General features: G+C 44.7%; 5 protein-coding genes across 5 annotated transcripts in view; 2 read left to right on the forward strand and 3 right to left on the reverse strand.

The window, feature by feature from the left end:
• The window catches only part of slc22a4 (solute carrier family 22 member 4), a 23401-nt gene extending 11691 nt beyond the window's left edge, over window positions 1-11710 (reverse strand). Inside the window, exons 1-4 of the mRNA XM_056243087.1 lie at window positions 11318-11710; window positions 6478-6581; window positions 6179-6333; window positions 5915-6086 (exon numbers count right to left, since the gene is read on the reverse strand). Of these exons, the coding sequence (XP_056099062.1) occupies window positions 5915-6086; window positions 6179-6333; window positions 6478-6581; window positions 11318-11710 (824 nt within the window). The remainder of the gene's footprint in view (window positions 1-5914; window positions 6087-6178; window positions 6334-6477; window positions 6582-11317) is intronic.
• Window positions 11711-23331: 11621 nt separating this feature from the next.
• LOC130077753 (reticulon-3-like) lies at window positions 23332-52467 on the reverse strand. The gene is made up of 8 exons (XM_056243088.1): window positions 52395-52467; window positions 40184-40391; window positions 39883-40021; window positions 35906-35975; window positions 35591-35637; window positions 35434-35492; window positions 23775-23864; window positions 23332-23578 (listed from the first exon to the last, which is right to left on the reverse strand). The coding sequence occupies exons 1-8, from the start codon at window positions 52465-52467 to the stop codon at window positions 23530-23532; spliced, it is 735 nt and encodes a 244-aa protein (XP_056099063.1). The 3' UTR covers window positions 23332-23529.
• A 2111-nt stretch (window positions 52468-54578) lies between these two features.
• Window positions 54579-94902, forward strand: galnt10 (UDP-N-acetyl-alpha-D-galactosamine:polypeptide N-acetylgalactosaminyltransferase 10 (GalNAc-T10)). Its single transcript, XM_056243085.1, has 12 exons — window positions 54579-54842; window positions 58732-58822; window positions 59469-59607; window positions 70234-70400; window positions 75602-75787; window positions 83183-83366; window positions 85067-85184; window positions 85558-85665; window positions 91512-91733; window positions 93044-93160; window positions 93245-93394; window positions 94696-94902. Exons 1-12 carry the CDS (start codon window positions 54693-54695, stop codon window positions 94855-94857), a joined length of 1794 nt encoding a protein of 597 aa, XP_056099060.1. The 5' UTR covers window positions 54579-54692; the 3' UTR covers window positions 94858-94902.
• Window positions 94903-103905: 9003 nt separating this feature from the next.
• On the forward strand, window positions 103906-131696 carry sap30l (sap30-like). Its single transcript, XM_056243089.1, has 4 exons — window positions 103906-104358; window positions 104971-105093; window positions 112207-112305; window positions 131095-131696. The coding sequence occupies exons 1-4, from the start codon at window positions 104173-104175 to the stop codon at window positions 131221-131223; spliced, it is 537 nt and encodes a 178-aa protein (XP_056099064.1). The 5' UTR covers window positions 103906-104172; the 3' UTR covers window positions 131224-131696.
• Window positions 131697-137653: 5957 nt separating this feature from the next.
• On the reverse strand, window positions 137654-140199 carry LOC130077746 (zinc finger protein 850-like). Its single transcript, XM_056243081.1, has 3 exons — window positions 139382-140199; window positions 138841-139120; window positions 137654-138589 (listed from the first exon to the last, which is right to left on the reverse strand). Exons 1-3 carry the CDS (start codon window positions 140197-140199, stop codon window positions 137654-137656), a joined length of 2034 nt encoding a protein of 677 aa, XP_056099056.1.
• Window positions 140200-144179: the final 3980 nt, after the last annotated feature.

Below are 144179 nucleotides of genomic sequence, written 5' to 3' on the forward strand. Positions count from 1 at the left end.
TAGTTTGGAGGACTTTGTGCAACATAGTATGAGAAGAATGGATTCGCAGGAGAAGAATCTGAATGACACGGGTCGTGCGGTTCAAACTTTGGTGACACAGGTGTCCGAGCTGACCCAGCAGATTCTACTTCTTCGAGCTCCCGCTGCGCCGCCCACACCAGCCGTTCCCCCCATTCCACCTGAGATCCCAGCGCACAGCGAACCACGCCTACCTGTTCCAGAGAGCTGCGCGGGTGAGTCTGCATACTGTAGAGCATTCCTGACCAGATGTGCCATGCATTTTGCTCTACAGCCCAGAACATTTCAAAATGAGCAGGCGAAAGTGGCGTTTGTGTTGACTCTACTGACCGGTAAAGCAGCGCTGTGGGGGACGGCGGTGTGGGAAAATCAAGATCCCTGCTGTGCCTCGTTCCCGGCACTCTCCGCGGAAATGAGACGGGTATTCGATCGTGCCTTCGCGGGGAGAGAGGCCGCTAGGGTGCTGGCCGACCTCCGTCAAGGTGAGAGGTCGGTCTCGGATTTTTCGATCGAGTTCCGAACCCTGGCGGCCGAATGTCAGTGGAACGAGGAGGCGCAGTGGGACATGTTCCTGCATGGGTTGGCTGACCGTGTCCAGAGGGAGATCTACGCCCTGGACCTGCCAACATCTCTCAACGGCCTCATCGAACTGGCTCTACGGGTGGACGCTCGGCTGGCTAGGGTCGGGAGCAGAGCTTTGTCCACCCGTTCTACAGGAGGAGTCGAGGAACAACGGTCCAGCGGCAGGGACACGGTCAGCCCAGTCTTCGATCACGAACCCATGCAGGTGGGTCGAGCTCGGCTTTCCAGGGAGGAGAAGGAAAGGCGGAGATCCCAGGGCCTTTGCCTATACTGTGGAGGCACGGGACACTTCGCTTACAACTGCCCGGTAAAAGGCCAAGCCCAATAGTAAGCATGAGGCTACTATCGGGTGGGATCTCCGCCAAGAAGACCTCATCCACATCTACTCTCCTTCCTGTAAGACTGAGATGGTCAGCTCACCAGCACGATTGTCGAGCACTTTTGGATTCCGGGGCTGAAGGTAACTTCATGGACAGCACTTTTGCACACAGATTTCAGATTCCCCTCAAACCACTCACACAAAGGATTGATGTTCACGCACTCAACGGCCAAGAACTCCCCACCATTTCATTTATCACGGAAAACATTACCCTCATCACTTCAGGCAATCACTCCGAGACTATTAGTTTTTACATTCTGGATTCACCCCTGGTACCCATTGTTCTTGGACATCCCTGGCTCATCCATCACAACCCCCGAGTGGACTGGCAACATAAAACTATACTGGAGTGGAGCAAGGAATGTCATAAGTCTTGTCTCGTGTCTGCTTGTCCGTCTGTGCCTGTTTGTGTGTTTCAGGAGGAGGTAGGGGATTTGTCTAACGTGCCCGAGGAGTACCACGATCTGAAGGAAGTGTTCAGTAAGTCTCGTGCTGCTTCTCTTCCTCCTCATCGTCCCTATGACTGTGCCATAGATTTAATGCCAGGTAAGTCTCCGCCTAAAGGCAAGCTATACTCACTTTCTGTTCCTGAAAGGGAGGCTATGGAGAAATATATTTCTGATTCTCTGGCAACCAAGTTCATCCGCCCTTCCTCTTCTCCAGCGGGGGCGGGGTTCTTTTTTGTGGGGAAGAAGGACGGGTCTCTGCGACCTTGTATTGATTACCGGGGGTTGAATAACATCACGGTAAAGAATACTTATCCTTTGCCGTTGATGTCTTCAGCTTTCGAGAGGTTGCAGGGAGCGTCCGTCTTCACGAAATTGGAATTGCGTAACGCTTATCATTTGGTTCGCATCAGGGAGGGGGATGAGTGGAAGACTGCTTTTAACACCCCCAGGGGGCACTTTGAATATTTGGTCATGCCTTTTGGGCTGTCCAACGCTCCAGCAGTCTTCCAGGCACTGGTCAATGACGTGTTACGAGACATGATAGATCAGTTCATATATGTTTACCTGGATGACATATTGATATTTTCCTCGTCTCTCCAGGAACATATGCAACACGTCCGACGAGTGCTTCAGAGGTTGTTAGAGAATGGGCTTTTTGTCAAGGCGGAGAAATGCGATTTTCATGCACAGTCTGTTCCTTTCTTAGGATACATCATCTCGTCTGAGGGAATGCGTGTGGACCCTGAGAAGGTTAAGGCTGTGGTAGAATGGCCAAGTCCAGATTCCCGTAAGGCCCTACAGAGGTTTCTGGGGTTCGCCAATTTCTATCGACGTTTCATTCGTAATTTCAGCCAGCTAGCCGCACCTCTGACTGCCTTGACCTCCCCCAGCACTCCGTTCAGGTGGTCAGATACAGCCGAGGCTGTATTTGCCAAACTCAAGAGCCGCTTTGTTTCAGCTCCCATCCTCGTTGCCCCTGACTATTCACGGCAGTTCGTGGTGGAGGTCGATGCGTCAGAGGTGGGGGTAGGAGCAGTCCTGTCCCAGCGTTCTCCCACAGACGACAGGATGCATCCTTGCGCGTTTTTTTCCCATAGGTTATCCTCAGCTGAACGCAATTACGACATTGGTAACAGGGAGTTGTTGGCAGTCAAGTTAGCGTTGGAGGAATGGCGTCATTGGTTAGAGGGCTCTGGGGTACCCTTTATAGTCTGGACTGATCACAAGAATTTAGAATACATCAGAACTGCCAAAAGATTGAACTCCAGGCAGGCTCGGTGGGCACTTTTTTTCGGACGTTTTGATTTTTCTCTCTCGCACCGCCCGGGGTCTAAGAACATCAAACCCGACTCTTTATCTCGCATTTTTGATCCTTCCGAACGGCCGTCTACTCCCGAGTGGATTTTACCGGAGAGTCTATTTGTCTCCACACTCGTATGGGAGGTCGAATCGAAGGTCAAGACGGCCTTAGAAGGGGTAACGCCTCCGCCCGGTTGCCCACCGAATCGCTTATGACGTCATTCAGTGGGGTCATTGCTCCAACGTGGCTTGTCATCCAGGAGTTTATCGTACTAAGTTTCTAGTCAAGCAACGATTCTGGTGGCCACTCATGGCTCGTGACATTCACAGTTTTGTTTTGGCTTGTTCGGTTTGTGCCACTGGTAAAACTTCCAATCGACCCCCAGATGGGCTCCTTCAACCGCTGCCAGTTCCTTCGAGACCCTGGTCCCATATCGCTCTCGATTTTATCACCGCCCTCCCACCCTCCCAGGGTAACACAGTCGTTTTGACCGTGGTGGACCGGTTCTCGAAGGCGGCTCATTTCATTCCCTTACCCAAATTAACCTCAGCTAAGGAGACAGCGTTGACAGTCATTGACCACGTCTTTCGTTTACATGGCCTCCCGATGGACGTGGTCTCTGACAGAGGACCCCAGTTTGTGTCCAAATTTTGGCAAGAATTTTGTAAATTACTGGGGGCGACGGTTAGTTTATCCTCAGGGTTTCATCCCCAGAGCAATGGTCAAACCGAGAGAGCCAACCAAGATCTGGAAAGGGTGTTGCGATGTTTAGTTTCCAAGAATCCTTCCTCATGGAGCCAGCAACTTTCCATGGTGGAGTACGCCCACAACACGTTACCAGTGTCGGCCACGGGCCTATCTCCGTTTGAATGTAGTTTAGGTTACCAGCCACCTATTTTTCCCAGTCTGGAATCCGAAGTCGCGGTTCCCTCCGCACACGCCTTAATCCAGAGGTGTCACCGCACTTGGACTAGAGCCCGTGAGACTTTACTCCAAGTGGGGGCGCGCACCAAGGCGAGGGCCGATCGCCACCGGTCTAAGCCTCCCATATACGTCGTCGGTCAAAAAGTGTGGCTTTCTACTAAGAACATTCCTCTCCGTTCCGTCTCTAATAAGCTTGCTCCCAAATTTATTGGCCCATTCTCTGTCACCAAGATCATTAGTCCGGTGGCAGTCCGCCTTAGTTTACCTCCAGCGTACAGGAGGGTACACCCCGTTTTTCACATTTCCAAAATTAAGCCTGTGTTTCGTTCACACATTAATCCGCCAGTCCCGGTTCCCCCCCCGCCGCGTCTCGTAAATGGGGATACCACCTATTCGGTTAATCGTATTCTGGATTCGAGGCGGAGGGGACGCGGATTTCAGTACTTGGTGGACTGGGAAGGTTACGGTCCGGAGGAGAGAAGTTGGGTACCTGCTAGAGACATTCTGGATCACTCTCTGATCGATGATTACAATCGACAGGTAAGGAGTTCTGAGAACGTCAGGAGGCGTTCTTAGGAGAAGGGGTACTGTCACGGTATACAAATCCATTTGCTTCCTTCTCGTCTCGTGTTATTGTTGTTGCATGAAAGCACGTGTGTGGTGGGCGTGAGTGAGTGTGTGTCATTCCTTGATCCGCTCCAGCTGATCATCATCTCATCACCAGCTGCAGCCGATCTCATTCACTATTTATGCTCACAGTGTTCTCATCTCCATTGTCAGATCGTTGTTGGATGTGTCCGTGTTCCAGTCTTGTGTTCCTGAGTCTCTCGTCGTGTGTACCTGTGGATTTCGTCTTGTTCGTGGATTATCGTCGGTTGGGGATTATCACCGCTTGTGGATCGTTTCTCATCTGTCTTCACTGCACCACTTGGGATTCACCACGCTGACCATCGACGTCCCTGTGTCATCCTCCACGCCCGTGTCTTTCTGTTTGGACTTCCACTGAATAAAGAGTTATTACCTGCTATTGCTTCCTGTTATTCGTTAAGTCATGACAGAAAGGGAATACAAAACAGCCATGGCGGCAGAAAACACAGACTGGGAGTCGTCGCAAACCAAATACGGCGACATATTGGAAAGGCACCGGGAGCATTATCCATCGCCAGAGCAAGACACAACAATGGGGAAGGTGTACCCCACAATAAAGACGAAATCACTAAAGGTATGTATGGTGTGACAGCCAATCAGAGAGCCGAGCGTGAGCCTCTGCGTCATCGTTTCTAAAGTCCTCCGTTTTGACCCGTCTACACTAAAACGCCATCCGGAGATTCAAAAGGCAAAACGGGGTCGGCAGCGTTTCTAAACTTCTCCGTTTTAGGTCTTTGTTTTTGCCGTTTTAGTCTGGACGGGAGGTGCAAACGTAGCAAAAGGTCTCCGTTTCTAAACTAAAACGTAGTAGTGTGGATGGGGCCTAAGACAGATCGTAAACTAATGAACACGGAGAATTTGGGCACTTTGAGATCAGGCGTTCTCAGCGCCTTCAAAATAAAAGTCACAACAACAGCAAGTGTCTCGCGTCACTCAGAGTTCCTACTGGCGGTGCGAATGCAACCAGGAAAACCTTCCTATGGGAACCATTAGTCCTCGGGAAACCATCCTGGGGGCTCGTGAACGCCCCTTTAGGCTCAATCCCAATTCACCCCTTGCCCCTACCCCTTGTTTTCGAGTGTACCTCTTGGCCCTTAAAACAGAGTTACAAATATTCCTCTACGAAATGGAACAACCCTTCATGAACCCGATACGTCATCAGTCGTCGGCGATTTTTGACTGAGTTTTTACAGGATTCTCCATGATAACGACTGACAATCAGCGCAGCTGCTCTTAACTTTGAGGAAACATGATGATTATAACATTCCTTTCTCGAAATGTATGTCTTTTCTGTTTCGGAAAAGTAATTATAATACAATTTCTTGATTTAAATGCCTATATTATTATTATAAGAGTAAATAAAGGTGTCATCTGGCGCTAAATGTAAATGTTTAACCGTTTGCGAAGCCATCTCGGTGATTTGCGGTGCATTCTGTGAACTTTCTCGTAGCCCTCGGTTCGAGTGTGCCTCTGAAAAATGTCCGTTTCAAAAGGCTATGTAGGCCTACTCCTCTATCTCAACAAGAATCGGGACACCCTACCCCTAGACGTGAATGCGCAAAACGGGGCCAAGGGGTGAATTGGGATTGAGCTTTAGTCTGTCTTCACACTCACCACCACAGCGGTAGATACAGGAGTCCAGTGAGGGCGTTCGTGAGCACCAGCCATCGCCAGCTGCGGATGAAGTAAGCTGCTAATGGAAAGAACATCTGACCAATCCCAGATCCCATGAAGATACCCAGAGAACCGAACACCACCCGACTCGCTGGACTCAGAATCTCACAACCTGTTCATCAGGAGGAATGCATTCAAATAAGAGGAGACACAGATGACTTTTGAAATCGTGCGAATGATTGTAATTCATGGTTTTAGGCCTACCCAAGACATATGCAACAACATAATTAGAAAAACCACTGAATCCCACAAGGAAGTAGATGGCAGTGAAGATTTCCCAGCTTGGAGAAAACATCTGGATTATGATGGTCACTGTCTGCATAGCCATCATGGCAAAAAGTATAGGTCTTCTGCCGTACCTGCACATATCACATCATATTTGAGCATTTTAGAGTCATATTTGAATTCCACGTATTGAATGTCGAGGTTTAGCTTAGCTGTCTGCTCTATTAACTATTAGTGTATTTCGTGTGAAGATTCGAGGCTTGGATTGTGGCGCTAACCTGTCAGACATCTGTCCTGAAAGAAAGGTCCCCACCAACACACCAAAGAAGTATATAGATGAGGTCAGTGGGCCTTTGTACTCGTCCTCACAAACCAGGTCCCACTGAAAAACACAAACACAGAGAAGTAACTAAACAAAAAGAATGTGTGCTTGAAGTAGACGTGTGCCGTTAATCGGTCTTTGTCAGACACGTGGGTTTGTTGTGTGTGACGTCACCGCAGGCGCCATTTTTGAGGTATCGCTACTGACTGTGAGCATTGAACAGATTACAAGAGTAGAGATAACATGTAAATAACTTGCAAAACTGGAGAAACACAAGAAAACAGAGGAAATGCCGTACCACAATAAACTCGATAAATATGGCAGGTACTGTTATTTGGAGAAATTGTCATCCATTCAGAACATAGATCCATAAATGAGCTGACTGCAGTAAATTGGAGTGCTGATCCCGCATTGCTTTCTCATCCTCATACTGGGACATTGTCAACTATCTTGTTTATGGTATAAGCGCATATACCAGTGAACAATTTAAAAACTATAAATCTCTTAAAACCCACGGACATTTTACCAACGGCTGAGTACAGGATTTATTTACCAGGGTTCTCAAGTCTCACGCATTGGCCGTGAGACACACGCAATTCAACCAGTTCACACGCTCACACGCCACACAGTGTATTTCTCACGCTGAAAAGGCAATGCCAATAAGTTGTCCTGCAAGCTTTATATAACGTTGTATACGAGGCGCAGGCACACAAAGTGAAGATTCCTGCCGCCAGCGCGTCCGTATCTCGGCCAGATTGCGCTCGTTACTAGGCAACATAGATGCGCGAACACACGGAAGTTGACAGAACATTCTCGGGCATCGCGCGAACGCATAGATGGCGCGAACGTACGCACACACATTGTCGGCCACCGTACGTTCGTTAACAATATCGCGCGAACACACGTCGTGATCATAGGTCGTGATGGAGAAGGTAAGTTGGAAGAAAGCTCGTCTAACATTTTTAGGCTAGAACATTTAATATATAGCCAATCGTATACATTATTATTTGTGCAGTCAAAAATTCTACAACTACTTTGCAACCAGGCCAGAAGCTTTTGCTAAGGGAAATGTTAGTGGGTATGGGAAGGAATGAAGTTTATCGAAGAATTGAATTTTATTTTAAATTATATATTATACTGTATTAATAGTCTTTCTAGTTACATTAAGGCTACATGTATTAAGGCAGAGTGCTCTGGGTAATATTTTATATCCTGTCAAAACATACATTAATCATTGCCATTGCATTTGTATTTTTCAAAGATGTCAGGGAAAAATGCAAAAAGATTTGTTTTTCCAAACTGTTTGGAGCAATTTATACATTAAAGAGTATATTTGATGTGATGAATTGCTCTGTCATTTATCAGATTTACCAATTGTTATAATTTTAAGTTGTGCTGGTTAATTATGAACAATGGGTAAAATTGGGGGGCGGGGCTCCACTGGGGCTCCTCCCCTTGGGCTCCTCCCCTAACCGCATGTGATCTCACTCCAAGCTTTTGATAAAACTTGAGAGCCTGCCAATGGTAATTAAGTGCTTTTCCTAAAAATGAGAAAGAAAATACAGGGTATTAAAACAGTATGAACTACAAATAAAGTCAGTATGTGAGGCTAAATAGATGTGTTTTGGTCTGAATTAGGTTAGATGTGTGCTTCCATTTCAGTCTCCACAAATCCCTTCACTCGACTGGGATGTTCTCTTGTGTTCTGGGCGGCAAGTGCAGTAACTGCAACATCGGGCATATTTTGTAGTATTAAACACATATTTATACCGACTTCATCAGGCGCCGAAAATTCTTCACAAAGAACACAAAGAATGGCCTTCTCAGCTGCCAGTTGCAACTCTTGCGTCATCAGAACAGTGTGTTCAACGCATCACCGTTTCTGTTTAAAAAACGTTGTGCAACGTTTTGTCGGGGCTGAACGCAGCCCAGTCTATATGGGGTGAGTTAAACAAGGCAACGAGACACAGGTGAATGTGATCAGTGATGAAGAGTCCGCCGGGCAGTGCGTTATGGGAGATGTAGTTTGTGAGGGAATGACAATAGTGTGATGTGGAGCGCCCTCTGGTGGCTCTCGAGGGCCGTTACCGTAACTAATCCAGTTTTAACAATGAAACTTTATTGCTGTTCAAATGTTTTAGTTACTTGTTAAACATCAACTGGCATTTTGGAAAAATTAAATAAAAAAAGAAAAGAATCTTGAACATTTAAGAAACTAAATGAACATTTAAATTAATCCAAAAATAAATCATTATTTATAATATGCAAATATGCTAAGTAGATTTGTTTTTCATGCAACAGAATATTTTACTGTTAAAATATAAATTAAGTCTATTATTAATAAGGGAATAACAACCATCTTTAAGCACAATTATTAAATAAACAACTAAATGACGTTTATTACATGGCTCCCTATAATATGTGATTCTGATTGCATTAAAAAAGATTCAGTACAGTATTATTATTACTGTAATAGTGTTGCATTCTCCGGGGTTTATTTTGTTGCTGATTGCACATATTCTCTTACATAACACATAATAAACGAAAGGTTGCAGCGCAGTGTATATTCTCCAAATGTTCTAACCCTAACCATGCATAATAGATATCGCAACTGCATGGGGACGAAAACAAAAAATTACTTTGTTAAAAACTGACGCATACATTTATGAATAATTCAAACTTGGCAGGATGATTTTTTTTTATTTAACACGCATTTGTTTCCTCAATCTCACATGCTCTGCGTTTGTGGCAGCGCACATGTAATCGGAAACGGCCTAAAATATTATTGCACGAAAAACGATTATTAAATTCCGTAATGCACTTTCATTTTCAGATAGATCATTTGTTCACCCCTAATCGGCCCTACTTCAGACATGCTTCTCATTTTAGGTTTAGTTTTCACTCTCTCTCGTTCTCAGTCAGATGTGGCACACCACAGTGTTAACAGCCCATAAGGGTTGCATTATAGTGCTCTCTTGACTTATTGATGGAAATTAAGCTTCTGTAAGTTCAGAGAAATGAAAACAGTTAAGATAATATGTCATCCAGAATTATTCACAGTATTTTGAAGTGCCCACGGTAACAATATTGTGTATAGTAATTGCCGCGAAAAACAGTATTACCCATTAGAGGTCTGCTACCCGACCCGAGCCCGACGGGTCCCGAAAAATGTGCGGGTTTCGGGTCGGGTTCGGGTTAATGTTAATGAACAGCCTCGGGTTCGGGTCGGGTTCGGGTTTAACTAAGAAAAACGAAATTGGCTATATATAGTTTGCGTGCCGTGTGCTTTGCCTGCTTGCTGTGTTGTGGTGACCGGCACGCGCGAGAGAGAAAGTATAGGCTACGTCCGCAGATGTGCAATATGTGCATACAGGCTCTCTCTCTCAAATATAATGATATATGAATATAATATTTTTAATTATTTGTTTTATTTTATCATATCATTTATATCACAAAACTGTTTTGCGCATGTGCTACCGCTCTCGCGCGCTATTTCAGTCACAATACAAACAGCCGACGACAACAAGCAAACCATGAGTCTGATAAAGCAAAAAATTACTTGGTAAGTTTTTTCTCTTACTGCTGTGCTGCCTGCTGATAGGGCCGCTGCGCCTACATGTATTTGTTTAATATGTCAAGCAATCATTAAATACAACATAGCATATTGCAAAAATGGTATTGCTGTGAGAAACAGAATGGACCTCGGGTTCGGGTCGGGTTCGGGCTTAATATGTAAATGTAATTGTCGGGTCGGGTCGGGTCGGGTTAAATGATCGCGGGTACGGGCCGGGTTCGGGCTTCAGTTTAAAGCCCGTGCAGACCTCTATTACCCATACGGTCTTTGTCAGGTGACGTCACACTCGTGATACACGAAGTGCATTATGGGGCGTAGCCGCCATTTGCAAGGTATCGATGCAGGGGTATTCTGTTGTTGGAGAATTGTGTTTTTCATTATTTTTTAAAACTAAACCATCCTTAACATGACATTATCATCATCATCAATACAGCAAACCTATCTTTGCTGTTACTACTGTGTCCTTCGGTGGGAATTATTCCAAATGTCATACACTTGCAATGAAGCTAAAAATATAAACAACTGCATCATTATCTTGATATCCTATATTTTTACAATAAAACTTACGACAAACATGTCTTCTAATATCCTCAGTTTAGTTGTTGCGTATACCGAGCTGCATCGAACACATTTGTAAATGACTTCCCTTGAACCCATTGTGCGAGTTCACTTTAATACGGCGTGCTTTATATACATGTTGCTGCTGATTGGACTGGAGTTCTGACACACCCACCAAACAAGAGAAAACGCATCTCAAACCCCGGTGCACACACACGCCGTTTCCAGGAAACATGACTCAAACCGTTGCGCACCGTTTTGAACTTGAACGTGCCCCTGGTTTTCTCATTCACTCACTGTGAAGTTGTGTATGTTGTTGCGCTGCATTTCTGAGCATTTCTCTGGCTCCCTGTTTTTAGACTCTCTGGATTTCCCGTTTGCCTCGTTCCCAATCTTGTGAGTTTTGTTTGTTTGGACTGCCTACTTGTGTCGTGTGTCCTGTTGCCTGTACATTGGATTACGTGTCTGGATTGCCCCATTATTAAAAGCTCAACCTTCTTGTCTCAAAGCAGTTAAAAACTAATCTCAGGGAAGCTGGATATATGTTAAACAGAAACAAGTCAAAGGTGGCAGTTTCTGATCTTCAAAGGATCATCCAGATTTATCTCAAGATCAGTTTGGTCAGTTGGACATTAGACCGTACAGCAACAGTACAGCGACTCACCTCTGTCACTATCGTAGACTCGTAAATCACTTTACTGTAGTTCCAGCCATTCATACAGGACTCTGTCTCTATCTCACTGACATTGACATCCACATTTGGGGTGTAGTTACGCATGGAGAACTGTCTCAGTGTTTCCATGTTGTATCTGGAGCAGGAACTGCGCTTCGAAACGCCATCTTGCATCTCCGTTGGGATTGCGGCTTCTCTCCACACGTCACTGATGTTGTTCTCCTCAGGGATCAGACACTCGTGAGGTGGCGTATCACCCACGAAAACGATGTAGAGGCCCACAAAACCATTTGGAAGGATACTTATAGCTAATGCAAAGAAAACAGTCAGCTGGAACGGACCCCATGTTCCCAGAAAAGAAGTGATTTCATCGTAATCTCTCATTTTTTCTCCGCTGTTTGCAATGTCCTCGTTCTTTTATCATTCAGTTTTGCACATTCCCCTTATTATAACCCCTCCCGAATACACACATCTGGAATATAATGTTTATGGTACACCTTGGCAAGGTTCACCTCACTGGCTGTTTAAAGTCCAGGTGCTGACCAAGGGATCGCTTAACAATCATTACATCAGATACTGATCTTTGAATCATAATGGATTCAAGAAATGAGCAACTCAGTGACCTTTGTAATTTCTAGAGCAGGATTTCAGAGAGAAAAATCCAAGCGTTGCTGTGCGTCTAGTCTAGGCATTCAATTTTAAACATGACAGACATATTTAAATCTGATAATATACTGACCAGAATTGCCACTCCTGTCACTCTTATTGGACAGCACTTACTCAACTTTGAGTGTTTAGTTTGGTTAGAACTGGAAACATGTTGTGTAAGGATAGGCTAAGGCAGTTACATTTAAACTGGTCTAACTAGTTTTAACAGGGAAGGATTTTGCGGTTACACTTTATTTGGTAACACTTTATTTTGACAGTGTCCTTGTTGCACTTGTTACATGTAGTTACTGTAGTAATAACTATAAATGATGCATAGTTACATGCAACTAACCCTGTCACGGAACGGGTTGGGAAAAAGGAGTGAGGACTCAAGTGCAAACAATGGGTATTTATTAAGAAAATAATAACACATAAAACAAGAACAAAAACTCCCTCGTGGGGGAAAACTAGATAGAAAACAGGCAGGATACAAGATACACTAAAACACGATTAACATGAACCAGGGTAACATGGACAACGAACCAGCACAGTACTGAGAACACAAGGAGATTAAATAGAGAGGCAAACAAAGGAGGCTAACGAACAGACAGGTGGGGCAAATGAACCAATAATGAGATAACAAGATGGGCGGGGTATACAATGACAAGAGAACACATGGTACCAAACAACAAACACCCAAGTGCAACACAAGACAGGACAGGCATGTGACATTACCCCCTCCCTACGGAGCGGCTACCAGACGCTCCATCAGGCGGGACGGGAGGAGCAAACCAGGGCGGGATGGGAGGATTAAACCAGGGCGGGACGGGAGGGACAAATCTCTTAGTCCTGGGAGACCCGGGCGAAACACAAAGTCCATCGGGTGGCCAGGACGAAACACGAAGTCCATCAGGTGGCCAGGGTGGTGCAGACCCCTCGGGCGGCCAGGGCGGAGAAGACCTCTCGGGTGGCCGGGGCGGTGCAGACCTTTCGGGTGGCCAGGGCGGTGACGACCCCTCAGGTGGCCAGGGCGGTGAAGACCCCTCGGGCGGCCAGGGTGGAGCAGACCTTTCGGGTGGCCAGGACGGTGAAGCCCTCTCAGGACCAGACACCGGCTCAAGAACAGACACCGGCTCGGGAACAGACACCGGCTCGGGAACAGACACTAGAACAAAAACAGTCACAAGGACAGACACAAACACAGACACAAACACTGGGTCCGGAACTGACATGAGCTCCGACTCAGGGACAGGCACCGGCTCTGCCTCCGGCTCAGGGACAAGCACCGGCTCAGGAACAGACACTAGAACAAGGACAGACACAAACACAAGGTCCGGAACAGGCATGGCCTCTGCCTCTGGCACGGGCACGGCCTCTGCCTCTGGCACGGGCACGGCCTCTGCCTCTGGCACGGGCACGGCCTCTGCCTCTGGCACGGGCACGGCCTCTGCCTCTGGCACGGGCACGGCCTCTGCCTCTGGCACGGGCACGGCCTCTGCCTCTGGCACGGGCACGGCCTCTGCCTCTGGCACGGGCACGGCCTCTGGCACGGGCACGGCCTCTGCCTCTGGCACGGGCACGGCCTCTGCCTCTGGCACGGGCACGGCCTCTGCCTCTGGCACGGGCACGGCCTCTGCCTCTGGCACGGGCACGGCCTCTGCCTCTGGCACGGGCACGGCCTCTGGCACGGGCACGGCCTCTGCCTCTGGCACGGGCACGGCCTCTGCCTCTGCCTCTGGAACGGGCACGGCCTCTGCCTCTGCCTCTGGAACGGGCACGGCCTCTGCCTCTGGAACGGGCACGGCCTCTGCCTCTGGAACGGGCACGGCCTCTGCCTCTGGAACGGGCATGTCCAATATCCGAGCCAGACGCTCCAGATAGTCCCAGCTCAGGAAGGCAGACGGAACGTTAACCGTATCTCGCTGGGCAGACGGGACGTGGACAGTCTCTCGCTGGGCCGACGGGACGTGGACAGTCTCTCGCTGGGCAGACGGGACGTGGACAGTCTCTCGCTGGGCAGACGGGACGTGGACAGTCTCTCGCTGGGCAGACGGGACGTGGACAGTCTCTCGCTGGGCAGACGGGACGTGGACAGTCTCTCGCTGGGCAGACGGGACGTGGACAGTCTCTCGCTGGGCAGACGGGACGTGGACAGTCTCTCGCTGGGCAGACGGGACGTGGACAGTCTCTCGCTGGGCAGACGGGACGTGGACAGTCTCTCGCTGGACAGATGTGCGTCCCCTCCTCCCTTTCCGTCCGTGACGGCGAGAAGTTAGTCCTGAACTGTCTCTCACTGGCCCAGGATCGAAGGGGGGCCAGGATGGAAGGTGGTGTTGAACCTCCTCTCTACCACCTCCTCCTCCACGACCTCCCCGAGTCCCACGAAAAATTACCAGGCGGGTCCCCTGAAAATTGGTCCTCTCCCGCTCAGTGGCTGGGGAAGAGAAGTTCGAAACCATACCGCTGGAAATAGGTTTTGGCGAAGTCCTTCCGTCACAACAGATCGTCGAGAATTGTGTCGATCCAAATGTAGCAATACTATAGTCCGGGCAATCCAAGTCATCGTCATCCATGCAAGCGTCATAATCCCAACAATCAGAATCCTCCTCACCCATCGTGCTGAATCCTCAGATGGCTGGTTCGTTCTGTCACGGAACGGGTTGGGAAAAAGGTGTGAGGACTCAAGTGCAAACAATGGGTATTTATTAAGAAAATAATAACACATAAAACAAGAACAAAAACTCCCTCGTGGGGGAAAACTAGATAGAAAACAGGCAGGATACAAGATACACTAAAACACGATTAACATGAACCAGGGTAACATGGACAACGAACCAGCACAGTACTGAGAACACAAGGAGATTAAATAGAGAGGCAAACAAGGGAGGCTAACGAACAGACAGGTGGGGCAAATGAACCAATAATGAGATAACAAGATGGGCGGGGTATACAATGACAAGAGAACACATGGTACCAAACAACAAACACCCAAGTGCAACACAAGACAGGACAGGCATGTGACAAACCCTCAACCAAACCCCAATCCTTACTCTACCTCTATAGTCTACAGTACATGTAGTTAATTATTATTACTCAGTACTTAAATGCATAATTAAACTGTAACACGGAGACCTTAAAATAAAGTGTAACCCTTTATTTTAAGGTGACGTAGTTACATTGGACTAACTCAAATTAGTACTGAGTAATATGAATTAACTACATGTACATACTATAGAGTAACGGTTAGGGTTTGGTTGAGGGTTAGTTTCTTGTATTTATGTTCCACTTGGAAGAATCTGTAAAGCATGTTTTAATGGGAAATGCATCCCGTCTGACGACCAGAAGCAGGGATGAAAGATTAAGACCAAATGGGGGAAATCCAAAAATCGCAGCTTGTATGTTTGTATCCTGGTGTAGAAGTTTCAAGTTTCAAGTTTGTATTTATTTATATAGCACATTTAAAAACAGCAAACAGGGCTGACCAAAGTGCTGAACAATACACAAGATAAAGAACAAGGACAAACCACACATTCATGACAAACGCTCACAATGAATTAAAAGCTAAAGAAAAAAAAAAAGGTTTTAAGAGAGGATTTAAAAACAGTTAAAGATTGAGCAGCTCTGATGTAAAGTAAGCTGTTGTTTGACAATAAACACAGTCAAGACGAAACATTTGACGACTTTGGGGTCTGCCACCCCTGTTACAGCAGATGGCATCGAAAACAAGTCCACTGAAAACAATAGTATGCTTGTGCAACTTAGAAATTGTAGTTCATGTGGTAACATCCACATTTACTGCTTTTGTTGATGTGATAGCAATTGTATAGGATTATTGAATACAAATGAATTCAACCTGCATTTTTTACTGAGGCGTGACTGTTAGTTACTCGATTTGTCCTGCAAGTTCAAATCACTTAGCAAGTTTGAAATAATCTCTTTTGTCTCATGATGAACATATCAACATTTGTTTTATAAGCTCATAGCACATTTTCACTTTGATGCTACTTTCAAATTTCATTAACTTCTTAATTGTTACAAATTGAAATTTAGTGTTATCTTTTATGCAACCTGACTTAAATTATAGGAAACCCTGTTGTAGATTATATGAATATTAGTTCCCTTTGAGTCGGACTCTCTCGACGTCACATCGGTAACCGACGAATAGGAATCTCGCTAGAGAGGCCAATCTACTTTGAGTGTAACTAATCGAGCCAATGCACATCGGCGTGCGATATTTGCATCAGTTGCACCTCGCAGCGCAGGTATATAATGAGTAGCGGGTGCATCACATCTTCTGCTTTTCGCTTCAGAGGCGAGTAGTTTTAAAGATATCAGAGGGTTTCCACCCGTGTGTTTTTGAATGAGGTTGTTTCCTGGCGCCGGCTGAAGGTCATGATCGTTGCCTCATGTGTCTGGGCATCAAGCACGCTGAGGCTACTTTTGTGGATGAGTCATGTTCTCATTGCAGGAACATGACCATCTCTGTGTTGCAGTCTAGGCTCCAGTACATTCAATGTGGTGGAGTTTTCCTGTGCCTATGCCGCGATCTATGCCTTCTGGCAAAAAAACCGAGAGGGTTACTTCGGGGCATCCCATGGGTTACCTGAGGATTACGGTGAGGGCATGAGTGCCCCAAGAACAAGTGTCCAGGCATGCTGTTGTATCCACGGTGCCTCAACCATCGGCTGGGGTGCCACGTTCAACAGGCATGCGGTTTCAGGGATTTGGACAGGTCTGCAATTGCATTGGCACATCAACTGCCTCGAGTTGCTAGGAGTACATCTTGCACTGGGCTGGCTCAAACAGCCACTACAAGGCAAAGACGTAAAAGACGTACTGGTCCGTATGGACAACACTGCAACTGTTGCGTACATCAACCGACAAGGTGGTCTACGCTCCGCCGCATGTCACAACTCGCCCGCCATTTCCTCCTCTTGAGTCAGAAGCATTGGAGGTCGCTTCGTGCCATTCACATTCCCGGAGTGCTCAATCTTGTGCCGCCGAGCTCTGTGCTTCTGGGGGAGTGGCGACTCCATCCCCAGGCGGTCCAGCTGATCTGGAGACATTTCAGAGTCGCTTAGGTAGACCTGTTTGCCTCTCCAAAAACATCCCACTGCCAGCTGTTCTACTCTCTGACAGAGGGAACACTCGGACAAAGCTGGCCCTGCACAAAGCTGGCCCTGGGGTCTGCGCAAATATGCATTTTCCCCAGTGAGATTTCTCGTACAGACACTGTGCAAAGTCAGGGAGGATGAGGAGCAGGTCCTGTTGGTGGCACCTTATTGGCCCCACCGGACCTGGTTGCCTAGAACTCTCACTCCTCATGACAGCACCTCCCTGACGCATTCATCTGAGGAGGGACCTGCTTTCTCAGAGACGGGGCGTCCTATGAGGTTCTAGGTGACCTACCCCAAGAGGTACGTCATCACTTTGGCACGAGCACCATCTACGAGACATGCTTACACCTTGAAGTGGAACCTGTTCGTCAAGTGGTGTTCTTCTCACCGAGAAGAACCCCAAACTTGCCCGATCAGGGCTGTGCTTTCCTTCCTGCAACATGGGTTGGAGAGAAGATTGAATCCTCCTCACCCTCCCTCCATACCCTCTTGGGATCTAGCTCTGGTGCTTAACCCTCTGGGGACCAGGGTGTTTTTGGGGCCCTTGGGATGTTTTGACATGCACTGACATTTGTGCTTTTTTCAGTTATTTATAAACATGTTAATGGCAAAGGTGTAAATTCACTCTACACTCACCTAAAGGATTATTAGGAACACCTGTTCAATTTCTCATTAATGCAATTATCTAATCAACCAATCACATGGCAGTTGCTTCAATGCATTTAGGGGTGTGGTCCTGGTCAAGACAATCTCCTGAACTCCAAACTGAATGTCAGAATGGGAAAGAAAGGTGATTTAAGCAATTTTGAGAGTGGGATGGTTGTTGGTGCCAGACGGGCCGGTCTGAGTATTTCACAATCTGCTCAGTTACTGGGATTTTCACGCACAACCATTTCTAGGGTTTACAAAGAATGGTGTGAAAAGGGAAAAACATCCAGTATGCGGCAGTCCTGTGGGCGAAAATGCCTTGTTGATGCTAGAGGTCAGAGGAGAATGGGCCGACTGATTCAAGCTGATAGAAGAGCAACTTTGACTGAAATAACCACTCGTTACAACCAAGGTATGCAGCAAAGCATTTATGAAGCCACAACACGCACATTCGCACAACCTTGAGGCGGATGGGCGACAACAGCAGAAGACCCCACCGGGTACCACTCATCTCCACTACAAATAGGAAAAAGAGGCTACAATTTGCAAGAGCTCACCAAAATTGGACAGTTGAAGACTAGAAAAAGGATGCCTGGTCTGATGAGTTTCGATTTCTGTTGATGGTAGAGTCAGAATTTGGCGTAAACAGAATTGGAACATGGATCCATCATGCCTTGTTACCACTGTGCAGGCTGGTGGTGGTGGTGGTGTAATGGTGTGGGGGATGTTTTCTTGGCATACTTTAGGCCCCTTAGTGCCAATTGGGCATCGTTTAAATGCCACGGCCTACCTGAGCATTGTTTCTGACCATGTCCATCCCTTTATGGCCACCATGTACCCATCCTCTGATGGCTACTTACAGCAGGATAATGCACCATGTCACAAAGCTCCAATCATTTCAAATTGTTTTCTTGAACATGACAATGAGTTCACTGTACTAAAATGGCCCCCACAGTCACCAGATCTCAACCCAATAGAGCATCTTTGGGATGTGGTGCAACGGGAGCTTCGTGCCCTGGATGTGCATCCCACAAATCTCCATCAACTGCAAGATGCTGTCCTATCAATATGGGCCAACATTTCTAAAGAATGCTTTCAGCACCTTGTTGAATCAATGCCACGTAGAATTAAGGCAGTTCTGAAGGCGAAAGGGTGTCAAACAAAGTATTAGTATGGTGTTCCTAATAATCCTTTAGGTGAGTGTATATAGGACAAACGGGGCTGCCATGATATGTGAGCAACATGTATGTACATTTTTGTATTTTTAAGAGAATAATGTTTATGCGTGGTTATTGAAAAAAAAATAAGAATAAAGGTTTCTGAAATAAGACCACAAAACACATATTGATTATTTCTTCACAAGACTTTTGAAAATTGTATCACATAGCCTAGAATATTTGCTCCAAAACTATGTGAGAATCATCCTGACTACTCATTCAGATAAGTCAATCAAGTCTTTTATAATGTGTATGACGTATTTAGTGTGAGAAAGCTTTATGCGAGGAGGCGTGATCTCTCATTAATATGTATGGCATTTCACACCTGAGAAAGACAAAGACCCTCCCATAATGGCCCTATTAGGTGCTATCAGGCCCTATCATTACGAGGAGCCTTGCACAAAGAATGAGGAGATTTAAAAAAGAATGGCTTTTAGATTGTTTGGATTTATTTACAACACAACATAATCCAAAGATACACAACAAAGGACTGGTTTCTGGTTAAAATTGCTTTTTGATTATATATATACGTATATACACACACACACACACACACACACACACACACACTGCTTAGAATAAGTGAAAACACCCATGCTAAAGTTGACTAAAAAGAGGAATAAAAAATCTTAATGCCTTAATTTAAAAAATGAGGAAAACTCCAACCTTTAGGGAAATGAATAATGTCCCTGAATACTTTGTGCATGAATAATGTATCGCAAATAATTAAATGTTCTTCTTTAAAATACAGGGTGCATACGTCTGGACACTTCTATCACACACCCTTCACCATATAGACATGGTTTTATTTCAGTTCAAAGTTAGAGTTGGAAACATCTTGAAAAGAAAATAGTCTTTTTCCATAAATGTCTTCATCATACATATTTCAAAGTTGAGGATTCATTATTTTGATATAGCTTGCATTGGAACAAACATCTTAGTTGATTAGTTTATTGACAAAACATAAGCTTATTTGATGTCTTTATTTTGAAGCTTATTTGAAGCTTATTTGATGCTTATTTGATTTGAAAAACTTTATCCAAAACTAGTCAAAGAAATGTTCTTTTATTTCGTCTGTAACAGTGCGTATCTGTGCGTTCATTCATTCACACACACACACACACACACACACACACACACACACACACACACACACACACACACACACACACACACACACACACACACACACATACACACAGAAACATGATTCACATTTAAACAGTAGGCTATGCTATTTTTCCGTTTACAGACACTAACGTTATTCTATATCGCGATTAGAACAAAGCACAAAACACTTACACTTCTCAGCTGAATCTGTTGCTCCTCCTCGAAGTGAAAATAAACCAGCACTTCTGTGGTAAATGTCCCAGGATTATTCCTCATAGCCGCGCAAGACGAATCTTAATCTGACTAAAAAATATAGTGCGTTTACAGCATTTGCCTGGGGGCGTTTATCTATTTTGCAAATGGCCTCAACACATTATCTTATGAATAGCGCGCTCTGCGAGTGGGTGTGAACAAATTAACGATAATGAGCTGAGACAGGAGAAACTGTACTTCTCTTTAGTTTCAGACAGATTACATTGCAGGAGAATATTTGTTTTAAATGTGAATTGTTTTATTTAAAAGTAGAAATTTAAAGCGTTCTTTAGACGTATATTTCATGTTTGTGTGATAAGTATTAGCGGAGTTTCCGTTCATTTTCCAGACATGTTTCAGAAAGATTTTTGCGGAGACAGAGTGAGCTGAAAGCGCACCCTGTTTATTTTATTTATTTTAAAAAACACACAAGGTTTTGATGTTAATGTGAGTGTACACAAAAAAAGAAGACCCTCTATAGTTTATAATCATGTATTGATTTTATTTATATGACCATAAATGACGGAGTATTTTAAGTCTATGTTGCTGCTATGTGAAAAAAAAAAACAGCAAAACGCGCGGGCGCGTTCTTGGTCCCCAGAGGGTTAAAGCACTCCATAATGCACTGTTCGAGCCTTTACAGTCAGCTGAGCTAAGAGTCCTGTCTATGAAGACATTACTCCTGGCTGCATTGGCTTCCATTAAGAGGGTAGGGGACCTGCAAGCTTGTTTGGTCGACGAATCGTGCCTAGATATGTGCCGAAGGTTCCCACCACTACTTTCAAGGACCAGGTGGTGAACCTGCAAGCGCTGCTCTTGGAGGAGGCAGACCAAGCCCTGGCTTTGCTCTGTCCCGTCCGCACTTTGCGACTGTATGTGGAACGCACGCAAAGCTTTAGGACCTCAGACCAGCTCTTTGGCTGTTACGGAGGCCAGCAGAAGGGAAAGGCTGTCTCCAAGCAGAGGATGGCCCACTGGGCGTGCCTTGTCTGCTCAGGTTGCGAGCCCACTCCACTAGAAGTGTTGCTTCCTTCTGGGCGCTGGCACGTGGCACCTTGCTAAAAGATATTTGTAGAGCTGTGGGCTGGGCGACACCCAACACGTTTGTTAGATTCTATAGCCTTCGTGTAGAGCTGGTATCCTCCTGTGTTCTCACCTCAAATGAGTAGAAGACACTGAGAGGCCCGGCTAGTGTCGGCTTGCTGTGCCAATACATGCACTCATATTGCTCAAGAGAGTGCCCTTCGGGCAAACCCTGTTAGTCCCTTCATCACTCTCGGCAGCCAGGCCTTCATTCGCTGTATCCATGAGAAACTGTGTTAGGCTGGTTGCCCATATGTGAGTACCAAGGGAATACCATATGTGTAATTTTTCACGGTTAGCTCCTAAACGGAAGCACGGGTCTTTCCCTTGGCAGAGCTCACTCTGCCGTCTCTACCAGGTGTAGCCTCCTGCCAAACTGGTCGGCGCCACCCCTAGGGGCCATGTGTAGTACGGCCCTGGGGGTTAGTCCATGTGCGTATTCTCAGAACACCTCCTTGCAGTAGGTTGTGGCTTCCGCATCATTCCTTTTCCAGTGGAAAGGGCACGCTTTCCCAGTGTTATCCAATAGTCTCACTGTGTGGGTCATGTGGAACAGCAGTGATTGACATTCTCCGTGTAAGCCCTGTCCCATCCTTAGAGGGATCAGGAGGCTTTCACTGGGCGCTGGAAGGGGCAGCATCTGTGGCGCTTTGGTAGGGATTCCTATTCATCGGTCATCGACGTGACGTCGAGAGTGACCGACTGAAAGGGAACGTCTCGGTTACGTACAGTATGTAACCCTCATTCCCTGAAGGAGGGAACAAAGACCTCACGTCCCGTCGCCACAGTTGCTGTACCACCACTGGCGCTAGCTCGGCTCCTCAGCGAAAATCTGAAGATGCGATGCTACTGCTGCTCATTATATACCCGTGCTGCGAGGTGGGGCAGCTGATGCAAATATCGGCTCGTTTAGTTACACTCGAAGTAGATTGGCCTCTCTAGCGAGATTCCTATTCGTCAGTCACCAACGTGATGTCTCCGTTCCCTCCTTCAGGGAACAAAAGTTACATACGTAACAGTGATGTTACATTAAATAAATGTTACTATAACATTTAAGGAAGCAGTTGCTTCATGAATGTAGATTCACTCCAGATTCGAGGCAATTTATCAACTGTCAACTTTCATTGTGGCTTTTATGATATTTCAAACTAAAATGGACCCATTTTAATTTTACTCAATTAGTGCCAGAGAATTGTTTTTATATGACCAGTTTATTTGTTCTTGTTCCCTTTATTCTGAGGGGAAATTCAGATCGATCTCGTCGCTATCATTGTGGCTGCAAAATTATATTCAAACTCAAATTAAACCACTTTAATACTGTACAAAACACATAATCAGCACCTGAGATTATTAATGATAAAAAGAACACTAATTACAATTATATTTGAATATGAAATATTGCATTTAGTAACCCATTAAGTGTGATGATTCTGTCTCAAGTCAACAAAGAAGGCTCAGAAGACTATGAGAAAGGTAGGATTAGGATGGACGAATTAAGATACAGAAAATGAAATCAAACAAGAAGCAGAAGAACAAGAAGGTCCAAGAAATCTGATTTGATTCAGCAAGAAGTCAAGCTGTTTCTGCAGATGGAAAAAGCACTGAGGATTACAAAGAAATGTAAAGGATTACAAAGAAATGTCCTTAGTTGAAGATGTTACAGTTGCAAAACTCCATGCAGAAACCAAAGTTGCCACTTTTACCGTTCTACCTCACAACAAAGAAAAAAAGTAACTCTGACTCATATATGCAACAATAAATTGATGAGTCTCTGACTACATAAGACATGAGCAGTTCTGATCTGTCATTACAGATGACACAGATTTGGTTGGGTCTCTCTTGATGGGGTCAAACTGTGTTCCCTAGTACAGTAAGCATTAAAGCTTTTAGAAGCAGGATTAAATGGGTAAGATACTGGGGACACAAGCTGTTAATCAAAGCTCAATTTATTGTGCACATATTGGAATGCAGTGTTCATATAGTCTGTCTGTACATACAAACATCAATGATTAAACAGAAACTTGAAATGACTGGAGTGCAGAGACAGGCCTATGGCTTCTTTCTACTAATATATAAAGAATACTGTAATTCAATGGATGCTCAGGTTTTTCCTGATGATAGAAACCCATCATTCTGCTTTGCTCCATTTGACGGGACCAGGGAGTTTGTCTTGCAGTCTGCACAAAGAGAGAGAGAGAGAGAGAGGTCGATGAGATGAGTATATTTTGAAGAACATTGGACAAGACTGACTTACATTGTATGGACACAAAAAAAAACAACTAAAAAAAAAAAAAACAACATCAACATCAAAAAGAAAGTAAGTAAGTTTTAGTTTATTTTTTAAGGATAATAGATTGGTGCAGTAGATTAGACCTGAGGGACAAGATGGGTCTATAACAGTACCGATCTGTGTACTGTCTCATTGGTTTGCACCAGAGGTTTGAGCTCCTGAACACGAGGGATCTGCAATTGGTGTAAAAGAGCCACATATACAGTATTTACAGATTTGTATAGGGATGCAGGGCAAGAGCTGGAGTGGATGAGAGGAAGGAGACTGGATGGCACAGGACCCTCCCTGCTGAAAAATCCAGCACAAACCAGCATGGATGGTCCAGGCTGGTTTATGCTGGTATTGTACTGGTCTAGCTGGTGAACCAGCAAAATGGAGCTGGTTCACCAGCATGGTCTTGCAGGTTTGAGTGTGAGTAGGCCAGCTGTCTGTATGCAAGCATTGTTTTGGGGACAAGCATTGTTTTTGCTTGCATAATTCTATATTCAACACATTAATGATGTAAAGAACAATGTAAAAAACAATATAAGGTAAAAAAAAACCCAGATTTATTGATTTATATGATTATAACCCTTAAAACTATGGGTGTTAAAACCAAGAAAATTGCCTAATAAAAGCATAATCATAAGCAGTTTCAATAACATGGGTTATGAGAAGAGTTCCTTCAATAGGACACTTAATAACAACTTGATAATGAAAGTTCAAAACTGAGAGTTACAGTTTTTAAAGGTTTTCATACTTATTTGGGAAGTACCATGTGTCAAAATCCAGCTGTCAGTCACCGATTCCAAAAAGTGCTCATATAGTAAAAGGTATGTCATTACAGCCAGGAGCATGAAATATTGTTGAAAATAGTGATGGAATGCACTTTTAACAACTGCTGAAAGAGAATTAATTCAACCAAAGTCAATGGCCCAACTAAAGATAACACTGATCACCATAATGGCGACTACAACGTGACTTCAACAAATTTTGTACATGTACCATATGAAATAAATAAAGCCAAACTGGTTTGCAATAAGTGAATATGGTAATGCTGTTTTTGGACTTGTTTAATAATTTGCAGTTGTCTTCATCTAAGGCTGTGAGTCAGTTGTAGTTGTGCAGCAGGGTTATTTTCGTTAACTAAACCTAAAACTAAAAATATTCAAACATTTTTGTTGGCTGAAATAAAATAAAAACTTAAACTAAACGAAAATTTGAAATGTTGCGGCAATAAGTGGAAGTGGCAGCACTAGAATTATTAACTCGAAATAGCTCAAATTTAAAACTAACTAAAACTGAAACAAACAAATTAAACCTAAATAGCAATATTTTAATGTTTGTTTACATTTCTCAGCATCACTTCCTGACCTTTATATGGTCTTCAGATATAGTTTGCAGTTGACTGTTCCCAGATCACGTTTGATACTGAATGTGATTGAGTCTTGAATAAGTTTCCCACTACATATTAAATCTTCTCCTGCTCTTGATGTTTTAAATCACTTATTAAAACACGTTTGTTTTGTGTAGCATTATGTAGTATGTAAGGTAAGGTCATTAACAAATACGTCTTTTGTATTTAGCCAAATTGTCGAAAACCATAAGCTGGACATCATCTTCCTGACAGAAACATGGCTTGACAGTAATCATAATTTTGTGCTAAATGAAACATCTCCAGCAGGTTTTAGATCCCTAGACTGTTGTTTTATCAGTTCTCTATCATCCTCGTAGACTCAACAAGGCTTTCTTGATGATCTTGGAGAACTGCTTTCTAGGACTTTAACTGACTTTGAATGTGTTTAAATCACTGGTAATATTAATATCCACATGTATGTAATTTCTGACTATTAATTTCACAGTTACTAAACTCATTTGACATGTAACACACACACAAACATGGACACACACTCGATCTGGTGATCTCATGCTGCCATGTCTGACCACTATTGTGTCTTCTTTAAGATTTCAGTACCAAAACTGTGTGTGATAAGAGAACTGTCAATAAGCGCTATCTCACAGCTGATTCTGCCGTGGCCTTCATGGAGCTCATGTCATCTCGCCCTCCGTAAACACTTATGTTGAGGATCTTAGTCTCAGGCGCTCTGAATGTATTAACTGTGTTGCTCCTATAAAAACAAAGACTCTGGGACAATTAAAGCCCCATGGAGAAATAGTACATCATATCGTAAAATTAAGAAGAGCCTCCAGGAGAGCAGAAATGCAATGGAAGCGCATACAGCTTACAGTTCACCATGACATCAAATCATAAAATGTTAAATAATGCAATGAGGTCTGCCAGAAAAGATTATCTTTCAAGTTTAATTGACCGCAACAAAGACAACCCTAGATTCTTATTCTCCACTATCGATAGGCTACTTAATGTCAAGTTTACTTCACTATTACAATTACAATCATGACAAACTATATATCGTTGGAAAGGTCTAAGACTCCTGAATATATATTTTAGCACTGCTTTTTGTTCAGTAATAGATGAATTTATGACAAGATTGCACCTCAAAAAAATCGTCATCATAAGAGGAGTTCTGACCTTTATCACAAAAAGTCAACGCACACACTTTTAATAATTGAAACTTTGGTTTTCATGCTAAAAGTTCATAATGAAACATAATCTAGTATTTGTCAATAAAAAATTATAAAATTATATTATCCTCTAAAAAGTATAACATATATATATATATTATCCTCAAATATAATATTATCTTTTTTATCACCTTTTTTTATTACATCACATATTTTAGTAGTTATTATAAATTAGGTATCATTTGAAAGCTTACGAACTTGAAGTTGGACGTTGTGTTACCATAGAAACACACCTCTAGATTCTTTTGACGTCTCTGGGGGTCATCATGTTTCATAATTTATGATCAAAACCTTTTCTCAAGGTTCCATTTTTTGTGACAGAAGTGATATTTGGAAAGAAATGTATTAATTTGTTACGGCAGAATGCATACAATTAAATTCAGTGGAATGTATGTCACCCGGTGGCTATTTTTGGTATTACGCCTAAACAAAATCTCATGGGAACTTACATTTTTGTGATATCAACTTCAAATTTGGAACACAACTTGGTTAGATATATGGCTATGATTTTATAGTAATTTTATAGTAAAAAATGTTTTGTAAAATATATATTTTATATAAAAGAAAAAATATTAAGTAGAGTATGTTTGATTTACTGTAAATTTAAACTTCCATAACTTTTTCATACTTTCATTTTTTGATGTGCTTTCACTTCAGCAATAATCTGCTGAGTGTTTTCTTTAAACTTTAAACTTTTCTTTAACTCTTGGTCTATATTCCAAAGCATTCTTGAATTACAACCATTTAACTTTGAATAGTGCACTTTAACCCCTCAGCTCAAATATCATCAGAGTTTGCAAAAAAAATTATGAGAAAATTACTTCCATAAGACAAAACATTCCCAGCACTTGCCCAACTTGTAAAGTCTCCAACTCCCCAGCTTTGCAATGCAATCTGTCCTCCTCCTCAGCTGTCAGCCCCAGTACACAGATCATATCACATATGAATTCCTCTAGCTGCTCTATAGACCCATTACCCACTAAATTTCTCAAAAGGGTTATGAACTGCTTATTACCAGACATCCTGAATTTCATTAATCAGTCCCCAGAGCAAGTCTTTCCACAAATTTTTGCAACTGCAATTGTTAGGCCCCTGCTGAAGAAAAGTAACATCGATTCTTCTGTGCTCAGAAACTACAGACCAATCTCTAATCTAATTTCTTGGTAAAAAAAAAAAAAAAAAAATTGTATCCATACAGCTTAATAACTATCTCAATGCCAATAATCTTAATTAGACATTTCATTCTGGCTTCCGGCAAACAACAGCACAGAAACAGCCTTGATTAGCGTTTTAAACGATCTGCAATTTAACTGTTAATTATTTGAGTCCATGGAATCCAGACTGCCTAGCGTGAATAAAATCACCCAGACTAGCTTTCCCTGGGAAATCGAACCCGGGACTTTGGCGTTGCAAGCGCCACGCTCTACTGTTTGAGCTACAGGACATTTTATTTATTGATAAAGCCATTTTGGGTTAACTTCCCTTTTATCTTTTTTGTTTTATTCAACGGATTTGCCTAGCAATGACTCATTATGCTCTCAATCAAGTTACAATCTATGGGCCCTATTTTACCGATCTAAGGCCATGGTCTAAAGCGCACGGCGCAAGTGCACTTATGTTATAACAACAGGAAAATTGTATATAACTCTCGGCGCATGGTCTAAAAGGGTTGTCTCTATTCTCTTAATGAGTAATAGGTGTGTGTTGACTCTATTCTCTTAATGAGTAATGGGTGTGTTTTGATCATAACGTGAAATAAACCAATCAGAGTCTCGTCTCCCATTCGCTTTAAAAGCCAGTTGCGCTCGCATGGCGGATTCGCTGTTTACATGGAGGAATTAGCAAGCGGAAAGACTGAACGCTTCTCTAGCGAGGAAACGGGTCAGTTTGTGTGCTGCTGCGCGTCCCTGTGTAATGTAGCGCATTATGAACCCGCCTATAGGTGCACATTACTAATGCACCCTTTAAATAACAAAATAAAATACTGCGCCATTGACTTTAGACCAGGTTTCAGTTGGTCAATGGCTCAGTCTATTTCAGTTCCTTAAAATAGCAATGCGCCAACAATGCGGCAACACACACTCGTTCTCAGACCAGCAGCCCATGCGCCACAGAGGAAGCGCTAATGCATTTGCTATTTAAATAACGTGGTGCAGGACATGAAAATGAAAACTGCCTTGGGGTGAAACTAGCAAAAACCACATTGTGCCAGGTGTATGATATGGCCCTTTGTTAGAACTAAGCTTCTAATTAAACTACTTGTTAGTTCTAACTACTAACTAAAACTTCCTTCAAATATGCCACCACCTCAGACTGGAATGTTCTCCAGATGGAGATGAAGCTACAAAATTTGGTGTCATATAATATTTTTTTTTATTCTACGTAACCTACAGAGTTAATTAACTGGTTGTGTGTTTTATGTTGGATTTAGTATTGTGTTGCAGCTTTTCATAAAACAGGCTCCAAAACATGTCTCAAACAAATGTAATCAAAACCTCTCCTAAGAGATGTAAATAGCTGCACACACGTTTGGCAGTGATCCAGGGGCATCTCTGTCACTGCATAAACACAAATACACACACACACACACACTCAAAATTGATCTGATGTTGCATTCACATACTATAAGCACACTGTGTTCACATACGTTGAATATTTTTCTAGACCTCATGCATTCTAATCAGGTGCCAAGGCAGCTGATTGGCTGTGAGCAATTAATCCTCTGATTGGCCATGTACAGTTACTCTGGCACTGTGATTGGCCAAGACACAGAGATCTGCTTATGGTCTGTTCTGTTTTTGCCCGACAATGCCGGGAAGCTCAGGAGAATCCCGGAAAGGCGTTTTCACTGTTATACAGTAGGGGGCGCTATTACACATCTTCTGAAAGAGTAAGGCAAGGCAAGTTTATTTATATAGCACATTTCACAATGGGAATTCAAAGTGTTTTACATAGAATAAATTAAAATTATCAAAAGAAATAAGAATAATTAAAACAGTTAGAATAAAAAATAAAATAAAATAAAATACAATACAAACAGACAGACGAACAGTGGAACAGTGCTCATTCAATAAATGCACAGCTAAACAGAAGTGTTTTGAGTCTGGATTTGAATGCGACTGTAGGAGCACATCTGATCTCCTCTGGAAGCTGTTCCAGCACGTCTGATCTTCTCCGTAAGCGGTTCCAGCACATCTGATCTCCTCCGGAAGCTGTTCCAGCACATCAGATCTCCTCTGGAAGCTGTTCCAGCACATCTGATCTCCTCTGGAAGCGGTTCCAGCACATCTGATCTCCTCTGGAAGCTGTTCCAGCACATCAGATCTCCTCTGGAAGCGGTTCCAGCACATCTGATCTCCTCTGGAAGCTGTTCCAGCACATCTGATCTCCTCTGGAAGCGGTTCCAGCACATCAGATCTCCTCTGGAAGCTGTTCCAGCACATCTGATCTCCTCTGGAAGCGGTTCCAGCACATCTGATCTCCTCCGGAAGCTGTTCCAGCACATCTGATCTCCTCTGGAAGCTGTTCCAGCACATCAGATCTCCTCTGGAAGCGGTTCCAGCACATCTGATCTCCTCTGGAAGCTGTTCCAGCACATCTGATCTCCTCTGGAAGCTGTTCCAGCACGTCTGATCTTCTCCGTAAGCGGTTCCAGCACATCTGATCTCCTCCGGAAGCTGTTCCAGCACATCTGATCTCCTCTGGAAGCGGTTCCAGCACATCTGATCTCCTCTGGAAGCTGTTCCAGCACATCAGATCTCCTCTGGAAGCGGTTCCAGCACATCTGATCTCCTCTGGAAGCTGTTCCAGCACATCAGATCTCCTCTGGAAGCTGTTCCAGCACATCTGATCTCCTCTGGAAGCGGTTCCAGCACATCTGATCTCCTCTGGAAGCTGTTCCAGCACATCAGATCTCCTCTGGAAGCTGTTCCAGCACATCAGATCTCCTCTGGAAGCTGTTCCAGCACATCTGATCTCCTCTGGAAGCGGTTCCAGCACATCTGATCTCCTCTGGAAGCTGTTCCAGCACATCAGATCTCCTCTGGAAGCGGTTCCAGCACATCTGATCTCCTCTGGAAGCTGTTCCAGCACATCTGATCTCCTCTGGAAGCTGTTCCAGCACATCTGATCTCCTCCGGAAGCTGTTCCAGCACATCTGATCTCCTCCGGAAGCTGTTCCAGCACATCTGATCTCCTCTGGAAGCTGTTCCAGCACATCTGATCTCCTCCAGAAGCTGTTCCAGCACATCTGATCTCCTCTGGAAGCTGTTCCAGCACATCTGATCTCCTCTAGAGGCTGTTCCAGCACATCTGATCTCCTCTGGAAGCTGTTCCAGCACATCTGATCTCCTCTGGAAGCTGTTCCAGCACATCTGATCTCCTCTGGAAGCTGTTCCAGCACATCTGATCTCCTCTGGAAGCTGTTCCAGCACATCTGATCTCCTCCGGAAGCTGTTCCAGCACATCAGATCTCCTCCGGAAGCTGTTCCAGCACATCTGATCTCCTCTGGAAGCGGTTCCAGCACATCTGATCTCCCCTGGAAGCTGTTCCAGCACATCTGATCTCCTCGGGAAGCTGTTCCAGCACATCTGATCTCCTCCGGAAGCTGTTCCAGCACATCTGATCTCCTCTGGAAGCTGTTCCAGCACATCTGATCTCCTCTGGAAGCTGTTCCAGCACATCTGATCTCCTCCAGAAGCTGTTCCAGCACATCTGATCTCCTCTGGAAGCTGTTCCAGCACATCTGATCTCCTCTAGAGGCTGTTCCAGCACATCTGATCTCCTCTGGAAGCTGTTCCAGCACATCAGATCTCCCCTGGAAGCTGTTCCAGCACGTCTGATCTTCTCCGTAAGCGGTTCCAGCACATCTGATCTCCTCCGGAAGCTGTTCCAGCACATCAGATCTCCTCTGGAAGCTGTTCCAGCACATCTGATCTCCTCTGGAAGCTGTTCCAGCTCATCTGATCTCCTCTGGAAGCGGTTCCAGCACATCTGATCTCCTCCGGAAGCTGTTCCAGCACATCAGATCTCCTCTGGAAGCTGTTCCAGCACATCTGATCTCCTCCGGAAGCTGTTCCAGCACATCTGATCTCCTCTGGAAGCTGTTCCAGCACATCTGATCTCCTCTGGAAGCTGTTCCAGCACATCTGATCTCCTCCGGAAGCTGTTCCAGCACATCTGATCTCCTCTGGAAGCTGTTCCAGCACATCTGATCTCCTCTGGAAGCTGTTCCAGCACATCTGATCTCCTCCGGAAGCTGTTCCAGCACATCTGATCTCCTCTGGAAGCTGTTCCAGCACATCTAATCTCCTCTGGAAGCTGTTCCAGCACATCAGATCTCCTCTGGAAGCTGTTCCAGCACATCTGATCTCCTCCGGAAGCTGTTCCAGCACATCTGATCTCCTCTGGAAGCTGTTCCAGCACATCAGATCTCCTCTGGAAGCTGTTCCAGCACATCTGATCTCCTCCGGAAGCTGTTCCAGCACATCTGATCTCCTCTGGAAGCTGTTCCAGCACATCTGATCTCCTCTGGAAGCTGTTCCAGCACATCTGATCTCCTCCGGAAGCTGTTCCAGCACATCTGATCTCCTCTGGAAGCTGTTCCAGCACATCTGATCTCCTCTAGAGGCTGTTCCAGCACATCTGATCTCCTCTGGAAGCTGTTCCAGCACATCAGATCTCCCCTGGAAGCTGTTCCAGCACGTCTGATCTTCTCCGTAAGCGGTTCCAGCACATCTGATCTCCTCCGGAAGCTGTTCCAGCACATCAGATCTCCTCTGGAAGCTGTTCCAGCACATCTGATCTCCTCTGGAAGCGGTTCCAGCACATCTGATCTCCCCTGGAAGCTGTTCCAGCACATCTAATCTTCTCTGGAAGCTGTTCCAGCACATCTGATCTCCTCTGGAAGCTGGTCCAGCACATCAGATCTCCTCTGGAAGCTGTTCCAGCACATCTGATCTCCTCTGGAAGCGGTTCCAGCACATCTGATCTCCTCTGGAAGCTGTTCCAGCACATCAGATCTCCTCTGGAAGCTGTTCCAGCACATCTGATCTCCTCTGGAAGCGGTTCCAGCACATCTGATCTCCCCTGGAAGCTGTTCCAGCACATCTAATCTTCTCTGGAAGCTGTTCCAGCACATCAGATCTCCTCCGGAAGCTGTTCCAGCACATCTGATCTCCCCTGGAAGCTGTTCCAGCACATCTAATCTTCTCTGGAAGCTGTTCCAGCACATCTGATCTCCTCTGGAAGCTGTTCCAGCACATCTGATCTCCTCTGGAAGCTGTTCCAGCACATCATCTCCTCTGGAAGCTGTTCCAGCACATCATCTCCTCTGGAAGCTGTTCCAGCACATCTGATCTCCTCCGTAAGCGGTTCCAGCACATCTGATCTTCCCTGGAAGCTGTTCCAGCACATCTGATCTCCTCTGGAAGCGGTTCCAGCACATCTGATCTCCTCTGGAAGCGGTTCCAGCACATCTGATCTCCTCTGGTAATGACAGACAGAGAACATCTATTGATCCACATTTTGACTCTTTATCACTAAAAGCCAGTAATCAGGCCAAGAACTTAGGATTTATGTTTGACATTGACCTCAGTTATTTATTTATTTTATCATTAGCATTGTTACTAAAACAGCATATTATAACCTCCAAAGTATGGGACATTCTCTGCCATCTGACAATGGCAAACTTGTTCATGCATTTGCTATGTCTAGACTTGACTAATGCAATAGCATTTTTCCTGGGTTACCAAAGAGCTCTATTAAACACTTACAAAGAGTTCAGAATGCAGGTGCATGAATGAGGAATCACATTACTCCAACACTGGCTGCCTGTATCATTCAGAATTGGATTCAAGATCATCTTATTAGTTAGACATGACGTGAACAGTCTCTGGATCGGCAGAACTGACGCGAAGAAGCACTGGCTTGCTAGGTTGTATGGATGGCCGAGACACTGGGGCGGTGCCGGCAGGGCGAGGCGCTGGGGCGGCGCCGGAAGGGCGAGGCGCTTGGGCGGTGCCGGCAGGGCGAGGCGCTGGAGCGGCGCCAGAAGGGCGAGGCGCTTGGGGATGGCCTCCAGGCCCTGTGGGATCGAAGACGCCTTCCTCCTCCTCAGGCGGTGGTGCTGTAGTCTCTTTGGCCACCACTGGCGGTGCAACAGGGAGAGTGGACAGCTCTGGGACAACCAATGTCGGGTCCTCCCGGACCACCGGACTTGAGACCCCCGAAGTCGGGTCCTCCCAGACCACCGGACTTGAGACCCCCGAAGTCGGGTCCTCCCGGACCACCGGACTTGAGACCCCGAAGTCGGGTCCACCCGGACCACCGGACTTGAGACCCCCGAAGTCGGGTCCTCCCGGACCACCGGACTTGAGACCCCCGAAGTCGGGTCCTCCCGGACCACCGGACTTGAGACCCTCAAAGTCGGGTCCACCCGGACCACCGGACTTGAGACCCCCGAAGTTGGGTCCTCCTGGACCACCGGATTTGGAACCGCCGAAGTCTGGTCCTCCTGGACCACCAGCCTCCGGGACAACAGCGGGCTGCTCGGGGACGGCCTCCGGAACGATAGTGGGCTGCTCGGGGACGTCCACCATCCCTGCTTCCTCCTCTTCCTCCGTTTATGATGGTGAGGCGGTGGCATCAAGATTACCGCCTCTGGGGGTGCTGCAGCATCTTCGGCCGCCTCTGGGGGTGCTACAGTCTCTTGCAAGGGCATGGTGGCCATTTTGCCTGGAGAGACGGGCGTAGCTGGTGTTGCCCATTGGCTAAGATGATGTAGATATGTAGTGAAACCCCAAAAGTCCAGGATTTCAAGCCCCTTCATCTCCCACCGAGGCAATGCGTCATCAAGGCAGTTATTAAAAAGATCCTTCAGTGCTGCATCATTATAACCCATGCCTCTCAAGAGAGTCCAAAATGCCTGAGACAGACAACCCACCGTCTGGCCCTGCTGACGTAGGGTCGCTAAATTACAGAATCGTCCCCTCCTCTCCTTCTCAGTGGTTGGGGGAAGGATACGAAAACCTGTACTGCTGGATCTATACATCTGGATGGAGTCCTTCTGTCACGAGATGCACACAAAAAAGGTAAGATCCATGTGCAGTTTAATGGGGTAATCCATAATCATAAACCAGCCAGGCAAAGGGTCATTATCCATAAAAAGACAGTCCAAAAACAAGAAACAAAACAGGAATGGAACTCAGAAGTGCAATCTGACATCAAACATCCCTGAGTTGTGGAGCATGCGTGGCTGCTTCAAGGGTCTCAGAGGGGCTAATGAGGCGCCCTACCTTCCCGTGTGCTGGACACACTCACAGAGTATCGTGCACCTTACATGAGGCACCTTTATGCTCTGAAACGGGGAGTGTTTGTGAAATGGTGCCCTGATAATGATATCGACCCGGCGAGCTGTCCCGTGTCGGATGTTTTACGTTTCCTGCAGCACAGGTTGGATTAACGGGAGCCTCCAGTCCACGCTAAAAGTCTTTGTGCCCGCTATTGCCTCGTTTTTTCCCGGTTAACGTTCAATGGCTCAGAAAGCATGCGCTGGTGGTCAGATTTCTCAGGGGGTCGAGGAGACTACACATTGGTCTTTTTTGTAAATAAAATCCTTTCTTTGATATATCATCTGGTGTCATCTTCACTCTGGGACAGAGGATTGAAGTGTGTTCTCGCCTTCCTCCTTTTATTTAATTTTACGCCTTTTCCTTTGTTACCTCCCCTCCCGACCCCTAGACAGATAGAGGAACGTGACATTGCCGCCGTGCTTGCCGCTCGATCAGCTGTTCAGCGTTCAGTTTCAGATTCTGATGTATTGTCGTTCCTCCTCATTTTATACGGCCCGAAGGCTCGTCAGTATTTGCATACTTTGCGACAATTGGCCAGTAGTTTTACTGGCGTTATCCTATATGGTTTCAGAATTTGTGCAGAAGGAGAAGAGTTCCTGCAGCGTCAGCTAACGCAATGTTAGAAATGGGCCTGTATCTGGTGTTGTGTTCACCCATGTTTTGTTTTACTTGATAATTACATATTTTACACCTTGTCTAGTGCTTGTATTCAGTTACATACTGTGCGTGTGCTTAGACCTTTATTTTATTTTAAACTGTTGTAAAATAAGATGCTTTATAAGAGGAATAAAAATCAATCATACATACTTTGCCAGTTTCTCTTCAAGCCGAGATTGCACACGTACCAAATAACCATCAATCTGGGTCTATAACAAATTAAAAAAGCTTAGAAAATAAAATGAAGAACACTAAAACCAGTTACAGCAAGAGCATAGACGTTTATTAATGTGAAACACATTCTTACTTTGTTCCTCTCATACAGTAGCGGTGTGCAGAACAAGATGATATCAGCTGCCAAGAAATAGAAGAACATTTTACAGTCACTGTTTTGTTATGAAGGGTGGGTTATTTCAGTGGGGGATAAAAAAATCAACATTATATTTTATGCATACATTTTGTACCTTTTTCTTAAAGTACTGCATCATAATAAAGGAATTCATCATCGTATTAGCACAGTGCCTTCTGTACTGTATGTTATGTGAATTTACTTTAACCACCAATATACTTATATTTGATCATTCTTTTGACTGTTATTATTTATTTATGAAGACAGGCTTACCTAGAATTAAAATTGTGATACCATTGAAGACGGCCCCCACACATGTCAGAAACCACATCACAACTGCAAGCTGCAGATAAACACAGCAGGTCAGTCACTTTTTACTGTGAAACGATTCGGTTACTAATTTAACATTCTACATTACGTGCACAGGGCTGACTATTAACAAAGAATTGACTTGAAGTATGAATGATTTTCTTAGCAAACACTTTTCTTTTAAAGGGCCCCTACATTATGGTTATTTACATGATCTTCACAGTTTTATGGGGTCTCCTAGAATATGTTTACAAAAAGCACAGTCTGTTGTGATTGGTCAACAGGCCCCACTCTGTTGTGATTGGTCAGCCGGCCCCAGTCTGCTGTGATTGGTCAGCCGGCCCCAGTCTGCTGTGATTGGTCAACAGCCCCCAGTCTGCTGTGATTGGTCAACAGGCCCCAGTCTGTTGTGATTGGTCAGCCGGCCCCAGTCTGCTGTGATTGTTCAGCCGGCCCCAGTCTGTTGTGATTGGTCAACAGGCCCCAGTCTGCTGTGATTGGTCAGCCGGCTCCAGTCTGCTGTGATTGGTCAGCCGGCCCCAGTCTCCTGTGATTGGTCAGCCGGCCCCAGTCTGCTGTGATTGGTCAGCCGGCCCCAGTCTGCTGTGATTGGTCAGCAAGCCCCAGTCTGTTGTGATTGGTCAGGCGGCCCCAGTCTGCTGTGATTGGTCAGCCGGCTCCAGACTGCTGTGATTGGTCAGGCGGCCCCAGTCTGCTGTGATTGGTCAGCCGGCTCCAGTCTGCTGTGATTGGTCAGCCGGCCCCAGTCTCCTGTGATTGGTCAGCCGGCCCCAGTCTGCTGTGATTGGTCAGCCGGCCCCAGTCTGCTGTGATTGGTCAGCAAGCCCCAGTCTGCTGTGATTGGTCAGCCGGCCCCAGTCTCCTGTGATTGGTCAGCCGGCCCCAGTCTGCTGTGATTGGTCAGCCGGCCCCAGTCTGTTGTGATTGGTCAACAGGCCCCAGTCTGCTGTGATTGGTCAGGCGGCCCCAGTCTGCTTGGTCAGCCGGCCCCAGTCTGCTGTGATTGGTCAGCCTGCCCCAGTCTGCTGTGATTGGTCAGCCGGCCCCAGTCTGCTGTGATTGGTTAGCCGGCCCCAGTTTGCTGTGATTGGTCAGCTGGCCCCAGTCTGCTGTGATTGGTCAACAGGTCCAAGTCTGCTTTGATTGGTCAGCCGGCCCCAGTCTGCTTTGATTGGTCAGCTGGCCCCAGTCTGCTGTGATTGGTCAACAGGTCCCAGTCTGCTGTGATTAGTTAGCCAGCCCCAGTCTGCTTTGATTGGTCAGCCGGCCCCAGTCTGCTGTGATTGCGGCCCCAGTCTGCTGTGATTGGTCAGCCGGCCGGCCCCAGTCTGCTTTGATTGGTCAGCCGGCCCCAGTCTGCTGTGATTGGTCAGCCGGCCGGCCCCAGTCTGCTTTGATTGGTCAGCCGGCCCCAGTCTGCTGTGATTGGTCAGCCGGCCCAAGTCTGCTGTGATTGGTCACCCGGCCCCAGTCTGCTGTGATTGGTCAACAGGCCCCAGTCTGCTGTGATTGGTTGGCCAGGCCCCAGTCTGTTGTGATTGGTCAGCCGGCCCCAGTCTGCTGTGATTGGTTGGCCAGGCCCCAGTCTGTTGTGATTGGTCAGCCAGCCCCAGTCTGCTGTGATTGGTCAGCCGGCTCCAGACTGCTGTGATTGGTCAGGCGGCCCCAGTCTGCTGTGATTGGTCAGCCGGCCCCAGTCTGCTTTGATTGGTCAGCCGGCCCCAGTCTGCTGTGATTGGTCAACAGGCCCCAGTCTGCTGTGATTGGTTGGCCAGGCCCCAGTCTGTTGTGATTGGTCAGCCGGCCCCAGTCTGCTGTGATTGGTTGGCCAGGCCCCAGTCTGTTGTGATTGGTCAGCCAGCCCCAGTCTGCTGTGATTGGTCAGCCGGCTCCAGACTGCTGTGATTGGTCAGGCGGCCCCAGTCTGCTGTGATTGGTCAGCCGGCCCCAGTCTGCTTTGATTGGTCAGCCGGCCCCAGTCTGCTGTGATTGCGGCCCCAGTCTGTTGTGATTGGTCAGCCGGCCCCAGTCTGCTGTGATTGGTTAGCCAGGCCCCAGTCTGTTGTGATTGGTCAGCCGGCCCCAGTCTGTTGTGATTGGTCAGCCGGCCCCAGTCTGCTGTGATTGGTCAGCCGGCCCCAGTCTGCTGTGATTGGTTAGCCAGGCCCCAGTCTGTTGTGATTGGTCAGCCGGCCCCAGTCTGCTTTGATTGGTCAGCCGGCCCCAGTCTGCTGTGATTGGTCGGCCAGGCCCCAGTCTGCTGTGATTGGTCAGCCGGCCCCAGTCTGCTGTGATTGGTCAGCCGGCCCCAGTCTGCTGTGATTGGTTAGCCAGGCCCCAGTCTGTTGTGATTGGTCAGCCGGCCCCAGTCTGCTGTGATTGGTCAGCCGGCCCCAGTCTGCTGTGATTGGTCAGCCGGCCCCAGTCTGCTGTGATTGGTTGGCCAGGCCCCAGTCTGTTGTGATTGGTCAGCCGGCCCCAGTCTGCTGTGATTGGTTGGCCAGGCCCCAGTCTGTTGTGATTGGTCAGCCAGCCCCAGTCTGCTGTGATTGGTCAGCCGGCTCCAGACTGCTGAGATTGGTCAGGCGGCCCCAGTCTGCTGTGATTGGTCAGCCGGCCCCAGTCTGCTTTGATTGGTCAGCCGGCCCCAGTCTGCTGTGATTGCGGCCCCAGTCTGTTGTGATTGGTCAGCCGGCCCCAGTCTGCTGTGATTGGTTAGCCAGGCCCCAGTCTGTTGTGATTGGTCAGCCGGCCCCAGTCTGTTGTGATTGGTCAGCCGGCCCCAGTCTGCTGTGATTGGTCAGCCGGCCCCAGTCTGCTGTGATTGGTTAGCCAGGCCCCAGTCTGTTGTGATTGGTCAGCCGGCCCCAGTCTGCTTTGATTGGTCAGCCGGCCCCAGTCTGCTGTGATTGGTCGGCCAGGCCCCAGTCTGCTGTGATTGGTCAGCCGGCCCCAGTCTGCTGTGATTGGTCAGCCGGCCCCAGTCTGCTGTGATTGGTTAGCCAGGCCCCAGTCTGTTGTGATTGGTCAGCCGGCCCCAGTCTGCTGTGATTGGTCAGCCGGCCCCAGTCTGCTGTGATTGGTCAGCCGGCCCCAGTCTGTTGTGATTGGTCAGCCGGCCCCAGTCTGCTGTGATTGGTCAGCCAGCCCCAGTCTGCTGTGATTGGTTAGCCAGGCCCCAGTCTGTTGTGATGGGTCAACAGGCCTCAGTCTGCTGTGATTGGTCAGCCGGCCCCAGTCTGCTGTGATTGGTCAGCCGGCCCCAGTCTGCTGTGATTGGTCAGCCAGCCCCAGTCTGCTGTGATTGGTTAGCCAGGCCCCAGTCTGTTGTGATGGGTCAACAGGCCTCAGTCTGCTGTGATTGGTCAGCCGGCCCCAGTCTGCTGTGATTGGTTGGCCAGGCCCTAGTCTGTTGTGATTGGTCAGCCGGCCCCAGTCTGCTGTGATTGGTCGACTGCTTAGAGCATGTGTCGGAAATGTAACACCTCTTAATAACCGTTGAGTCTCAGATCCGGCAGCTTCCTGTAAACACAACTGTAAATACGCTATATGGCATCAGTGTTGCTGTATCAGTTTGAGTCTGAGTCCAATAATGACAGTGATTTCCCTGGCTTATAACTGCTTTTGTTTGAGGGCGAGCCAAATTAGCCAGCAGGCAGCGTTATGCAAATGTGTTATATGTTGAAAAAGTAAAATAAAGTCAGGAGAGCAGGCGTTTTTCTGGAGAGATTCACTCTCTTTGCTATGGACTTTGTGCTTTGTACAGTAACTTTAACAGATTGTTTACATGCCAAACAGGAATATTGCACATTCAATTATTGTTAAAATTAAAAAAGCATAATAGATCCCCTTAAAATAAAGAACTGTTGAAAACACTGATATGAATTTAGCTGTGAATTATTGTAGATAAATAGACATACCTTCAGTGAATCCACCACATCTTCTACAAGCACAAGTCTTCTTGTCTGTATGAGAGCAGTGTTTAATTTCACCAAAAATATGTCCATGTACCTGCGGGCTGTGTCCGGTGAAATGCGGATATCTCTTTCCATCAGAACTCTGTGGATGTACAAAGATCTCATATTACTTTTTTATCAAAGTCTTGTCATTTCAAGAAACATTCAACCAGTCGAGCACAAAAGCAGCATCGCACCAAGAAACAGCATCTAGGAAGAAAAGCTCTGAATGGAGATTTATAAAATCCAACAAATGCATACATACTTAAAAGGGTGTCCTTCGTCGGACTTCTGTACAGCGTGCACGACTGACTTGTAGACTCTGAAAGTGATGGTGACACAGAGCAGGGCCAGGAACAGGTAGGACACAACACTGATAACACTGAACCTGGCTAGAGATATGAGCACCAGCATCGAGCCACCAAACACTAGCACTGACTGCTTTGGCTTCTGCCAATACACCAATTCCTGCACTGCAGAGAGATATGGATGTTTAAAGCATGGCAAGAGGCCCTCGTGGTCCTTTTCATTGGTCCAATCCTGGACTAGAGAGAGAGAGAGAGAGAGAGAGAGAGAGAGAGAGAGAGAGAGAGAGAGAGAGAGAGAGAGAGAGAGAGAGAGAGAGAGAGAGAGAGAGAGAGAGAGAGAGAGAGAGAGAGAGAGAGAGAGAGAGAGAGAGAGAGATTGGAAAAGTGAGTACTTCGACCTCTCAAATGTGAGTTTAACCTCTTGGCAAAATCCATGGGTGTTGCAATTCACTTATTAAACAGTAGGTTTATTGCAGTGGCATGTGTGGTGATGTGAAATGAGAAAATAAAGATCCTCCCTCTGTTTAAGATGTTTTAATATCAAATATCATGTTCCAGTTGCATTTGAAGTTGAGTTTCCAAGTACTAGCAAGCAATACTATAATATTTTGGTGTGTTTTTATTAAATTCATCCTCTACTATATATATTATTTTTGTAGGTTGTTTCAAGCATCTGGGAGACATTTAGTTCCTGTTTCCCTGATCTGTTTAGTTTCTTTAGTTTCCATGGTTATTGATTTAATTACACAGCTGTCACTACAGTTTTGTTAATTATCTAGTTCTGTGTATTCAAGCCCTTTGTTCAGTGTTCAGTCTTGTCTTTAGTTTACATGAATGTGTGATATATTCCCTGTGTTTTCTAAGTGTTCTAAGTGTATTTAAAGCCTGTTCTTGCTCTGTTCTCCGTCGTTCGCGCTCTTCATTAATACAACCATACTTGACAGAAGACTGAACCCAGAAAGAATTTGAATATGGACTTTCCTGCAGTCTGTTTGCTCTGTTTGGAGCAAGAGCAAGACTAGACTACAGATCCCTCAAAGACTACATGTGTGACTCTTTACAGCTGGCATGCCTGTTTCCCTGATCACTCCCTGTGCGTGTTTTTCCTGACCACCCTGAACGAGCATACAAAGGCTACGTTCAGACTGTCAGTCCAAATCCGATTTTTGTGTATATCCGATTGAAATCTAATCAGATTTAGCAAGTGTGAACGGTTTCCATATGTGGTTTGAAATCCTATTCTAAATCGCATTTCTGGAAATCCGTTTCAATCTAACCACTCTGATCAGATTTCGGGTTTATGTGACTCCACGTAAAATGTAAACGTCAGACGTTGCTACAGGAAACATGCTGAAAGTCGCAGCCGAAACAAGGCTGTGTTGTTCCAAAGTGCCGATCAAGCAGAAAATGACAATTTAACGGAAATATGTTTGTAAACCGGCGGAGACAACAGTGCGGAATAAAGCCACGCATACCAGCCTCCTACGGTTCTACCGCTACCTCAGAAGACGTAGTAGTCCAGCCAGGCGGCTACGCATTGTCATGTTGTAAAATTTTAATAAGACAACATCTCTATTGCAAACCCCTCCATTTTGCAGTTGTTGTTGTCTTTGGCATATTCCTACCAACGCAACATCATTAGCCATAGAAACCAATGCAGATATTCCAGAAGCTGCATGAACTCACAAATCGGATCTGAACAGTTGCGAAACACAGTGTGGACATCAATAATCTTAGATCAGATTCCAATCGGATACACAAATAATTGGATTTGGACTGACAGTGTAAACGTAGTCAAAGCACGCCTGCCCGGTGATGTTCCCTGGGGGACTTTCGCAGCATTTGTGGGTGTTGGTGAACTGCGGATCACTGGACATCATCAGCCCCACTCCGGACCCAGAGCTCAGCCACGCCTCTAACGGATGAAATGCCTGAGCCCACCGCAGACGAAGGCCCGAGCCTGCCGCTATGCCTACGCCTGAGCTGACACCAGTGCACATCATCGCCCCGGAGCCTGAGCGCAGCAATAGCTCTGACCAGGTGCAAGAGCCGGCAACATCGTCTGTGCCAGTGTGTGTGCTCGTGGAGTAAGAAGGCATGGAGGGAAGCCCCGACCACACTCCTGCCACTGAGGGCCTCTGGGAATTATTTTGAGGAATGGGAACTGTAATTCCTTTAAGTTTCCCGTCACGGCTGGTCCGCCCAGCTACAAGTCTCCTGCATCTCTGATGATCCCACCCAGCCTCCCTCTCCCACCCGCTGTACCAAAGCAAGCCAGTCCTTTGGCCCTGCCACTGCTGTTTCCCTTCAGTTCCTCGGCTCCACCTCTGTGCCACGCGGATGCGTCTCTGGTCTTCCGGTCTCCTTGGCAGGAGGGTCCCCTGTCCCCTCCTCGGGTTGCCGAGTCTGTCACTCCTCCTCAGCCCTTCAACAAGTAGGCTCCACCTTGGCTACTCCTTCCCTCGGCTCCGTCTGGGACTGTCGTCCTTACAGCTCCACCAGGCTTGGTCAGTCATCACTCTGACCATGCCATGGACTTCCAGGCCTTCTGCTGCACCACATCCCTCCACCCCTTTGGCTCCGTCGGGCTCCACCTGGGTACTCGGTCCCATTGGCTGTGCCTCAGACCTCCGGCACCCTGGCTCATTCTCCTCAGCTCCACCTGGGTCTCCAACTCTCCTGGCTTGGCCGCTGGTGGTCAGACTTCTGAATCCATCCTGGCTACTCCCACCATCGGTTCTGCCGTGGGTCTGCGTCCTGACTGTGCTCTGGGTCATCTGTGGCTGGATCCCAAATGGCACACATGTGGACTCATGGTCTCGTGGCCTTTGCTCGCCAAGTGTACGAGTCCGTAGGGTGTCCCATTCGGCATTTCAGCGCTTAGAAGTGTGCTCGCGAGTAGGGTTGGGTACCGAAACTCGGTGCCAATAGGGAACCGGTTCCGACGTAAACGGTAGTAACCAGACCGAAAAAGAACGACAATTTCGGTGCCTGATTTCGGTGCCTGACTTAATTAGGCACACACGCACACACACAAACACGCACACGCACAGTCTCTTCTGTCTCGCATGCGCGCTCTTGCTCGCAAGGTTTGGCTGCATTTCACGTGTAAAATTACGCGTCAGAACGCCCTCTGGGTGTGCCGATAGTCTGAATCCATATAGAATCAAGCCAATTCATTGGCTGATGGCGCGGGCGCCGCCTCGACGCACTTACGTCGTCATATTATGTTGGCGCGCGCGCGCGCCATTTGCTCCTCAGATTTCTCTGCCGAAAAAGGAAGCTGGTCGGCAGCGTGAGGAGCTTGGCAGCGTCTCGTTCCCTATTGAGAGAACATAGGTTACACCAGTAACCAGAGATGTTCTCTTTCATAGGTTCACTCAACGCTGCGTAGCAGCAGTGGATTTGTATTTGTAGGCTGCTGTATCACGTGCCGTTTGAACTGACGCGCTACAGCGATCTGTCACATTTCAAAGAGCCAAAACGTTATTTATTGTGTGAATCTCGTAAAAAATATTGACAGAATCTGACAGCTGTGGATTTGTTCCATATCAAAAGTAACCTTGTCTGTCGGTGTCAGTGTCCTCTTTGTCCGCGATTTTTCTCTGCGTGAGAAAATGGATGTGTGGCGTGAGAGCGTGTGAAAAGGGTCAATTGCGTGAGTCTCACGGTCAATGCGTGAGAGTTGGCAGCTCTGCCTGCTAGTAATCTCTATTAATCTTCAGTATTATATTGTTTGATAAAATATTGTTTTATTTGATATTATGTAAATGTGAATTTTTATTTTATATTGGTTTTATTATTATTTGTATTTATATTGTTTAAAGATTTAAGTTAATATTGTGTCCAGTTTGGCCCTGTAACTAAAAGGGTAATATTTTTTGATAAAGTGTGTGCGGTTTCGTTTTCTTAAGTACTGTTTCAAGAACCGTTTAGGCACCGGAACCGTTTAAAAAATACCGAGTAGGTACTGGTATCGGATAAAACCCAACCGATACCCAACCCTACTCGCGAGTAATGTCATGGTCATGTTCAGTGTTCAGTCTTGTCTTAAATTTGCATGGTTGTGCAATATATTTCCTGTGTTTTCCTTAGTTTTCTAAGTATAGATAATAAAGCCTGTTCTTGCTTTGTTCATTGATCGTGCCCTTCAATACTGCAACCATACTTGACCAGGGGTTCTCAACTCTGGCCCTCGAGATCCACTGTCTCCACAAACTCACCTGTCTGTAGCTTTCTAGTAATGCTGATGACCTTGGTTAGCTTGTTCAGGTGAGTTTGATTAGGGTTGGCCCTTGCTTTTTTACACTTTGGGTATTTCCATCATGAGTTTCTAACTGTGATCCTTTTCTAACAGTCATAGCATAGTACACATTTGTTTTGCTTTTAAGTATAAGCCTTTTAATTCATTTTGAACCTGTCACATTCAAGTGCTTTGCTGTCAGAAAGAATATCATGGAGGACGCCAGGTTTATTCTTGCCTATTTCTTAGGAAAATAATTGAAGCAAAAATGTATTGAAGATATTTAATTTGGAATAAAATGTAGCGTTTCATTTGTTGAAAAACATATAAACATTCACCTCTCTATCTAGATCAGGGGTGTTTACTGGAATATTTATTTCTGATATTTGGATATTCATTTTAATTTAATTGTTTTTTAATTTAATTGTTTACTTACAAATAATTTTCCCCTGCTTTAAAGGCACTTTTATAAATCCAGGACAATACATCTTGTCTACATCAGTCAGAAACCTTGGTACAAATGGAGAAATGAGAATTTCATGTTTCATAGTTTCATCTATGTCTGTTGCAACGGGGCACTATTCTGTATTAACTATACCTGAACTGTGTTTACATGTACCTGGATCTGTTCTTTCATATGTGGAAACGGTCCCCCAAAATTGTCTAAATATCCTCGTAAACACAGTCAGTTGTGTCTTAAGTGAACGTAAACAGTTGAGAAAAAACACGTGTATCAGTATATTGGATCCGTGCATTCAGTCTTAAAGTGACAGTGGCCTAATATTCCCACTGCTGTCTTTGTGTAAATGTTAATCTAAGAACAGAAGAAAAAGAAAATCACTCACTGTTTTTGACTAAACGACTTTTGTATTTTTAATAAGGATTCATATATATTTTATTTATGCAGTGTTATTTTACAGTGATTTGAATTTCTGAACTTTGTTCAGTTGTGTTTATTTGTGCTATTGCTAATTTGCTTACTTGTTCTTACTGTATTACTGAGTGTATTGTTTTGAATAATGTTTGAAATTTATATTAGTTTAGTTTATTTATATCTAGTTTATTCGTTTGTTGTTCTGGCTGCTGATTTTTGTTCATGGTATTCAGCTGCAACAGAATGTTTTGCCAAAACACAAAATAAATATGTTTGATATCTAAATGTTTGACCTATTTGTGTTTTTTTTTAAACTGGGAATCAATAATAATTGTAATCGATAAGCAGAATCGGAATCGGAATTGGAATCGGAAACCCTAAACCTAAAACTCAAATAATACCCCATAGTGCATTTGAAGTGTGCTATTTGGGATAGGGCCATGGTCCTAAACCTCACCCACTACGTAGGCACACTTAAAATTATGCCACAAGGAAACTATAATAAGCATCTTTAATTGTTATATCAGTACTATCAGATCCACTGATAAATGATGCCGTCTGGTGGGTGAATCAAGAATTGCATGCAAAACCACCATTACAGCTGTTGTGATTCCTGTCTTGTGTTCCCCTTGTCTTATGTGGACTTTTGTTATTTCCTGTTTTGTGCCATGTTTTGTAGTCCTTTGTAGTTTTTCTTGTTTATTAGTCTTCCCAGGTGTCTCTGATTAGCCACACCCCCACTTGTTATCTTGTTTAGCTTGTTTGCCGTTGTATTTAAGCCCTGTGTCTAGTTCAGTCTTGGTGAGTTCTTGATATTGTAATGTTGGTTGTTCTGTTCCCGAGTCTTGTTCCTGAGCCTATGTCTGAATTTGAGAAGTTTTGAGTTTATTTAATTAAAGTGTGCTGCACGTGGATCCTGCTTCCTCCTATGATTCAACCACATCATTACAGAAGAACTCACCAAAATAAATCCAGCAACGAGGATCATGCGTCTCCGTCAAGGAAAACGTCCTATTGAGGAGTATGTGAGAGACTTTATCGAACTGGCAAATTTGACTTTGATGGACTCTGTATGCCTCAGGATTTTTTTTAGAGGGGGGCTATCTGAGCCGCTCGGTTCAACCATGCCTCTACACAATCCTCATTGGACTTTTTATATTGTTATGTATAATACAGAAAATTTATATTGACTTGGCCCTGCAACTGAGCGGCTCAACTTTTACTGTGGGTTTGGTGGACGAGGAGCCCCGCAACCCCACAGTACCCGCCAAGTCCTACACGTCGTGCCCGCCGCACAAGAGACTGTTCCTGAGCCGGTGTCTGTTCTGCGGGGGGACAGTAGGTCCCTGAATGGGATCATGGAGGCCACGCCGCCATGGCCACCCTGGCCGCCCGAAAGGTCCTCTCTGCCCTGGCCGTTTGAAGGGTCGTCTCCGCCCTGGCCTCCCGAAAAGTCCTGGCCACCCGAAGGGTCGTCTCCGCCCAGGCCCCCTAAACTGTCTGGTCCGCCCTGGCCCCCTAAACTGTCTGGTCCGCCCTGGCCCCCTAAACTATCTGGTTCACCCTGGCCCACCAAACTGTCTGGTCCGCCCGGGCCCCCTGAACTGTCTGGTCCGCCATGGCACCCTAAACTGTCTGGTTCGCCCTGGCTCCCTGAACTGTCTGGTCCGCCCTGGCCCCCTGAACTGTCTGGTCCGCCCTGGCCCCCTGAACTGTCTGGTCCGCCCTGGCCCCCTGAACTGTCTGGTCCGCCCTGGCGCCCTAAACTGTCTGGTCAGCCCTGGCCCCCTAAACTGTCTGGTCCGCCCTGGCCCCCTGAACTGTCTGGTCCGCCCTGGCCCCCTAAACTGTCTGGTCCGCCCTGGCCCCCTGAACTGTCTGGCCCGTCCTGGCCCCCTGAACCTTCTGGTCCGCCCTGGCCCCCTGAACTGTCTGGTCCGCCCTGGCCCCCTGAACTGTCTGGTCAGCCCTGGCCCCCTAAACTGTCTGGTCAGCCCTGGCCCCTGAACTATCTGGTCAGCCCTGGCCCCCTAAACTGTCTGGTCCGCCCTGGCCCCCTGAACTGTCTGGTCCGCCCTGGCCCCCTAAACTGTCTGGTCCGCCCTGGCCCCCTGAACTGTCTGGCCCGTCCTGGCCCCCTGAACTGTCTGGTCCGCCCTGGCCCCCTGAACTGTCTGGTCCGCCCTGGCCCCCTGAACTGTCTGGTCAGCCCTGGCCCCCTAAACTGTCTGGTCAGCCCTGGCCCCTGAACTATCTGGTCAGCCCTGGCCCCCTAAACTGTCTGGTCCGCCCTGGCCCCCTGAACTGTCTGGTCCGCCCTGGCCCCCTGAACTGTCTGGTCCGCCCTGGCCCCCTGAACTGTCTGGTCCGCCCTGGCCCCCTGAACTGTCTGGTCAGCCCTGGCCCCCTGAACTGTCTGGTCCGCCCTGGCCCCCTAAACTTTCTGGTCCGCCCTGGCCCCCTGAACTGTCTGGTCCGCCCTGGCCCCCTGAACTGTCTGGTCAGCCCTGGCCCCCTAAACTGTCCGGTCCGCCCTGGCCCCCTGAACTGTCTGGCCCGCCCTGGCCCCCTAAACTGTCTGGTCAGCCCTGGCCCCCTGAACTGTCTGCCCCGACCTGGCCCCCTGAACTGTCTGCCCCGCCCTGGCCCCCTAAACTGTCTGGTCCGCCCTGGCCCCCTGAACTGTCTGGTCCGCCCTGGCCCCCTGAACTGTCTGGTCAGCCCTGGCCCCCTGAACTGTCTGGCCCGCCCTGGCCCCCTAAACTGTCTGGTCAGCCCTGGCCCCCTGAACTGTCTGGTCCGCCCTGGCCCCCTGAACTGTCTGGTCCGCCCTGGCCCCCTGAACTCTCTGGCCCGCCCTGGCCCCCTAAACTGTCTGGTCAGCCCTGGCCCCCTAAACTGTCTGGTCCGCCCTGGCCCCCTGAACTGTCTGGTCCGCCCTGGCCCCCTAAACTGTCTGGTCAGCCCTGGCCCCCTAAACTGTCTGGTCCGCCCTGGCCCCCTGAACTGTCTGGCCCGCCCTGGCCCCCTAAACTGTCTGGTCAGCCCTGGCCCCCTGAACTGTCTGCCCCGTCCTGGCCCCCTAAACTGTCTGGTCCGCCCTGGCCCCCTAAACTGTCTGGTCCGCCCTGGCCCCCTGAACTGTCTGGCCCGCCCTGGCCCCCTGAACTGTCTGTTCAGCCCTGGCCCCCTGAACTGTCTGCCCCTAAACTGTCTGGTCCGCCCTGGCCCCCTGAACTGTCTGGCCCGCCCTGGCCCCCTGAACTGTCTGTTCAGCCCTGGCCCCCTGAACTGTCTGCCCCGTCCTGGCCCCCTGAACTGTCTGCCCCGCCCTGGCCCCTAAACTGTCTGGTCAGCCCTGGCCCCCTAAACTGTCTGGTCAGCCCTGGCCCCCTAAACTGTCTGGTCAGCCCTGGCCCCCTAAACTGTCTGGTCAGCCCTGGCCCCCTAAACTGTCTGGTCCGCCCTGGCCCCCTGAACTGTCTGGTCCGCCCTGGCCCCCTGAACTGTCTGGTCCGCCCTGGCCCCCTAAACTGTCTGGTCAGCCCTGGCCCCCTAAACTGTCTGGTCCCCCCTGGCCCCCTGAACTGTCTGGCCCGCCCTGGCCCCCTAAACTGTCTGGTCAGCCCTGGCCCCCTAAACTGTCTGGTCCGCCCTGGCCCCCTGAACTGTCTGGTCCGCCCTGGCCCCCTAAACTGTCTGGTCAGCCCTGGCCCCCTAAACTGTCTGGTCCGCCCTGGCCCCCTGAACTGTCTGGCCCGCCCTGGCCCCCTGAACTGTCTGGCCCGCCCTGGCCCCCTGAACTGTCTGGTCAGCCCTGGCCCCCTGAACTGTCTGCCCCGTCCTGGCCCCCTGAACTGTCTGCCCCGCCCTGGCCCCCTAAACTGTCTGGTCAGCCCTGGCCCCCTAAACTGTCTGGTCAGCCCTGTTCCCCTAAACTGTCTGGTCCGCCCTGGCCCCCTGAACTGTCTGGCCCGCCCTGGCCCCCTGAACTGTCTGGTCCGCCCTGGCCCCCTAAACTGTCTGGTCAGCCCTGGCCCCCTGAACTGTCTGGTCCGCCCTGGCCCCCTCAACTGTCTGGTCCGCCCTGGCCCCCTGAACTGTCTGGTCAGCCCTGGCCCCCTGAACTGTCTGGCCTGCCCTGGCCTCCTAAACTGCCTGGTCAGCCCAAGCCCCCTGAACTGTCTGGTCCGCCCTGGCCCACTGAACTGTCTGGTCCGCCCTGGCCCCCTGAACTCTCTGGCCCGCCCTGGCCCCCTAAACTGTCTGGTCAGCCCTGGCCCCCTAAACTGTCTGGTCCGCCCTGGCCCCCTGAACTGTCTGGTCCGCCCTGGCCCCCTGAAATCTCTGGTCCGCCCTGGCCCCCTAAACTGTCTGGTCAGCCCTGGCCCCCTAAACTGTCTGGTCCGCCCTGGCCCCCTAAACTGTCTGGTCCGCCCTGGCCCCCTAAACTGTCTGGTCCGCCCTGGCCCCCTGAACTGTCTGGCCCGCCCTGGCCCCCTAAACTGTCTGGTCAGCCCTGGCCCCCTGAACTGTCTGCCCCGTCCTGGCCCCCTGAACTGTCTTTCCCGCCCTGGCCCCCTAAACTGTCTGGTCAGCCCTGGCCCCCTAAACTGTCTGGTCAGCCCTGGCCCCCTAAACTGTCTGGTCCGCCCTGGCCCCCTGAACTGTCTGGCCCGCCCTGGCCCCCTGAACTGTCTGCCCCGCCCTGGCCCCCTAAACTGTCTGGTCAGCCCTGGCCCCCTAAACTGTCTGCCCCGCCCTGGCCCCCTGAACTGTCTGGTCCACCCTGGCCCCCTGAACTGTCTGGTCCGCCCTGGCCCCCTGAACTGTCTGGTCCGCCCTGGCCCCCTAAACTGTCTGGTCCGCCCTGGCCCCCTGAACTGTCTGGTCAGCCCTGGCCCCCTAAACTGTCTGCCCCGCCCTGGCCCCCTGAACTGTCTGGTCCGCCCTGGCCCCCTGAACTGTCTGGTCCGCCCTGGCCCCCTGAACTGTCTGCCCCGCCCTGGCCCCCTGAACTGTCTGGTCCGCCCTGGCCCCCTGAACTGTCTGGTCCGCCCTGGCCCCCTGAACTGTCTGGTCAGCCCTGGCCCCCTAAACTGTCTGGTCCGCCCTGGCCCCCTAAACTGTCTGGTCCGCCCTGGCCCCCTGAACTGTCTGGTCAGCCCTGGCCCCCTGAACTGTCTGGTCCGCCCTGGCCCCCTGAACTGTCTGGTCCGCCCTGGCCCCCTGAACTGTCTGGTCCGCCCTGGCCCCCTAAACTGTCTGGTCAGCCCTGGCCCCCTGAACTGTCTGGTCAGCCCTGGCCCCCTAAACTGTCTGCCCCGCCCTGGCCCCCTGAACTGTCTGGTCCGCCCTGGCCCCCTGAACTGTCTGGTCCGCCCTGGCCCCCTGAACTGTCTGGTCCGCCCTGGCCCCCTGAACTGTCTGGTCCGCCCTGGCCCCCTGTGAACTGTCTGGTCCGCCCTGGCCCCCTGAACTGTCTGGTCCGCCCTGGCCCCCTGTGAACTGTCTGGTCCGCCATGGCCCCCTAAAATGTCTGGTCAGCCCTGGCCCCCTGAACTGTCTGGTCCGCCCTGGCCCCCTAAACTGTCTGGTCCGCCCTGGCCCCCTAAACTGTCTGGTCCGCCCTGGCCCCCTAAACTGTCTGGCCCGCCCTGGCCCCCTGAACTGTCTGGTCCGCCCTGGCCCCCTGAACTGTCTGGTCCGCCCTGGCCCCCTGAACGGTCTGGTCCGCCCTGGCCCCCTGAACTGTCTGGTCCGCCCTGGCCCCCTAAACTGTCTGGTCCGCCCTGGCCCCCTAAACTGTCTGGTCCGCCCTGGCCCCCTAAACTGTCTGGCCCGCCCTGGCCCCCTGAACTGTCTGGTCCGCCCTGGCCCCCTGAACTGTCTGGCCCGCCCTGGCCCCCTAAACTGTCTGGTCCGCCCTGGCCCCCTAAACTGTCTGGTCCGCCCTGGCCCCCTGAACGGTCTGGTCCGCCCTGGCCCCCTGAACTGTCTGGTCCGCCCTGGCCCCCTAAACTGTCTGGTCCGCCCTGGCCCCCTAAACTGTCTGGTCCGCCCTGGCCCCCTAAACTGTCTGGCCCGCCCTGGCCCCCTGAACTGTCTGGTCCGCCCTGGCCCCCTGAACTGTCTGGCCCGCCCTGGCCCCCTGAACTGTCTGGTCCGCCCTGGCCCCCTAAACTGTCTGGTCAGCCCTGGCCCCCTAAACTGTCTAGTGCCACCCACGCTCCACGGCCTTGTTTATTTATATCTAGTTTATCGTTTGTTGCTGATTTTTGTTCATGGTATTCAGCTGCAACAGAATGTCTTGGCAAAACACAAAATAAATATGTTTGATATCTAAATAAATCTAATCTAATCTAATCATAAATCTAATGGTATCTAATAAAACAGTGAATTCTCTCTCTGTTGCCTATCCTCATTAAGATCAATAAGCTGACAATGAGAGTGTTGATGTGATGTCCTTTGCTTTCCTGTCAGTAGATATTTCATAATCTAGATCAACAAAAACATCGATAATTCTGATAACATGCCATTGGTTGTATCTACTGACTTGTTTATTACTTTTCTGACAATTATTCCAGTAAGTTGTCTTTACTTATACTTATATTTGCTAGAAAAGCAAGCGTTTATGTCTCAGACTAACTGAAGCTATTTGGTCAAAGACATTAATCTGCTTACAAATCAGCCAATGAGAGTCATGTGTGAAGACTTAAAGGTCAGAGGAAAGAAACGTGCAATGCACAAGTGTAAAGGACCACAATTGGGCATCACAAAGTACCGATAAACAGATATGACAAAGTCTGATTCTGAAAAAAAAAAGTAAATTCGTGCATAGTTTGAACTTTAATATGTTTCAAAAGGTTTTGCACAAAGCCATACTGGATAATACAACATTGGTTTTGGCTGGAACGTGATTTTACAGTCAGTCTAATGCGTGGCTGTTAGTGGACAGATTATAATTCTAAGCACTTTTAATACACTTTTCCAGCAGAAACTGTTGCTGACATTATTCTACAACCATTCCACATGAACGTATTTAACGTACCTGATGAGTTGGAGTCTTTCAACAACACAATGGAGTTTAGGCCTGAGGATGAAGAGATCGTTGGATCTGCCATATCACAGTTTTAATGGATGTTAAACTACAGGTGAAAGTCGATAGGTTAGGAACAGTGCTCAGCGCTCGTCTGAAGTGTTGAAGTGTAGCGAGTCGAAATGTTTCAGTGGATTAATGTAGTCTTGAGGCGTACCAGGGGTGTGTTTAAACTCTTTAAGTAGCTTTTGCCTTGGCATGTAGTTTTATAGATTTAAAAAAAATTTAGTACCAATCCCATGGGACAATGTACTTGCGGAATATACAATAAAAAAAAGTTAACAAATTAAATTATGGTTAACAAAAGGGCGTTTCTTCCTTCAAATGGAGGTGTAAGTGAAAGATAATATCCAAATAGAAAAATAAAACTACAAATAAACTCCCTAAAACGCCTCCATTGTAGTCTTGAGTTTCTTCCAGGAACGAAAACCTCCCAATATTCCTCATTATAATAATTCATACGCAGAATAAAGGGGCGGGGCCTGGTTGAGTTAGTCAGTAGTGTGTTAAACTGGCTGTTATGGAAAGGGGCGGGACATTTCCCAAACACACTCGAAGCGCTCGACCAATCACAACACACTGATCCAGCCGACCAATCAGAGCACAGTGTGCTTTTCAGGAGGAGGGGCTTCATAGAGACAGGAAGTAAACAGAGCGTTACTGACAGACTGGGAAGAGAGGTGTAGCGGCTGGACCAATCAGACACACAATTGTTCATTATAATTAATGAATAATCTAACGGACCCTGCAAGATATTCCCGGTAGGGGAAGGTGGACGAATGCAACAGCACAGGAATAAGGCCACAAGGCCCATGATATAGACTTCTCTCCATTAATTCATAGAAAAGCTTTTTATGAACGAACATGCACATCCCCAGGACATTGTGTGTATTGTGTTAGATAGATACACACAATGGGTTTGGCAGGGGTTTTGGCAGGCCGAGGTGGAGTTGGACGGACCAAGGACCATTTATTTTTCTGAACCCAAGACTGAACTATTTCCAGCTGTGATCCTCGGAGAGTCTCTGGCCTCTCGATCTATCCTCCTCACCTGCATCAGGGCAATATAGACACGTGCTTTCCCAGACAGAAGCTCAACAATCTTTTGCTGCACATCAGAACTATATTCTTTGGTTTTAGTCATTGTGATGGTGATGGATGATTATGGGAATTTGACCTTTTTGTTCCCTCATATTAATAATCCTTTCAAACAGGAATACTTCAGAGATCTTCAGAAATTGTACTCATAATAATTTAAAGGGGTGCCAATAATTCTGACCATTACTGTGTGTGTGTGTTTGTGTGTGTGTGTGTGTGTGTGTGTGTGATGAATTTCTGAATTTAGCTGAACACATCTTTATTATTGCCTCAGTATCTCTTTGAATCATAAGGGTTTATTGAGCCCTGCGGACTGACAGTCCCCCCTACTGGCCGGAGCAGGACACTGGGACACTGATATACACTACACACTGGGACACTAATATACACTGACTGTATAGTATGGAAGTAGATGTATTCAGACGCAGTGTATGTCTTTCTACACGGGGAGGCTTGTTTCTTGGATCTCGTGTTGCTTCTGGAGGAAACTTCCTTGGGATTTTCATATCTTTAGACCTTGATTTAGACCTTAATTTATGAAAAAATAAATAACTTATATATATTATATAGGCTAGATGCATGTAAGTGATCTATATCACATTTTTTTCTTTCAGTCATGTTATGTTTGGCTTTGTATGATTATCCCTTGGCATATGTTTTATTTACAACCCGTAATATAATATAGCCTAATATAAGATAAGATAATATAATATAAAATAAAAATTGCCGGGTGTGATCACCAGCAGCAGTAAACTATACTCTGCTCTCATTCATAAAAGACTCTCATCAGTCAACATTTACTTGATGAACTGTTCCACTCGGACGCAGCAGTAGGGAGCGATCAAGCCCCGCTCGATAAAGTACATGAGTTTAAAGCGCTAATCAGCTGTTTTTAAAATAAAACCTTTTGTAAGTACTCCTTTACAAAAAGTCGCACGAAATAACCGAGTATAATGTATTTCTAAAATGATATCCAGCGAAACTAGTCTTGAACTTTCTCCCCCCGTCGACGAAGCCGGAGTGGTTCAGTCCATGGAAGCGGAAGTTCTGACAGGCGAACGCAGAGCGAGCGGAGTGAAGTTACAGGCACTTGTATGAGTTTGTGTTGATGTATTGAAAACGGCGGCGTAAACATCAAAGAGAGATATAGAGATGCGACGGAAGCAGAAGAGATTATTGCAGATCGCGTTTCTGCTCATCGTGGCCTTTCTGTTCTTGCCGAACGTCGGCTTGTGGTCCGCGTCTCTGGAGCGGTTGTTGGACAGCAGTTCTGCGGACGGACCCGGACTCTCTCACACACAGGTACCGCAGATCTCTCTCAGAAACACTGAACTCTCACTGTCACTGCGATACAAGCCTCTCTGACGACTTCTGTCATCTCCGTCTGAACCGCACGCGAGGAACGCGACGCGACCAGAACGCTGTCGCTGAGGGTTTGTCGCGTCGCGCGCACTCTGTCAACGTGGTAACAAGTTATCGGTTGATCGGTAATTAATTATATGGTTCTTTTGAACGAAGTTCACAGTTTAGACACTGTTCTATACTTGTGTCATTTGTCATTGAAATTAAACACAAATGTCCCATATTTTAAACATTAAAGTTGTTAACTTTTTCTTTTTTTGTGGCTATTAATTTAAATAAAAGTATTAATATAAAAATTGTCTGTTAAAATGATTTATATGACAATTACACTGGTTGTTTAGCACTTTTTTGCACTTCAGAGCTAAATTGATTTTATTAGTATTTGCGTTTATTTTAATTTCAGTGCAGAGATAACTATTTCATTTTGGAAATATATTAGTTAAAAACTGTACTTGTAATAAAAAATAATTCATACGCAGAATAAAGGGGCGGGGCCTGGGTGAGTTAGTTATTAGTGTGTTAAACTGGCGGTTATGGTAAGGGGCGGGGCATTTCCCAAACACACTCGAAGCGCTCGACCAATCACAACACACTGCTCCAGCCGACCAATCAGAGCACAGTGTGCTTTCAGAAGGAGGGGCTTCATAGAGACAGGAAGTAAACAGAGCGTTACTGACAGACTGGGAAGAGAGGAGCCGCAACAATGGAGAATATGAGGAGAATAATCAACATTCAAGCAGGAAAACCTTTTATAGTATCAAGACTTTTAAAAAAAGGGCATACGTTGAAGTTTCGTTATATGCTTGTGACTTACGAAGCGACCTTGAGTTTAAAGAAAGGCACTATATAAAATAAACATACCATTAAAGAACACATTGGCATTGCTTGAAGTCACAAGAAGCAATACAACAACGAGTGTTTTAATGTTTTCACTAAGCATTGTGTATTTTGATGTATCTGATCTTCCCATGTTCGGTTACAGACCGGCAACTTTACATCTGTAACATGACAGTGTTGAAAGATGAAATACTGGATATCTACAATACTTTCCCCCTCACTTTATTTTGATTTTCTCCACATAAACCAAATACATCACTCAATTACAGATGCCATTGAGATATCCCATTTAATCCTTATTAAGTATAATAATTCCATCTCTCTTGTAAATAAAAAGGACCATGCAGCAAAACGAGATATACAATTATGGATCTGTCATATGATGCAAATTATGTTCAAACAGCATTCACACTAATTCAAAAATAAAGGAAAGGGGGAAATAAAACAATAGCAGAAGTACATATAATATATCCATAATGATAGTAAAATAAATAAGTAAAGCACCATTAAAAACTTGGTCATCCAGAAGCCATTCTAGTTTGACAAAATGAGAAATATAATTAATCAACGAAGAATGAGTAGGCGATTTCCAATTTATTAAAATTAGACGTCTTGCCAAGAGTGTGAGAAAAGTCTTATATGTGTGTGTGTGAAGCGGAGAGAGAGCAGCCGCAGGTTCATCATGAGCTCGAGAGGTTGAGCTGATGTGTGAGCGCAGCGATCGAGCCGGAAGAGCAGGCCTTCATCGGGCCGGCTGTGAAAGGCGGTGTGTGTTCTGCTGTCCACACGTGTGTGTGCGCTGGCCCGGGGCCAGGCCGAGGGCTGTTAGCGCCTCTGTGATGAGCGGCAGGTGCTGCTGGGCTCGCTTATAACACCCTGGAGGTGACGTGCGCCCGAAGCCAAAACACACACGTATGAGCCCGTGTGTACGCCAGAACCTGCGCTACTCCGCGTTATAACCCCAGTCAGAGGAAGAGTGTGCACATGCGTCTCCTCCCCGACACAACCATATCTGAGCTGACAACGCCTCGTTTACTACGCATGTCCTCATCTGCATATCATTAGCATATGCATATTCATCCACGTGATCCATGTTTAACAGTACAAGACATTAGGAGAATATGAGATACGGATGTGCGTCACATTACAGTGCTAACAATCATTTAGTAGCCGTTTTTGAATAAATAAATCAAATACATTTCAGAGACAGTTTTTCTCAATCTTTTCCACTGGCCAAATAGTATTTTTATAAATGAGACTCCCGATCCCACACGTCCCCATATCTCTAACTCATTCCTCTGCTTTACCACATGTGTGAGTTTAGTGCCAAGAGCATTTAGATGTACTTGTTATTTTGCTGTTTATTATGGACACTGTTTGCTTTTAAAAAACAGACACGTAGCAGACAATCCCTGTTTGCACACTCGTACTACGCCCTGTAAGTGTGCACCCTTTAACAAACACACACTTTTGACTAGACAAGTATTCCCGTACTGTTAGAGTAAACCGGCCTGTCAATCATCCTGTCACACATTAGTAGCAACTCTGCTCATGTTTATTACATAATCATGCATCAGTGTTTCTCAACCCTGCCCCTGGCGTACCCCCAACACTGCACGTTTTCTTTGTTTCCCTAATCAAACACACCTGATTCAACTCATCAGAGCATTATCACATGTGAAACGTGCAGTGTTGGGGGTCCTTCAGGGGCAGGGTTGAGAAACACTGAATTAGAAGACGGGCAAACAAACATGTCATTTTGCTATTGTGCTGTTCATGTTGTTGTTTCAGATTTAATATGACACTGGTAACATAAAAGTGGACCTATTACACCCCTTTTTACAAGATGTAATATTACTCTCACTGTCCCCAGAATGTGTGTGTGAAGTTTCAGCTCAAAATACCTCAGATCAGTTATTATATCATGTTGTAAATGCCCATTTTTGAGTGGAAGGACAAACTTGCTGTTTTTGTGCTTGTGTCTTTAAATGCAAATGAGCTGTTGCTCCACCCCTTTCCAGAAGAGGGCGGAGCCTGTACAGCTCGCGCCTCGGATACTCTGCCGAAAACTAAAACATATGTTTGGTTTTGATTATAATCTCACGCTCATGTGACATTGCAGTTCTTCATCATCATGAAAGTGTCTTATCTGCATGCGTTTTAAAGCCATATCAGTCTGAACTTCTGATATATGGTTTGAGCGCACACACACCGAATCACGCGCACAGAAAGCTGCTGTCAGACGGAGCGTCCCGTGAGTGTTTAACTAAGTGCTCTTTCACGTCTTATTGAGCTTAAACTGTCAAATACACACAAGGTTCACATGAACACAATCGGTTATGTCTGTGAACGTAAACAGCAGGGATAGAAATCGCGTGTGTGTATTAGATCTGTGTATTAGAGTGACAGCAGTGTAATATACTGAACCTATATGTATATGAATCAAACAACTAAAGAAAAACAAAATATCACTCACTGCTCTTGACGGATTAACTTTAGTAGCTTTAATAAGAATACATTTCTTACTTGAACGCTGCTGTTAAACGCTCTGACGAGGAGATGAACATGCAGAGTGTGTTCACTGTGGGCGGGGCCTGTGCTAATTGGGCGGAGTCTGTCAGCAGTTGTGGGCGGAGTCTACGCATATGTGACGTCACAAAAGCTAAAATCTGCAATCGTGGCGATGTGCAATATATCCTTGCAGCTCCAAAGTAGAGTTAATATTAGTCAATTATTTCACAACCTTCAGTATACACTTGGAAAAATACAGAGGTCGTGACCTGGGACCTTTATGATCCATAATTGGCTCTAAAATATTTAGTAATGTATCTTGAAATTCATTCGGTTCTGGTATTTTTCCCCCCAACCCTAGAAGCAAGGTTTGCTCTTCCTCCTCCTCTTCCTCAGGTGCTCTCTCTGTTTCTCCAGGTTTGGTGTTCTGCTTTTCAGATAATGCACTACTCTCACTCAAGCTTCATGTGTGTGTTTTCAGAGACCGAAGGGACACCGAGTGCAGAACGACGGTGTTCGGAAACGGGACTGGCATGACTACGCCGCTATTAAGAGTGAGGCGGCGCGCTCAGGTACGCCATGTCATGTGCTCAACAGAAAAATGCTTGCTAAAAGTTGGATTTTACTCATTTTTTTTCCCGTTTGAATTTTTCTGGATTCTGTTTTTGTTCTGGACTCTATTTTAATGGTTAAATTAAATTGTATTAATCAAAAAGAATGTCTAATTAATTGAAATCATGAAACTTAAACAATTGAACAGCAATTCATTAAAAGTTTAACAAAAAAAAAATATTTGAAATTTTCATTTTTTCATTTTTCTTGATTTCATTTTCATGGTTTAATCAAAAACATCTCTACACACACCGCGGGTCCGCTTACATCCACGTGTTTCTACGGTGGCCCTGAGCGGACAAACGCGTTTCCTCACAATGTTCTTCTTCGTGATCAGAAGCTGCTAAAGTCAGCGAATAAAACACTGACACAATGATGAACAAGTCACAACAATATTCGCAATAACATCGTTTTACTGAATAATCAAGTAAACATAATTTCTTAATTTGTCTTTGTAAAGAAACCTCAGTGTTTAACTGGCTACTCTCTGCTGTCTCAGGCGACGACATCACTTCCTGTCGCCCACCAACTCCAAATATTTTTTACAGTGCAGAAATTCCATTTTTATGAGTGTATTCCCCATAACTGTGTGTGTGTGTGTGTCAGGTGTGGGCGAGCAGGGCCGGCCGTACCCCCTCAGCGACTCGGACCGTGTGGATCAGGCCTATAGAGAGAACGGCTTCAACATCTTCGTCAGTAACCGGATCTCCCTCAACAGATCCCTGCCCGACATCAGACACCCGAAGTGAGTCTGGTACACACACACGAGTCTGATACACACACTCCTGCCCGACATCAGACACCCGAAGTGAGTCTGATACACACACATGAGTCTGATACACACACTCCTGCCCGACATCAGACACCCGAAGTGAGTCTGATACACACACACACGAGTCTGATACACACACATGAGTCTGATACACACACTCCTGCCCGACATCAGACACCCGAAGTGAGTCTGATACACACACACGAGTCTGATACACACACACGAGTCTGATACACACACTCCTGCCCGACATCAGACACCCGAAGTGAGTCTGATACACACACACACGAGTCTGATACACACACATGAGTCTGATACACACACTCCTGCCCGACATCAGACACCCGAAGTGAGTCTGATACACACACACACGAGTCTGATACACACACACGAGTCTGATACACACACATGAGTCTGATACACACACACGAGTCTGATACACACACACGAGTCTGATACACACACTCCTGCCCGACATCAGACACCCGAAGTGAGTCTGATACACACACACGAGTCTGATACACACACATGAGTCTGATACACACACTCCTGCCCGACATCAGACACCCGAAGTGAGTCTGATACACACACACGAGTCTGATACACACACACGAGTCTGATACACACACACGAGTCTGATACACACACACGAGTCTGATACACACACTCCTGCCCGACATCAGACACCCGAAGTGAGTCTGATACACACACACAAGTCTGATACACACACATGAGTCTGATACACACACTCCTGCCCGACATCAGACACCCGAAGTGAGTCTGATACACACACACGAGTCTGATACACACACATGAGTCTGATACACACACTCCTGCCCGACATCAGACACCCGAAGTGAGTCTGATACACACACACGAGTCTGATACACACACTCCTGCCCGACATCAGACACCCGAAGTGAGTCTGATACACACACACGAGTCTGATACACACACACGAGTCTGATACACACACACGAGTCTGATACACACACTCCTGCCCGACATCAGACACCCGAAGTGAGTCTGATACACACACACAAGTCTGATACACACACATGAGTCTGATACACACACTCCTGCCCGACATCAGACACCCGAAGTGAGTCTGATACACACACACGAGTCTGATACACACACATGAGTCTGATACACACACTCCTGCCCGACATCAGACACCCGAAGTGAGTCTGATACACACACACGAGTCTGATACACACACTCCTGCCCGACATCAGACACCCGAAGTGAGTCTGATACACACACACGAGTCTGATACACACACATGAGTCTGATACACACACTCCTGCCCGACATCAGACACCCGAAGTGAGTCTGATACACACACACAAGTCTGATACACACACACGAGTCTGATACACACACTCCTGCCCGACATCAGACACCCGAAGTGAGTCTGGTACACACACACGAGTCTGATACACACACTCCTGCCCGACATCAGACACCCGAAGTGAGTCTGATAAACACACACGAGTCTGATACACACACATGAGTCTGATACACACACTCCTGCCCGACATCAGACACCCGAAGTGAGTCTGATACACACACACGAGTCTGATACACACACATGAGTCTGATACACACACTCCTGCCCGACATCAGACACCCGAAGTGAGTCTGATACACACACACGAGTCTGATACACACACTCCTGCCCGACATCAGACACCCGAAGTGAGTCTGATACACACACACGAGTCTGATACACACACATGAGTCTGATACACACACTCCTGCCCGACATCAGACACCCGAAGTGAGTCTGATACACACACACGAGTCTGATACACACACATGAGTCTGATACAAACACTCCTGCCCGACATCAGACACCCGAAGTGAGTCTGATACACACACACGAGTCTGATACACACACATGAGTCTGATACACACACTCCTGCCCGACATCAGACACCCGAAGTGAGTCTGATACACACACACGAGTCTGATACACACACATGAGTCTGATACACACACTCCTGCCCGACATCAGACACCCGAAGTGAGTCTGATACACACACACGAGTCTGATACACACACTCCTGCCCGACATCAGACACCCGAAGTGAGTCTGATACACACACACGAGTCTGATACACACACATGAGTCTGATACACACACTCCTGCCCGACATCAGACACCCGAAGTGAGTCTGATACACACACACGAGTCTGATACACACACATGAGTCTGATACAAACACACGAGTCTGATACACACACACACGAGTCTGATACACACACATGAGTCTGATACACACACTCCTGCCCGACATCAGACACCCGAAGTGAGTCTGATACACACACACGAGTCTGATACACACACACGAGTCTGATACAAACACACGAGTCTGATACACACACACGAGTCTGATACACACACTCCTGCCCGACATCAGACACCCGAAGTGAGTCTGATACACACACACGAGTCTGATACACACACTCCTGCCCGACATCAGACACCCGAAGTGAGTCTGATACACACACACGAGTCTGATACACACACACGAGTCTGATACACACACACGAGTCTGATACACACACTCCTGCCCGACATCAGACACCCGAAGTGAGTCTGATACACACACACGAGTCTGATACACACACTCCTGCCCGACATCAGACACCCGAAGTGAGTCTGATACACACACACGAGTCTGATACACACACTCCTGCCCGACATCAGACACCCGAAGTGAGTCTGATACACACACACACGAGTCTGATACACACACACGAGTCTGATATACACACATGAGTCTGATACACACACACAAGTCTGATACACACACACGAGTCTGATACACACACTCCTGCCCGACATCAGACACCCGAAGTGAGTCTGATACACACACACGAGTCTGATACACACACACGAGTCTGATACACACACACGAGTCTGATACACACACTCCTGCCCGACATCAGACACCCGAAGTGAGTCTGATACACACACACAAGTCTGATACACACACATGAGTCTGATACACACACTCCTGCCCGACATCAGACACCCGAAGTGAGTCTGATACACACACGAGTCTGATACACACACATGAGTCTGATACACACACTCCTGCCCGACATCAGACACCCGAAGTGAGTCTGATACACACACACGAGTCTGATACACACACTCCTGCCCGACATCAGACACCCGAAGTGAGTCTGATACACACACACGAGTCTGATACACACACATGAGTCTGATACACACACTCCTGCCCGACATCAGACACCCGAAGTGAGTCTGATACACACACACAAGTCTGATACACACACACGAGTCTGATACACACACTCCTGCCCGACATCAGACACCCGAAGTGAGTCTGGTACACACACACGAGTCTGATACACACACTCCTGCCCGACATCAGACACCCGAAGTGAGTCTGATACACACACACGAGTCTGATACACACACATGAGTCTGATACACACACTCCTGCCCGACATCAGACACCCGAAGTGAGTCTGATACACACACACGAGTCTGATACACACACATGAGTCTGATACACACACTCCTGCCCGACATCAGACACCCGAAGTGAGTCTGATACACACACACGAGTCTGATACACACACTCCTGCCCGACATCAGACACCCGAAGTGAGTCTGATACACACACACGAGTCTGATACAAACACATGAGTCTGATACACACACTCCTGCCCGACATCAGACACCCGAAGTGAGTCTGATACACACACACGAGTCTGATACACACACATGAGTCTGATACAAACACTCCTGCCCGACATCAGACACCCGAAGTGAGTCTGATACACACACACGAGTCTGATACACACACATGAGTCTGATACACACACTCCTGCCCGACATCAGACACCCGAAGTGAGTCTGATACACACACACAAGTCTGATACACACACACGAGTCTGATACACACACTCCTGCCCGACATCAGACACCCGAAGTGAGTCTGGTACACACACACGAGTCTGATACACACACTCCTGCCCGACATCAGACACCCGAAGTGAGTCTGATACACACACACGAGTCTGATACACACACATGAGTCTGATACACACACTCCTGCCCGACATCAGACACCCGAAGTGAGTCTGATACACACACACGAGTCTGATACACACACATGAGTCTGATACACACACTCCTGCCCGACATCAGACACCCGAAGTGAGTCTGATACACACACACGAGTCTGATACACACACATGAGTCTGATACACACACTCCTGCCCGACATCAGACACCCGAAGTGAGTCTGATACACACACACGAGTCTGATACACACACATGAGTCTGATACAAACACTCCTGCCCGACATCAGACACCCGAAGTGAGTCTGATACACACACACGAGTCTGATACACACACTCCTGCTCGACATCAGACACCCGAAGTGAGTCTGATACACACACACGAGTCTGATACACACACATGAGTCTGATACACACACTCCTGCCCGACATCAGACACCCGAAGTGAGTCTGATACACACACACGAGTCTGATACACACACATGAGTCTGATACACACACTCCTGCCCGACATCAGACACCCGAAGTGAGTCTGATACACACACACGAGTCTGATACACACACATGAGTCTGATACAAACACTCCTGCCCGACATCAGACACCCGAAGTGAGTCTGATACACACACACGAGTCTGATACACACACTCCTGCTCGACATTAGACACCCGAAGTGAGTCTGATACACACACACGAGTCTGATACACACACTCCTGCTCGACATCAGACACCCGAAGTGAGTCTGATACACACACACGAGTCTGATACAAACACTCCTGCCCGACATCAGACACCCGAAGTGAGTCTGATACACACACACGAGTCTGATACACACACTCCTGCCCGACATCAGACACCCGAAGTGAGTCTGATACACACACACGAGTCTGATACACACACATGAGTCTGATACAAACACTCCTGCCCGACATCAGACACCCGAAGTGAGTCTGATACACACACACGAGTCTGATACACACACATGAGTCTGATACACACACTCCTGCCCGACATCAGACACCCGAAGTGAGTCTGATACACACACACGAGTCTGATACACACACTCCTGCTCGACATCAGACACCCGAAGTGAGTCTGATACACACACACGAGTCTGATACACACACTCCTGCTCGACATCAGACACCCGAAGTGAGTCTGATACACACACACGAGTCTGATACAAACACTCCTGCCCGACATCAGACACCCGAAGTGAGTCTGATACACACACACGAGTCTGATACACACACTCCTGCCCGACATCAGACACCCGAAGTGAGTCTGATACACACACACGAGTCTGATACACACACATGAGTCTGATACAAACACTCCTGCCCGACATCAGACACCCGAAGTGAGTCTGATACACACACACGAGTCTGATACACACACATGAGTCTGATACACACACTCCTGCCCGACATCAGACACCCGAAGTGAGTCTGATACACACACACGAGTCTGATACACACACATGAGTCTGATACACACACTCCTGCCCGACATCAGACACCCGAAGTGAGTCTGATACACACACACGAGTCTGATACACACACACGAGTCTGATACACACACTCCTGCCCGACATCAGACACCCGAAGTGAGTCTGATACACACACACGAGTCTGATACACACACTCCTGCCCGACATCAGACACCCGAAGTGAGTCTGATACACACACATGAGTCTGATACACACACTCCTGCCCGACATCAGACACCCGAAGTGAGTCTGATACACACACACGAGTCTGATACACACACTCCTGCCCGACATCAGACACCCAAAGTGAGTCTGATACACACACACGAGTCTGATACACACACATGAGTCTGATACACACACTCCTGCCCGACATCAGACACCCGAAGTGAGTCTGATACACACACACGAGTCTGATACACACACATGAGTCTGATACAAACACTCCTGCCCGACATCAGACACCCGAAGTGAGTCTGATACACACACACGAGTCTGATACACACACATGAGTCTGATACACACACTCCTGCCCGACATCAGACACCCGAAGTGAGTCTGATACACACACACGAGTCTGATACACACACTCCTGCCCGACATCAGACACCCGAAGTGAGTCTGGTACACACACACGAGTCTGATACACACACTCCTGCCTGACATCAGACACCCGAAGTGAGTCTGATACACACACACGAGTCTGATACACACACACGAGTCTGATACACACACTCCTGCCCGACATCAGACACCCGAAGTGAGTCTGATACACACACACGAGTCTGATACACACACATGAGTCTGATACACACACTCCTGCCCGACATCAGACACCCGAAGTGAGTCTGATACACACACACGAGTCTGATACACACACACGAGTCTGATACACACACACGAGTCTGATACACACACTCCTGCCCGACATCAGACACCCGAAGTGAGTCTGATACACACACACGAGTCTGATACACACACTCCTGCCCGACATCAGACACCCGAAGTGAGTCTGGTACACACACATGAGTCTGATACACACACTCCTGCCCGACATCAGACACCCGAAGTGAGTCTGATACACACACACGAGTCTGATACACACACTCCTGCCCGACATCAGACACCCGAAGTGAGTCTGGTACACACACACGAGTCTGATACACACACTCCTGCCCGACATCAGACACCCGAAGTGAGTCTGATACACACACACGAGTCTGATACACACACTCCTGCCCGACATCAGACACCCGAAGTGAGTCTGATACACACACACGAGTCTGATACACACACGAGTCTGATACACACACTCCTGCCCGATCAGATTGTCAATTGATCAGATTGAAAAACGAAACTGAAAAGAGTGAGCATGTGCAATGACATAGAAATAGCGTAATGACGTAGAAGTAGCGTGATGACGTAGAAATGGCGTAATGATGTAGAAATGGCGTAATGGTGTAGAAATAGCGTAATGATGTAGTAAGGGTGTAGTAATGGTGCAGAAATGGCGTAATGGTGTAGAAATAGCGTAATGATGTAGAAATGGCATAATGGTGTAGAAATAGCGTAATGATGTAGTAATGGTGTAGAAATGGCGTAATGGTGTTTAAATAGCGTAATGATGTAGAAATGGCGTAATGGTGTAGAAATAGCGTAATGACGTAGAAATGGCATAATGGTGTAGAAATAGCGTAATGATGTAGTAATGGTGTAGAAATGGCGTAATGGTGTAGAAATAGCGTAATGATGTAGAAATGGCATAATGATGTAGAAATAGCGTAATGATGTAGTAATGGTGTAGAAATAGCATAATGATGTAGAAATGGCATAATGGCGTAGAAATAGCGTAATGATGTAGTAATGGTGTAGAAATGGCGTAATGGTGTAGAAATAGCGTAATGATGTAGAAATGGCATAATGGTGTAGAAATAGCGTAATGATGTAGTAATGGTGTAGAAATAGCGTAATGATGTAGAAATGGCATAATGGTGTAGAAATAGCGTAATGATGTAGTAATGGTGTAGAAATGGCGTAATGGTGTAGAAATAGCGTAATGATGTAGAAATGGCATAATGATGTAGAAATAGCGTAATGATGTAGTAATGGTGTAGTAATAGCGTAATGATGTAGAAATGGCATAATGGTGTAGAAATAGCGTAATGATGTAGTAATGGTGTAGAAATAGCGTAATGATGTAGAAATGGCATAATGGTGTAGAAATAGCGTAATGATGTAGTAATGGTGTAGAAATGGCGTAATGGTGTATAAATAGCGTAATGATGTAGAAATGGCGTAATGGTGTAGAAATAGCGTAATGACGTAGAAATGGCATAATGGTGTAGAAATAGCGTAATGATGTAGTAATGGTGTAGAAATGGCGTAATGGTGTAGAAATAGCGTAATGATGTAGAAATGGCGTAATGGTGTAGAAATAGCGTAATGATGTAGAAATGGCGTAATGATGTAGAAATGGTGTAATGGTGTAGAAATAGCGTAATGACGTAGAAATGGCGTAATGGTGTAGAAATAGCGTAATGACGTAGAAATGGCATAATGGTGTAGAAATAGCGTAATGATGTAGTAATGGTGTAGAAATGGCGTAATGGTGTAGAAATAGCGTAATGATGTAGAAATGGCGTAATGGTGTATAAATAGCGTAATGATGTAGAAATGGCGTTATGGTGTAGAAATAGCGTAATGACGTAGAAATGGCATAATGGTGTAGAAATAGCGTAATGATGTAGTAATGGTGTAGAAATGGCGTAATGGTGTAGAAATAGCGTAATGATGTAGAAATGGCGTAATGGTGTATAAATAGCGTAATGATTTAGAAATGGCGTAATGGTGTAGAAATAGCGTAATGACGTAGAAATGGCATAATGGTGTAGAAATAGCGTAATGATGTAGTAATGGTGTAGAAATGGCGTAATGGTGTAGAAATAGCGTAATGATGTAGAAATGGCGTAATGGTGTAGAAATAGCGTAATGGTGTAGAAATAGCGTAATGAAATAGAAATAGCGTAGAAATGGCGTAATGATTTAGAAATAGTGTAATGACGTAGAAATAGTGTAATGACGTAGAAATGGCGTAATGACGTAGAAATGTCGTAATGGTGTAGAAAAGACGTAATGGCGTAGAAATAGTGTAGAAATAGCGTAATGGTGTAGAAATAGCGTAGAAATAGCGTAATGACGCAGAAATAGCGTAATGATGTAGAAATAGCGTAAGGACGCAGAAATAGCGTAATGATGTAGAAATAGCGTAATGATGTAGAAATAGCATAATGATGCAGAAATAGCGTAATGACGTAGAAATAGCGTAATGATGCAGAAATAGCGTAATGATGGAGAAATAGCGTAATGATGCAGAAATAGCGTAATGATGGAGAAATAGCGTAATGACGTAGAAATAGCGTAATGATGTAGAAATAGCATAATGATGGAGAAAATAGCGTAATGACGTAGAAATAGCGTAATGATGCAGAAATAGCGTAATGATGGAGAAATAGCGTAATGACGTAGAAATAGCGTAATGATGCAGAAATAGCGTAATGAAATAGAAATAGCGTAATGATGCAGAAATAGCGTAATGACGTAGAAATAGCGTAATGATGTAGAAATAGCATAATGATGGAGAAAATAGCGTAATGACGTAGAAATAGCGTAATGATGCAGAAATAGCGTAATGATGGAGAAATAGCGTAATGACGTAGAAATAGCGTAATGATGCAGAAATAGCGTAATGAAATAGAAATAGCGTAATGATGCAGAAATAGCGTAATGAAATAGAAATAGCGTAATGATGCAGAAATAGCGTAATGATGCAGAAATAGCGTAAATAGCGTAATGATGTAGAAATAGCGTAATGACGTAGAAATAGCGTAATAATGCAGAAATAGCGTAATGAAATAGAAATAGCGTAATGATGCAGAAATAGCGTAATGAAATAGAAATAGCGTAATGATGCAGAAATAGCGTAATGATGCAGAAATAGCGTAATGATGCAGAAATAGCGTAATGATGTAGAAATAGCGCAATGATGCAGAAATAGCGTAATGACGTAGAAATAGCGTAATGATGCAGAAATAGCGTAATGATGTAGAAATTGCGTAATGACGTAGAAATAGCGTAATGATGTAGAAATAGCGTAATGACGTAGAAATAGCGCAATGACGCAGAAATAGCGTAATGACGCAGAAATAGCGTAATGACGTGGAAATAGCGTAATGGGGTAGCAATAGCGCAATGATGCAGAAATAGCGTAATGACGCAGAAATAGCGTAATGATGTAGAAATAGCGTAATGACGCAGAAATAGCGTAATGACGTAGAAATAGCGTAATGATATAGAAATAACGTAATGAAATAGAAATAGCGTAATGGCGTAGCAATAGCGCAATGATGCAGAAATAGCGTAATGACGCAGAAATAGCGTAATGATGTAGAAATAGCATAATGACGCAGAAATAGCATAATGACGTAGAAATAGCGTAATGAAATAGAAATAATGTAATGAAATAGAAATAGCGTAATGACGCATGACGTGCGGATTGAGCTGTTGTTCCTGTTAAATAAAGTGTCGTATAGATGAGTGTCCTGTCGTCCTATAATCCTCCTTTCACTCAGCGGATTCTCATCCACAGACGATTTCTACTGCGTGATCAATATCAGCGGCGGCACAACAGTTCATACGCTCATGTCTCCAAATTATGACCAGAAATGGATAAATATTAAGTCTGCTGTTTAAAACAAATAAAGGACCAATGTAGGAGAATAGGTATTATGCGCAGACATCGGGAAACTGTATATTCGCGCATGTCAAAAGATATTGTGATATAAACGCGCAGATTAACCCGATCACATGTTCAGCGCTCATGTAAACACTACGTTCAGACTCCTCAATCGGGATGAATTCAGTCCGATTGAAACTAAAGCTGTGCATGTAAACGTAGCCAGTGTGGGACTAAATCTGATGCATGTTTTTGAATAACTGGGCATATATTTTTCCTCCGCCAATGAAAACGGTGTGTGTGTGTGTGTGCAGCTGTAAGACGAAGCTGTATGCTGAAGATCTCCCCAACACCAGCATCATCATCCCCTTCCACAACGAGGGCTGGTCGTCTCTGCTGCGCACGGTCCACAGTGTCCTGAAGCGCTCGCCGCCGCAGCTGCTGGCCGAGATCGTGCTCGTCGACGACTTCAGCGACAAGGGTACAGCCGTACAACAGCTCGTCATGCTCAACCCCAGCACACACTGACGGCTAAAACACGGCTAAAAGCCTTCACAGCCCAGACGTCTAGCCTAAAACTAGGCAAAGTTTGGGCTGTCAGTGAACATGTCTAACCACAGCTTAAGAATAGACACACAGAACAGGCCAAAGAAATGAAACCAAACCTTGACTTTGCTTACATGATGGAATATCATACATCTCGCACGTTATTCTGGCAAAAACGACAACCGAATTCAAGGTTATTTTGTCTAGAAGTGTGTTACTCACAGCCGGAGTGTATCGGGTCTATAGTTCACCGAGGCGGGGAAATGGCGGATATTGCTTGCTGGGACCGGACATCAGAAACATTATAATGACTGGGCTGAGCTGTGTGTCATGATGAAATCACTGTAACCTCTCCTGACACTCAGGCCTTGTCCACACGAAAGCGTTTTCATTTGGAAACGCATCTTGTCCTTCCGTTCACACTGAGACGGCGTTTTTATTCATGAAAACGAAGCTTTTTGAAAACGCTCTCCAAAGTGGATAGATTTGTAAGCGCTGTTTTCGTGTTGTAGTGTGGACTGTGGAAACTGAGGGATTTAAAAACGCTGACGTAAGTTTAGTCATGTGACGCATGTTGTACCGATAGATATTCATGTTTATAGCGGTGTAGTGTCTATTATGTGCTGTTCACTTTCACACAGTTGCTGAAATATGTTCCTTCACACACTCTTCATATCACAGTCCTGCACAGATGACAGAGCTCACACACATCTGCTGTCCCGCGGCGAAACATGAGATCAGTTTTAGTGTTTCAGACCAAACATATAATGATGAGTGAGAGCGACCTGACGATCAGTGAATGATGATGAGATAAAATGATCCTGCCAGAAAAATTGCGCGATAACTTGATTATGTAGTTCCGTCTGTATCATCTCAGTGCTTCTGTGAGGGTTTAGCATGCGCAGTAAAGGGGAATTCAGCGCTAGCGTGGACGGAGAGCGCTTTAAGCTAAAGCGGCGTGTACTCGGATGAATGTAGACGCAGCCTGAGCCGGTGTGTTATATGCGTGACAGATGTTAAGCCAGATGATCCTGTCCTGCAGCGCGTCACATGTTCATAAGCTCCAGACTGGCCGTAATCTCCTCACTATAGATTTGAGGATTGCTGCGTGTTTTAGTCAAACATAAATATGTTTCAGTTCAGTCAGTGTTTCGTCTCACTCGTCCAGTGTTCCTGTCCGGATGATGATGCGTTCAGGGTCCCGTCTCTCACCTCAGGCCCAGATTATAGATCGCTTTCCTCAAACACTGAAACACTGGCAGCAGTTCATCAAGCTTCAACATGTAAATATTAGATCAATCATTTGTGATAACACATTTGGCAAACAACATGTTTCAAATCGTCAGGCTTGTATGGCTTGTTTCCGCCATAGAATAAAACACTTTAAAAGAGAATTACGACTTTTTATCTCACAATTGCGAGTTTACATCGAGTTTCTGACACAAATCTGACTTTATATCTCGTAATTGCGACTTTGACACAATTCTGACTTTATAACGTGCAATTCTAAGATAAAGTCACAATTACCTTTTTTATTTTTTTTATTCTGTTGCGGAAACAAGCTTCCATAAAGATGTGACAACAAGCAGCATTACAAGTGAAATCAAAACTACGTTTATTTGTCCCACTTTATATGAAGTGTCTATGAACTAACATTTAAATTAATGATTTGATTCAATGCCCTTATTGTGTACATACAGTCAAACAAAAAAATATTCAGACACCAAATATAACTTTTATTATTTTTCACTAGTGTGATCAGGACACTATAGTTCATTTATGTGAGTGAGGAGAGCAAAATAAAGTAAACTGTGACATATTACACCCAAATATTCTTCATACCAGTGAAATTTATAAAAAGATTTGGGACCAATAATGATTCCTCCACTTTGAGCTGATGATGTTCTGCTGAAGTGTGTTTTCTGTAACTGCTAATGCTCTTTTTACACACACACTGAACAACATGAAGCATTGCTTGGTCACTGGTTGAGCTAAACTGGTATTATCTAATTGTGTAGTTAAATTGAACAGCTGACAGATATTCAACATAATTCATGTGTGAGAGTCTAACAGAAGGATGGACAAAACCAGTCAAATATCCACTGAGTTCTGCTCATGTTTATTACCATTGTCTAAACTTTAGCGAATAAACTGATAATGTGGGAAATGCTGAAGGAGTCTGAGTAAGTTTAGTTTGACTACATGCTTTTATACTTAATACCTGCATGTAATTATAGCTGTAATTTAATTCTGTAAATCCATCTATAATTACACCTTAAACCTTCCCGTAACACCAGACCTGTTTTACACCTCAATAGCAGCACAAGTGATGCACATTACATCAACACAATCAGTGCACTGACACGAACAGTTATCATTGTAATGCAAGTTCATGTCGGGTCAGGTTGAGGGAAGAGGAGAGGACTCAAGGATGCAGAGAAAACAGACCGACAGCACGGGAACGCAACCGCTAACGGGGAACACATCCACAGGGGTCCGGCACAGGACAGGGACACGGGAGAACAGATAGGCAGGACATCAGGGAGTCACCGGAGAGCAGGGGCCTCATTTATAAACGTTGCGTACGCACAAAAGAAGGCGTACGCCGCTCTCTACGCAATAATTGGTATTTATAAAAAGCAAACTTGACGGTAAAATGTGCGGTCCTTCACGCAAGCTCTGACCCAGGCGTACGCACAAAAACGGGTGAAATGAGAAATGGCGACACCGTCGGCAGATGGAAGAAACACGTGAAAGTGTGTGAAACTGTAGACCGTTGTGTTCTGCAATAATATTGGCATGTTATACAATTCATCCTCATAAATAAGATGGTAAACAGAACGAAATAATGTACAAAACTGATATTCTCGCCAATGTGTCCGTCTGGCGGAGCAGATATAGCTAGATATAGCTAGATAGTCAGTCAGATAGATAGATAATTAGGGAGAGATAGATAGATAAATAGATGTATTATTTGATACATGATGTACACTGGGGAAAGTTGTTTTCATAGTAAAAATCTCTTTTTCAGCTACGGAATCATGGTATTCATGCAGGTATTTCATGCATATGCCTTTAGTTTGTTTTATTTTTGATAAAATAACGTATGACGTATGTCTCAACCATTCAGAAAGCTGCAAGAAATTACATTTGCGCTGAACTATTTCCCATTTGCAAGTAGATTATAACCGACATCTGTAGCTTGTCATTTCTTTTTTATTTCGGCCACAGTCCGAGGTTGTGAGGCTACAGCATTTACGGCGTCTGCAACCTTTTGCCACTCAAGTGCCTTTTTGGCATTAGTAATGCCCACACTGTGCCCTCCAAACAACATTTTTCTCCTCTTTTCTACCTCGCCAATGATAACTTCTACTTCACATTGAGTGAAGTTACGTTTCTTTGATTTCCTCTCTATGTTTGCCATGATTTGCAATCGATGAATATTAACTTATGGGCGTTTCACGGACTATTTATGGGCAACTATGGGCGTGACATGAAGCCGCAAAAGCTGCGCTACATTTAGAATTGATTGTGATTTATTAAGGGGAAAATGCGAATTTTATAAATCCGAATATTTCTGTGCGTACGCACGTCCTATGTTTCATCCGTACGCCACTTCTGACGCAAATCCTACGCAAAGTTTTATAAATGAGGCCCCAGGTGTGTGAAATAAACCAACAATCGAGAGACTGAGGCCTTGTCCACACTAATACCTTTTCTTTAGAAAACACATCTTTTTCATCTCCTTTTTGGCCTTCCTCTCGGGCTACACTCGGGCTACGTCCACATTAATCCGGATACATTTAAACACAGCGTTTTCGCTTAAAAAGCCTGTTTGTCCACACTAGCATTTTCAAGATTGCGCGATAACCCTCACAGAAGCACTGAGATGATACAGACGGAACAATACATAATCAAGTTATCGCGCAATTTTTCTGGCAGGATCATTTTATCTCATCATTCACTGATCGTCAGGTCGCTCTCACTCATCATTATATGTTTGGTCTGAAACACTAAAACTGATCTCATGTTTCGCCGCGGGACAGCAGATGTGTGTGAGCTCTGTCATCTGTGCAGGACTGTGATATGAAGAGTGTGTGAAGGAACATGTTTCAGCAACTGTGTGAAAGTGAACAGCTCATAACAGACACTATACCGCTATAAACATGAATATCTATTGGTACAACATGCGTCACATGACTAAACTTACGTCAGCGTTTTTAAATCCCTCAGTTTCCACAGTCCACACTACAACACGAAAACAGTGCTTACAAATCTATCCACTTTGGAGAGCGTTTTCATAGTGTGGACAAGGCCTGAGCGTTTTTTTTAATGAAAACTAAACTTTTTTTGAAAACGCTCTCCAAAGTGGATACATTTGAAAACGTTGGTTTCGTGTTGTAGTGTGGACTGTGAAACCGGAGGAATTTGATAACGATGATGTAAGTTTAGTCATGTGACGCATGTTGTACCAATAATAGATACACTGCCGTTCAAATGTTTAGAATCGGAACGATTTTTTATGTTTTTAAAAGAATCTCTTCTGCTCACCAAGGCTGCATTTATTTGATAAAGTGTAATATTATTCCAGTGTAAATCAGCTGTTTTCTATGTGGATATATAGTGAAATGTAATTTATTCCTGTGATCAAAGCTGAATTTTCAGCATCATTACTCCAGTCTTCAGTGTCACATGATCATTCAGAAATCACTCTAATATGAGGATCTGATGCTCAAGAAACAGTTATGATTATTATCAATGTTGAAAACAGTTGTGTACAATTTATTTTTCCAGGATTCTTTGATGAATAGAAAGTTCAAAAGAACATTTATCTGAAATAGAAGCTTTTGTAACATTAAACACTACCGTTCAAAAGTTTGGGGTCAGTAAGATATATATATATATATATGTATTTTAAAGAAATTAAAGAAATTAATACTTTTATTCAGCAAGGATGCATTAAATTGATCAAAAGTGACAGTAAAGACGTTCATAATGTTACAAAAGATTCTATTTCAGATAAATGCTGTTCTTTTAAACTTTCTATTCATCAAAGAATCCTGAAAAACAATGTGTAGGATACTGTAGTGTTTTATTGAGGAAGGCTAAACCTGTGCCGGTCCTGTGTTGGCCCAGAGCACCTGAAGGCCCCGCTGGAGGAGTACATGGTGCGCCTGCCGAAGGTGCGGATCCTGCGGACCAAGAAGCGCGAGGGTCTGATCCGGACGAGGCTCCTGGGAGCCGAGGCCGCCATCGGGGACGTCATCACCTTCCTGGACTCCCACTGCGAGGCCAACGTCAACTGGCTACCTCCCTTACTGGGTAACTAACCTCCCTTACTGGGTAACTAACCTCCCTTACTGGGTAACAAATCTCCATTACTGGGTAACTAACCTCCCTTACTGGGTAACTAACCTCCCTTACTGGGTAACTAACCTCCCTAACTGGGTAACAAACCTCCCTTACTGGGTAACAAACCTCCCTTACTGGGTAACAAACCTCCCTTACTGGGTAAACTAACCTCCCTTACTGGGTAAACTAACCTCCCTTACTGGGTAAACTAACCTCCCTTACTGGGTAACAAACCTCCCTTACTGGGTAACAAACCTCCCTTACTGGGTAACAAACCTCCCTTACTGGGTAAACTAACCTCCCTTACTGGGTAAACTAACCTCCCTTACTGGGTAACAAACCTCCCTTACTGGGTAAACTAACCTCCCTTACTGGGTAAACTAACCTCCCTTACTGGGTAACTAACCTCCCTTACTGGGTAAACTAACCTCCCTTACTGGGTAACTAACCTCCCTTACTGGGTAAACTAACCTCCCTTACTGGGTAACTAACCTCCCTTACTGGGTAAACTAACCTCCCTTACTGGGTAACTAACCTCCCTTACTGGGTAAACTAACCTCCCTTACTGGGTAACTAACCTCCCTTACTGGGTAACAAACCTCCCTTACTGGGTAACAAACCTCCATTACTGGGTAACTAACCTCCCTTACTGGGTAAACTAACCTCCTTTACTGGGTAACTAACCTCCTCCCTTACTGGGTAAACTAACCTCCCTTACTGGGTAGGGGTGGGAAAAAAAATCGATATTGCAATATATTGTTGTGCTCTCTGTCGCAATAAATAATCGATACACTAACGCCCAATATCGATATTTTATTACAACACAAAATGATTAATTTACCCGTTGTCAGTGTCACTGTCACTACCCAATATCTACCATTCTGTTTGCGGGGGGCGCTGTTCGAGTAAATAGGGGTAAAGTGGCGCAAACAGCGGCCGGTGAAGAACACAAGTTAACTAACAACAACAGAGAGAAGCGAGAAGAATGGCGGAAAACAATATAAAACGAATCAAAGACCCACCCGCTAGTTTCCCAAAGACCCATCCTCCTCCGTTACTGGGTAACAAACCTCTGTTACTGGGTTACAAACCTCCGTTACTGGGTTACAAACCTCCGTTACTGGGTAACAAACCTCCGTTACTGGGTAACAAACCTCCGTTACTGGGTTACAAACCTCCTCCGTTACTGGGTAACAAACCTCCGTTACTGGGTTACAAACCTCCGTTACTGGGTTACAAACCTCCGTTACTGGGTAACAAACCTCCGTTACTGGGTTACAAACCTCCGTTACTGGGTAACAAACCTCCGTTACTGGGTAACTAACCTCCGTTACTGGGTTACAAACCTCCGTTACTGGGTTACAAACCTCCGTTACTGGGTAACAAACCTCCGTTACTGGGTAACTAACCTCCGTTACTGGGTTACAAACCTCCGTTACTGGGTTACAAACCTCCTCCGTTACTGGGTAACAAACCTCCGTTACTGGGTTACAAACCTCCGTTACTGGGTTACAAACCTCCGTTACTGGGTAACAAACCTCCGTTACTGGGTTACAAACCTCCGTTACTGGGTTACAAACCTCCGTTACTGGGTTACAAACCTCCGTTACTGGGTTACAAACCTCCGTTACTGGGTAACAAACCTCCGTTACTGGGTAACAAACCTCCGTTACTGGGTTACAAACCTCCGTTACTGGTTAACAAACCTCCGTTACTGGGTTACAAACCTCCGTTACTGGGTAACAAACCTCCGTTACTGGGTAACAAACCTCCGTTACTGGGTTACAAACCTCCGTTACTGGGTTACAAACCTCCTCCGTTACTGGGTAACAAACCTCCGTTACTGGGTAACAAACCTCTGTTACTGGGTTACAAACCTCCGTTACTGGGTAACTAACCTCCTCCGTTACTGGGTAACAAACCTCTGTTACTGGGTTACAAACCTCCGTTACTGGGTAACTAACCTCCGTTACTGGGTTACAAACCTCCGTTACTGGGTAACAAACCTCCGTTACTGGGTTACAAACCTCCGTTACTGGGTAACTAACCTCCGTTACTGGGTTACAAACCTCCGTTATTGGGTTACAAACCTCCGTTACTGGGTTACAAACCTCCGTTACTGGGTAACTAACCTCCGTTACTGAGTTACAAACCTCCGTTACTGGGTTACAAACCTCCTCCGTTACTGGGTAACAAACCTCCGTTACTGGGTTACAAACCTCCGTTACTGGGTTACAAACCTCCGTTACTGGGTAACAAACCTCCGTTACTGGGTTACAAACCTCCGTTACTGGGTTACAAACCTCCGTTACTGGGTTACAAACCTCCGTTACTCGGTAACAAACCTCCGTTACTGGGTTACAAACCTCCGTTACTGGGTAACAAACCTCCGTTACTGGGTAACAAACCTCCGTTACTGGGTTACAAACCTCCGTTACTGGGTTACAAACCTCCTCCGTTACTGGGTAACAAACCTCCGTTACTGGGTAACAAACCTCCGTTACTGGGTTACAAACCTCCGTTACTGGGTTACAAACCTCCTCCGTTACTGGGTAACAAACCTCCGTTACTGGGTAACAAACCTCCGTTACTGGGTAACAAACCTCCGTTACTGGGTTACAAACCTCCGTTACTGGGTAACAAACCTCCGTTACTGGGTAACAAACCTCCGTTACTGGGTTACAAACCTCCGTTACTGGGTTACAAACCTCCTCCGTTACTGGGTAACAAACCTCCGTTACTGGGTAACAAACCTCCGTTACTGGGTAACAAACCTCTGTTACTGGGTAACAAACCTCTGTTACTGGGTTACAAACCTCCGTTACTGGGTAACTAACCTCCGTTACTGGGTTACAAACCTCCGTTACTGGGTTACAAACCTCTGTTACTGGGTTACAAACCTCCGTTACTGGGTAACTAACCTCCGTTACTGGGTTACAAACCTCCGTTACTGGGTAACTAACCTCCGTTACTGGGTAACTAACCTCCGTTACTGGGTTACAAACCTCCGTTACTGGGTTACAAACCTCCTCCGTTACTGGGTAACAAACCTCTGTTACTGGGTTACAAACCTCCGTTACTGGGTTACAAACCTCCTCCGTTACTGGGTTACAAACCTCCTCCGTTACTGGGTTACAAACCTCCGTTACTGGGTTACAAACCTCCGTTACTGGGTTACAAACCTCCGTTACTGGGTTACAAACCTCCTCCGTTACTGGGTAACAAACCTCTGTTACTGGGTTACAAACCTCCGTTACTGGGTTACAAACCTCTGTTACTGGGTAACAAACCTCCGTTACTGGGTAACTAACCTCTGTTACTGGGTAACTAACCTCCGTTACTGGGTTACAAACCTCCGTTACTGGGTTACAAACCTCTGTTACTGGGTAACTAACCTCCGTTACTGGGTTACAAACCTCCGTTACTGGGTAACAAACCTCTGTTACTGGGTAACTAACCTCCGTTACTGGGTTACAAACCTCCGTTACTGGGTTACAAACCTCCGTTACTGGGTTACAAACCTCTGTTACTGGGTAACTAACCTCCGTTACTGGGTAAACTAACCTCCCTTACTGGGTAAACTAACCTCCCTTACTGGGTAACAAACCTCCCTTACTGGGTAAACAAACCTCCCTTACTGGGTAACAAACCTCCCTTACTGGGTAAACTAACCTCCCTTACTGGGTAACAAACCTCCCTTACTGGGTAAACTAACCTCCCTTACTGGGTAACAAACCTCCCTTACTGGGTAACAAACCTCCCTTACTGGGTAACAAACCTCCCTTACTGGGTAAACTAACCTCCCTTACTGGGTAAACTAACCTCCCTTACTGGGTAACAAACCTCCCTTACTGGGTAAACTAACCTCCCTTACTGGGTAAACTAACCTCCCTTACTGGGTAACTAACCTCCCTTACTGGGTAAACTAACCTCCCTTACTGGGTAACTAACCTCCCTTACTGGGTAAACTAACCTCCCTTACTGGGTAACTAACCTCCCTTACTGGGTAAACTAACCTCCCTTACTGGGTAACTAACCTCCCTTACTGGGTAAACTAACCTCCCTTACTGGGTAACTAACCTCCCTTACTGGGTAACAAACCTCCCTTACTGGGTAACAAACCTCCATTACTGGGTAACTAACCTCCCTTACTGGGTAAACTAACCTCCTTTACTGGGTAACTAACCTCCTCCCTTACTGGGTAAACTAACCTCCCTTACTGGTAGGGGTGGGAAAAAAAATCGATATTGCAATATATTGTTGTGCTCTCTGTCGCAATAAATAATCGATACACTAACGCCCAATATCGATATTTTATTACAACACAAAATGATTAATTTACCCGTTGTCAGTGTCACTGTCACTACCCAATATCTACCATTCTGTTTGCGGGGGGCGCTGTTCGAGTAAATAGGGGTAAAGTGGCGCAAACAGCGGCCGGTGAAGAACACAAGTTAACTAACAACAACAGAGAGAAGCGAGAAGAATGGCGGAAAACAATATAAAACGAATCAAAGACCCACCCGCTAGTTTCCCAAAGACCCATCCTCCTCCGTTACTGGGTTACAAACCTCCGTTACTGGGTTACAAACCTCCGTTACTGGGTAACAAACCTCCGTTACTGGGTAACTAACCTCCGTTACTGGGTTACAAACCTCCGTTACTGGGTTACAAACCTCCGTTACTGGGTAACAAACCTCCGTTACTGGGTAACAAACCTCCGTTACTGGGTTACAAACCTCCGTTACTGGGTTACAAACCTCCGTTACTGGGTTACAAACCTCCTCCGTTACTGGGTAACAAACCTCCGTTACTGGGTAACAAACCTCTGTTACTGGGTAACTAACCTCCTCCGTTACTGGGTAACAAACCTCTGTTACTGGGTTACAAACCTCCGTTACTGGGTAACTAACCTCCGTTACTGGGTTACAAACCTCCGTTACTGGGTTACAAACCTCTGTTACTGGGTTACAAACCTCCGTTACTGGGTAACTAACCTCCGTTACTGGGTTACAAACCTCCGTTACTGGGTAACTAACCTCCGTTACTGGGTAACTAACCTCCGTTACTGGGTTACAAACCTCCGTTACTGGGTTACAAACCTCCGTTACTGGGTTACAAACCTCCTCCGTTACTGGGTAACAAACCTCTGTTACTGGGTTACAAACCTCCGTTACTGGGTTACAAACCTCCTCCGTTACTGGGTAACAAACCTCTGTTACTGGGTTACAAACCTCCGTTACTGGGTTACAAACCTCCGTTACTGGGTTACAAACCTCCTCCGTTACTGGGTAACAAACCTCTGTTACTGGGTTACAAACCTCCGTTACTGGGTAACTAACCTCCGTTACTGGGTTACAAACCTCCGTTACTGGGTTACAAACCTCTGTTACTGGGTTACAAACCTCCGTTACTGGGTAACTAACCTCCGTTACTGGGTTACAAACCTCCGTTACTGGGTAACTAACCTCCGTTACTGGGTAACTAACCTCCGTTACTGGGTTACAAACCTCCGTTACTGGGTTACAAACCTCCGTTACTGGGTTACAAACCTCCTCCGTTACTGGGTAACAAACCTCTGTTACTGGGTTACAAACCTCCGTTACTGGGTTACAAACCTCCTCCGTTACTGGGTAACAAACCTCTGTTACTGGGTTACAAACCTCCGTTACTGGGTTACAAACCTCCGTTACTGGGTTACAAACCTCCTCCGTTACTGGGTAACAAACCTCTGTTACTGGGTTACAAACCTCCGTTACTGGGTTACAAACCTCCGTTACTGGGTAACAAACCTCCGTTACTGGGTAACTAACCTCTGTTACTGGGTAACTAACCTCCGTTACTGGGTTACAAACCTCCGTTACTGGGTTACAAACCTCTGTTACTGGGTAACTAACCTCCGTTACTGGGTTACAAACCTCCGTTACTGGGTAACAAACCTCTGTTACTGGGTAACTAACCTCCGTTACTGGGTTACAAACCTCCGTTACTGGGTTACAAACCTCTGTTACTGGGTAACTAACCTCTGTTACTGGGTAACTAACCTCCGTTACTGGGTTACAAACCTCCGTTACTGGGTAACAAACCTCCGTTACTGGGTTACAAACCTCCTCCGTTACTGGGTAACAAACCTCTGTTACTGGGTTACAAACCTCCGTTACTGGGTTACAAACCTCTGTTACTGGGTAACAAACCTCTGTTACTGGGTTACAAACCTCCGTTACTGGGTTACAAACCTCTGTTACTGGGTAACAAACCTCTGTTACTGGGTTACAAACCTCCGTTACTGGGTAACAAACCTCTGTTACTGGGTAACTAACCTCCGTTACTGGGTTACAAACCTCCGTTACTGGGTTACAAACCTCCTCCGTTACTGGGTAACAAACCTCTGCTACTGGGTTACAAACCTCCGTTACTGGGTTACAAACCTCTGTTACTGGGTAACAAACCTCCGTTACTGGGTAACAAACCTCTGCTACTGGGTTACAAACCTCCGTTACTGGGTAACAAACCTCTGCTACTGGGTTACAAACCTCCGTTACTGGGTTACAAACCTCTGTTACTGGGTAACAAACCTCCGTTACTGGGTAACTAACCTCCGTTACTGGGTTACAAACCTCCGTTACTGGGTTACAAACCTCCGTTACTGGGTAACAAACCTCCGTTACTGGGTAACAAACCTCCGTTACTGGGTAACAAACCTCCCTTACTGGGTAACAAACCTCCGTTACTGGGTTACAAACCTCCGTTACTGGGTAACAAACCTCTGCTACTGGGTTACAAACCTCCGTTACTGGGTTACAAACCTCTGTTACTGGGTAACAAACCTCCGTTACTGGGTAACTAACCTCCGTTACTGGGTTACAAACCTCCGTTACTGGGTTACAAACCTCCGTTACTGGGTAACAAACCTCCGTTACTGGGTAACAAACCTCCGTTACTGGGTAACAAACCTCTGTTACTGGGTTACAAACCTCCGTTACTGGGTTACAAACCTCCACATAAAATAAATCTGGTTCCATCAGTTGCAATTAACATTTGCAAATAACTTAGCGGTCCTGGACAGTGAGTGACCTTACATATTAAGATCAAATCTGATTTTCTCCAGTCATTGTTAAAAAACAAGCTAACAAAACTTGCTAACTAGCGTTAGTGAAGCGGCCAGAGTCGTCGCGCTGCCTCCTCCTAAGCTCCGCCCACAAATAAACGTCACCATGTTTACTAACTGAAAAGGGGTCTATAGCTTTTGTCCTAAATGAGGTCCTAACTGAAATTGCCATGGTTACTAAACACATAAGATAGGATTCTTTAGTTAGGATCTTTCTGAACCCTGGCAGTGGATTATTGTTGTGTTTCCCCCTTCAGATCGCATCGCTCAGAACCGGAAGACCATCGTGTGTCCTATGATCGATGTGATCGACCACGATAACTTCGGTTACGAGACGCAGGCGGGCGACGCCATGCGAGGGGCTTTCGACTGGGAGATGTACTACAAGCGCATCCCTATTCCCCCCCAGCTGGAGAAGTCTGACCCCAGCGACCCTTTCGAGTGAGTGCCCTTTCTCTTCTATGTGTAACATCTCAGTGGAGCGATCGCCTCCATACTCTTTGAATAGGTGAAAGCTAAATGCAGTCGATTGTGATTGTGGACTTTAGATGGTCAATATTTCCTAGGGCTGTCGATTTAACGTGGAAATAACGCATTTAATTAGGGATGCACCGATATGAACATTTTGGCCAATAACCGATATATTGGCCGATAAATCTAAATCCAACTTTTTTGTTAGAATTTCTGAGAGGCTGATGACAAAAACTCTCAGCATTAAAAGCCATATCTCAAGCACACAAGTATAATGTTCTCAGTATAATGTTATGTAGCCGATACGACAGATTTGCGCTGCTCATGTTGCACTGAACTGTATTTTCCTTTTTTGAAGTGATTCCAATCATATTTCAAGCATTTCAATACCATAATGTTGAACAGTGCGCATCTGAAGCGTCTCAGCTGAAGGAGATAATACAGTATTTATCAGCTTTAATATATCAGCCAGATAGCGATAGCATTATAAATGAGCATATATCGGCCGATACTGATATGGTGGCTGATAGATCGTGCTTCCCTACATGTAACGCACCCACACAAGGTCTACGTAGTTCATCTTAGATTTCATACAGTTGATGGTGACAAACATGAAGCAGGACACCAGCTCACTGCGTGATAAAGCCTGTAGAATACAGTTAGAACAACCCTAAAATTCAAGATATCAGGGCAAAAATGCCCCAGTATGAGTTTTTGTCTTATATAGTTAAGAAATATTACACAAGCATAGAGTGCAATATCACAAGAGTGCTGTTTTTGTGGAAAGTTTCTGAAAACTAAAATAAAATATATATTTTTTCTAAAGTTACCTTTTGTTATATCTATTTGATGTTTCAAATATATCATGTAATATCTTTTGGGGTCATTTCTCAGCCAAATTTGATATGTGATTAATTAGATTACACTTCCCTAAAAAGTCTGTTGGATAAAATTTAAGGCAATAAAAATCAGACGGCATAAGAAAAGTGTTTATTCATTTCAGGAGGTCTGAAATGAATAAATTTGGGCTCAGGAAAACAGGAATCGTGATACGGCTCAATGTGAAGATTAAACTTTAAAAGGCGATGATTTAATTGTGTTCTTCAGACTCGCTCTTCAGAGAAGTTCACAATGATGAAAGCCCACATTTATGACAAGCTATTGATTTATTGTTGATGAATTATGACACTGTTTACTTTATGATGTTTACCTGCAACAAGCGCAGCTTCACTATCAGAGTAAACGCTGTACTTCTGCTGGTCCAGCGCCACCTACTGGCAGAGAGGGAGTGTGTGTTCATTCAGCCGCTGGATCGAGAACATAATATAATAGCATTTTGCATATATAAGATATAATAATTTATAACTTTGAGTCATCAGTTTACATACTTTATGCAAATTCAACAGCGTTCGCTCCACAAAACCTGGAATAATGTATGACTAATTGGAAAACACATGGAAAATTAGAGAATATGATCATATGATCATGATTATGACAGGAGTTTAGTGCAGAACTGCAGTGATTGACAGCTTCAGGGATTATAAAGGCAGATCTCTTTGCTCGTGTCTGTATATCTGTAACCCATTCATAATTTGAATAACAGTATTGGGGTTTCCCCGTCATCTGTAGTCCTCCACCAGAGCTGTGTCTTCTTCTCCTCTTCCCGTCAGGTCTCCGGTGATGGCGGGCGGGCTCTTCGCTGTGGACAGGAAGTGGTTCTGGGAGCTGGGAGGATATGACACGGGTCTGGAGATCTGGGGAGGAGAGCAGTACGAGATCTCGTTCAAGGTAATCGCTGTGGCCTGCTCTAATGGACGCCTTTTTTTTAGTTGGTAAACATGGAGTCGTTTGTTTGTGGGCGGAGCTTAGGTGGAGGCGGGGCTTAGGTGGAGGGGGAGCTCAGGTGGAGGCGGAGCTTAGGTGGAGGCAGAACACGACTCTGGCCGCTTCACTAACGCTAGTTAGCACGTTTTTTTAGCTTGTTTTTTTAACAATTAAATCCAAATTGTATCTTAATATGTTAATCTTAATAATAGTTTTGACTAAGTATATGATATTAGTTTTATTAATTATATGATATTAGTTATATTCTATTATGTTATGTTTTATGACTGTATTATATCATCTTGTGTCTGACTGAGTGTGTGTGTGTGTCTCTGAGGTGTGGATGTGTGGTGGGCGTATGGAGGACATCCCCTGCTCTCGAGTGGGTCACATATACCGGAAGTACGTGCCTTATAAAGTTCCCGGAGGAGTGAGTCTCGCCAGGGTGAGTGTCCAATCAGCTCTCATGCACTTCCCACAATGCATTTCACATTGACATCATGATGTTCTGATGTGAGATCAGATTTACTACATCCACCTGTTCACTGTCACCCCACTTTATGAGCAAAGACGTGAACATGGCCTTTTGATAGGAGAAAAAAGGCAATAAAAAAGTGTTAAAGGGATAGTTCACCCTAAAATGAAAATTAGCCCATGATTTACTCTCCCTCATGTCATCCTAGGTGTGTATGACGTTCTTCTTTCAGACGAATACAATCAGAGTTATATTAAAAATGTCCTGGCTCTTCCAAGCTTTATAATGAGAGTGAATGGCTGTTTCTGTTTTGAAGTCCATAAAAGTGCATTCATCCATCATAAAAGTGCATCTGTCCATCATAAAATTGCATCTGTCCATCATAAAAGTGCATCTATCCATCATAAAAGTGCATCTGTCCATCATAAAAGTGCATCTGTCCATCATAAAAGTGCATCTGTCCATCATAAAAGTGCATCTGTCCATCATAAAAGTGCATCTGTCCATCATAAAAGTGCATCTGTCCATCATAAAATTGCATCTGTCCATCATAAAATTGCATCTGTCCATCATAAAAGTGCATCTGTTCATCATAAAAGTGCATCTGTCCATCATAAAAGTGCATCTGTCCATCATAAAAGTGCATCTGTCCATCATAAAAGTGCATCTGTCCATCATAAAAGTGCATCTGTCCATCATAAAAGTGCATCTGTCCATCATAAAATTGCATCTGTCCATCATAAAAGTGCATCTGTCCATCATAAAAGTGCATCTATCCATCATAAAAGTGCATCTGTCCATCATAAAAGTGCATCTATCCATGATAAAAGTGCATCTGTCCATCATTAAAGTGCATCTATCCATCATAAAAGTGCATCTGTCCCTGTCCATCATAAAAGTGCATCTGTCCATCATAAAAGTGCATCTATCCATGATAAAAGTCCATCTGTCCATCATAAAAGTGCATCTGTCCATCATAAAAGTGCATCTGTCCATCATAAAAGTGCATCTGTCCATCATAAAAGTGCATCTGTCCATCATAAAAGTGCATCTATCCATCATAAAAGTGCATCTGTCCATCATAAAAGTGCATCTGTCCATCATAAAAGTGCATCTGTCCATCATAAAATTGCATCTATCCATCATAAAAGTGCATCTGTCCATCATAAAAGTGCATCTGTCCATCATAAAATTGCATCTATCCATCATAAAAGTGCATCTGTCCATCATAAAAGTGCATCTATCCATCATAAAAGTGTATCTATCCATCATAAAAGTGCATCTGTCCATCATAAAAGTGCATCTATCCATCATAAAAGTGCATCTATCCATCATAAAAGTGCATCTATCCATCATAAAAGTGCATCTATCCATCATAAAAGTGCATCTGTCCATCATAAAAGTGCATCTGTCCATCATAAAAGTGCATCTGTCCATCATAAAATTGCATCTATCCATCATAAAAGTGCATCTGTCCATCATAAAAGTGCATCTGTCCATCATAAAAGTGTATCTATCCATCATAAAAGTGCATCTGTCCATCATAAAAGTGCATCTATCCATCATAAAAGTGCATCTGTCCATCATAAAAGTGCATCTATCCATCATAAAAGTGCATCTGTCCATCATAAAAGTGCATCTGTCCATCATAAAATTGCATCTATCCATCATAAAAGTGCATCTGTCCATCATAAAAGTGCATCTGTCCATCATAAAAGTGTATCTATCCATCATAAAAGTGCATCTGTCCATCATAAAAGTGCATCTGTCCATCATAAAAGTGCATCTGTCCATCATAAAAGTGCATACCGTAAAACTTCAAATAGTAGCCCGGGCTTTTATTTTCCCAAATCGTCGAACTGCACCGGCTTGTATTTGAGACAGGTGTCTATATGAGACAGGCCTTTAGTTAATTTAGTGTTGATATGTTGTTCATTGAGTGTATAGGCCTGTCTCTTATCTCTAAAAATCTCCAAATGCTCCACGTCTTCCGACCTTTTACTATCGTGTCAATTGATTTTGATTAATATGCGCGAGGGAGAGAGAGCAAGACAGCGCTCGTGTTGTTTGAAGACGTGAGAGTGCGCGCGCGCGGCCGGGTCGCTCCCTCTCTCTCTGCTCGTAACGTCATTCTATTCTACATCACTCATTGATCAAAAAAGGCTTTGGAGGGACAACAATTTGCTTTGGCGGCCGCCAAAAAGCGGACGACGACGATCTGACGGTTTTAGAGGATTAAATAGAACCCGAAACTAAAAAAAAAACCCGGCTTCTATTTGAGCCAGGCCTTTATTTACCCAAACCTGCAGCCACACCAGGCGTGTAAAAGAGACAGGCGTCTATTTGGGACTCGGCTATTATTTGAAGTTTTACGGTATGTCCATCATAAAAGTGCATCTGTCCATCATAAAAGTGCATCTGTCCATCATAAAATTGCATCTGTCCATCATAAAAGTGCATCTGTCCATCATAAAAGTGCATCTGTCCATCATAAAAGTGCATCTATCTATGATAAAAGTGCATCTGTCCATCATAAAAGTGCATCTGTCCATCATAAAAGTGCATCTGTCCATTATAAAAGTGCATCTATCCATCATAAAAGTGCATCTGTCCATCATAAAAGTGCATCTGTCCATCATAAAAGTGCATCTATCCATCATAAAAGTGCATCTGTCCATCATAAAAGTGCATCTGTCCATCATAAAAGTGCATCTATCCATCATAAAAGAGCATCTGTCCATCATAAAACTGCATCTGTCCATCATAAAAGTGCATCTGTCCATCATAAAATTGCATCTGTCCATCATAAAAGTGCATCTATCCATCATAAAAGTGCATCTATCCATCATAAAAGTGCATCTATCCATCATAAAAGTGCATCTGTCCATCATAAAAGTGCATCTGTCCATCATAAAAGTGCATCTGTCCATCATAAAATTGCATCTGTCCATCATAAAAGTGCATCTATCCATCATAAAAGTGCATCTGTCCATCATAAAAGTGCATCTGTCCATCATAAAAGTGCATCTGTCCATCATAAAAGTGCATCTATCCATCATAAAAGTGCATCTGTCCATCATAAAAGTGCATCTATCCATCATAAAAGTGCATCTGTCCATCATAAAATTGCATCTGTCCATCATAAAAGTGCATCTATCCATCATAAAAGTGCATCTGTCCATCATAAAAGTGCATCTATCCATCATAAAAGTGCATCTGTCCATCATAAAAGTGCATCTGTCCATCATAAAAGTGCATTCTGTCCATCATAAAAGTGCATCTATCTATGATAAAAGTGCATCTGTCCATCATAAAATTGCATCTGTCCATCATAAAAGTGCATCTGTCCATCATAAAAGTGCATCTGTCCATCATAAAATTGCATCTGTCCATCATAAAAGTGCATCTATCTATGATAAAAGTGCATCTGTCCATCATAAAAGTGCATCTGTCCATCATAAAAGTGCATCTGTCCAACATAAAAGTGCATCTGTCCATCATAAAAGTGCATCTATCTATGATAAAAGTGCATTTGTCCATCATAAAATTGCATCTGTCCATCATAAAAGTGCATCTGTCCATCATAAAAGTGCATCTGTCCATCATAAAAGTGCATCTGTCCATCATAAAAGTGCATCTATCCATCATAAAAGTGCATCTGTCCATCATAAAAGTGCATCCATCATAAAAGTGCATCTGTCCATCATAAAAGTGCATCTGTCCATCATAAAAGTGTATCTGTCCATCATAAAAGTGCATCTATCCATCATAAAAGTGCATCTGTCCATCATAAAAGTGCATCTGTCCATCATAAAATCTGTCCATCATAAAAGTGCATCTGTCCATCATAAAAGTGCATCTGTCCATCATAAAAGTGCATCTGTCCATCATAAAATTGCATCTATCCATCATAAAAGTGCATCTGTCCATCATAAAAGTGCATCTGTCCATCATAAAAGTGCATCTATCTATGATAAAAGTGCATCTGTCCATCATAAAATTGCATCTGTCCATCATAAAAGTGCATCTGTCCATCATAAAAGTGCATCTATCTATGATAAAAGTGCATCTATCCATCATAAAAGTGCTCTGTCCATCATAAAAGTGCATCTGTCCATCATAAAAGTGCATCTATATCTGTCCATCATAAAAGTGCATCTATCCATCATAAAAGTGCATCTGTCCATCATAAAAGTGCATCTGTCCATCATAAAAGTGCATCTGTCCATCATAAAAGTGCATCTGTCCATCATAAAAGTGCATCTGTCCATCATAAAAGTGCATCTGTCCATCATAAAAGTGCATCTGTCCATCATAAAAGTGCATCTATCTATGATAAAAGTGCATCTGTCCATCATAAAATTGCATCTGTCCATCATAAAAGTGCATCTGTCCATCATAAAAGTGCATCTATCTATGATAAAAGTGCATCTATCCATCATAAAAGTGCTCTGTCCATCATAAAAGTGCATCTGTCCATCATAAAAGTGCATCTATCCATCATAAAAGTGCATCTGTCCATCATAAAAGTGCATCTGTCCATCATAAAAGTGCATCTATCCATCATAAAAGTGCATCTGTCCATCATAAAAGTGCATCTGTCCATCATAAAAGTGCATCTGTCCATCATAAAAGTGCATCTGTCCATCATAAAAGTGCATCTGTCCATCATAAAAGTGCATCTATCCATCATAAAAGTGCATCTGTCCATCATAAAAGTGCATCTGTCCATCATAAAAGTGCATCTATCCATCATAAAAGTGCATCTGTCCATCATAAAAGTGCATCTATCCATCATAAAAGTGCATCTATCCATCATAAAAGTGCATCTATCCATCATAAAAGTGCATCTGTCCATCATAAAAGTGCATCTATCCATCATAAAAGTGCATCTATCCATCATAAAAGTGCATCTGTCCATCATAAAAGTGCATCTATCCATCATAAAAGTGCATCTATCCATCATAAAAGTGCATCTGTCCATCATAAAAGTGCATCTGTCCATCATAAAAGTGCATCTATCCATCATAAAAGTGCATCTGTCCATCATAAAAGTGCATCTGTCCATCATAAAAGTGCATCTATCCATCATAAAAGTGCATCTGTCCATCATAAAAGTGCATCTGTCCATCATAAAAGTGCATCTATCCATCATAAAAGTGCATCTGTCCATCATAAAAGTGCATCTATCCATCATAAAAGTGCATCTATCCATCATAAAAGTGCATCTATCCATCATAAAAGTGCATCTGTCCATCATAAAAGTGCATCTATCCATCATAAAAGTGCATCTATCCATCATAAAAGTGCATCTGTCCATCATAAAAGTGCATCTATCCATCATAAAAGTGCATCTATCCATCATAAAAGTGCATCTGTCCATCATAAAAGTGCATCTGTCCATCATAAAAGTGCATCTATCCATCATTTTATGATGGACAGATGCACTTTTATGATGGATGAATGCACTTTTATGGACTTCAAAACAGAAACAGGCATTCACTCTCATTATAAAGCTTGGAAGAGCCAGGACATTTTTAATATAACTCTTGATTGTATTCGTCTGAAAGAAGAACGTCATACACACCTAGGATGACATGAGGGAGAGTAAATCATGGGCTAATTTTCATTTTTGGGTGAACTATCCCTTTAAGGTAAAGTTATTTCATAGGGCAGTATATTTTTACATCTATAACTATCTGTTGATTATTTCTGTAGTCGAAGCAGTATTTGTCTGGCACAAAAGTGTCCTGTATGAGCGTCATCATGACTGATGTATGTGTGTGTGTGTGTGTGTGTGTGTGTGTGTGTTGTAGAACCTGAAGCGTGTGGCGGAGGTGTGGATGGACGAGTACGCTGAGTTCATGTACCAGCGCCGGCCGGAGTATCGGCATCTCTCGGCGGGAGACGTGTCGGCGCAGAAGGAGCTGAGGAACCGGCTCAACTGCAGGAGCTTCCGCTGGTTCATGACGGAGGTGGCGTGGGATCTTCCCAAACACTACCCGCCGGTGGAGCCGCCCGCCGCCGCCTGGGGAGAGGTGCGGACGACCCGTTCCCGGGTCTCTGGAGTCCACTCCGATTCCTGACTCCTTATATTGGAGTCGGCAGAGTCCACTCCGATTCCTGACTCCTTATATTGGAGTCGGCAGAGTCCACTCCTCGACTGCATGACGATCAGAATAGGGTCAGGAATAGCTAGGGTTCCTGTGATAGTGCTGACGGTGTTACCCGTGTTCAGAAGCAACACCGGTTACATCACCTGCTCACCGCGGCACCGCACCCAACGTCGATTGGATTTTTATAAAATCATTAGTTCAGTTAGAGAACAGACACTATTAAACTGAACGGTGTCTGCTTAATAAACGGTGAGCCGAACGAGTCGCCGCACAGATACGCAGCAGGAGTCCGGTCTCACTCATCAGAGAGCGAGGAGCTGACTGACAAGACCATGGCGGAACATTTGGCGTCAAAGCGAAATGTAAAAGCGCCTATTTAAGCGAATCTGTCATTGGACTGATTTGTTGTTGTGTTGTTTTTCATTAAGAATAATAGGCTAATGAACTAACTCAAGCAATCCACCCCGAATTGGCGCTGATTTGAAAGCGAAACTAAAATGCGCACGGCCGCACGTGTCATCGGGCAGAACAGAGCGAACGTCTCAGTTCATTCCTGTGGCGATGCGCTCGCTCTGTTCTGCCCGCTCCGCGGACGCGCGCATTTTAGTTTAGCTTTCAAATAAGCAACAATTCAGAGCGGATTGCTTGAATGGTGAGTTGTTATATTAAAAACACGACAACAAAACAGTGTTGCTCCGCACCATTATGAATGCCCGTGTGGACGCGCGTATTTTACTATTGCCTTTAAATTAGCGATTTAAAAACCCTGCCGGTATTACCGGTGTCGTCACACGTCAAATTAACCGGTGGGAAAATATCCTCACCGTCACATCCCTCATCCCTAGTCACATTCTGATCGACAAATCTGTTTTTATAACAGGAAACACTTCACGTAGTCGCGATGTTCTATTGTGTCACGTTTATCAAAATAAAACGGAAAAAAAAAAGTAGACCCCACTTCAGACTTATGTTGAACTTTATTCTGGTACAAACAGACGCTGTATTTAAAGGGATAGTTCACCCCAAAATGTAAACTCTGTCAGTAATTACTCGCCCTCATGTTGTTCAACCCCGTAAGACTTTCGTTCATCTTCAGATTACAAATTAAGATATTTTTGATTAAATCTGAGAGCTGGATCACTCCTCCATAGGCTTCTGGCTTCTTCTCATACTAAGTGTTTAAAACGTGATTGACACAACTTGAAGTCGTATTTATTGTGTGTGTGTTCCAGCTGCGTAACGTGGGCTCCGGCCTCTGCATGGAGAGCAAGCACTTTTCCTCGGGATCCCCGATCCGCCTGGAGCAGTGCCTGAGGGAGCGCGGCGAGCCGAGCTGGAGTCACGGCCAGGTGAGAGTCGCCGCTCGCACACCAGTGTTACATGTTGAGGAATGCTTTTATGTGAACAATGATGTGTGTGTGGCTGTTCTGCAGGTGTTCACGTTCGGGTGGAGGGAGGATATTCGCGTTGGAGACCCGCTACACACGAAGAAGGTGTGCTTCGACGCCGTGTCCCACAACAGCCCCGTCACTCTCTACGACTGCCATGGGATGAAGGGCAACCAGCTGTGGGCCTACAGGAAGGTACTGGCCTACACCGACTCACTGTGTTACTGGATGAAACGAAACAATATTCCTCATTATAATAATTCATGCGCAGAATAAAGGGGCGGGGCCTGGTTGAGTTAGTTAGTGGTGTGTTAAACTGGCGGTTATGGAAAGGGGCGGGACATTTCCCAAACACACTCGAAGGGCTCGACCAATCACAACACACTGCTCCAGCCGACCAATCAGAGCACAGTGTGCTTTCAGAAGGAGGGGCTTCATAGAGACAGGAAGTAAACAGAGCGTTACTGACAGACTGGGAAGAGAGGAGCCGCAACAATGGAGAATATGAGGAGAATAATCAACATTTATTACATTAACATAGATGCATATTTTTTTGGGGCTTTAATATTTGTATTGTGTGGTAGCGGTTTTATAAAAGCAATAAGGTACTCGAGGCTGTATAGTGAATAAGCCGTGTCGTGCCTAACAACCCCTTCAGCCGTGACTTATTCACGATACAGCACAGCCTCGAGTACCTTATTGCTTTTATAAAACCGCTACCACACAATACAAATATTAAAGGCCAAAAAAATATGTATCAATGCAACTTTCATGAAGTAAAATCACTTCCTTCCGCTGGAAAAAATAGTCCCTGACTGTAAACCGCAACAGAAGTTACATTATTTCTCCATTAGATGGCGGCAAAGACTGTCTTTATGAGTGCGTGAGTCAGTAGAGAAGACTTTTATATTCAAAAGACTGAAACTTGTTGTGAACACGGAGAAGCAAGACGTAACTGATAAATGTCTAGCATGTCACGGGAAAACCCCTTAACTGTTAAAAGGACAAGATATCGCGGTGGACATTCAAACGGATATTTTATTATGAATATAGAACTGACCTGAAGGAAAATGCTATATTACTGTAAATGCAGGTACACACACTTACTCGATCTCTCACAATACTCACTCTATAAGCTTCAATGAACAATATCTATGAGAACAAACATACGTTTACGTTGCTAAGAGTGGTTGCTAGGGGTGTTGTGTAGTGATACAGAGATCTGGTGGGTGAAGCGGTCTATTGACCAATCAGAATTAAGGACTGGAACCATTTTATAAGGGGAAAATAATCAACATTCAAGCAGGAAAACCTGTTCTAGTAGAGCAGAAACAACATCACGACTTGGAGAAAAGAACTTTTTCATGATCAATCTGCGCTCAAAGCGGCACATTTTTTAAATTTCAGTACCGACTTCAGTACTTTTGACAACACTAGTTAAGGAGGAACGTTCTGTGAGCAAATGATAATGTGTGTGTGTGTGTGTGTGTGTGCAGGATAAGAGCATCTACCACCCCATCAGTAACAGCTGTGTGGACTGTAGCGCTGCACAGAAGCGCATCTTCATGAACTCCTGCGACCCCTCGTCTCTCAGTCAGCAGTGGCTCTTCGGGAACACCAACGCCAGCGTGCTGGACTCCTTCAACCGCGGCCAGTGACGGCGGAGCTGGAGCTCGTGGACACACCTCTCGTGCCTTCACTGAACTCATGTGCGGACGCTGGAGCCGTCTTCATCTCAGTGCTAACCTCCACTCCTGCTGCTAATGCTACTGTTGAGGAGAGAACGGCTGTGTTTGAGTGTTTGCAAGGCTGTGCGTTACTGATGTTCCTTTCAGCGCAGTATTTTATTTGTTATTGAAAGAGTGCGTTAGTAACATTAGCCTATAGGCGGGTCACAACGCGCGTACACTCTGCTTATTATTACACACACTCTGCTTATTACACACACACACACACACACACACACACACACACACACACACACACACATCTTTAACCTCGCGCATGAGCAGATCCGTTTCCTCGCTAGAGAAGCGTTCAGTCTTTCCGCTTGCTAATTCCAACATGTAAACAGCGAATCCGCCATGCGAGCGCAACTGGCTTTTAAAGCGAATGGGAGACGAGACTCTGATTGGTTTATTTCACGTTATGCTCAAAACACACCCATTACTCATTAAGAGAATAGAGACAACACTTTTAGACCATGCGCCGGGAGCGCCGACCATTTGTCCCGTCGCTAAACTAGCAGAAGTGGATCCGGACACACACTTGCACCGTGTGCTTTAGACCATGAGCTTAGATCTGTAAAATAGGGCCCAAAAGCTTAGATGTGCGTTTATAGGGGAAGGTTGTAAGTGTCACACCGACACTCTCAGCGCCGGACTCACACACACTCCCAGCGCCGGACTCACACACACTCCCAGCGCCGGACTCACACACACTCTCAGCGCCGGACTCACACACACTCTCAGCGCCGGACTCACACACACTTTCAGCGCCGGACTCACACACACTCTCAGCGCCGGACTCACACACACTCCCAGCGCCGGACTCACACACACTCCCAGCGCCGGACTCACACACACTCCCAGCGCCGGACTCACACACACTCTCAGCGCCGGACTCACACACACTCTCAGCGCCGGACTCACACACACTTTCAGCGCCGGACTCACACACACTCTCAGCGCCGGACTCACACACACTCCCAGCGCCGGACTCACACACACTCCCAGCGCCGGACTCACACACACTCTCAGCGCCGGACTCACACACACTCTCAGCGCCGGACTCACACACACTTTCAGCGCCGGACTCACACACACTCCCAGCGCCGGACTCACACACACTCTCAGCGCCGGACTCACACACACTCTCAGCGCCGGACTCACACACACTCTCAGTGCCGGACTCACACACACTCCCAGCGCCGGACTCACACACACTCCCAGCGCCAGACTCACACACACTCTCAGCGCCGGACTCACACACACTCTCAGTGCCGGACTTGCACACACTCTCAGCGCCGGACTCACACACACTCCCAGCGCCGGACTCACACACACTCTCAGTGCCGGACTCGCACACACTCTCAGCGCCGGACTCACACACACTCTCAGCGCCGGACTCACACACACTCTCAGCGCCGGACTCACACACACTCTCAGTGCCGGACTCACACACACTCTCAGCGCCGGACTCACACACACTCTCAGTGCCGGACTTGCACACACTCTCAGCGCCGGACTCACACACACTCCCAGCGCCGGACTCACACACACTCTCAGTGCCGGACTCGCACACACTCTCAGCGCCGGACTCACACACACTCTCAGCGCCGGACTCACACACACTCTCAGCGCCGGACTCACACACACTCTCAGCGCCGGAATTGCACACACTCTCAGCGCCGGACTCACACACACTCTCAGCGCCGGACTCACACACACTCTCAGCGCCGGACTCACACACACTCTCAGTGCCGGACTCACACACACTCCCAGCGCCGGACTCACACACACTCTCAGCGCCGGACTCACACACACTCTCAGCGCCGGACTCACACACACTCTCAGTGCCGGACTCGCACACACTCTCAGTGCCGGACTCACACACACTCCCAGCGCCGGACTCACACACACTCCCAGCGCCGGACTCACACACACTCTCAGCGCCGGACTCACACACACTCTCAGTGCCGGACTCGCACACACTCTCTCTGCCGGAATTGCACACACTCTCAGCGCCGGACTCACACACACTCTCAGCGCCGGACTCACACACACTCTCAGTGCCGGACTCACACACACTCTCAGCGCCGGACTCACACACACTCTCAGCGCCGGACTCACACACACTCTCAGCGCCGGACTCACACACACTCTCTCTGCCGGACTCACACACACTCTCAGTGCCGGACTCACACACACTCTCAGCGCCGGACTCACACACACTCTCAGTGCCGGACTCACACACACTCTCAGCGCCGGACTCACACACACTCTCAGTGCCGGACTTACACACACTCTCTCTGCCGGAATTGCACACACTCTCAGCGCCGGACTCACACACACTCTCAGCGCCGGACTCACACACACTCTCAGCGCCGGACTCACACACACTCTCAGTGGCGGACTCACACACACTCTCAGCGCCGGACTCACACACACTCTCAGTGCCGGACTCACACACACTCTCAGTGCCGGACTCACACACACTCTCTCTGCCGGAATTGCACACACTCTCAGCGCCGGACTCACACACACTCTCAGCGCCAGACTCACACACACTCTCTCTGCCGGACTCACACACACTCTCAGCGCCGGACTCACACACACTCTCAGCGCCGGACTCACACACACTCTCAGCGCCGGAATTGCACACACTCTCAGCGCCGGACTCACACACACTCTCTCTGCCGGACTCACACACACTCTCAGCGCCGGACTCACACACACTCTCAGCGCCGGACTCACACACACTCTCAGCGCCGGAATTGCACACACTCTCAGCGCCGGACTCACACACACTCTCAGCGCCGGACTCACACACACTCTCAGCGCCGGACTCACACACACTCTCAGCGCCGGACTCACACACACTCTCAGCGCCGGACTCACACACACTCTCAGTGCCGGACTCACACACACTCTCTCTGCTGGACTCACACACACTCTCAGTGCCGGACTCACACACACTCTCAGCGCCGGACTCACACACACTCTCAGTGCCGGACTCACACACACTCTCAGTGCTGGACTCACACACACTCTCAGTGCTGGACTCACACACACTCTCTCTGCCGGACTCACACACACTCTCAGTGCCGGACTCACACACACTCTCAGCGCCGGACTCACACACACTCTCAGCGCCGGACTCACACACACTCTCAGCGCCGGACTCACACACACTCTCAGCGCCGGACTCACACACACTCTCAGCGCCGGACTCACACACACTCTCTCTGCCGGACTCACACACACTCTCTCTGCCGGACTCACACACTCTCAGCGCCGGACTCACACACACTCTCTCTGCCGGACTCACACACACTCTCTCTGCCGGACTCACACACACTCTCAGTGCTGGACTCACACACACTCTCTCTGCCGGACTCACACACACTCTCTCTGCCGGACTCACACACACTCTCAGTGCTGGACTCACACACACTCTCAGTGCTGGACTCACACACACTCTTAGTGCCGGACTCACACACACTCTCAGTGCCGGACTCACACACACTCTTAGTGCCGGACTCACACACACTCTCAGTGCTGGACTCACACACACTCTCAGCGCCGGACTCACACACACTCTCAGCGCCGGACTCACACACACTCTCAGTGCCGGACTCACACACACTCTCAGCGCCGGACTCACACACACTCTCAGCGCCGGACTCACACACACTCTTAGTGCCGGACTCACACACACTCTCAGCGCCGGACTCACACACACTCTCTCTGCCGGACTCACACACACTCTCTCTGCCGGACTCACACACACTCTCTCTGCCGGACTCACACACACTCTCTCTGCCGGACTCACACACACTCTCTCTGCCGGACTCACACACACTCTCTCTGCCGGACTCACACACACTCTCAGCGCCGGACTCACACACACTCTTAGTGCCGGACTCACACACACTCTCAGCGCCGGACTCACACACACTCTCAGTGCCGGACTCACACACACTCTCTCTGCCGGACTCACACACACTCTCAGCGCCGGACTCACACACACTCTCAGCGCCGGACTCACACACACTCTCAGCGCCGGACTCACACACACTCTCAGCGCCGGACTCACACACACTCTCTCTGCCGGACTCACACACACTCTCTCTGCCGGACTCACACACACTCTCAGTGCTGGACTCACACACACTCTCTCTGCCGGACTCACACACACTCTCTCTGCCGGACTCACACACACTCTCTCTGCCGGACTCACACACACTCTCAGTGCTGGACTCACACACACTCTCTCTGCCGGACTCACACACACTCTCTCTGCCGGACTCACACACACTCTCAGTGCTGGACTCACACACACTCTCAGTGCTGGACTCACACACACTCTTAGTGCCGGACTCACACACACTCTCAGTGCCGGACTCACACACACTCTTAGTGCCGGACTCACACACACTCTCAGCGCCGGACTCACACACACTCTCAGCGCCGGACTCACACACACTCTTAGTGCCGGACTCACACACACTCTCAGTGCCGGACTCACACACACTCTTAGTGCCGGACTCACACACACTCTCAGCGCCGGACTCACACACACTCTCTCTGCCGGACTCACACACACTCTCTCTGCCGGACTCACACACACTCTCTCTGCCGGACTCACACACACTCTCAGTGCCGGACTCACACACACTCTTAGTGCCGGACTCACACACACTCTCAGCGCCGGACTCACACACACTCTCAGCGCCGGACTCACACACACTCTCAGCGCCGGACTCACACACACTCTCAGTGCCGGACTCACACACACTCTTAGTGCCGGACTCACACACACTCTCAGCGCCGGACTCACACACACTCTCAGTGCCGGACTCACACACACTCTCAGTGCTGGACTCACACACACTCTTAGTGCCGGACTCACACACACTCTCAGTGCCGGACTCACACACACTCTTAGTGCCGGACTCACACACACTCTCTCTGCCGGACTCACACACACTCTCAGCGCCGGACTCACACACACTCTCAGCGCCGGACTCACACACACTCTCAGTGCCGGACTCACACACACTCTTAGTGCCGGACTCACACACACTCTCAGCGCCGGACTCACACACACTCTCAGTGCCGGACTCACACACACTCTCAGTGCCGGACTCACACACACTCTTAGTGCCGGACTCACACACACTCTCAGCGCCGGACTCACACACACTCTCAGCGCCGGACTCACACACACTCTCAGCGCCGGACTCACACACACTCTCAGTGCCGGACTCACACACACTCTTAGTGCCGGACTCACACACACTCTCAGCGCCGGACTCACACACACTCTCAGTGCCGGACTCACACACACTCTCAGTGCTGGACTCACACACACTCTTAGTGCCGGACTCACACACACTCTCAGTGCCGGACTCACACACACTCTTAGTGCCGGACTCACACACACTCTCTCTGCCGGACTCACACACACTCTCAGCGCCGGACTCACACACACTCTCAGCGCCGGACTCACACACACTCTCAGTGCCGGACTCACACACACTCTTAGTGCCGGACTCACACACACTCTCAGCGCCGGACTCACACACACTCTCAGTGCCGGACTCACACACACTCTCAGCGCCGGACTCACACACACTCTCTCTGCCGGACTCACACACACTCTCAGTGCCGGACTCACACACACTCTTAGTGCCGGACTCACACACACTCTCAGCGCCGGACTCACACACACTCTCAGTGCCGGACTCACACACACTCTCAGTGCCGGACTCACACACACTCTCAGTGCCGGACTCACACACACTCTCAGTGCTGGACTCACACACACTCTTAGTGCCGGACTCACACACACTCTCAGTGCCGGACTCACACACACTCTCAGTGCCGGACTCACACACACTCTCAGTGCCGGACTCACACACACTCTCAGTGCCGGACTCACACACACTCTCAGTGCTGGACTCACACACACTCTTAGTGCCGGACTCACACACACTCTCAGCGCCGGACTCACACACACTCTCAGTGCCGGACTCACACACACTCTCAGCGCCGGACTCACACACACTCTCAGTGCCGGACTCACACACACTCTCAGTGCCGGACTCACACACACTCTCAGTGCTGGACTCACACACACTCTTAGTGCCGGACTCACACACACTCTCAGCGCCGGACTCACACACACTCTCAGTGCCGGACTCACACACACTCTTAGTGCCGGACTCACACACACTCTTAGTGCCGGACTCACACACACTCTCAGTGCCGGACTCACACACACTCCCAGCGCCGGACTCACACACACTCTCAGTGCCGGACTCACACACACTCTTAGTGCCGGACTCACACACACTCTCTCTGCCGGACTCACACACACTCTCAGCGCCGGACTCACACACACTCTCTCTGCCGGACTCGAGCGCGCCGCCCTGCAAACACTGCTATAATCCTTCAGGAGAGGCCAAGATGAATGTTCCCTTTATTAATCTGGCCGTTTATCCGAGTCATTCCACAGAAATGTGTGTGGTTTATTATCCATCTTCTATTTGTTTGTATATACACATTTTTTGTTTTTGTGGACATATTTTATTAGAAAAGCTTGAAGGTGTATCAACCCTGTTAACTAGAATGATGCAAATTCAATGACATGTACAGTCAAACCAAAAATCATTCAGACACCAGATATAACTTTTTATATTTTTCACTAGTGTGATCAGGACACTAGTGTTCATTTATGTGAGTGAGGAGAGCAAAATAAAGTAAACTGGGACATATTATACCCAAATATTCTTCATACAGTGACTACCAGTAAAGATTGTGACCAATAATGATTCCTCCACTTTGAGTTGATCATGTTTTGCTGAAGTGTGTTTTCTGTAACTGCTAATGCTCTTTTTACACACACACTGAACAACATGAAGCATTGCTTGGTCACTGGTTGAGCTAAACTGGTATTATCTAATTGTGTAGTTACATTTAACAGCTGACAGATATTCAACATAATTCATGTGTGAGAGTCGAACAGAAGAACGGACAAAACCAGTCAAATATCCACTGAGTTCTGCTCATGTTTATTACCATTGTCTAAACTATAGCGAATAAACTGATAATGTGGGAAATGCTGAAGGAGTCTGAATAAATGTTGCTTTGACTGTACATGTGTTTTCTGTTTGGGAAAGTCTAAGATATCCGGTCCTGTTCGTGTGATTTATGTACAGCCACAACACTGCAGTTGATCAACAGTGTGGAATGACCCGGCTATAAACCCGCTGGTTCTGGGATGTGTCCCACGGGTTCTCCATGATCCCGCCGGTTCTGGGATGTTTCCCACGGGTTCTCCATGATCCCGCCGGTTCTGGGATGTTTCCCACGGGTTCTCCATGATCCCGCCGGTTCTGGGATGTGTCCCACGGGTTCTCCATGATCCCGCCGGTTCTGGGATGTGTCCCACGGGTTCTCCATGATCCCGCCGGTTCTGGGATGTGTCCCACGGGTTCTCCATGATCCCGCCGGTTCTGGGATGTGTCCCACGGGTTCTCCATGATCCCGCCGGTTCTGGGATGTTTCCCACGGGTTCTCCATGATCCCGCCGGTTCTGGGATGTGTCCCACGGGTTCTCCATGATCCCGCCGGTTCTGGGATGTGTCCCACGGGTTCTCCATGATCCCGCCGGTTCTGGGATGTGTCCCACGGGTTCTCCATGATCCCGCCGGTTCTGGGATGTTTCCCACGGGTTCTCCATGATCCCGCCGGTTCTCGATCAGCGCTTCCAGCCCAAAGACGGCCTCATGTCCCAGTGTTCGGTTCCTGACGCACACAGATAAACTTGAACCCAGTCCATGTGCCTTCAAACCCAGACTGTGTCGTTGAAGTATTTAACCGGTTTTTACCATTGAATATTTTTGCAGATTATCTCTCAAGCACTTTTAAATGTCCCTCTAAAGTTGATCTGTCCAGCACTTTCAGAGCCTATTTTCAAGTATTAACGGTTTTGTAACTTCTGTAGATTTTAAAGGGTTTCCTAAAATGAATGATTATTGTTTCTGGTGGACCACTGTGTCAAAAACCACATGCAAAAAGTATCGGACAGAAATCTAATGCTGTACTTTTGAGCTGAATTGTTTGAAGACCAGCTTTTGTTTGTTGAATCTGATGGTTTGGTGGGAAATCTTGGGAATGCTGGTGTTTTTAGACTGATGCATTAAAATGGTTCTGATGGCACATCATACATTATTATTACTGGAGTCATCTGTTCAGTTGTGTTATTTATTTTCATTTGTATCAATGTTTTTCTTCTCTTTTAGTACCAACACTATTGTAAAAGTGTTGTAGTCTTATTCTGAATAGAGAATTATGAAGGCCACAAAACAGAAACAGTTCAACAAACTTTTTTTGTTTGGAATTTTAAGGATGATATACAGTTATTTTATTACAGGATTGGTGAAATTATGATTCTGCATCACACAGGACTGTAGTAAACATATTACACATGAATAGAGATAACATCATTTCAAATAACCTGCACTGTTTGTCCGTGAATAAAGCACTTTTTGAGTGTTTTCTTCCGCAGGCACTTTGATGTCAACAAAAGATGGGAAACGCCTCTCCTCCCCTTTAAAAGTTGGTAACCCATTTATTGGGCTTTTTATCGACGTACAAGCACAACTGCGTTCAGGATAACTCAAACAACACAACGTATCGTTAACGCGTCAAGATAGGCTATTCTTAACAAAAGTCGTTTAATTTCATACTAAGACATTCGGTTTTAGTCACTGAAGTTGCATGAAAGAGTCGAGAGAGAGTGTGTGTGTTTGAGTCATTTGAAGTGCACCAGCAGTGAGGCGTTATTTCATGACATCAATGGCAGCGATCAGGAAGTTAAGTTTGATCGACAGACGCGCTAGCCAATCGGAATCAATGACACGAGCTCGGCGGCCCGCCTTAGTCGGAAACCAACCAATGGGCGTTCAAAGCCACAGCTTCCGGTTTCTCTCAAATCATGTTTCATTGTACGGCGTACATTGTTGAGATGAGCTCGACTGTTGCTCGGTAGTTCGGCGCGCGTCAGATCCGCAGTTTCCGCGCACACACGTTCGGTGCTGCTCGCGGGACCGAGTCCGGTGATCCAGTGAAGCCCCGGGATCTTTAGCGGCCCGGGTCCGCAGTGTTGCTGAGATTCTCCGTCCGTTGGTTCGCAGCGCGTCGAGCTCGGTAAGCTGCGTTGACGTCGCGTCGCTTCTGCCCGGTATGAACGGGTTCAGCACGGAGGAGGACAGCCACGACGGGCCGCCCGCGCCGCCGTTCTTCGGGCAGAGCTGCTGTCTGATCGAGGACGGGGAGCGGTGCGGGCGTCCGGCGGGCAACGCGTCCTTCAGCAAGCGCATCCAGAAGAGCATCTCGCAGAGGAAACTCAAGCTGGACATCGACAAGAGCGTAAGCCGCTTCTCTCGAACACCGAGCCGCTTTTCTCAAGTGTAATTTCTGTGTAATTATCGATGTAACAGTTATATAGATTAATTATGGTAGCACTTCACTTTACCGTCCTGTTCTCCATGTACAGTACCGGTAAAAAGTTTGGAGGCTACTATTTGTTATATTTTTAAAAGAGTTTCTTCTGCTCACGAAGGCTGCATTCATTTGATCAAAGATACAGTATAAACAGTGAAATATTATTATAATGTAAATCAGCTGTTTTCTATGTGAATATATAGTAAAGTGTAATTTATTCCTGTGATCAAAGCTGGATGTTCAGCATCATTACTCCAGTCTTCAGTGTCACATGATCCTTCAGAAATCACTCTAATATGAGGATCTGATGCTTATTTCATGATGTGTTTGTCCTGTCAGTGTTTGCCGTCTCCTGCCGTTCTCTTCCAGGCGTCTTCATGATGCTCTTGTAAATATAATATAGTTTTCTAAACTGCGTCTTCAGTCTGTAGATGCAAACACTGACAGCCATGTCATTAAATATAATTTCTTTGGTAATATGTGCTTGAGTCCAGTTTCCTGCATATTAAATAAACCTAAACCTTGTTTTCCGTGTAGGTTCGGCATTTGTACATCTGTGACTTCCACAAGAACTTCATCCAGAGCGTTCGCAACAAACGCAAGAGGAAGACCAGCGACGACGGCGGAGAGTCACCTGATCATGATGTCGAAGTCCCCGAGGTAATATATCAGTGTTTCTGAACTCCATTGTAGTCTCGAGTTTCTTCCGGGAATGAACACGTCACAATATTCCTCATTATAATAATTCATACGCAGAATAAAGGGGCGGGGCCTGGTTGAGTTAGTTAGTAGTGTGTTAAACTGGCGGTTATGGAAAGGGGCGGGACATTTCCCAAACACACTCGAAGGGCTCGACCAATCACAACACACTGCTCCAGCCGACCAATCAGAGCACAGTGTGCTTTCAGAAGGAGGGGCTTCATAGAGACAGGAATTAAACAGAGCGTTACTGACAGACTGGGAAGAGAGGAGCCGCAACAATGGAGAATATGAGGAGAATAATCAACATTCAAGCAGGAAAACCCGTTCTAGTAGAGCCTGGAAACAACATCAAGACTTCGTAAAAGGGCACAATATGGCCTCTTTAAATCTTCTGTCTTTTCAGGGCTATTTAGGTTTGTAATGTAAATGCTGCATTAATACACACTCTGTTTGCTCCAGCTGTAGAGTGTGATGTTTATTAAAGTAAAGACTGAGAAAAGCAGAGCGGTTAGTAGTGTTGGGACGGTCAGACGTCTAGCGGCACACATTGCAAACGGCTCATTCGTCTCAACTCAAGAGGTTCCCGGCTCAAAGTTTTGATTTTTACATAGAGATTGGTATGTTTATTAGTTAAATCTGTTGATTTTAGCAATCTTTGTTGCATTATGCCAACGGTGACAGTTCAAAAATGGGGAAAAAGCTCTTCTTGTGTAATTTTCCCCCAAGTTTGCATGCCTATAACTCAAGAAGTATTAAACCTATCTTAATATCCTTTTAGATTCTGGTTCTTAACAAATTTTTACTTTTGGTATCTTCATTTTAAAGGCCCTATATGGTTCAATCTCAGAGATATGGAGATCTTAATGTGGGTCCATGTGTAAATTGGTAAACTATATACACATTTTCAGTGGTCAAAAACCAAATGTGGGTCACTTTAGTGTTGTCAAAAGTACCAAATTTGGTACCAAGTCGATACTGAAATTTCCGCTGTTGAGCGGAATCATAAACACCTCTGATTGGCTGTTGTGGTCACGCGCTCATCGGATATGTCTATGATTGGCTACGATGATCAGCGCTTCAAAAACATGTTGTAAATATACAGTATCTCACAAAAGTGAGTACACCCCTAACATGTTTTGAATTTTTTTGGTACATCTTAAGGGACAATACTATAGAAATGAAACTTTGATATATTATAGTGTAGTCAGTGTGCTGCTTGTATAGCAGTATATATTTACTGTCCTCTGAAAATAACTCAACATACAGCCATTATCGTCAAAATAGCTGGCAACAAAAGTGAGTACACCCTAAGTGATGATAGATGTACGTCGTTTAACCATGCAAAGCCACACGTCCGATTCATCATGTTCATGTTTTTGTCTGCTGAGATGAGACTGATGAGACTAAGATGACCTTGTTTGGATCAGATGGTGTCCAGCATGTGTGGCGACGCCATGGTACTCCTCACCAGGGACATGGTGTCTTTCCTACAGTCGAGCATGGCGTTGGTAGCATCATGTTCTGGGGCTGCTGGTGCTGGGGAGCTGAGGGAAAACATGGACTCCAACATGTACTGTGGCGCTCCCTTCAGAAACTGGGCCGAACGGCATGATAACGACCCCAAACACACCGCCAACACTGCTGTGCTGAGGAAGCTGAATGAATGAGGCATTTATATAGCGTGTTTCATCAATCAATCAGCATCATTTACACAGCCCTTTACAACACTCAAGGTGAACCAAAGTAGCCTGGGAAAACCCAGACAACTTCCGGCAAATTTAGATTTGCTCTGAAAGTTAGTCTGGCGAAGAGCTCATTCAAGCCTATTTCCAATCCGCCGAAATCGAGGCACCAATCAGATACGTTGGGGCGGGCTTTGCACGATGACAACAGCGCTGGGATTTTGAAGCAGATTTTGTAGCCTACATTACAAAGATGGATGCCGCCGTCGAACATCACTCGTTCCAATCAGCTATCGCGTCTGTTTTAAGCGATTTGAACGTTTCCTTTTAGTTAAAAACCAAGCAAAGAACAACACTCGGAGATGTGTCTCCGCCGCTCTGCATACGTCATCTCCTTCATCGCTCTGATTGGGTTTAGGTCTATCCGCCACGTCCGTTGGTGACGCCCCTCTGGAAATGATTTGTCTATTACGCTTTGCCAGACCATAACTCCGTTACAACTGAGAATGCTCTGGTTTTAACCAGGCTAGAACCAAAGTGCTTTCCAGAGAAAAAAATAACACACCAGCTACAGGTGGAGAGGATAGAGAGTGATAGAGCCAATTCAGTGGATGGGAGTTATTAGGAGGCCCTGATTGGCGAGGGCCATTGGAGGGAATGTGGCCAGCACACCGGGGTTACACCCTTACTCTTTACAAGAAGTACCATGGGATTTTTAATGACCTCAGAGAGTCAGGACCTCGGTTTAACGTCTCATCCGAAGGACGGTGCTCTTTGACAGTAGTGTCCCCATCACTACACTGGTGATGGAGTGGCCAAGTGTGTCTCCAGACCTGAACCCTATTGAGCACCTGTGGTGATCCTCAAGCGGACGGTGCAGAAGCGCCATGTGTCCAACATCCATCAGCTCCGTGATGTGGTCATGGAGGAGTGGAAGAGGGTCCCAGCAACAGCCTGTGCAGCTCTGGTGAACTCCATGCCCAGGGGATTAAGGCAGTGCTAGATAACACTGGTGCTCACACACAATATTGACACTTTGGACACCGTTTTGACATGTTCACTTAGGGCATGGGTCGGCAACCCGCGGCTCTAGAGCCGCATGCGGCTCTTAAGCGCCGCCCTAGTGGCTCCCTGGAGCTTTTTCAAAAATTTGAAAATGGAAAAAATATTTTTTGTTTTAATATAATTTCTGTAGGAGGAAAAACATGACAAACATTCTAAGTTTTTCAACGTTGTAAAAATGTGTATAATAAATATTTAATTTCAACATTTCTGTCAACGAAGAATTTACGTCATAGACTGTGACACACGTGTCTGTCAGATCGGCGTGATGCCAGACCAGTGGCTGACAAACAAACAAACTAACCGGCGGGTGTGTCATGGGCCATGGACCCCAAGGGGAAAAAGAGAAAGATAGCTGAGCACTCCCAACGCAATAGAGTGCGGCGCGGGACTAGATTTGATGGCCGAGCGCGGGCGCGGGCGCGTGCGGTAATGCACTCACTCTACTAAAACAAAATAGAAACGATTTGCAGGCCAGAATTTCTATTTTTAACATGTTTGCAGCGTTGAGCGATGTAGCCAATCACAGACATATGTGTTGATTTCTTGAACGCAATGGCTTTTTTGTTCAGTGCTGAATTCTGTATCCTGGCAAATCCTCTAATTATAACGAACAAAGTGTGGATATTATGAAAGATTCATTGTGCAGTCAGCTTCATTGATAATAACAGAAATGTGTGAGATCGCGATGAACTGTCAGCTTTTTAGGAATTATTAAGAGAGCGCACTTTGCGCGGATTCAGTCATGCCATACCATGCACGCAGTAAACTGCTTGCTTTTATGTTAAATTAACAGTGGTTTGTGTTTTAATGCTTTAATAACAAATAATTTATCAGGAGGATGTATGGTGGCGACACGTAGGCTAACTTGAAAGTATTTGGAGGTACAGAAAAAAGTCTATTTGCAGGCGGGAGCGGGACAAAACATAAATGTTGCGGGCGGGAGAAAAAAAGTTGAGAACGTCAGTTATAATGACCCACGCATTAAAAAATGGTCGGGTTAAAATCAGGCTCGGGCTCATAATTACGTTTAATGTGTCGGGCCGGGCCGGGCTTGATTTTTTGGGCCCGATCTAAGCTCTAATTTATAGCCTACTTATCATTTTGATACTAATAAAGCTAATATACCACTTACAGCATGTGTTGCCTTCATTATAAGGCTTATATAAAGCTTTTAATTTTTTGCGGCTCCAGACAGATTTAAAAAAAAAAAATTGGGTCCAATATGGCTCTTTCAACATTTTGGGTTGCCGACCCCTGACTTAGGGTGTACTCACTCTTGTTGCCAGCTGTTTTGACGATAATGGCTGTATGTTGAGTTATTTTCAGAGGACAGTAAATATATACTGCTATACAAGCAGCGCACTGACTACACTATAATATATCAAAGTTTCATTTCTATAGTATTGTCTCTTTAGTAGATATTCTAAAATGTGAGGGGTGTACTCTCTTTGGTGAGATACCGTACATCAATGATGCTCTTCAGCGAGCGCTTGCGTAGATACACAGGGCAGCGTTTGAAGCCAGACGGACCGGTCCACTGGCACTGATGGATGCTTGCTTGCGCTTTCAAAATACTTGCAAAACACTTCCATGTGCTCTCAAACGCTCCCGTGCGCTGACCATTGTGCAGCCAATCACAGACATATCCGATGTGCGCGTGAACAATGGCCAATCAGAGGTGTTTACGCTCAAAGCGGCACATTTAAGTTTCAGTATCGACTTGGTACCGAAGTCGGTACTTTTGACAACACTAGGTCACTTTGCACTGCTGATACTTTTTGCATTTGAAGAGGAATATCTGAACAACAAATAATGTTCAAACTAGTATTGTGTTTTTCTATCAGCTCAATTGCATATAATATACCTGTCTGAGTGCCATACATATTCTTTTTTTTTTTTTTAAAGCTCCATGTTCAAATTGTTGAATTTGACCCATTTTCAGTGATCGAAAACCCCAAATGTAGGTAACTTTTTAACCTCTTAACCTTCTCCAGAGCGTCGGCGCACTGAAGCGTTTTTTTTTTTATTTAGTTCAAATATACTATCAGATTTAATGTTATACCTTGACAAACTATACATCATTAAAAAGATATAAGACTCAAGATTCAGTATTTGACTACTATTGTATTCTGAGAAACTTATAGTGACAGTTATGTCTTAATTTGTGTCAGGAGTTATGAAATGAAAAAAATGAGTCGATACCTTTAATATGAATTATGAGCGTCAGCTGGTCCATTCATAAAAAACACTCCGTGCTGTCGTCATGACAGCGATTCACAAAACAACGTCCCTGAGGGCTTTTAGCTCAACAATGTGCAGATGTGGAGAAATATTGATATATTCTCATAGATTCACATCATATTTCTATAGACAGGAATAATATTTATTGAATTTATACCCAAATGCGTCGATGTAATCATAATGATCGCTTCTTACTGAGATGTGTTGTGTTTTCCATTCATACCAATAGCATGGGGGCGCTATTATGTCCAATAAAAGTCCATATATGGATCATGAAGAAGACCCATAGTCATGTGACATTCCAGGACGTCACTGAGTGATACAGAAAGTAGATGACAGAGATCGCTGGAACATGCAGATAAAGATGTTTTGAAGACAATAAACATGATTGCAATGATATTTGAGTTACCTGTGTTCTTCAATCCATGCCAGGTATTTCATAATAATAGATTATATTTATAATGTAATGCTAATCGATATAGATTTCATCATCGTTCAGAACACTAAATAATACATTTTCTGTCTGATTTTTTTTTTATCTGAAGCCAAGTTAGATCACAGAAGATTATTTAAAACACTCGACTTGCGTTATATAGTGAGTTTGGAGCGCAAACATAGTTTTAATCTCATAAATGGTCGTGTATTGATGGTGTGCTAAGCTAACATGCTAGCGAGCCCAGGCGCACCTGCCACGAGCAGTTATTGTTTTATGATTTTTTTCTAAATAGGAATGCTTACTGAAATGTTTCAGTGCATTTGATACCAGTTTCAAATATTTAGTGAGAACTTTGATAAAAGAAATTAGGGTTTGAAACCCTATGAATAGCTTGTGAATAGCCAGTCGTTAGTAGCTATAATGCAGACAAAAGAAATGCATATTTAGAGCCATAATAACCAGTCTGGAGAGGTGTAAATGTGTGCAGGGGAGACTGAGACTGAATGGGGCACCACAAAACAATAGAGACAATAGACTGAATAGATGACTCAGAAGATGACTAAACATCAGTTTGCTAATAGAGTCTAATCAAAATAAAGTAATTTGACATGATCTTGAAAAACATTTAATTAAATACAGAGCTTTATACTTATCATTTTCAGATTTTAAATATAAAATGGTCAGACATGTGGCTTTAGCTGCAGTGCATTTCTAGATTGCTCCAGGGCCAACTTCAATTTTATTTTCATGAAGATGTTTCATAAAAATAAATTTCTAATAACTTTACAAAACTTTGAAGCTATTTAAAATTGTTTTTTTCATTATGACAATAATTAATTCTACATTTACAATAAACAACCAGGTGTCAGCTTTCAAATGAGATCATACTTGTGCTTTTAGTGCAAAGGGTTCATGAACTGCATCTGTTTTAGTTTGGGTATGTCATTTCTGGGGATTTTTCAAAAGTGGGCTTGAAGCTTAACAGGTTAAACCGCTGATAGTTATTGTTTAAAGTAGAATGTCTGAAGAACAAATAACACTGAATCTAGAAATGTATCTCGTTTCCCTCTATCCTCTATAGAATTGAATGCAGCAACACCTCTCTGAGTGCCAAAAACAACACATTTATTGAAGTTTACATGTCTTAAAGTTTAATTCAAGAAGTGTTAATGTTAAAGAAAGATATGACCCTATATGGTGCAATCTCATATATATAGGGATGTCAATGCGTTAACGTAGTTATGATACTGTGTATTTGAACTCGACTTCAGAAGCTGTTAAAACAAACAAAATCCTTTCTTTAAATTCCCCTCAAACTGATTCAAATATAGATTCTTATAAAGACACTTTTGAGGTCAAGTTAATGTGCCTGAACTGGACCATTTCCGTGTATTTTTGGCACTCAGAGAGGTGTGTTGTATAGAATTGTTTTGATAGAGGTTAATACATTTGAAACGTTTATTCTTTAAACGCTTTCCTTCATGGCTTCTAACAAAGACTTTATTAAAATCCCTATGGGAAGAATATTTCTGTACCCAGCGGCACGGGAAGCGTGGGCGACCCCTGGTGCAGCAGAGGCTGCTGGGATTGCTGCAGTGATGATGTGTGTGACTGTAACTGTACTGATGTGTGTGTGTTCTGGGTCAGGTGGATCTGTTCCAGCTGCAGGTCAACACACTGAGACGCTACAAGAGGCACTACAAAATCCAGACCAGACCTGGACTCAACAAAGCCCAGCTAGCAGAGGTACTGCCGAAAACTGAATATAATGAATTTCAAAAACTAACAAAAATCTTTTTTTTATATCACAGAAATTGCTGAAGCTTTATTTAAGTTTGCAAACTCAGGTGTTGGAATTATTCGCTGTTTTTTTTAAATGCTCATGATAACAATACCATACATGTTCGTCATATACTGTATTACCATATATAGCCAACAGTTGCAATCGAAATTGTTCAACCCCCGTTGCAAATCAGGTTTATTGGCAACATTTACAGACTTTCAGCTGTTTGCAATGAACAAATCAAACTAAAGTAATTGAAATAGCTCAACACAACAAATGATTTAAGTGGTTTCCCCAAATACAACTGAAAATGCAACTTTTAATTAGAGATGCACCGAGTGACCGGAATCGGCCGATTTCCACGTGATCGGCGACCGGCCGGTCAGTCTGACATAATCCGATTTTATGCCGGTCAAATGCACTCGGGCGCCGCATGATTAACATCGCGCAACATCAGCATCACACGTGCACACTGAACGCGCACTTGTAGGAAACCTCGTGAATTACGGCCGTTTCACACCGCAAGCGGGAGCAGCGCGTTTTTTTTTTGTTCGGCGTGCGTTAATCAATGAGTGCATTCACACCGGGAGCATGAGCGTCATCAGCGCAGGAGCGTCGAGCAGGAGCGTCGCGTGGGCCAACAGTGAAGCGCGGGTTTCGGCGCCGAGTCTATTTTTGCTGCGCTCCATTTAAGTAAAAGCACACTTTTGATGGACAAAATAAGTCAAGTCAAGTCATCTTCATTTATATAGCGCTTTTAACAATGAATTGTTTCAAAGCAGCTTTACAGAGATAAACATATAATTTAAGGCAGGGATTCCCAAAGTGTGGTGCGCGCACCCCCAGGGGTACGCGAGCTGTCACCAGGGGGTGCGCGAGAGGAAAAATGCAATGGCGGTCTGTTTTTTTAAATGAGATTTTTCCAATACAATAAAAAAAAAAAACATGAACAGTAAACATTTCCTTTGTAATCGCTTATATTTTAAATAAAAAAACTATTATTTATTAGTTTTTAATAGAAACGCATAAGACAGCTGCTGTCTTCTAAACACTGCTCTGCAGCCGCTATGCTATAATATGTCACGTTATCAACTTCTAAATTCAAATGTGCTTTCGCGCGTTGGCTGGCGCTTAGCCAGTGCTGGCATAGCCTATATCACAACTATTGAGTGTTTTCAACCACATAATGTTTATTTTAAGTTTCACACATTTAAATACACATAAGTAGGCTACTAGCAAAACAATGATTTTTATTTTGCTGATATCTATGGATAAGGAAATAATAATCCTTTTCATTATAAGATGACACGTTGTATTCATATCAGATACACATGATTGTGTAGAACGTAGCTTCACATTTTACCCTATTCTTCTCCCAGTTCACCAGCCTCCTACGTTCATGTATTTCGTGAGAAGGGGAGAAACTGACGTGTTGTAAATCCAACAGATCCGATTCTTCTCTGAACTGTGGCACAAACTAACATGACGCCGCCCATCGCGCATACAGCTCAACTAACGCAATCGTTATGAAGGCGTTTAAACAACACAACGCGTCCACTTACACATATTTGACAATCGGAATATCAGTGTTTCATGCTATAGCTAATACATTTGTTGTGAATATTTTTGATAAAAAAGGGAAAATGACATAAAAGCAGATCCTCATTCATTCAGCGCTGTGTTGTGGTTGCGTTGTGTCCCGTGACAAGCAATGACGCGTCACCATGGAAACATTAAAGTGACAAATTCTAAATAACGGTCGCATTGGTGTGAAAGGGTTAAAGTCATGGTTAAAAGTGGAAGCTTGTGCGTACTGCGTAGCTTTGTTGCATTATATTGAAACTTTGTTGATGTTGTTATTGTCATGATGTGTGTTCTGGTTATTTGAGCATGATAAAACATGAGTCTTTATATGGCAATAAAACAAAGCTTTGTTGCGTTTTTTTTTTTTTTTTTAAGTGGGGATTGGGGGTGCGCAAACCCGGTTGGGACATAGAAGGGGGTGCGCAAAGAAAAAAGTTTGGGAACCGCTGATTTAAGGTAACAGATTGTTTTGGCGTTATAGCGGTTCTTGAATAATGTTACTTCCAGCTAAAGTTAACTTTGATTGATTCACCTCCGTCGAAATGATCAGACTTTAAACGCGAACCTGTGATTAACGCTGACGGCGTTCACATGCTCATTCAGAATTCTATAGTTATGTGCTTTTTAAAATATGTGCGCAGGTTTGTAATTCATACAACCCAGCCTAAACAAACTACTTTTCTTGCCTATAAATTTTGATACAGAATTTTGTTTTATTTTATCACTTTGGGGTACGCGAACCGGAATTCACAGCGCTTTATCTGTAGAGAGGGAAAGGGATCCTCCATAGGGAGAGGATAGTGGATTATTATTATATTAATAAGTATGATTTCATCCAAAAAGTGCCAGAATTTGCATGTCTGGTGTGTTTTAAGAACTGAAGTAGGCTAGGCTATGTCAGAAAGAAAATGAAGACTCAAAAATATTTATAGAAAATGTACCCATTTAAACTAGTTTTTATTATTTCCCAATCGTTTCCCTGCACATGCTCCACTTGTCCTGTTTAGCCTGGCTGGACATGTGTCAGATGAGAGAAGAACTGTTTGAGAAATATAACTTGCCATTGATGTACAAGTGATTGCAATAGGCGTGTGTCTGTGTCTGTGTGTGTGTGTGTGTGAGAAATATCTTTATACTGCAAGGCTATATTTATTTTATTTTTATTTGTTATTTATATATTATTTTATTGCCATTACCTGTTTTCATACAGAAGTTTAGTTTGCTAAATATCAAATTGTTTTAGTTGGATATTGTATGTGAAAAGAGGGAAATGGTTCTTCCATAACACTGCACTTGTGTGTGAATTTCCCACACCAGGAGTCATTTATATAGTTCTATTTTATAGCGATTATCTGTAAAAAAAAAAAGTTCTATGCAAAATGTTCTATTAAAGCAGTGGTCTCAAACTCGCGGCCCGCGGGGTGATATTTTGTGGCCCCCTACTTGACATTAAAGTTTAATGTTAGTGCGGCCCGTCGTTGCGTGTGCCGCGTTTTAAATTTTTTTTTTTTTTTTTTATCCCTTTTGGGCTACCATAGATAGTCTCATGACAGCTTACGGTGGGTTTGTTGTCAATAGTTGTCATAGACAACCGCGAAGTACAAACTTACTGGAAAAAATGAGTGCGTCGCTTATGAGCGCGCTTGGCGCGCGCCTACATTTGAAATAACGAACTTGAGCAAGCAAAATATGTGAGCGCGATATGTGAACATGCCACGAGCTACTGGTAGCTCGCGAGCGACGTGTTGGAGACCCCTGCTCTAAAACAATGTGAGAATAATCATTTTGAGCTTTGAGATGTGTCCAGCAGGTTGATAAGAAGGTTTGCTTTGATTTGTGCAAAGTCAGTAATTTGCCTGAGACACTGTACATGTGTAGAAATAATTAAATAAGGCTGAATTCACATTTAGCGCCCAAAAACACGTAGAAAACGCTAGGCGCGCCGCGTTCTAATTTTTCCAAAGCGCTAGGGCGGTTGCGCTCCGTAGGCGTCTGTCGTTGCTAAGCTACGGTGCGCTTGCGGCATTCTGAAATGTTTTTATCTCGATGCGGCGCGCACGCGCTTGGAAAAAACGAGCGCGTCGCACCACGACCGCGTCGCTTCCATTATGAGCGCGCATACCGCGCACCTACATTTGAAATAACGAACTTGAGCGCGCAAAAGACGCGATATGTGAACAGGCCCTAAGACGGGCAGACATGACTGCAAATATTTGTATTTCAAAAGCAATAATCGTTTTTCTAAGTATAATAAAAGGAAATGTGCCTTCCAAAAAAAACATTCAATATCATTAATGTGTTGTATAAAGAAAATAAAAAGGACATAAGCAAATATAAGTATCACAAATATGTGTTATAAGGAAAAGAAAAATAATGTTTGTAAAATGAAGTATCACAAAGATTTTGTGTATAAGGAAAATGAACTTCAACTGTCAGAAGGACAGCTCATGAAGATTGGATCAGTTGTGCTCCTTTTTTGGAATACTTGAATAGTATTTTTTGTGGAATACTTGATGCGGCCCATCCTGACCACGACTCTACCTCCAGCGGCCCCCAGTTAAGTTGAGTTTGAGACCCCTGTATTAAAGAGAAGATAGAAAATAAATATTTTTGTGTGCTGTAAAGTGGTTTGAAAAAATGAAATAGGAATCGGCTAAAATCGGTATCGGCAGGTCAAACTCAAGTAAAAATCGGGATCGGCCTAGAAAATTGTAATCGGTGCATCTCTACTTTTAATTCAATTCAATTCAAATTTATTTGTATAGCGCTTTTCACTAGGGATGTCCCGATCACCCGATCGGAAATCGGGCCCGATCACGTGGTTTCAGACTCGATCGGAATCGTACGTTACCTCCCGATCAGGACTCGGAGATATGTAAATTAGGGGTGTAACGGTACATGTATTCGTAATTATTGAACCGTTTCGGAACGAGGCTTCCGGTTCGGTACGCATACAAACCGAACGATTCCTAGGACCATTTTTCCTGCTGACAAAATCCGCGCTGGCGCGATCACCACAACGTTGCGCAACATGAAATGGCAAACGTAATGAAAGCGGAACGAAACTGCTCTACTCATTATATTGTGCTTTACGGACCATTTATCAGTTCGGACCAGCAGCATCTGTGCAGCGCGAGATCAAGCGAAGAGATCCAGTGGAGAAAACATTTGAGTTCGCCACTGAAGTAATAACATCGCTGCGAGATCTAGTGAGAAGCATTCACATTTCTCCGTTATTAACCGTAGATCTCTATTAGATCAAACAGCGCTGACGTGGACACCAGGAGAAACATTGTGCCGTGAATGAACATGGATTTAATGTTGCACTTCAAAACTCAAATATTATTTAAATATATATTTAAATGTTATTTTTAATGTGATGACCAAAACATTATTTGTTCATCCTTCAAAGATAAACCCCCATTTATAAACCTGAAAGTTTCAAGATGTAGGAAAACTCACACTTATTTAAAAATAGTTTTTCTTTTAATAAATAGGCATTTCTTTCTCTGGCATTTCTTTCTTTTTGCTGTATCGTATCGAACCGAACCGCAAATTTTGTGAACTGTTACACCCCTAATGTGTATATATATATTCTCATTAATTTTTTTATACACTTTTAATACACTTTTATTTTTTGTTTACATGCCTGCCGGGTATTTTAAGTTGAGGTGCTATTTGTTTTTATATTAGACTTTTTCTATATTTACGGTTGCACTAAAGTCCAAAAGTGAAGATTTTATGTTATTTATTACTTGATTGTTCAAGCTACCTCACAGAAGTGCTCTGTTTGTTAACAGAGTTGTTGAATGTTAAAAATAAGGTGAACTAAATTAAAAATAAGGAACATCCTGGATCTGTTTTTTCTCTCTTCTTTATTCTTTTTTTATGTATTATATAAGTATCGGATCGGGACTCGGTATCGGTAGATACTCAATCAAATGACTCGGACTCGAGGGCAAAAAAAACCTGATCGGGACATCCCTACTTTTCATAATACACATTGTTTCAAAGCAGCTTTACAGAAAGTGCATTTCAGAAATGTACTTAGAAAAAATACAGTTAGTTAATCATGTATTAATTTAATGACTTCTGCAGTTTCAAAATCAGTTTTGGCAATCATCTTTAGCACTTGGTAGAACACACATTTGCTGCAAGCGAGATGTATAACCAGACAAGAGCTTCTGTTTCTGAGGGATCTGAGCCGTTCCTCATGAGCAAAGGCCAGTTCAGGGATATTCTTGTGTTTGCTGCTGCAACCGCCGCCTTCACATCCCTCCAGAGGTGTTCTCTGGGGTTCGAGTCAGGAGACTGTGCTGCCCCTGTATCTCCCAGCACTTCTTCTGACGCCAAGCCTGGGTGAAGTCTGAGGAACGCTTGGGATCGTTGTCCTGTGGAAGGTCTGAGCTCCAGCTCCTCCTCCCTGACGGCATGATGTTCTCTCCTAGGATCTCCTGATCCTTCAGTGATCCTCTCTCCTTGATCCGGTCTGCAGAGCCGGAGGATATAGATCCGCCAGAGCATCACGAGCTCCCCACGCTGAACTGGAGACCGAGTGCTCATCAGCTTATGCTTCATCCTTCCTCAGACACACCGCTGATCCAGAGGGACGGAAAGTTCATTTCATCGCTCCACAGAACGGGATCCCTGAACTTCTGCGGAAGTATTTATGATTTTGAGCAAATTGGAGCCGACCTTTCTTGTGCTTTTGGGTCAGTAGTGGTGTAGTCTTTGAGTTCTGGCATGCGTTTAGTATGAGCTTTACTGTGCAGCTGAACATCAGTGCCTGTGGCCACCAGGTCTTCTGCAGTCACTCCAGGGTTTCTCTGAACCGGCCTTCTCAGAAATCTGGTTCCAGCCGTTGTTCGCTTCCCCTTTCTGCCCCATCCAGGGAGTGTAACCACTATTCCTGTAACTTTAAACTGGTGAACTATGCTTCCAACAGTGTCTCTGGGAATGTTTAGTGCCTTCGCTATCTTTCAATATCATGTTCCTTGTTTGTGAAGGCCGATGATATTTTCTCTTAAAGGCACACTATGCAGGAATTTTGTTTTTGTCAAACAGCGACCCCTAGAGTCGCTGTGGAGTACTTGTATTTAACGTTACTGTCGATGCTGCAGCCAATGAGCCGTCGGCGGGGGCCGACTCGAGCATTTAACTGTTTTGTTAAACGCGGGGGCCGACTCAACCTCCACGGAGAGTTTTTAATATTTTATCAGACAATAACTACTCAAGATTTTGCTTTAGTATAATTTTCGGGACAATTAGGGCCGGATTCGGGACAACAGCTTAGATTTCGGGACTGTCCCGAATTTTTCGCTACGTCTGGTCACCCTATGTGGCGGCGCGCGTGCAGTCTCCACTCGGACGCGCTCTTCAATCTATTGCCGTTGCGGACTCTCTATTCATTCCGGTGAAATCACAAAATAAAATGCACACAAACTTAGAAAGATTTACGTACTAGTCCATCAACAAGATCGCCAGGTCAGCATCACGGTTGCATCCAGTGCTGCTTTTTAGCTCACGCCAACGAGTGAAAGACCCATCTATGGAAAAGCCCGACCGAGTGGGACTCTTGTCCGGTTCCTCACGCGGTCAGATTCTTTTCCTTTTCCTAGTCTCTTCCGACCGCGTTTTCTTTGCTTTTTCCATCGTCGAGTATCACGTCTGAAATGCGCGCAAGTGTCTTCATGCTTCATATGTTGTTGTTGATGTGTGTGACGTCGTTGCCGTAAAGCATGTCGTGATTCTCGCGAGATTTGTCGGGGGCGCTCCTCTCAAACTTGCATTGCTGGTATTTCCAGCGGCGTCCCCCCCAAGCTTTACTACCAGGATGATTCGTCCTACTATGAGTTTGTTTGCCACCGAAATGACTTTGAAGCTGTTATATTAAGGTACAATTCTTGCATAGTGTGCCTTTAACATTTTGGACCTTTCTTTTGACTTATTTCTAACTTAGTCAAATGTGACCCTCAACAAACCTAGCCAGTTCAGATAGTTCATGTTTTCTAGCTCAAGCACACCTGGTGCAACTAATGAAGCCATTGATTAGTGGTTTTGTAGATTTATGCTGTTGTGAGGGAATATATTCAGGGGGTTGACTAATTTTGAAATTGCAGAAATCATTCAAAGTTGCATTTTCAGTTACATTTGGGGAAATCACTTGAAACATTTGTTGTGTTGAGTGATTTCAATCACTTTTGTCTGATTTGTTCATTGCAAACAGCTGAAAGTCTGTACATTTTGCCAATAAACCTGATTTGCAATGAGTGTTGAATAATTAGGGCCCAAGCCCAAAGGGCGAAGGCCCTATTGTTTTCCTTAGGATTATTTATTATTATTATTATTATTATTAGGGCCCAAGCCTTGAAAAGGCGAAGGCCCTATTGTTTTCCTAAGGATTTTTTTTTTTTTTTTTCTCCTCTTTTATTTTTCTTACGACTATTCGGGCACTTTTGGGGCTCTTAACGTGCACGAAAACTCTTGAAACTTTGCACGCGGGTCAGAACCCGCGGCCATCAGGGTCGGGCTGAAGATGGTACCCGGGCGTGGCAGGGGGGCTCGACAGCGCCCCCTGGAACGGGGTCCGAAAACTTGGTCCATAAATCAAACACGCTTGTATGTAAGAATATGAAACTCGGTACACATGTAGATCTCCTCGGTTCATATATACTTCATGCTCTTACTTTTTACCCCAGCCCAACAGGAAGTCGGCTATTTAGGGTTGTTTGTAAAACGCATGCAATGGAATTTAAAGTACTTCTCCTAGAGAATTCAAAGAAATGCCACGAAACTCGGTCAGCATGAAGTCAAGACATTGAGAAAAAAAAATTGCGAGGGGATTTTTGATATCTCGAACGGTTTGGCCGTGGCGAGGAAACGAAATTATGGCGAGAAATGTGAAACAGGAAGTGTGTTATAACTTCTGCATACATTAACTGATCTTGATGAAACTTCAGCAGTGTGTTCGCTGTAAGAGGCCGATCACATGGATGTGACTATTGTGAGGCAAAGTTATAGCGCCACCAACTGGCAGCAGGAAGTGTGTCACTTTCAAAATGCTTCGAAATCACCCTCTTATTTTAACCCAATTTGTTTCAAACTTCATCTGTATAATGTAAACATACGCCAGATGTAGACCTGTGAATGGATTCTTGATACGGGCGTGGTGCAGGGACTCAGTAGCGCCACCTTTTGACAAAAGTGAGAGGGTTAGTTTCATAGTTTTACCTGCAATCTTAAAACTCGGTAGGCATATTGTTCAGATCAAGCCGGACAACTTTCTAATTTACAGATTTTGGTTCCGAACAACAGGAAGTCAGATATTTTGGTTTAAATGGGATGTTTTGGAGTAATCTCTGTCCCTCTCTCCCTCTCTCTGCATACCTCTGTGTCTGTGGGGGGAGGGGGATGTGTCTGTTTGAGTGACAAAGCTTTTAATTATTGTTGATCAAGGTTTCGGGGGCTTTTGGGGCCCTTAACATCCTCTAAAACTCTTGAAACTTTGCACACGGGTCAGAACCCGTGGCCATCAGGGCCGGACTGAAGCTGGTACCCGGGCGTGGCAGGGCGGACCGACAGCGCCCCCTGGACTGGGATTCGAACACTTGTCCATAAATCAAAGACACTTGCATGTAATAATATGAAACTCTGTACACTTATAGATCTCATTGGGTTAAACAACTTTCGTGCTCTAAGTTTTACGACATCCCAACAGGAAGCCGGCTATCATGGTTTGTTTGGAAACGCATACCCCTGAAATTCTATTTAATTCTCCTTGGGAATTGATCGGATTTCAAGCAAACTCGGTCAGCATGACGTCAAGACATTGATGATGCTAAATTCCGGAGGGATTTTTGATATCTCGGACGGTTTGGCCGTGGCGAGGAAATTAATTTTATGACTAAAAAAGGACACATAAAGTGTGTTATAACTTTGCTCGTTTTACCTACAGTTACAAAACTTGCCACGCATATTGTTCTCATCAAGCCAATCGACTTTCTAATTTAAAGTCATTAGCTCAGAGCAACAGAAAGTCAGATATTGTAGTTTGAATGGATTTCTTGTCCCCCTGCCATTCTGTTTGTGTGTGTGTGTGTGTGTGTGTGTGTGTGTGTGGGGGGGGGGGGGGTTAAATCCCCCTGTGTGAACTGTGTGTGTGTTTAAATCCCACTAAAGCCCCCTGGAACGCGGTCCGAAAACTGGGCCTATAAATCAAACACGCTTTCATGTAATAATTTGAAACTCAGTACACATATAGATCTCATCGGTTCATATATCCTTCATGCTCTTACTTTTTACGCCAGCCCAACAGGAAGTCGGCTATTTAGGGTTGTTTGGAAACGCATGCTCAGGAATTTGAAACACTTCTCCTAGGGAATTCCGCCGTTCGTCTCCAAACTCGGTGTGCATGAAGTCAAGAAATTGAGGATCCCAAATTGCGAACGGATTTTTGATATCTCGAACGGTGTGGCCGTGGCGAGGAAACGAATTTATGGCGAATAATGGAAACAGGAAGTGTGTTATAACTTCTTCATACATTGACTGATCTTGATGAAACTTCAGCAGTGTGTTCGCTGTAAGAGGCCGATCACATGGATGTGACTATTGTGAGTCAAAGTTATAGCGCCACCAACTGGCAGCAGGAAGTGTGTCACTTTCAAAATGCTTTGAAATCACCCTCTTATTTTTACCCGATTTGCTTCAAACTTCACTACTATAATGTAAACACACGCCAGATGTAGACCTGTGAATGGATTCTTGATATCTTAGATAATGTTGCCATGGCAACGCATCAAACTTTAATATTCTTTTCTTATGCTTTTGAGACTCTTAGCATGCCTGAAATTGCTTGAAATTGCATGAAACTCGACAGACAGATCAGATTTATTAGCCAGTAGACATGTGCAAAGTTTCAGAAACGGGCATGGTGCAGGGACTCAGTAGCGCCACCTTTTGACAAAAGTGGGGGTGTTAGTTTTATAGTTTTACCTACAATCATATAACTCAGTACGCATATTGTTCAGATCAAGCCGGACAACTTTCTAATTAACTGTCATTAGCTCAGACCAAGAGGAAGTCAGATATTTTAGTTTGAATGTGGATGTTTCTGAGAATTTTCTCTCCCTCTCCCTCTGACAGAGAGAATGCACCCTGCCATTCGTGTGTGTGTGTGTGTGTGTCTGTGTGGGGAGGGGGGGGGGGAGGGGCTCTTTTAGTTTAAACACAAAATTATACATAGGGCCATACTGCCCTCTTGTGTCCAAAATTATATTTATATATACATTATACATATATTTGGTATGTGACTTGAGGACCGAGAGCTTTTAAATACGGGACATTGATAATGGCCACGTGCAGAGCGCTCGAGGGAATTCCTATGGAAGTAGGAATTAACTAAAGTTCTGCTCGCTCATCGCCGTGGACGCGCACCGTTATGAATGCCCGTGCAGCCGTTAGTTTCATTTTAAAATTAGCGCCTTTTCTGGGGCCGATTGCTTGAATTGTGAGTTCAATAGCCTATTATTCTTCATGGAAACCACAACAACAAAAGAGTATAAAAGTTTGGTGTGAACGCAGCATAATGAACAAGCTGCGATCTCAAGATTGCAATGCTGGAGTGTGTGTGTGTGTGTGTGTGTGCGTGTGAGAGAGAGGCGCGGGCGAACTGTGTGTGTGTGTGTGTGTGTGTGTGTCTGTGTGGGGAGGGGGGGAGGGGCTCTTCGAGTGATAGTTAGTTTAAACACAAAATTATACATAGGGCCATACTGCCCTCTTGTGTCCAAAATGATATTTATACATATATTTGGCAAGCATGTGACTGAGGACCGAGAGCTTTTAAATACGGACGTCCACACGGACATTGATAAGGGTTGCGCTTGCAGAGCGCTTGAGGGAATTCCTATGGAAGTAGGAATGAACTAAAAAACGTTCGCTCAGCTCTGCTCGCTCGTCGCCATGGACGCGCACCATTATGAATGCCAGTGCAGCCGCATACTTTTTAGTGTCACTTTAAAATTAGTGCAATAACGGGGCCGATTGCTTGAATTGTGAGTTCAATAGTCTATTATTTTTCACGGAAAACACAACAACAAAAGAGTACAATGATAGATTCGCTTAAATAGGGGCTTTTACATAAAATAGCCTATTCCGTCATCATCTTTTCAGTCAGCTCTGCACTCTCGTGATTAATGAAATTTGACTCCTGTTGCTGATATTTGCTGCAACTTTCGTTCCGCTCACAATTTAGTAAGCAAACACGCTTCAAATGTGTTTTTATTTTATTTTTGTATATGTGTGTGTGTATATATATATATATATATATATATATATATATATATATATATATATATATATAAACCCATTTTATTCCTTTTTTTCAATTTAAGAATTATTTTTAAGTTTAAAAACAGCCAGAATGGTTGTTTAGTCAAAAATAATAATAATCCAAATCATATATAGTGCTATACTGCCCTCTTGTGTTCAAAATCAGGTAGGCCTATTGAATTTATATATATTTACATATTAGGGATGTTACTATGGGAATATTTTCCCACCGGTTAATCAACGTGTGATTGTGTAAACCAATTGTGTAAACCTCCCGCTGGGGGGTTTAAAAACACTAACTTGAAAGCGAAAGTATAATATGGACGTCCGCACGGACATTGAAATGGTGGCGCTCGAATGAATTCCTATGGAAGTAGAAATTAACTAAACGTTCGCTCTGTTCTGCTCGCTCGTCGCCATGGACGCGCACCATTATGAATGCCAGTGCAGCCGCATACTTTTTAGTGTCACTAAAATTAGTGCAATTTCGGGGGCCGATTGCTTGAATTGTGAGTTCAATAGTCTATTATTTTTCACGGAAAACACAACAATAAAAGAGTACAATGACAGATTCGCTTAAATAGGCGTTTTTACATAAAATAGCCTATTCCGTCATCATCTTTTCAGTCAGCTCTTCACTCTCGTGATTAATGAAATTTGACTCCTGTTGCTGATATTTGCTGCAACTTTCGTTCAGCTCACAATTTAGTAAGCAAACACGTTTCAAATGTGTTTTTATTTTATTTTTGTGTATGTGTGTGTATATATGTATGTATATATATAAATATAGCTTATGTTTCAAATATGAGTTAATTAACAATCGTTGGAAAGAATGATACTTTTAAACATAACACTAAACCGTCATTAGGTGTCGCCAGGCGACCGTCTTAATGAGCGAGTCATTGATTCATTCGTTTGAACGACTGAGTCATTCATGAATGAGATAGATGTTTATGGATTGATTGGTCATTGAATCTTTGAGTCAACCGATTCGTTCAAAATGCTGAAGCATTCAGTAATGAGAACGCGTTGCTGTGAGATGCGCGATGGTTCTGCTGTGATCTTTGTTTAACTATTTTCGCTGCTGAAACAGAAAAAAAGTCAATATTGCATCTAAAATGTAAGTGATTTGACTTGTGTGTGTGTGATTGTGTGTGTGATTGTGTCTGTTACAGTGATAAGAGTTTAACCCTTGTTAAACTTTAGGCCTTGTCTTTTTGGATATATATCTTTTTATATTAAAAAATAGTCATACAACCCATATATTTTAAATGTATTGTTTGCTTTAAATTACATTAAGATTGTATGTTTGGTAATTGAACCTGAATAAATTTTAAATGAATGTGCTATATTTCAGATCATATATTTGTTTTCCTTAAAATTTGAACTAACACTAACTTTATTCTCATCTGGATGATAGATTATTTATTTCTGTATAAAATAAAAACACATTTGATTTTTCTTTTTTAATCAATGTAGAATGTGTAACTGAAAAAATAAACAGATTAGGGCTCTGTTTGATGACAAGAAATGAAAACCAATGCGATATGATGAATGTCCAAAAGATGGCTCCCACAGACTGTTTTTAAATAGGATTGTTTGATATTTTTTGCTTTTAAACTGTGTGTGTGTGTGTGTGTGTGTGTGTAAGAGATTTTGGTTGGGTGACAGTTGTAGTTTACAGTTTGACAAGAGTTTATAGTTTGACAAAAGCACAATGTTGTGTTTTATTGCGAGTGTACACAAATATAAGTAAACACTTTGCAGTTTGAATAATGTCCTGTATGAACAAAAGGACGGAGTATGTCTTTATGTCTACATTGTTCAATTACGCCACACACACACACACACACACACACACACACACACACACACACACACACACACACACACACACAAACACTATTTTTCTAATCAGATCAGGCAAGTAATATTCTGTCTTGTCTCTTAAAAAAACAATATATATATATTTATGTATATATATATATATATATATATATATGTGTGTGTGTGTGTGTGTGTGTGTGTGTATATATATAAATATAGCTGCGAGCAGCGATGAAAGGGCCAAAGCCGGCGGCACCGCCACCCCGGTTATAGCGCCACCAACTGGCAGCAGGAAGTCTGTCACTTTCAAAAAGCTTTGAAATCACCTGATTGCTTCAAACTTCACTACTATGATGTAAACACACGGCAGATGAAGACCTGGATGTAGACCTGACCTTTCAGAAGGTTGCTCTCGCATACTTTGTGGTTGACATGTGCCCTCAATGCACACTTTTGCAGAGCCCACACTGATACAAGCTCTACAGCACACTTCTTTTCGACAGTCAAAGCAGGGTTACGTTTTTGCACGTTGTGCACAATAACCCTAAAGGCACCAGGGTGGCGGTGCCACCGGCTTTATATATATATATATATATATATAAATAAATATAGCTGCGAGCAGCGATGAAGGGCCAAAGCCGGTGGTACCGCCACCCCGGTGCCTTTAGGTAACTAAAGGCACCGGGGTTGCGGTGCCACCGGCTTGGGCCCGTAATCGCTGCTCGCAGCTATATTTATTATTATTTTTTTTTTTTTACTACCTTTTGGACACTTTTGGAGGCCTTAACATGCTCAAAAACTCCTGAAACTTTGCACACATGTCAGAACCCGCGGCCATCAGGGCCGGGCTGAAGATGGTACCCGGGCGTGGCAGGGGGGCTCGACAGCGCCCCCTGGAACGGGGTCCGAAAACATGGTCCATAAATCAAACACGCTTGCATGTAATAATATGAAACTCGGTACACATGTAGATCTCCTCGTTTCATATATACTTCACACTCTTACTTTTTACCCCAGCCCAACAGGAAGTCGGCTATTTAGGGTTGTTGGTAAAACACACGCAATGGAATGTGAAATACTCCTCCTAGAGAATTCAAACAAACGGCACGAAACTCGGTCAGCATGAAGTCAAGACATTGAGGATGAAAGTTTGCGAGGGGATTTTTGATATCTCGAACGGTTTGGCCGTGGCGAGGAAACAAAATTATGGCGAGAAACGTGAAACAGGAAGTGCGTTATAACTACTGCATACATTAACTGATCTTGATGAAACTTCAGCAGTGTGATCGCTGTAAGAGGCCGATCACATGGATGTGACTATTGTGAGTCAAAGTTATAGCGCCACCAACTGGCAGCAGGAAGTGTGTCACTTTCTAAATGCTTTTGACAAAAGTGGGGGGGTTAGTTTTATCTACAGTAACAAAACTCGATATGTATATTGTACTCTTCGAGCCGGACAACTTTCTAATTTACCGTAATTAGCTACGACCAACAGGAAGTCAGATATTTTGGTTTGAATGTGGATTTCAGATTCTGAGTTTTTAGCTTCTCCTCCTAAGTAGTTTATTTTATTCATGCCAAACTTTTTCAACATGATGAAAATACATTGAAGATGCTAAATTGTGAACAGATATTGAATATCTCAAACGGTTTTGCTATGGTTGAGGGATTCAAGTAATGTCAAAAAAAGAATCAGGGCATGTCTCATATCTTTCTAAAATGTAATTATACACCATTTATTTTTATATAAAATTATACAAATATTAGAACTAAACCCATTTTATTCCTTTTTTTCAATTTAAGAATTATTTTTAAGTTTAAAAACAGCCAGAATGGTTGTTTAGTCAAAAATAATAATAATCCAAATCATATATAGTGCTATACTGCCCTCTTGTGTTCAAAATCAGGTAGGCCTATTGAATTTATATATATTTATATATTAGGGATGTTACTATGGGAATATTTTCCCACCGGTTAATCAACGTGTGATTGTGTAAACCAATTGTGTAAACCTCCCGCTGGGGGGTTTAAAAACACTAACTTGAAAGCGAAAGTATAATATGGACGTCCGCACGGACATTGAAATGGTGGCGCTCGAATGAATTCCTATGGAAGTAGAAATTAACTAAACGTTCGCTCTGTTCTGCTCGCTCGTCGCCATGGACGCGCACCATTATGAATGCCAGTGCAGCCGCATACTTTTTAGTGTCACTAAAATTAGTGCAATTTCGGGGGCCGATTGCTTGAATTGTGAGTTCAATAGTCTATTATTTTTCACGGAAAACACAACAATAAAAGAGTACAATGACAGATTCGCTTAAATAGGCGTTTTTACATAAAATAGCCTATTCCGTCATCATCTTTTCAGTCAGCTCTTCACTCTCGTGATTAATGAAATTTGACTCCTGTTGCTGATATTTGCTGCAACTTTCGTTCAGCTCACAATTTAGTAAGCAAACACATTTCAAATGTGTTTTTATTTTATTTTTGTGTATGTCTGTGTATATGTATGTATATATATAAATATAGCTTATGTTTCAAATATGAGTTAATTAACAATCGTTGGAAAGAATGATACTTTTAAACATAACACTAAACCGTCAGTAGGTGTCGCCAGGCGACCGTCTTAATGAGCGAGTCATTGATTCATTCGTTTGAACGACTGAGTCATTCATGAATGAGATAGATGTTTATGGATTGATTGGTCATTGAATCTTTGAGTCAACCGATTCGTTCAAAATGCTGAATCATTCAGTAATGAGAACGCGTTGCTGTGAGATGCGCGATGGTTCTGCTGTGATCTTTGTTTAACTATTTTCGCTGCTGAAACAGAAAAAAAGTCAATATTGCATGTAAAATGTAAGTGATTTGACTTGTGTGTGTGTGTGTGTGATTGTGTGTGTGATTGTGTCTGTTACAGTGATAAGAGTTTAACCCTTGTTAAACTTTAGGCCTTGTCTTTTTGGATATATATCTTTTTATATTAAAAAATAGTCATACAACCCATATATTTTAAATGTATTGTTTGCTTTAAATTACATTAAGATTGTATGTTTGGTAATTGAACCTGAATGAATTTTAAATGAATGTGCTATATTTCAGATCATATATTTGTTTTCCTTAAAATTTGAACTAACACTAACTTTATTCTCATCTGAATGATAGATTATTTATTTCTGTATAAAATAAAAACACATTTGATTTTTCTTTTTTAATCAATGTAGAATGTGTAACTGAAAAAATAAACAGATTAGGGCTCTGTTTGATGACAAGAAATGAAAACCAATGCGATATGATGAATGTCCAAAAGATGGCTCCCACAGACTGTTTTTAAATAGGATTGTTTGATATTTTTTGCTTTTAAACTGTGTGTGTGTGTGTAAGAGATTTTGGTTGGGTGACAGTTGTAGTTTACAGTTTGACAAGAGTTTATAGCTTGACAAAAGCACAATGTTGTGTTTTATTGCAAGTGTACACAAATATAAGTAAACACTTTGCAGTTTGAATAATGTCCTGTATGAACAAAAGGACGGAGTATGTTTTTATGACTGCATTGTTCAATTACGCCACACACACACACACACACACACACACAAACACACACACACACACACACACACACACACACACACACAAACACTATTTTTCTAATCAGATCAGGCAAGTAATATTCTGTCTTGTCTCTTAAAAAAACAATATATATATATTTATGTATATATATATATATATATATATATATATATATATATATATGTGTATGTGTGTGTGTGTTTGTGTGTGTATATATATAAATATAGCTGCGAGCAGCGATGAAAGGGCCAAAGCCGGCGGCACCGCCACCCCGGTTATAGCGCCACCAACTGGCAGCAGGAAGTCTGTCACTTTCAAAAAGCTTTGAAATCACCTGATTGCTTCAAACTTCACTACTATGATGTAAACACACGGCAGATGTAGACCTGGATGTAGACCTGACCTTTCAGAAGGTTGCTCTCGCATACTTTGTGGTTGATATGTGCCCTCAATGCACACTTTTGCAGAGCCCACACTGATACAAGCTCTACAGCACACTTCTTTTCGACAGTCAAAGCAGGGTTACGTTTTTGCACGTCGTGCACAATAACCCTAAAGGCACCAGGGTGGCGGTGCCACCGGCTTTATATATATATATATATATATATAAATATAGCTGCGAGCAGCGATGAAGGGCCAAAGCCGGTGGTACCGCCACCCCGGTGCCTTTAGGTAACTAAAGGCACCGGGGTTGCGGTGCCACCGGCTTGGGCCCGTAATCGCTGCTCGCAGCTATATTTATATATATATATACATATTTTCAATTGCAACTGTATATACACTGCTGTTCAAAAGTTTTGGATCGGTAAGATTTTTAATGTTTTTGAAAGAAGTCTCTTCTCCTCACTAAGGCTGCATTTATTTGATTGTCATATTTAACAATAATTTTTTGTATTTTTAATGAAAATCATCTATTTTCTATGTGAATATACAGTAAAGTGTAATTTATTCCTGTGATCAAAGCTGTATTTTCAGCATCATTACTCCAGTCTTCAGTGTCACATGATCCTTCAGAAATCACTCTAATATGAGGATCTGATGCTCAAGAAACAGTTATGATTATCAATGTTGAAAACAGTTGTGTACACATATTTTTTGCATGATTTTTTAATGAATAGAAAGTCCCAAAGAACAGCATTTATCTGTTTTGTATTTTTAATAAAACAAATGCAGCCTTGGTGAGCTTTCAAAAACATAAAAAATCTTACTGATCCAAAACTTTTGAACAGCAGTGTATTTATATACACACGTCTAATCCACAACAATAATAATTTTTTACAGTGTAACTTTGTCAAAACACTTCCTAACTAGTGAAGTGAGCATAATAATGCAATTGCAGGAACACGCCTCGTATCTGTCAGCCAATGGGAATCCAGCATTCAGCAGTGTAAGCAGAATTCACTCAGTGCTTGTGTTAGTAATATGTTTTTTTGTTTCTTCTCCAGACTGTGAGCCGTCACTTCCGGAATATTCCAGTCAACGAGAAGGAAACGCTCACATACTTTATTTATATGGTGAAGAGCAGTAAAAGCCGGCTGGACCAGAAGTCAGAAGGAAGCAAACAAGTGGAATAAGATCTCGGATACACACGCGTGTCTCGACTCATGTTAGCTGGCTTTACATCCCTGTTTGAATGCTTTCTGTGCAGACGCTGTGTTTTCTGTACGTATGTCCAACATCAGGTGACATTATGGGAGTCACTGCAAATAAGTGCAGAATGATGATGATGGAGGGTAACCGCTTCAACTTCTGTGCCAAACACCAATAAAACCACCGCTGTTTGAGTGACGAACATCACAGAGAGGACCTGAATGAAACCACGAGAGACACTGAATGACTGCTAATGCCAAAACTCCCAGAAGAGCCGGTTTCCTTCATACTGCCGTAGAGGGTTTTGTTTCTGTTCTTTTGCTTTCAGCTCCGTGTCTCTGCTTTTATATGACTGCTGTATATCTGCTCTTTATTGCATTTTTTGTAGATTGTAATGTTAGTTTTCTTCCTTTCTTTGTTTGAAATAATCAGAGTAAATACAGTTCTTGTGGCACTACTAATATTTTCGTTTATTATTTTTTAAATGCATTTCACCTGTGGCATCTCACATGATCGTGTGTGTGTATTAGTGCCGTCAAATCGATTAATCGCGATTTATCACATTTAACATAAGTGTGTTTGTGTATATATTTTATACGTGTGTGTATATATATATTAGAACACATTACACATGCACACTTGCACACACTTTATATAAACAAACTTTTATGTTAGATGTGATTTATTGATTTGATGGCACTAATATATATATACAGTATATCCAGAGATAAGTCCAATCATTGGGGAATATATGATTGATTCACATTTCAAATAAATGTGAACATGAGTTGCTTATGGGTCAGTGACATAAGAAGTAAAAACATCACAAATTAACACCTTTTCACCTGACTGATTGCACCTGCAGTAGGGGGCGTGTCCAGTCATGATGGGGAGGAGAGTGAGCCAATCAGCAGTAGGGGGTGTGTCCTCTTGTGATTGGGAAGGAGAGAGTGAGCCAATCAGCAGTAGGGGGCGTGTCCTCTCGTGGTTGGGAAGGAGAGAGTGAGCCAATCAGCAGTAGGGGGCGTGTCCTCTTGTGATTGGGAAGGAGAGAGTGAGCCAATCAGCAGTAGGGGGCGTGTCCTCTTGTGATTGGGAAGGAGAGAGTGAGCCAATCAGCAGTAGGGGGCGTGTCCTCTCGTGGTTGGGGAGGAGAGAGAGTGACGATAGGCTAATTTATTCTGCGCAGCTTCTCCAGAGCGGCTCACGAGCTCTGATGACACAACTGTTCCACGATTGGCCGAATCCACCACATGACAACGATAACGCGTGTTTTGTGTTTGTTCTCACACCTTCAGTTCCACTAAAGCACACAAATCTGTTTTTTAAAACAGTAAAATCTCTTTTCATGTAGTGGCAATGTTATGTTGTGTCATGTTTATCAAAATAAAAAGTAGAAGCAGATAATTAGTTCTATAACTTTTGTGGGGGAAAAAACAATTCTGGAGCATTGCAAGAAAAAGCCTTTCAATGGTTTTAGGTTTACAGAGAGGATAATAGAGAGACAACCAGCAGAGCGGAGAGAACAGGAAGGTATGGATGGTGTACTGTAACCAAATCACAAATGTAAACTGGAGACAACTTTATAAGTTAAAATAAGAACCAATGCGTGCACTGGAAGCCAGTGCAGTTGAAGAACCACAGGCGTGAAGATTTGTAAGTCAAGACACAAGTAGCTGAATTTTTGTATTTATCGCAACCAAACAGAATTTGATGGTAGACCCTGAAAAAAGTAAATGACAGTAATCAAACCTCCTTTATGTAATAAAGGCATGAATAAGCCTTTTTGCATCGGGCCTTGAAAGAAAAGATCTAATATAGACAATATTGTGAAGACACTTTTTTTTTTTGGAACATTAAAAATCACACCCAAATTCTACACCTGGACAGAAGGGGAAATTAGGCTATTGTCCATGGCAAGATTTAAGTTCTTACACTTGTTAACATTAATTGAAGTGTCAATTAACAAAATATCAGTTTTAGAACAATTTAAGAAAGTTATGTTTCATCCACGCCTTTATTTCCAGCAAACAAGCAGAGAGTTAAAGAGCAGAAGTGAAATCAGGCTGAGTGCTAATATAAATCATTTCAGGTTACGAGTGTAACCCTTGTTCCCTGAGAAGGGAACGAGACGCTGTGTCAAGGACTGTGATGGAGACCCAATGTTACTTCTCTATCCCTCAAAATTGTGTCCTTATTGTTAATAATAATAATAATTCATTATATTTATATAGCGCTTGTCTTGGCACTCAAAGAGCTTTACATGGAAGGGGGAATCTCCTCAACCACCACTAATGTGCAGCTCCACCTGGATGAGGCGACGGCAGCCATATTGCGCCAGAACGCCCACCACACACCAGCTTACTGGTGGAGAGGAGACAGAGTCATGAAGCCAATCAGTATATGGGGATGATTAGGAGGCCATGATGGACAGAGGCCAATGGGCAAATTTGGCCACTATGCCGGTGTTACCTACTCGTTTCGAAAGACTTCTCAAAGGATTTTTTTGTGACCACAGAGAGTCAGGACCTCGGTTTAACGTCTCATCCGAAGGACGGTGCAGTACAGTGTCCCCGTCACTACACTGGGGCGTTAGGACCCACACAGACCCCAGGGAGAGCGCCCCCTGCTGGCCTCACTAACACCTCTTCCAGCAGCAACATGGTTTTCCCAGAAGGTCTCCCATCCAGGTACTGACCAGGCTCAGCCCTGCTTAGCTTCAGTGGGCAACCAGTCTTGGGCTACAGGATGATATGGCAGCTGGCTTTATTCTTTATATCATGCATCATAATATAATTGTTCATGTGGGTTTTTTAGTGTTTTATTTCCTGTTGTTAGAAGAGTGGGCCTAACCTCTAGGTATGTGCACACCCTGGGAGGCCGTACAATTATTATTTAAAATTAACTAATTAAGGACATATCAGTTGTGCAAATTACAATATTTATTGAACAGAGAGTGGTTTGGAGCTTAAGGCAAAGGTGTTAATGCTGCTTGAGCATGAGAAACTTCAGTCTCCAACAGTTAGTTAAAGAAGTTAGTGCTAGGTTTAGTACGTCAACAGTGCTTGTTTTTAGACAGTTTTTGTATCCTTTTTTTTGCTCTTATCCACTGTTGTATGGATCTTTTGCACTTCCTTGCCTTTAAAGGGGTCATCGGATGCAAAATTCACTTTTATATTGTGTTTGCATATAAATGTGTGTTTGCAGTGTGTGGACACAACCACCATACAATGAAAAAAATCCATTCACTCCATCCTTTTTTTAATCCTTCAAAAGTCTAAACACTCTCAATAATCAAGCCGTTTGGATTTTCTAAGCAATATGTCATATTGCTCATGCTCCGCCCAACACCACTGACGGACTGTCCCATAATAGCATATTTCCGCCCTCAGCCATTTGTATACTGTCCACCAAGACAGCACTTTATGTGCCTTGTGATGACGCCCCCAATGGAAGAGAAGGGGGGTGGGGGGGTGAGCAGTTTCTCATGATCATTTAAAGAGACATGCATCGAAACGGGTCGCTGTGAACAGAGCTATTTTTGAGGATGTAAAAAGGGTGTTTTTTACACAACCATTAAGGAATTTTAACCAAAGTATGTTACAAACATTACATTAAGACCCTAAAGAATAATACCAACTTGTGGAAAATGGGCATCTGATGACCCCTTTAAAGTATTAAACTTCTTTAGAAACAACCTTTAAACGGATGCCTGGTGTGATTCTCCTTGTGACCGCTCTGGTCTCTATGACAAGGACACTTTGGGAAAACCTCTGCTTGATCGCGTCTGAAGCACGTTTGTCAACTCAATCCAATGGCAAGAGTGAACGTTACAGGCGGGTGACGTCATGACCAGGAAAGCATAAAAGCACATCCAGAATGGCCAGCGATACCTTCAGTTTGCCGAATTAAGTCGATCACAGGGATGAAGAAAGTGTGGCAGGATGCTGCAGCATCTCGTTCCCATCTCAGGGAACAATGGTTACAGTCGTAACCTGAGACTTTCCTTTTCGAGGGAACCCGCACTGCGTCAAGGATGCTTTGAGAACAACAAGGCCCAAAGGCCATGCTTACAAGTGCCTGTCTGTGTGTTATGTTCTGTTGTTTATCTGGGGAAAGAGAGACCTCTTGTGGTGGCTCCTAACGTAGCGTAATGTTTACATTTTACTAGTAGTTTGCGTCAGTTCTATGGCTCTCAGGTGAAGTAAACGGTCTCATATTTTTTCTCTCTCGATTTCATTTGGCCTGAATAAACGTTTGCCTGTAAGTACGAAGTCATTCAGTTATCTTGACATCTAGCACTAAGAATACTAGTAGCGAAATACTTTAATGCAGTGAGTTCGTTCTAAATGTGTATTTTGATCACATATGCTAAACATTAGCTTCGTAATGTAATTTCCCATTGAAGTTAACATTATGCTAGCGCATTTGTTTTATATGTTTTAATACACTATATTTCAATATTGTTCTTCAACAACTTCTGTATCCGAATGAAATTCTGAAATGTATTGTTCTTTGCAGTTTTACAGTGCTCTCTGAGTAAAGTTTGGAAAGGATACACAAGCTTCATTCTTTGTCTTGGGGAAACTGTTAGCTATCTGCCGAGCTGATGTAACAGGCTAGGCCGTGCCATACACACACAGAAGCGGGGGCAGAACACTGTGTAAATACTGAAAGCACAACTAAGATATGACCACCTGTAAACCTGGGACACACAAGGTTCAGCTTTTCCTGGTCATGATCTCTTAAGGGAGGAAGGCAGAAGGCTTGCAAAACAATAGCCCGGCTTTGGGTAAAGGAATGCCTTGACCATCCCCGGTGCGAAATCAAGAAACGTAGGGGAACGACAAGGCCTGGAGATCTCCTTCTCTTTTAAGAGAAGTTATGGCTAGAAGAAACACTGTCTTTAAGGTCAGAACTTTTTCTGAAACAGTCTCAAGGGGTTTGAAGGAAGCCGTAGATAATCCTTCTAACACAATAGCCTGGTCCCAGGCTGGAACTCTGGTATGAATTGCAGGCCTCAGCCTCGAAGAGCTACAGGAGAAACGTGTCACCAATGGGTTTCAACCCACAGATGCGCCACCCAAAGAGATACGATAAGCAGCTTTGGCCACCATGTACACCTTCAGTGAAAATTATCTTGCAGAAACTCTAGCACTGAAACAACCAGGCAGTTTACTGGATCCCACTGCGATCCAGTAAAGAAGCGAAAACTCCCCACTTCAAGGCATAAGGTTTACTTGTGGATGGAGCTCTGGAATAAAGTATGGTCTCAACAACCTCAGTTGAGAGACCTGGGTCTATGAGTTGGCCGCATTAGAGGCCAAACCCACAGGTTCCATATCTCTGGGCGGGGGTGAAGGACCGTGCCACCCGCATGAGACAGAGGGTCCCTACTGACTGGAATCCCAAGGGAGAGCCTTCGAGCAGGGACACTAGGTCAGAGAAGCACACTCGCCTCGGCCAGTATGGCGCTAGTAGTATTAGACTTATTCTATCCCGGCTGACCTTCTCCAGAACTTCTAGGAACAGAGCAATCGGGGGGAAAGCATACAGACGTAGCCTCAGCCATATCTGTACCATGGTATCCACCAAGGCTTTCTCCATATCTCCAAGGTTTTCACAGACACCTGCACATGACCTTGATCATATGAAGTGGGTTCCCCCTCGGGGAAAACCCCTTGGTCTTGAGCCACCACTGCAATGGTCAAAGCAGTGCAAAAGGTATCACGTTGGATGAAGCTGCCATCAGACCCAACAGCCTCTGAAACTGTTTTACAGTGGCTATGTTTACATGCACAACTTTTGTTACATTCGGAGTTAATTAATTCAGATTGATGAATCTGAATGTAGTTGTGGTGAGGGGGGCATGGTTTAGCGAGGTCTGTGACAGGAGAGAGCCGGGAGACAAGTGGTGCGTAAGTGGGTAAAGTTTAAATGACAAACACCTGCGTCTTGTTTCAGTAATTGGCATGGAGAGACTGGATAAAGACCAAGGGAGAGAGAGATGAACTGAGTCTCAGTTAAGCTGACCATGTCCTCTTTCTTCCTTATTATTTGAACGGCTCTGCAGGTAGGACATAATTTTTGTCTAGAAAAACCTGGTCGTTAACAAGTGGGTTGTCAGTTGTCAGTCCAATGCGCTTAACAAAACAGGTTGTCAGTGGATATTTAACGTCACGCCCAACATGTAAACTCAACTACTCACTAGCTATCTCAGCCTAATTTTTGTTTATAATCACAAATGCAATACACAACAACTCTGAACTTCTCCAAGGGTTCCCCTTGTCAAAAACAATCAAACTTCACTACTAACTTTAGATTAAACTACTTTAATAAAGGAAATTCCATATTTTGCTTAGTCGAATATCAAATTATTTACAAGTCATTGATCATCTGAACATGAACATTTGCTCATTTAGACACCTTCGGGGAATGCTTTTTCTTATGCTCCTGTAGACTAGATAATCCAGAGAAACCCTTCCCACATGAAGAGCATTGGTGCGGCTTCTTTCCGGTATGAACTCTTTGGTGTCCTTTTAAGCCACTGGATGCAGTGAAGGTCTTCCCACAGAGTGAGCACTTGTACGGTTTCTCTCCAGTATGAACTCTCTGGTGTCTTTTTAAGCAACCGGATGCAGTGAAGGTCTTCCCACTGAGTGAGCACTTGTACGGTTTCTCTCCAGTATGAACTCTCTGGTGTCTTTTTAAGCCACCGGATACAGTGAAGGTCTTCCCACTGAGTGAGCACTTGTACGGTTTCTCTCCAGTATGAACTCTCTGGTGTCTTTTTAAGCCACCGGATACAGTGAAGGTCTTCCCACTGAGTGAGCACTTGTACGGTTTTTCTCCAGTATGAACTCTCTGGTGTCTTTTTAAGCCACCGGATACAGTGAAGGTCTTCCCACTGAGTGAGCACTTGTACGGTTTCTCTCCAGTATGAACTCTCTGGTGTCTTTTTAAGCCACCGGATACAGTGAAGGTCTTCCCACTGAGTGAGCACTTGTATGGTTTCTCTCCAGTATGAACTCTCTGGTGTCCTTTTAAGCCACCGGATACAGTGAAGGTCTTCCCACTGAGTGAGCACTTGTACGGTTTCTCTCCAGTATGAACTCTCTGGTGTCTTTTTAAGCCACCGGATGTAGTGAAGGTCTTCCCACAGAGTGAGCACTTGTACGGTTTCTCTCCAGTATGAACTCTCTGGTGTCTTTTTAAGCAACCGGATGCAGTGAAGGTCTTCCCACTGAGTGAGCACTTGTACGGTCTCTCTCCAGTATGAACTCTCTGGTGTCCTTTTAAGCCACCGGATACAGTGAAGGTCTTCCCACAGAGTGAGCACTTGTACGGTTTCTCTCAGGTATGAACTCTCTGGTGTCTTTTTAAGCCCTTGGATGTAGTGAAGGTCTTCCCACTGAGTGAGCACTTGTACGGTTTCTCTCCAGTATGAACTCTCTGGTGTCCTTTTAAGCCACCGGATGCAGAGAAGGTGGCTTGTGTGGTTTCTCTCCAGTATGAACTCTCTGGTGTCCTTTTAAGCCACCAGATGTAGTGAAGGTCTTCCCACAGAGTGAGCACTTGTACGGTTTCTCTCAGGTATGAACTCTCTGGTGTCTTTTTAAGCCCTTGGATGTAGTGAAGGTCTTCCCACTGAGTGAGCACTTGTACGGTTTCTCTCCAGTATGAACTCTCTGGTGTCCTTTTAAGCCACCGGATGTAGTGAAGGTCTTCCCACAGAGTGAGCACTTGTACGGTTTCTCTCCAGTATGAACTCTCTGGTGTCTTTTTAAGCCACCGGATACAGTGAAGGTCTTCCCACAGAGTGAGCACTTGTACGGTTTCTCTCCAGTATGAACTCTCTGGTGTCTTTTTAAGCCCTTGGATGTAGTGAAGGTCTTCCCACTGAGTGAGCACTTGTACGGTTTATCTCCAGTTTCTCTTCTGTCCTTTTAAGCCACCGGATGCAGAACTCTCTGGTGTCTTTTTAAGCCCTTGGATGTAGTGAAGGTCTTCCCACTGAGTGAGCACTTGTACGGTTTCTCTCCAGTTTCTCTTCTGTCCTTTTAAGCCACCGGATGCAGAGAAGGTGGCTTGTGTGGTTTCTCTCCAGTATGAACTCTCTGGTGTCCTTTTAAGCCACCGGATGTAGTGAAGGTCTTCCCACAGAGTGAGCACTTGTACGGTTTCTCTCCAGTATGAACTCTCTGGTGTCTTTTTAAGCCACCGGATGTAGTGAAGGTCTTCCCACAGAGTGAGCACTTGTACGGTTTCTCTCCAGTATGAACTCTCTGGTGTCTTTTTAAGCAACCGGATGCAGTGAAGGTCTTCCCACAGAGTGAGCACTTGTACGGTTTCTCTCCGGTATGGACTCTCTGGTGTCTTTTTAAGCAACCGGATGTAGTTAAGGTCTTCCCACAGAGTGAGCACTTGTACGGTTTCTCTCCAGTATGAACTCCCTGGTGTCCTTTTAAGCTACCAGATGTAGTGAAGGTCTTCCCACAGAGTGAGCACTTGTACGGTTTCTCTCCAGTATGAACTCCCTGGTGTCTTTTTAAGCCACCGGATGTAGTGAAGGTCTTCCCACAGAGTGAGCACTTGTACGGTTTCTCTCCAGTATGAACTCTCTGGTGTCTTTTTAAGCCACTGGATGCAGTGAAGGTCTTCCCACAGTCAAAGCACATATAAGGTTTCACCCCAGTATGAATACGCTCATGCAGTTCTAAAATTTGCAGATATATAAAACTCTTTCCACACAAAGAACAAAAGTGAGGCTTCACACCAGCATGAACTTTGAGGTGTTTTCTTAAGCTTGATACCCCAACAAATGTTTTATCACACTGATCACAGCTGAACGATTTCACTCCAGAGTGAGAGCGCAGATGATCTTCGAGATTGCTTTTGGTTGTGAAACTCTTTCCACACTGAGTGTATGTGAACGGTTTTTCTCCAGTGTGAATAATCATGTGTTTTTTTAGGCCTTCTTTCCGAACAAAACTCTTTCCACACTGAGTGCATGTGAACGTTTTTTCTCCAGTGTGAATAATCATGTGTTGTTTTAAGCCTCCTTTCCGAATGAAACTCTTTCCACACTGAGAGCAGGTGATAGATCCTTTGACTCCAGTTTTTCCAGCTTGTTTCGGTGTGAAACTCTTTTCAGTCTGTGAAACAACAGTGTTTCCATCTTCAGGTTTTTGAAACCGATGGTGTTTGTCTTCATTCACTTCCATTGAGTCTAAAATATTAACATAGAGCATTAAATTCTCAAAATTCAAATAAATGAGGACAAATGTGAAGATAGATATAAAGAGGAAGTTTTAAAAGTATTTTTATTAAATGTATTTTTATTTTTTAAATGTTCTTTAAAAATGAAAACAATGAGTTAACCCAAAAAGTACCAGTTTTAAGTCAATTTAAAACGATGCCCGTATCTTCACAGACTTACTATACCATACCATCAATTGATGCGATTATACAAATACTGTATTTGACGCATACGAAAAAAAAACGCATACGAAAATTTCGGACTCAGTGTGCAAGGGCCTTAAGACTGAACGCTTGCACAGCTGGTCGCGCGGCGAACACAGTGGTGGCTAACTGTGGTGGCAGGCCCATTTCCCCAGGGGGAGGGGGCGTGGCCCATGAGTGATATTCCCATGGCCACGCCCCCTTGCCCGAGGTGTTTAAACCTCCCCTAAGTATTATAATATGAAAGGCTCCAATAGGAGCGGCAAATCGATTATACGCTTCCCGTGCGCAGAATGATGCACTTGAAGCAACGTTAAGTCACAGCGTGCAGCTTTTCAAAGCGAAGAGATTATATCTATCTATGCTTAGTGTATTCTATCTATCCAACAGTTTACTGAGCCTTTTCTTTTAACGGTTTATTGTGCCTTTTCTTTTAACAGTTTTAAATTTCAGTTACAGTGCGTATGAAGAACAATTCATAGCGCACTCTACTCCAGTGCTGTTATCGAACAGACACCACAGACAACAGACGGGAGAAAGGAATGTGATTTAGAAAGGGCGATAAACTCCAGCAAGATAACGTCATTTTATGCAAACCATAAACCTTTATCTACAAATAAAGAATAATAATGGGAACATTGATCTTGACGAGAGTGTCGTCGTGTTACTGTCGTAACCGAACGTGACGCACTGTTTGAATGCTGAATGGAGAATGACTGAGGAGAGATGAGTTAATATTCATTTTACCTCACATTATGCTATTGAATGACTTTAGAAGTCTTGGAATATAGTGCGAAAACTTTATTGTGCTTTACAATATTTTTTATGCCTTTAGTGGGACTTAACAAATTACACAATAGTATGCACAAAATCGGACCTCACTGAGAAGCTGCCGTGGTGGGATGATTTTTAAGTGTGGCAGCCCACCACGGCAGAATGAATGTAGCAGAAAAACTGAAAATTGTTGATTATTCCCTTGGAATTGTAATTGCGATTATTAACCCTCTGGGGTCCGCAATCACGCCGGCGTGATCTGCTCGCTTTTTTTCTTATCAGTGCAAAAGAGACTCAAAATACTCAGTTGATTTTGATCTTACATTTAAGTGTTATACATCATTAGATCCTGTTAAGTTTCTATTTTTTTTGTGGATACTCACAATAAAAACAAAGTGTTGTGCTTTTCACCAAATAAAGAAAAACAAACATGATGCGAGTTCTGCGTTCTCTCTGTCAGTGAAGTCCATTCTGAAACGCGTCCTAAGATTAACTGTAACTCCGCGAATACTTGTCACACAGGCACGAGAGATTTTTCTTTATGAAGCTTGAATTCTCTTCTTTTAAATGAAGTAATTTATATAAAAAACAAATATTCTCAGTTTATGCAATCTGTATGAAAAGAGAGTGCTGTCAGTATTTTTTTCCCCAGCTCATTACACTTCATTACGCGTTAATCTGACACGCCCACGGAGGACGCGCGCTATTCAAACGCAAATGTGAGGCAAGCCATGACAATGCCCACATCAGCCGTTCCACCGCGGCGGTAAAATGTGTGGTGTATTTGCTGCCTTTTACCGCTAAGAGGCGCTACAATCATAAAAGTGTTCGTTTATTCCGGTTTATTCTCCCTAATGCGTAATCTGCTGCCGCACCGCGCTGATTCAGAGCGATTGAAAGCTGGTAGCAGAAGAATTCAACAAGTGAAACGTAGTTAAAATAATTCATAATCACAATACTGAATAGTGTTGTCACGATATCAAAATTATTGTTTCGATACCGATACCAAGTCAAGAATTGCGATTTCGATACTTTTTCGATACTTTTCCTGAAAAGGGAGAAACACTCAAATATCCTTGCTGTGCTTTATTTTAAAACTGGGACAACATTCCAATTATAACACACTAATAAATGAACATATGAACAGCAGCAGATAGGCTATATTAACCATTTGAACAAAATATGAAAAATATAAAAAATACATTAGAGCAGCATTATCTCAGTTATCATAAGAAACATAAGATTTTATCAATATCAATGCCATGACGATTCTGCTTATCGATCAGATTCTTTAACGATTCTCTTATCGATTCATGATAGCACTGTGTGGAAAAAAGTAGTCATATGCTTTTTCGGGGGGAAAAACAAGTGTTTTTATTTGTTTTATGTAATTTATGTGATAAATGAACTCTTATTACGAAGTGTTAACGATTAGTTATACACCGATTCAGACAGATCAGTTGTTTTAACCATTCATTAAAACGAATCGGTTCAAATGAGTCATTAGTTCGCGAATTGGACGTGTCATTATCGGACTTGTGCGCGTTGTGTGATTATCCAGGCGGTTAGGACATCCCACTGTCATCACAGAAAACATTTCATGACTGGATAGTTTTTTTCGTTTATTTAAAGTGTGGTTTATGTCAGCTGAATGTGCGGATTGATTCAGAGAAGATAAGGCAACGTATTTTACCACAATTTACACCCAGCAGTAATTCAGGGAAAAAAAAAACTCCGAATGCTCCACATGAAACTTTAGTCTCCCGACCTTACCGTCGTGTCGAATTATTTTGATTAATATGTGCGAGGGAGAGAGAGAGGAAGACAGCGCTTAGTTTTGAGACGGTGAAGCCTTGATTATACTTTCGCCTGGCTCCGCAGAGAGAGAGAGAGTGCGCGCGCGCGACCGGGGCTCGCTCGCTCTCTCTCTCTCTCTCTGCTCGTTCAGTTCACGCGCCCTGTCACACGCGCATGAGGAGAAAAACACAGACGTCCATAGGGAGGCACTGGAAGCGTGCGTTGCACACACCAACATGCAATACTCTCTTACAAATCTGGAACGCGGTCATTCTTAGAAGTATCGATACTAATAAATTTAGGTATCGTGAAGTTTTTAATTTCCGAGTATCGCGATACTTTTGAAGTATCGGTGCACCGTGCAACACTAATACTGAAATTAGGCTACTGAAATGTAATTGAATAAATAGCTAATGAAAACATTTCAACATAAAACATTGCAATAAAAACATTTAGGCTACATCAATGAGGCTTTACAACTTTATCAGCATACAGACGGTAGCTCAGTGATCAACGCAACAACACGAGCTTCGAGGAGCTTCAATCCACCCGAGATCGAATCTCAATGTAGCATACATGTTGTTAACCGATGTTGTCCTACAGCGTTTATATTTTACCACCTTGATGCTTAAATAGTAACTGTTTATAACTGTTTACTTATTTAAAGTCAAGAGTTTTGTTTAATTATCATTACAACATAAATTTGCTACATTCCTGTAGAACCGCAGCCGCTGCACAAACGACAAAAACTGATGAAGGAAGATTGTCAGCCGATTGCATCAGAAAATGAAAATGAAGAAGCTCGTCTTTAGTCTGCTAAATTATTGTGTAATGTAAAAGAACACTAAAATTACTTAAGTTTGAAACCAAGTTCGAACATTTCAAGGTTTAAATAAAGTATCGGGAC

This window comes from Rhinichthys klamathensis, unplaced genomic scaffold (assembly GCF_029890125.1).
Source record: "Rhinichthys klamathensis goyatoka isolate OS25496 unplaced genomic scaffold, OSU_Roscu_1.1 h1tg000776l_1, whole genome shotgun sequence".
In the NCBI taxonomy this organism is placed as follows: domain Eukaryota; kingdom Metazoa; phylum Chordata; class Actinopteri; order Cypriniformes; family Leuciscidae; genus Rhinichthys; species Rhinichthys klamathensis.

Bases quoted from the DNA above. Each gene is read 5' to 3' on its own strand.
- LOC130077753 (XM_056243088.1), bottom strand. From the start codon at position 52,467: ATGGCAGATCCAACGATCTCTTCATCCTCAGGCCTAAACTCCATTGTG. The intron at 35,976-39,882 runs GTATGTCTATTT...GTTTATCTGCAG, and splicing joins ATGTGGTGGATTCACTGAAG to CTTGCAGTTGTGATGTGGTT. The intron at 23,865-35,433 runs GTATGTATGATT...CACCAATTGCAG, and splicing joins CTTGAAGAGAAACTGGCAAA to ATCCCTCGTGTTCAGGAGCT.
- galnt10 (XM_056243085.1), top strand. From the start codon at position 54,693: ATGCGACGGAAGCAGAAGAGATTATTGCAGATCGCGTTTCTGCTCATC. The intron at 58,823-59,468 runs GTACGCCATGTC...TGTGTGTGTCAG, and splicing joins GAGTGAGGCGGCGCGCTCAG to GTGTGGGCGAGCAGGGCCGG. The intron at 93,395-94,695 runs GTACTGGCCTAC...GTGTGTGTGCAG, and splicing joins AGCTGTGGGCCTACAGGAAG to GATAAGAGCATCTACCACCC.
- sap30l (XM_056243089.1), top strand. From the start codon at position 104,173: ATGAACGGGTTCAGCACGGAGGAGGACAGCCACGACGGGCCGCCCGCG. The intron at 104,359-104,970 runs GTAAGCCGCTTC...TTTTCCGTGTAG, and splicing joins AGCTGGACATCGACAAGAGC to GTTCGGCATTTGTACATCTG. The intron at 112,306-131,094 runs GTACTGCCGAAA...TTTCTTCTCCAG, and splicing joins ACAAAGCCCAGCTAGCAGAG to ACTGTGAGCCGTCACTTCCG.
- LOC130077746 (XM_056243081.1), bottom strand. From the start codon at position 140,199: ATGATTATTCACACTGGAGAAAAACCGTTCACATACACTCAGTGTGGA. The intron at 139,121-139,381 runs ATCCGGTGGCTT...GACCTTCACTAC, and splicing joins TGTGGGAAGACCTTCACTAC to ATCCAAGGGCTTAAAAAGAC. The intron at 138,590-138,840 runs GTTCATACCTGA...CATACCTGAGAG, and splicing joins GCTTAAAAAGACACCAGAGA to AAACCGTACAAGTGCTCACT.